The sequence below is a fragment of the Ischnura elegans genome, chromosome 10 (genome assembly GCF_921293095.1).
Source record: "Ischnura elegans chromosome 10, ioIscEleg1.1, whole genome shotgun sequence".
In the NCBI taxonomy this organism is placed as follows: Eukaryota; Metazoa; Arthropoda; class Insecta; order Odonata; family Coenagrionidae; genus Ischnura; species Ischnura elegans.
This window is the reverse complement of record NC_060255.1, coordinates 67,449,862-67,564,085: the sequence shown is the minus strand read 5'-3', so window position 1 is coordinate 67,564,085 and position 114,224 is coordinate 67,449,862. Positions and strand designations below refer to the sequence as shown.

Here is a 114,224-nt window from a genome sequence, read left to right as displayed (position 1 = left end):
GGAATGAATGATCGTGTAGCTCAAGCTTTAGCCAAATAAATTGGCAAACTCAAGCAGCGTTGCATGACCATACGCTCTGCTCTCCATACGTGAGATATAAATTAATTTTGCCAGACGCGAGAGGTCTCTTACGACCGACCTGACGCAACCGCGCGCGTCAATTGTTTCTCCAGTTCCCACGCATTCACCGCAGAGGGCAGTTATGCGTTTCACAGTTATAATGTTTCTGGCGCTCTGGATATTTTGACGACCACTGGCGTAACTTACCCGCCTGACAGCGAACTAACCTAACGTAACTATTTCTTCAAGAGAGCTTCATAAGTAAAGAGCGAGTTAGGATGGGAATATTTGAAAAGCGTATAGATAAGTGTAGGCTAAATTTCTCTGGAAAATTCGGAGGAGATTTTTTCTCGGACGACGAGAAACACATCCCTCGTTTACTGTCGCAATAAAGTATACGTTATCGCGAGAAGAAAATAAAGGAAATAGACAGCAAAACAGAAAGATTTCAAATACCATTCTTCCCAAGGTAAGTACTGTTAAAGATAGCAGGTGTTTCGATTTATAAAATTAATGGTGACAATCGCTAGGTCGACTCATAGCATTTTTATTATTTTTCCTTTGTTAACACCTTACATAGATTCTTTCTATGAATTACTATCTGTTGGCAAGTTTTGCATTTGCATGAATGCGGACATGTGGTTTGCTATAATTTTGTTTGCGTAATATTGTTATGACCGTGTGGTGTGTTTGTGGGGGTCCTCTTGCATTCTGGTGAATAATCACAACCTGCTAAACATCCTAGACGTTGTAACTTTTTAAAAATCTCCTCTCTTCTTTATAAACAAATAATTCCAATACAATTCGAAACAAACTCTATATTTTGAAACTTAGAGCATAAAACCAACATCAAAAACCACCATGATATCACAATTCCATTTATATCTACCACCACCACTCTTCTGAACCACCGCCATGAACTGCATCAGCGTGGATCCTGAGTTCCGCTATAGTCCTCTCCTCCCGCTCTCTTCTCCTCTCGTAGGCGCCTCCCCTTCTCTGCTTTCTCTTCCTTTCTCTGCTACACCGCCACCTTTCGTAGTCCTTATCCCGATCCTTCCTTTAAACACGTCTGCCTCCTTCAAATCTCTATACACAACTCCCCTTTTCCTTCACAACAATCCCTCACTACCATTGTCAGTTTTAAATTATATAAAAACAATATGGTGGCTTGTTTATGTTATGTTACAACGTGGTTCGCAAGGTATTACGTATAAGTAATGTTGTATGGTGTTCAAAGAAGGCGACTGACTGCTAGTATCATTTTCGTATTAGCAAGGAATTGGAGGGAATGTTGGGGGAGGAACAGGGCCGGATTTACCGTAAGGCAAAATAGTCACGTGCCTAGTGGCGCCCTCAAGGGTGGCAGTTCATTCAGTTACAGCAGTACGTAATATTTTTATTTTTAAAGTTACTCTTCTTTTTTGTTGTATGAATTAAGGCTAGACATTATTTTTGGAAAGGGTATTCACAAAGTGTTTTAGTTGCATAAAAGTTATACTGTTTCACTTTCATGTAGTTTTACTCCAAGCTGTTTTTCTTTAATCGAATTGTCCATATTTTCGTCTATATCCTCCGTAAAAAAATCGAGCATAAACTTATGCTGTCAGCCATATATCAGTTTATTCCGTCTTTCCAAACCTTGCCTCATGCGAGTGGCAATGCATAATCATAAAAATCGGGGAGGGTGGTTCACTAGTGAGGAGGGGCGCTTAATGAAGAGGTACCTATTACGTAACTTTGGGTAAATCCGGACCTGGGGAGAAAACCCGGTGTGATCATTGCCCTGCTCTTAACGAAGGAGCCAGAGGGACCGCTGTTTGACGTCCCCTCCGGTGGACGGAATGCTGTACTTAAATTGCCCTACACAAAGCAGGCATTCGGGGATCGGGCATGCTGTGAAAAATATCCGCCCATAGCGGGATTTGAAGCCGGACTCACTGGGTGAGAAGCCAACGCACTAGCTACCAAACCAACTCGATGTTTTCGATCTTGCGACTGGTATTTCGGGTCTCTTTGTACTCAATGAACATCGAACAAATTTTTTAGTCACATCGGAAGTGTTTTTTTCCTCCTTCGAAAATAGATAAAACATATATTCAGCGTAAAGGCAAATTGTTATACTAATACCAAAAAAATGACTATAAAAAATGCATAAATAGACAAATCGTCATGTACAACAGTACACTTCACCAAACACATCCTAGAATAGCCGACTGCTCCTGAATTAATGGAATACCTATTATCTCCATCCTGCATTAAATGCATGTGTTTTCAAGGTTTACGGATTAAGTCCTTCTAAAAGCGAAATAACTATTATTCCTCAGAAAATTTTAATTTAAAAATTGCATATTTCTTCATTTTGACAATTTTGCAAATTAATAATTTTCTTCCGTTGTCATAGATGAAACTTCTTCATTCAAACACTCCCCTTCATGTACTTCCCTCTTCAATTCACAATAAGGCCTAGTCCATTTCATACAATCTAAGAATACCATGCTCTTCCTTCCTTTCCATCTTTTACCCAACATTCTTCCCTCTAACCCTATTTTCAACATAACCTCCCCGATTAGACTGACTCCATCCATACCATTTGTCTCCTTCCAATGATATCTAGAAGCAGTGGCGGATACAGATGGGGGGCGAAGGGGGCGCGCACCCCCCTTGCGGGTCCGCCCGTATTGCCGAACATTGCAAAACCACAACTGTAACTTTCTTATATCATAAGGTCGCATTTTTTTACATGTGTAAAATCACTTAAAATAAAATTTTCTTATACTCTACCTGTGACTTGATCATTTTTATTACGATAACGGTAAAGACAACTCAAGATATATTTTGCGCCCCCCCTTGAGTTTTTTTCTGTACCCGCTACTGTCTAGAAGATGCCTCTCCTCACCCACTATGCCCAGTACTTCGTTGTTCCTCTTCGTCCACTTCTGGACAACGCATAAAAACACCTGTACAATTCTTAAAAAAAGGATCATCATACTTCAGAAACAGAAAGTTCAGCAAGAGCAATACATAACCTCACCTGGATTTTATTTGGGGAAATAGGAGCATTTTATTTGGGGATGTCCAAAGGTGTTACTAGAGAATTGAACCCGGGACTCATCAATCAGCAATCAAGCGCTCTATCCACAAGTTACCCTGCTCCTTATTTCACCTCTCACAATGTGATGGATTCCCATTAAATAGCGCCAAGCTTGAATACTCACGGTCTTGTAGTAATAACGCGGGAAACTGTCCATAAATCGGCTAATTGAAGCCACTCATGCTTCACGTTTTGGGAATTTCAAAATACACAAATCCGAAATTTCTCTGAAAGGGCGCGCCCCGCGTCACAGCCACTGCAGAACTGGACCACGGCAAACGATTTCCTAAAAAATATTGCCTCCTTTTTTCCTTAAAGAAAAACATAATGAAATTCTACCTAGTCATCTTTCTGGGTAAATACAGGAAATAATTAATTTTCGCTTCTTCTCATGCCACCAAGACTAAGGGCGTTTTCGAGTTCGCCAATAATCAAGTAAACTTGATTTTAAGTTCACTTGATCGCGAAGGAAAACGATCTACTTCTAATATGACGATTCACCAACTAGCTTCAACAGATTATTTCAACATCACCGCCATGGTTACCACCTAGCGCTCATTGCCACGTTAATGGCATCGGTGCTATGGATACCACTGGGTGCTCAGCTCTCCGTTATCGCCAAGTCACCTTCATCACTTCTGTCTGTAGTTACTTTAGGGTTATCTCATTCAAAATACCAAATAAAGCTCTACCTATGATGTTCCTAAATGAAATAGGGGGCCTTTTGATAGAGACAGGCGTGAAGAGCACACGGTCTTGAAATAATGACACAGTCAACAAAGCTGAAATCGCACAAGCCACTCATGCGCAATGTTTTGGGATTTCAAAACTAATCCGAATTTTTTTTTCAAAAACGCGTGCCCGCAGCAAAATAACTGTCAGCACCCCCCGCTGGGCTAGATCGTTCATCCACGGCGAATGTTATGCTCGGAAACCTCTCTCGCAAGGTCATCCGATGCAGCGATTACATGCGCCGATTTCTCCTTCTGGGCTAATCCGCCCTTTCCCAACTGGACGGAGCGAAATTGGATCGACTTTGCGTCCTCTAATATACATCCTTTAAGAAGTATTCTGACATAATAACACTGGCTATTGATACTAGTGGGTACTAAAACCATTGCGCGTGCAATTACTTTGCAGGGGTTATCGCTCACCTAACAAGCAAAATTCATTCCGTAACCTGAGACAAAGGGTTTGCCAAGATGGACATTATTCACCCTCACAGTGATTCAACCCAAAGGTTGGTTTGGAAAGGTAAGGGTAGAGCTCACCTCGAATTCAGCCCCAGGCGAATTGAATTTCACACTTTCAGTATTGGAGTATTGGAGGGGGGCTGTTCCTTTCCCTGGGCCACTTTGCAATTCGAGGATTTTCATAAGGGATGTCCTAAAGCTTCACCCCGGATAACAGCACAGCTTGAACCCGAGACTGCTCGAATAACACCCAAAGCTCTTGAATACAAAATTAGGACATAAAAGAATACTACGTACAATTCGCCTTATGAGTACTGCTGGGCATATTATTCGGTAATAATAAGTAAAACTTCAAAATAAAAAGACCATGATATCAGTATGTAGCAAAAGAGAGGAGGCTAGGACAAATATTTAACTGGTAAAAAAAGCTTGAAGATGCAAAAGAGTGTTATTGCCTAGGAAGCCGAATAACATGCGATGGGCGAAACAAGAAATAAATAGTAAAATAACTTTCCGTGAGTAGAAGAATCTGCTGATAATACTAGTGTAGATATTGGAAAAAATTCATCATATGCTACATATGTAGCATGTTTATTGAAGGGCGAGGCTTTGACGTTGACAGTAGCAGAGTGGGCCAAGAGCGGAATCATTCAAAATCTGGTGCTGCCGAATTATGATGAAGATAAAATAGATCGACCGAGTAAGTAACGAGGAAGTACTAACAAAAGTGGGAGAACAGAGAAGTCATCTAAAAACCTTAAGGAGACAATGGGATAGCTTAGTTGGCCACATTATGACGCATAATGACGTGATGAAAACAGTCACAGAAAGACAGGTGGAAAGAAAAGGAAGGGACTGCCCCGAATGAATTACACAGGACAAGTTATGAAGGATGTAGTAGAAAACAAATAAGTCGCTATGAAAACATGAGCAGAAAGGATAGCGGAATGGAGAGCTGCGTCAAACCATAGAGTAAGTATATTCTTACTCTATGGTCAAACCAATCTCAGTACGGTTGACTTACGATGACGATGATGATGGTGAATAAGGGGGTTGAGTAGAGGGGGTCCAATTCCATCCCATAGAAGGCTGAGTTCTGTCGCCACTTCGGTCGGTTTTTAATCAGTTTTCAAAAATGTCCGCGGCACGGTGATGAGTGCGATGCCATCCATTTATTTCCAATAATTTGAATTATAATGTTTTTAATTGCGAGGAATAGCATGAAAAAGGTATGAATTTGATATATCTTACCATCATGTGTCTACATTTCTGTCAATACCCCTAATTATACCTTTTTTCCCGTGAACTCGGATCAATTTGTCCGTCAGAGACACGAGTGGCGACTTTAGTAAACTCATTTAAATGCGCGGTGGATGACAACACATTTAGCGGCGGGCTTCAGAATCCTCTTATGTAATATTAGTGGTGGTGAATACGTAAAATAACTAACAATAACTTACTTATTGTTAGTAGTGCAACGGAAGACCATTTTTCATTACGTGGTGAATTCCGTTGCGTTGTATGTTACCGTTCTAGGGAAGAAAGAAGTTTTGAACCTCTCCGTTTGCGAACCTATTCATTCCGTTCATCCGCAGCGAACTTTTTCTCGGAATTCTGTCTCACAAGGTCATTGGGTGCAGTGATTGTACGCATCGTTTCCTCTCTCTCTCTCTCTCTCTCTTTGCCCTAATTCGGCCTTTCCCAACTGACCACCACTAGCGTAGTTTTCTTTCATGATGCGAAAGCGGACTAAGTCGACCTCGGAGCACGCGCCGATACGGCTCGACGATCCGGAACGCCCAATTGTCCCTTAGGGCGACATCTCAAAATGAATTCGATACAAGACATAAGGCACATGGAAGAGGGATCTGCGCATAATTTTGTAAGGCCATCGTGAACAAAATCCACGAAAATTACAATATAGGGGACGATCTAGTCGCCCTCGGCGTCACACCGCAACGGCGCCCACGCCGTTACAGGGTCAGCTCTCGGAGTTTGTTGATACTTGACTCGCTCAATCCCTCCATTTTATTTGTTATTTCGCTCCTCGTATTGCTCGATCTATTAACTATTCAAACAATAGTGTACGCATCCCTCTAAGATTCAGTCCGAATAGAATTATGAGGAAAGCTTACGCTAATTCCTTACGGTGTGCTACGCTAAATCCTCTAAATTGTATTCGAAGCCGTTGCAACGGCTTTTCATTTTTTTTAGCTGAATTTTCTTACTGCCCTATTTCCAAATGGGTTTAAAGAATAATATTAAGGGTACTGGGGTTTAGAAGGAGGGAGGGACAGGCGGGGACACATCCCTATGGTCTGGTCATCTAAAGTTTTCATTCAGTATTCAAAAGTTGCTCTGATGACCTACCCAACACTATGGTTCTTACACCCAAAGTTCTCGTTCATCTTGTTTGGGTGTAGCAAATCAAAGGAGTAGGTGAATTATCCAACTCCTCATCACCAATACCGTTTGCATGACACATCCAACTGTATGGGCAAGCCCTTTCCTTCACCTCAGGTTTGGGTGTGGCATCAAAACCTACGATTCTAATATCCAAAGCTTTTTGCGAATTAAAATATTTGTGGCTTCATATATTTTGTATTTTTACACGATTTTAAGTATTTGTGGCGTTAATTACGATTTTTCCTCAATTTCTAATAGTGCTTGGACCTTGCTACCACATTTAAAAACTGTAAGTTACAATGAGATTGCAAAAATTCGCATTCGTGAAAATCAAGGAGCCTTATCGATAACGCGTAGTCGATCGTAACCAGAACATTGGCTGTGCCTTTTAAGGTTTGATTCGCAGTACAAGTTATCACTTATAATAGCCACATGAATTGGCACGAAAAAAATCTCCAGTACCCGGAATCGAACCACGGACCTTTGCTTTCCGGGCCGATTCGCAAATTCCTTAATTTCCATTGCAATGGTGCCCAAGCAGTAGATGTTGAGCCCTCGCGCTCCATTCAAGATGGTAATCAGAGGGAGAAAGGACTTCCATGACTCCGCAATCATTTGAGAGCCTCAAACCTGCGCTAAAGATGCTCACGGCAGTAATGTGTAATATTTCAACCCTTACAGCGGCAGGATCGAAATATTACACAGCCATAAATATACCTACACGTGACCATTAACTTATTGTTAGACGTAAAAAATGACGCATAAGACTGAATGTTAAGTATAAAAAATAAAAGACTAAGACAAACAGTTAAAAAAAATAAAAGACAATACTAAAGGTTATACTAGCCTTTTACAATGGTAAATCACCTTGTCCTTATGTATAGAAATACCTAACATTCACATTTGAGGTAACTATCGAGGTGCGCCAACTCTCGGGAGTTAATTTGGCGCGGCCACCGAAGGTTAAAGCCCTTTTGAGTAACCGATCCTCAAGACAATTTGTCGCCGTTAACTTTCGAACGATTTTAGTGACGAAAATCCTCTGGGGTAGAATTGGCCGTACTCACCGCCAGATGTTCCACGCTGCTGGATCCAGTTACGTATTGTCCGTCCGTCATTCTTACGTCCGTCGGATATTCCACGGGCGGCCGGGCGCGGAAAAAGCAAACGACGAAAAAAAAAACAGACGGAAGACGAGCGCTGACGCGTTCAATCGCTTCGCATGGCGCATTTCCTGCGTTTCAAAGCGTTGCGGCATTCGACAGTGGCCGGCGTTCCGCCAGGGCTACTCATGTGGAATGGGAGAGTATACATGCATAGAAGGGGGATGAGGAAAGAAGGAATAGCTGAAGGCAGAGCAGTATGTGAATCAAATCGGTACAACCGATAAGCTACTCAAGTGGAATGAATAAAATACTCATGCCGAATGGCAGAGTATACGTACATAAAAGGGGGATAAGTAAAGAGGGAACAGCTTAAGGGATAACACTAGATGAATCAAAGCGGCATAGCTAGTGGACGATAAGCGGCAAATCGTTCGGCAGGAATACATGAGACATTAACTCACGTGAAAAAGGGTTAGGGTCCTCGATTTTTCGATGCGAATAGCTCGAGAACTAGGAAACTGATATAGAAATGGAAAAATGCGGGTCACTTAATATTTAAACTCTATTACAATCGACGAAGCTTCTAGATAAGATACGGAGGAGCAGAAGGTTTCCATGTAAAATACGGATTTCTTTAATTTTCAAAATCTTTCAAACTGTGTTTAAATCAGTGATTTTAACGGATGATCTGACGTTGATAAGCCATTCGGCGAGAGAATTGGAAGCCCTACTGGATACGTTATTCAGACGTGGCGAGGAATATGTCATGAGTACTAATCATAAGAAGACTCAAGTTATGAGTTTTTGTGAAGCATCGCGAGCTAGAAATGTGACACTAAAGATAAAAGTAGGTGGAAAAAACCTTGTGCAGGTTGAGAAATTCAACTATTTGGGAACTTCACTAAAGAAAAATTGATACAGCAGTAAGTAAACAGTAAACAAGAAAAGGATTGTGTAAGCTACGGAGGCATTAACAGGAAGGTGCTTATAAGAAGATCGTTACGAAAGAGTTTACAGAAACGTTTACTGACGTCTGATTTGGAGTGTAGCGTTCTACGGTTCGGAAACGAGGAGACTGAGGATGTAGGAAGAGAAAAGACAGGGAGGCATTCGAGATGTGAGTATGGAGAAGAATGGAGATGTGAAGTGGACGGAAAGGAGGAGGAACGACGAAGTGCTGGATATGATGGGTAAGGAGAGAGGGCTTCTTGATGAGGTACAAAGGAGAAAGAGAGTATGGATGGAGCAAGTATTTAGCGGTGAGGGGATCTTGAAAACGGTGATAGAGGATAGAATATTGGGTAACCCAGGGACAGGAAGGAAGAGAATATCATTTTTAGATGAACGATAGGGAGTGGGCCTAATTGTGAATCGAAGAGGAAACTCTAATCTGGGAGGGGAGAAAGGCTGGGTTGATCGGCTAAGTGATCCACGTAAACCTACCTTTATTGGTATAACACTTTAATAATAATCACGATCGTTTGTAAAATTTTATTGGCAAACGAGCTCATTGACAATATTTTTGTATAAGTAATATTTTCTTTAAAAAAGGCTTCTCCTAAATCTACGAGGCACGATCATTGAGTTCTTATTTCGGTAGATGACGGATGACTTAAAACAAAAAGGCCAGTGCGAAGGCTTCGGTAGGGTGATGGCAGGGAAAATCAACTAAAACCAATGTAGCGAGCCAATTTACAGTAGCAGATGAGCATAAAACCTGATTTCATCGTCCTTGCCTGTGAAGTATATCATAAACTCCTCATCTGCACAGCAAATGAGAATAAATAACGGCGTCACTTTTGCCCTTGAGCATGAGGAGGTGGGGAGCGTGATTTCAATTTTCTCCGCAATGACTAACAGTAGATAGTTATAAGCATGATATTCCTCTCTTCACTAAGTGGTTGAGAGAATTAACCTTGTTTGCTTTAGTTTCACCGGCATGATTTCTCCGAATTGAATAGGTAACGTAATCAACACATGCGTGGGAGCTTTCGACAACTGCTTCAAATGAAGAAATTTCCATCGAAGTCCAAGTTATGCAACCTTTAATAGAAGATCCTCAGTAAGACACATACCGTAAGGTTATCAACTTCAACTTCCATATTTTAATTTGATGTAAGGTGCTCCGGGGTAACTGGGGCATAGTTTTCCAATGTGATAGTACAATATCATTTTCAAATATTTTTTTGTACATATAAACCCAGTGAATGGCTGAGAAAAAACATGTAATGATTTATCAACAATCGGACTAGCACACCATGTGACTTGAATGTAATTTCTACCAGTTAACAATATTTTATATTAATATTATTTTCACCTCTCAGTTGGCCCCAGTTACCCCACGACTTAGGGGTAACTGGATCACCCCATGGAAAATCCCATTTGAGCACGGCCATAATTATTTTGGGTAACTGGATCTATTTAAGTACTTTAAATGATCAGATTAAATATTGGTTAACGCAGATTTTTTTTGTTATTATTAATGTTAAGGCCCTTGTATCAGGGCGGTAACGGAGACCTCACGGATTTTCCTTTCAAAAAACATAATAAAGGAAGCGTCTTACAATTAGCAGAAACACAAAGCAATGTTGCCGTGTTTTCTCTACCTGAGGTGATTGTTTTGCGTTGTAATTTCTGATTAACGGCGCCCTTAAGTTTTGAAGGAATCCTGACAGAAGTAAGTCTCGTCAAGTTGATTATTTGGCCTGGCTTCCCTTTCAAACCAAGATTCTGAACAAGATCCGTTAATTTTAAGAAAAAGTCATGAATTACTCCAGGATTGGTTTGGTCACAACGAGAGTATTGAATGCTTTGAGGAAACTTTAATGGATAGGCTATTTCTTTTTGGAAAAGAAAAATACTAGTCTAGGCCAGGCCGCTGATTTTTGAATATGGTATCGAGTTTGTTTAGATCAATGTAACACTGTACAATGTCTAACACCTTTTCGCCTGTAAGGCCAAAGTCATTCTTTTTTCCATAACTTTTATTGCATTGGCAAATTTCTCTTCCTCAGCAGCAGAGAAACAAGAAGTCACACACCCACCTCCCTTACTTGGGCGTTGAGATATGAGTCCTTTTCCCCGAGTTTCAGAAACATGATGTTATACCGTACTCCTAACAATGGGATAAAATAATGCTGCTCCACAAACAGTTTTGTTCCCGTTTTTTACATCATTTACAGCATTTTCAACATCTTCAATTGAGTAGGTTAGTTCAGTACCCTTCTGAGTTATCCTTATATTTTCGCACCATTATTTGCAGCTGAGCAAAAAAGTTATGTTAAAGTAATCTTAAGCTATTTCAGAGCTAGTTGAAGTTAAATAATAAATATCTCTGTGCAATTCTTATTCAAATTAACAGTTGGGGTAACTGGGTCCGTCATGGCCCAGTTACCCCAACACCATGCCCCCCCTACCCCATTTATTAATAACTTTTGGGGTAACTGGAACACCCCAATTACTAAAACTACAGGAATTTTAAGAGTTATAACAACCACGTACATGAACACAATCGACCTTCATGTTTATGCTAAAGTAGTTTATAGTTTGAAATTACTCACCTCATAACAATGAAAACCAGCTAATCTCACTGAGACAGGTCGTTGCTTTGAAAAATCTCCACACTAAAATTCCACAGCACCCCAAACTCACTAAATGGCTCCAAGTGAGGTAAGGCATGTTGTTCAAGGAGCAACAGAAGGAGAAGTACGTGTGCCAAACTGATAAACTTAAAGTTCCCATAAATATTTATTTTATCGACCCATTCCCCAGTTACCCCGGAGCACCTTATATATAGTATTGTTAAGAATGAAATATCATTCTCTAAAATGTTATTGTAAAGAAATTCGTGATTGACATGTATTTACACATTACCCCGTAAGCCGCTTCAATAGGCATGTGACGGGGAGCGTCAGGATACCAGCCGTTGACAAAAAAGAAATAAAAGATAGGAGAAGCGCGCCCTGAATCGCAGCTAGCATAAATTAAAGTCCATTACTGTTCGGGGGAAAAACGAGTTCCTATACCTATACATTCGACAAAATATCTCTCATAATTTATCGTGTCTGTTCATCCTAGAAATATAGTAGGTTTGTGATGATATTTTCCATGTTGAACTGAAAGATATTTCTCCTTAATTGCTCAAGCAATCTAAGGCTTACGCGCACTCCGAGTCTCCAGCGACCCCCAGTCTGATTCTTATACAAGCTGTGTAGCGCTTACTGTTCGCTTGTATCAGTTTTAGCAATATTTATAATCTAATTAAACAATATATAGGTAGTTATTTAAATAAACAGGCCTTAATCCCGCGGGGTCAAAAGTCTCACAAAACCCTAGTCTACCATAGACTACACAATGTAAGATCTTCTTATGACCTGCAATAAAGACCACTCGGGTAAGATGAATGCCACTCGTCGCTCCTTCCATAGATACCTCACATGTGCTATTCATGGCACAAGATGACAGTCTCACGCACCCTCAACTTAAATCTTTTTTTACGTCAATAAAATCACGTCGAAATCCCACAGCCTTCCTATGCACATATTCTTCCAAACCCGCACAACTTTCTCATCTCAAGGGAACGAGGCATACCACCGCAATTCGTACTACGCCAAGCTTTTACCTTGAGAATATTTCAAAAATTTCTGTTATTTAAAAAGAACCTCCATTTTCAGGTTAACGATTTGAAAACAAAGTTTCAGTTCGACCAAATTTTGGCTCTACAGCAAAAGTTGCCTCTTTCATTTCTCCGTGAAGTGATTTTTGAGTTAATGAATATTTTAGGGGATAATAATTTAACGAACTGGTATTTGGATCATGGACATACACTGAATGCATTAAAATCTATCTCATAAAGTTCAACTCTGTTCGTGGGTACCTCCTCCAGCGGTTTACTTTAGTAAACCTAAAACAAAATATGACTTCACAATCACCTTACGAATTTATCTTTCAAATAAAAATATAAAATACATTTTTTTAATGCATTGATGTCATCATACAGAAAATTCCGATTTAAAAAATGCTATTTCATCTAGTCTTCAGTTCTTTTTCCGGAGGTAAAGTCATATCAAATATTAGACGAAAATTAGGTTCAGTGGGTTTAATATAATAGTTAGGTTTAAGCAATTCTAAGCCTAAACATACGAGTCCACGGATAAATGATAAAAAAACGAAAAAATTAGAAAGAAATGGCCGAGTAGAATTAGAAAGATATTTTGTAAAAAGATTACGGACAGAAGTAGGCATGATCATGTAGCTGAGAAACACCTACACCTGCCACGAACCGTAGAGACGGCTTACAGGGTTCCATGTAGATGTAGGAAAGTGGGCATAATCATGATAGTAAAATAATATTACTCACAAGTTAAATTATAATAAGCAAGAAATCGTGCAATGTGATGAAATTCTGTACTTTTTACCGGCATTTTAAAAATTATTTAATTTTTTAGCGCATAGCGGCATATTCAGATTTAATATCAGATAGTATTGTACATGCCTGAAAATGTCGTTAAGCGGTGAAAAAGACTAACAATAACAAAATTTCGAGGAAAAGTACAAATAACATAATAATAATAATTTTAAGCCCTCCTTCATGTATTACGAGCGTTAATCCAAAAAAGACCATCCACTATTACATTAAACCTTTATGCGTGCCTACACACTCCTGCAATAGGTTGTCAATTCTAGTTTTTTATTAGCGATCAACTCAAGTTACGACCGATCTCCTTAAATTGTCATCTTGGTCACCCTTCCGCATCATGACGGTGACCATTAGCGGTAAGGGTACCCAACCCTGGCGGGATTCGAAGCCGTAACCTTCTTTCCAGAAGGCTAGAGCGCTATCCCTTCTCCGAGGCCGGCAAATGGGACAAATAAGACAAAGGGAAGCGCCCTATTAGTGGTGGACACGCTATTCTCACGGAAATCTGGTGGAGCCGCAACTTCCCCTCCCGTCTCACTCCTTCTCCTCCCCTTCGCACACCGCAAAGCGTGGGAATTGCAAGAAGAGGCTATAAAGGAGGAGGTTCCGTCGGCCGCACCGCCAAAGAGACGAAGGTACGGCCCGTGCCAACGGCCAACATCCACGCCACTGACTGACGAGTGCGCGAGGCTCTAACAAATAATCAGCTGAAGATTAAGTGAGTGCATCGAGTGACGAATTAGTTGGGAGGAACATTCAAAGCGCAAAGCGCAGACGTAAAGTGTCTCCACCACGAGTCTCTGGCAAGGACGCCGCCTCTTCGGAACGTTTACGTCCCTACAGATCACCTCGGGCGTTGAAGTCTCCAGCGGAAAAAGTCCACCTCTTCACGTTTTGAAGTCTCCACAGATCGCTTGGGGCGTTGAAGTCTCCCGCGCAGTTCGCCACATTGCTTAATGAGCCCACTTCGCCCGTTATGGCTCTCCAAGGAACACATGAGGTAAGGCAGTCCCTACTTAGCAATTCCTAGTCGTCTGACCCCTATATGAGAGACATTTTTCCGTGATATATTTACATATTAACTGCAAGCCACCTCAACAGATAATTATTTACCAGCGCGTCGTCGCGTCCTCAGTTGTTCGGGGGAGGGGTTGAAAGAATTCCTTCATAAATTTTATCCGCAAAATCTCTCTCCTATTTTATGAGTTCAGTGGGACCTGAAATAAAGTGAGGTTTTCAGACGATGTTCTGCGTGACAGACTGAAAGATATCTGATCTTAATTACTCAAACAATCTCAGCCTAGCACTTGTATACATGAAATCACTCCGGGATTTTTTTTAAGATTTTCATACGGAAGTTATTTTTTGTTGTTATTTCATGTATTTTCTCGGCATTAAGATACGGTGATATTAAAAAAAATAGAGGAATTGCCTTAAGTTACAAAATCGATTTGAATGGGAAAATATGGAGTCATCGTTGGTTTAATTTACCAAAAGCTGTAAAAATACTACCGTTAGATGAACTTTAAAAATATCGGTGTTTTCCAAATGTAAATAATGAGGCAAGCGTGGTAAATTGGATTAGTATGATTGCCAGGGTGTTGGCTACCACTCCGTGGCCCGGCCTTATATTCTATAAGTAGTAGAGATTTTCCAAAGTAAGGCTAATCCCTATTTGAGTGCTGAATGGAAACACTCCGTCCATCGGATGTAAAGTAGGGTCATCATGGCGGCTATAGCACTCAAGAGTATCCTAACGCCGAATTTGTCTCCATTCCACACCTTATCGTACTATTTGGCGCAAATAACCTCCATTATCAGTCGTCTCCTCCAGTTATGAATACAGTACGTCAATACCGCGGCAGATTTTTCAGTTTTCCTTATGCGGATAACTGCCTCAGTTTACGTCTAGCATAAGAAGGATGTTTTTGTGTTCTTTCACTTCTTCCGAGAGAAGTGTACTGAAATTATCATTAGGTGTCAAGTGCATACGTTCCACTAGGCCGGGTTTTGAAACAAAGACCCACATTAAAACCTTCGAAAACATCTAGCATCATGAATCTCCGTAAAATATTAATTAGCTATCGTAAATAGCGAAGTGGTCTACGAAGTGGGCCGGAAAGCCGAAAGTTCGCCGTTCGATTCCCGATTCTGATCATTTTCTTTCATATGGTGCCTAATATGAACATAGTCTTCTATTTTCCAAGAATGATTCGTGAAAGGATTTTAGAGGAAGAAAATTGTTCAAGTTAAGGTTGAAAAATCAGCGTCCATAATTGCTCAATTTTTTGGAATGATAAAAGTGGAGAACACTTCAGACGAAGAAAAACAAGGCTCTGCCAACCAAATGTGACCGTTTGGGATGGCTTCGAATATAAGGCCTAAGGTGAATAGTTCACACATAGTGACCCATCTCTCGCATTTGTGCCATTGAAATAACATCAATCGCTTAAAAAAATCAGGAAAACCCAAAGGTATTAAAGCGTGACAGAAAACGAGCCATCATCGAAAAGATTGGCAGTTACATCCTGATTTCAAATCGAAGACCCAACAGTTTCTATCAGAGGAAGATGGATGCGTGACAGCAATCCAACACAAAGCGTGACTGCTAATTCATGAGTCGTGTCATCTCCAAACAGTTATCTAGGGACTTTTTTTGTGAGTGCAAAAGCAAAGAAGTGGTTTTCTTTCCGTAATACTTACTGTAAATTAAATTTTATCTCAACCATTACATTCTATTAGAATCACCACATATATCACCAATCATCCCTTGAGAGGAACTCCAGGCAAAAAAAAAGAATTTCATGATATTGAAAAATTATTGCATAATTTTTATGAAAAACACTGAATTAAGAAATCCAAAAAATAATGAAGTAGATAATCGATTTTTTTATGAAGTGTGATTTTTTAAGGAGCGTTTTTGGTTACGTGAAGTGAATAAGCTAGTTTATGAATCCACCCATGACACAGTGATAGAAATTTCTTTAAATTTTAATCATATTCGTATTCGTCTCATACGTTACTTTGATGGAAAATAAATTAATTCCCTACTTTTATAACTATTTTATAGAATAAATTGTTATGCACATTAATAATATTAATTACACAGTAAATTAGAGTCACAAAATAATGTTCTATAAAGTAAACTAAAATTCAAACTACTAAATTATGCATTACGCACCCTTAGAACTTCTGCAGATTAATTCAATATGAACAAAAATACAGAGGCATGCCTGCGGTTATTCTTAAACGTTTGCCAATAGTTCTTTTGTTAGTGTTCCACGTACGACTTTAGCTACGGCACAGAGGTACGAGATAAGATTGAGATAGTGCAAAAAATTTTGGTTCCTTAAGAGGCCAAGGTGAAATATGACATGCAATCCCTAAAACTAATAAGTTCGAGCGCACGGGGCCACAGTCCATGGGCTAAAATCTAACTCGTCACACTGAGGCTTTCACTGTTGACAAATTTGAAGGAAATAACCGTGGACTAGCCTACAGCTCCTCAAGCATATACAGATATATATCTAATTAAATTATTTTCTTTTGTGGAATTGACACTCATTGGTGCGACGAGTGTGACTCCGTAAAGTTACCGCTGAACATTCCGTAGTTTTTTTTTCTAAAAAAATATTCGAAAACTATTCTACCAAAAAGTTTTACGGTTCACGTCCTCACACAGAACCAGATAGCATGAGAGAAAAAAAAGAAATTTTTCATCTTTATCGACTACAATGATTAGGCCTTCCCTGGCATAGGTTCCAGCACATAACTAAGCGATGTTATTAGCAGAAGAAAAAGTGCACAAACATGCATGCAGTACAAATGAAAAATAGAAGGCCTTCTAAGGCATACTTTCTTACGAAAACCCAGATAGTATATTTCCTTATGTAGAAGATAAAAATAATGTACGTGTTTATCCTCCTTGAACTTTAATAAATATGAAATATTGAGGTTTAGGTCCTTTTTGTAAAAAACATATGTGCCGGTGTTTTGGAAATTTATGTTCCATTTTCAAGGCATTCAATCAGGTTTTAGTGTTGTACACAACAAAATAAAAGGAAAATTTCTCGGGCTTCCCACCGGGTGAGGTATTGGGTAATTTTTCCCAACGTTCCAATGGCTGAGTCTGTCATTGTCTTCAACTACCCCTGAAGACGATGGCAGACTCAGCCGTTGAAGCGTTTGAAGAAATTACCCAATAACACACCCTGTGGGAAACCCGAAAATTTTTAATTAAAACCATACGCCGGGAAAAAACTAAAATTCAACAACATATCCGAAACGTCGCGTCGGCACTAACGTTTTTTAAATAAAAGGTCCTAAACCTCAAAATTTCACTTTTATAAAAAAGTTGTTTTATTCATACACAAATCATTGTTGCGCAGATGCGCACTTGCCTCTAGTGAAGCACTGGCTACTTGCTGTCGCAGCCCGTTCGGTGTACCTGTGGTACTCTGTGCGAAATCTCGTTTGTTCTCTCTCATGGCTGATCTGCATTGAGACATAAACCGTAAAAGCCGGTTCATCGAAAAACTGCGATATATTCTTCGTGCGCATACGTTAGCGTGAGGTGCCAGTGCCGATACGCGGAACTTGGTGAAATTAGCGCGAAATTAGTGTAAGTTCAGGGCGATTTTGAATTATCGGGAAAATCAGGATGAAAATCTGGAACGTGAAGTGACGTGTTTATTTTAATAATGTTCCATTTATTTTTATTCCTATACCACCGAAAACAGGTTAATATGGAATTTTACATCGGGGAGTTCAACATGCTAACAATTTCAACGTAAACGAACAACCACGCCCTGAGTAGGGGCAACCTGACCAAGCGGGATTCGCGGTTTGGCAGGACCCTTCCTCCACCGAGGCCGGTAATTTGCAACCGTATTTATTAGTTTTAACTGTGAATCGTGAAAGAAGGTACCTCGGAATAAAACGTAACGTGGATATAATAAGAAGCTTAGAAGTAAACTCCGGAAAATAAATCGATGGGGGAAAGACCCAGCTCGATTCATTTCCAATATCTCATGTTGGGCAGTTTGCTATCATAATTATGCAGAAGAATGACAGATGTCTAAAATATTAGAATGAATGGAGTCCAATCAACGCTAATTCTTCTATGAACACCCCGAAGATGTGAAGCTAGTTTTTTCGTTAAATTTAAATACATTGCTTATTTTATCTATACACCAGCCTTTAGACATAAGCCGTAATGAAGATGGGTAAATGGTGTTCATTATGCCTAACGGTTTATGTCGAGCCAATCAGAATGCGTAATGAGCAAGACTCCAGTCAGTTCCGTGCATCGTCACACCAGAATGTGGGTGGTGGGTAATTCAGTTGGCCACAGTCGTATGTCAAAGAAATAAATACTGCGGGAAAGTCATGGAATATTCGTGAATTAAAAATATCCGATTGAATATTACGCTTACGATTCACTGTGTAAGAAAGAAAATGGTTTCGTCGAACAGTCGACATACTCGGGTTAGCAATTAGCAGAACATATTAAGCTTAAATAGCAAAAACAAGAACGGGAGGTGTTTATTTTTCCCCCTCCTGGGCTTTGCTATTTAAGCTAGATATGTTCCGCAAATCGCTCACCTAACTATGTCTACTATACGACGAAACCATGGTCGATAAATAATATAATCCCGCGGAAGTTCCCCGAGTTTTTTATTATCGGTTCAACTTGAAATATATATTCCACAAAATGATGCCAGATACCATCCAATTCGTGAAAAAATAATAGTGAACTCCGAAAAAGCTTTCATAGAGCCGCTAAGCGTGGTTTACAACATTAAAAAATAGGAACACAGCTATATAGAGCGTAAAATAAGTGCATTGAGCGTGCGGAAGCATACATCTTGCAAAAGAAAGAAACATACGAAAAAAATAATGCCAGGTTCCTCCAGATAATGGGACAAGAACTGCCCCCGGGTACATGAACAGGAAGGGGCACGAGCTGCGTTCGAGATGGAAAACGAAGCCCGAGAGGTTGTATCCATCGCCGCCGTTATCCTGCACTTGAGATAATTTTCCGATTGTGGTCACGGAAGCGGTCACGGATTGCTGTCCTCTGATGAGCAGGCAAGAACACGCTTTCGTAAAGAAAACAATGTCAAGGAGCGCATGAAATAGATAGGATGTGAAGATACAAATATTGAATATAATTAAGAGGACGCATACCTCCTGCACGACTGGTCATTTTTGACGACGGATTATTCGTTGAAATGCAGAAAGGAAAGGCAATAGAAGTTTCCACTATTTTTTATACATGAGTCCGGTTTTGATACAAGGCATAACCATCAAGCAGAGATATTGTAGATATTATTTCCATAAATGGTAAATTAATGGTAAAATTCGGAAGGGGTGTTAGGATGAAATGGAAGGGGTGGAGGGGCGGATATACTAATCCTTCTTAATAATACAAACACCCTTTCCAATCTTACTACATATGCAGATATATTTAAAAATTATAGGTATAAAATGTGCCAGGTGATGATAATTTGTATCGAAGCGGGTGCATCAATAAGTAATTATGGAATATGTCATTGCCTTTCCTTTCGGTACTACTATGAAGGAGTGCCATCGTGTTTCACATTTCGAATTTATTATGAATAACTCGAGTAAAAACTTGATATCGTCGCATGATATGGTATAGTACTTGGAGGAGACGACCAACAGCTGTGGTCATTTTCGCAAGGAAGGAAAAGTTCAATGCGGCGTCGGCATTATCCTACTCTTAGCGACAAGCGCCATGGGGACCATAGCTAAATGTCCCATCCGACGGACGGAGTGCGGTCCTTGAAGTGCCCTCCACAAATCATCAATTCAGGGATAGGGAGGTCTCTGAAAAATCTCCACCAAGATTTGAACTCAGACCGACTGGGTTGGAAGCCAGCACTTAAGCCACCACATCAACCCGATCCCCCTACAAAAATCAATCTCTTATTTATTCCCACACCACTGAAAACAGCACATATTTGCCTCTTGCATCGGGATTTTCAACAAATTTAACAACTACACGTGCACAAACAACCATGCCCTGTGTAGGGGAAACCTACCCAGGCGGGACTCGAACTCGCGATTTCTCGTTTGGCAGCCGGGAACCTTACCCACCGAGGCTGGCCAACTTCGTATACTGAATTGGAAGGGTGACCAGATAAAATATTCCAAAAGGAGGACGTTCGAAGGAGATAGGAGACGAAATTTTCAAGGAAAACGTTCGCACTTGAAGCCCTGCTCCCCTTTAACAGCCATTACTATTATCTCCATAAAATTCGCAATAAATTTAGCAGATAAAGTTGGAATCTTACGTTCTACTCTCTAAGTGCAAAAATCAAACATTTTTCCGATTTTTTTTTTAATCTTTGGCTATTATCTGGTTCTTGCACTCATACATTCTTTTTTACATTAATTTTCTTCATTTTCACTAAAATTTATCTTTCATAGATATCTTAAATGTACATAATACCCCGCAAGTAGCCTTGAGGCGTCTGGTGGGGGTTGTTAGGACACCAGACGGTAATAAATAAATAGAAATGCTATAACAACGTTCCCCCTAGTATTTATTAAAATCCTTTATTGTTCGAGGGAAAACGAATTCCTATACCTACCCATTCGGCAAAATTTGTCTCTTAATCTATCGTTTGTATCGGACGTGGAAATATAGTTGGGTTCTAATATGATGGTCACCTTGGTCGCTCTGAAAGATATCAATCCCCTTATTTTCTGTAAAATTTGTCTTTAATTGACGACCAGTTCCATCCCACAGTGGAGAAATATTTCACTGATTCGAAAAATTTCACTTATATTTCGCATTAAATCATGATTTCATAAGCATTTCACTGACGAATATATAATCAGTTCACAAGCACGAGAGATATCTACTCGTTGACGTGATTGATAAACGAGGTTTCCGAGGCGATATTTGGGGGAGGGCCTCAAAGAACTTGCCTTCACTCAGAACCCATTCGGGTGGCCATAACCACGCACGGACTTATTTCGAAGGGACGTTTCTTTATTCCTGACGTAATCAACGCATCGGATCACGCGAGCGCGGATAAAACGTGACCACGGGTCGACGGCGGTATAAGTGGTTCACGATGCACGCCGAATCACGATATTGGGGAAAATATGTGGTGACCGGACAGCTATCGTAGACAGGGCGAATATTCCGATATGCTGGCGGCTTAGAGTTTGCTACAGATAAAATGAGCTAGTATTAACTTGTAAGAACTTTGTAACATCACAATTCCCTCCACCAGAAGTACTAATTTATTCGGTGTAAAATATTCCAGCAGTAACTTGACTACCTATTTCCCAAAATCAAGATTCCTTAGATTATATAAGTCTATGATAACAAATGTTGACATACATAGCCAAACTCCCGCTGTTCTTAAGAATAAGAGTGCTGAACTGTTAAATGAATGAAATAATGAACCGGTCATTACTGTACATGTATAACAATATATGCATTGTGTATCATGTAATATCATTTGTTGTATATGAATAATGATAACCCTAATCGAGCGCAATATTGCTGACAGCCGCAGAGAAGTCAAGAGTGGAAGCATTCGAAATGTGGTGCTATCGAAGAATGGTGAAGATAAAATCGATAAACAGAGTAAGTAATGAGGAAGATATAAGAAGAGTGGGAGAAAATAAAGTCTTCTAAAAACCTTACGGAAAAGACGGGACAACTTAGTTGGCCAAATTATGACGCATGATGGCCTGAGGAAAAGAATAGTCTCAAGACAGGAGGAAGGGAAGAAGGGCAAGGGACGTCCACGAATTCATTGCATAGGTTATAAGGGATTTTAAAGGGAAGGAATACGTCACTATGAAAAGGCTAGCTGACATGAGAGCGGAATGGGTATCTGCGTAAAACCATCTTTGGATAGTTGACTTATGATGAAGTGAAATATTAATTTAATATTTTTTCTTGATACATTTTCATTAATATTGTTATAATTTATTGATAATTGTATTGTTTTCAAATGAGCTTATATCCGTAGTTAACATTATTACTATAACGCAATACAGTAACCGTACCGTAATCAAGTAGCGAGGTAATGCCAAGCTAATGCTGACTTCTAGTATCTCTCCACTCTACATTCTCTACCCCTCCTTCATGGAGCAAATGGTGGCCTAAGGTTTTGGTCGCTTATTTCAAGCACTTACCTACGATTAAGGAAAGGAGACAGCATCTAAATAATATCTATTCAACGGAGTAATTGCTTACTTATGGGAAACTGCGTTAAAAATGTGTACAAGCCAAAAATTATAAATTTCAAATCTCACGTATTAAAAATATTGTTTATTTATAATTTATAATAAAAATCAACAAAATTTCAATTGCTCTGGAACACACGACTTCCATATATTTCGATAAATGACGTCAGATTGCACGCAAAACACACAGTTTCCTCTTTGGTGTTCCTTTGTTCATTATATTTTTGGAAACTGACGATTCTCGGATATCTTTGGAATACTCAAACAGTTCTTTATGCAGACAATGCGATTGAACCTTGGGATTGATTTGAGTAAAGGAATATTTACTTCGAAAATTTATTACAGAGAAAAGTATTTCACCGTAGGAAATTCCACGCAAGAAGATCTCAGGAGAGCACTGTTTTGTTCCGCGTTGTTCCAGAGGGAATATTTTCACCCCGGAGTAAGTTTTCTTAAGGGTGACAATCAACACCGTATTGAGAAGAAAGTGTATGTGATTGATGATAAAAGGGATTGGAAGACAATGACCTCTATATCAATGCAATTTCTCTGCTTTGAAGACCATTTGAAGCAGTGCAGTATTTTAACTATTTAAAAAAATATTTTTATGGAGAGCTTTTAAAAACGCATATCAACTACTGCAATACATTTTATTGAAATACTTTTCGCCTGCAAGTACCCTATTCACAATCTTTTTCAAGTTTCCATGGCAATATTGGGGAATGGATGAGGGAGCCCGTGATTTTGGATTTTTCCTTTTTTTCTATTAGCAGAAGATAGTAAATGTGACGTGATCACGAGAAGCGAAGACCCCCTCGGCATGATTTCGTGACGTCATCAACTTATCGATGAAAGGATTGAGGCCGGCGATTCATCGTAGCGAACAGCATGAGATCTAAAACAGAATAATACTGATTTTCTTATTTTTTAACTCTGTCATAACCGTCAATAAAATAAAATTGGTAAACAAGCCGATTGTCCAAAATACATTAGTGTAGTCCACTAATGAGTAAGATAGTCGTGCTGGCAAAGAGTTGCACCACTGCTTCGGCCTGTTTCAGGAATTGGTGCGAGCGACAATTGACCTGTGAACCTCGCCTCGTGGGGCCAAACTTTCTATTTAGATTCTCCAAGGAATCACGGCTCTGCGATTTTGGATAAGCGGATATAATCTGTTACGTAATAGTCAGTTTTTATTTAATCTTCGGTGCTCCCCAGCCTCCAAAATATTTTCAGGCCTGAACACCGAAATAACGACCTTCATCTGTTTGAAATTATGCCTATTTTGGTGTACTTTCTCGGAGGGATAACAGGAAAAGATAACGGGGAAAATGCAGAGGTAATAATTAGCTGAAAACAAAAGTTAACATCATCATTGCCTACTATAAACGCATCGTTCTGATATCGCAAGCCGACTATCAAATAATTTTTGCCTTCATTGGGCAGATTGGTAAGTTCCAATTTTTCTAGTTCATCATGTAGTATGGGTCAAAATATTTTCCCAACAAATTGAGTGGCGCAACTCATGCGCTTAAATTCAATTTAAATTTCTCTATAGTAAAGTTAAATACCAGTATAATTGGAGGTACATTACTAGGTTAAACTCGTAAAATATTATTTTTTGGTTGTATAACGTAACCGTGGTGATTAGTGATAACTTTTCCCTGGGAAAATATGTTTGAGACATTACTTCGCGAAGCCTACCAGTAAAGCAGTTAAAGAGAATTTACTGTGTGCGTTCCATTGACTATTGAAATGCATTAATGACTTATGAAAAAAAAATTTCACCAAAACGTTCGCATGAGCCCTAATGATATTGCCAATATTTTCGTCCTTGAAAATAGTAGTTGAAGCAAATTACATTTATCACTTCAGCAAGTCATCGTCTACGTACTTTGAGCAAGATTAAAAACAGTACCACAATACAAGTGAATTCACACCCATCACAGAAACAGCGTCATTTAATTACAGAGAAACAAATATTTCACAATTCATATCCTTTTAGACTACTGACACGCTTTAACATTCGCAAGGGAATCATTTCGGCTATTATACGTTTTTAAAATTCATATTCACATGGTTGAAATATGAAATCAATAAGCCAACGCACAGAAGCACATTCACCAAGTCACCGAACAATATCTAAATACAAGAAATTCCACTTCCGACCACAGAATGACCAACTTATTCAAACAAATGTCTGTAGTGTACGAGACGAGATACGACAAAAAGTCGTCTGAAACCCTAGGTAAAATTATCGAAACACTAAATATTCTATCCATTTAAGTTTTTCTATCTGCCTCTACTTTTTAGGGGTCAAAATATCGATTTATTAAAATGTAATTATCTGAATTTAGACCATGTGATACGTCGAGAAACCAATTTTCAGACCGATCGGAACACTTTTAATTTTAGCCAAATCGTGGAATTTCATTGGCACGTAAATTTTAACGCAATATGTGGTATCCCGTCATAAGGTTCAACAAATCTTGTACGAACTAGTGGAGTGACCAGAAAAGGCCGAAGACCTTCTCGGAAGGCAGAGCATCCCCCCAGCGAGCGAAAGCGAGTTGCAAGTATATGGGCGAAAAGAGCTCTTGCTCACCACGGGAGCAGACCGATACGTAGCATATTCCCAGCCTGAATGGAAAAAGTAGAGTGGCCTTATAACACGTACGGACTTTAAAATCATATAGCAACACACCGTTGGCCATCGAGGACTAATGTTTGAGCTCCCGCCAATCACCCACGAGTGCTCTTGCAAGTAGCGACCGAAAAGACCGCTCGGAGAAATGTGTGAGCGCTGAGCTACAACGCGAGGTCGCATTCAGGGTGAAATTACGCCGCTGTTGTGGCAGCGCTTACTCCCCTTGAATGCATTGACAACTTCCACGAGTACCCTTCCACCTTTTAACTGCTCAAGCGATGTAAAATAGCCTCTCCAGCATACCATCGCCTAGGAATTTACAATTACAGCAAAATTAACGACACTGGCTCAATTCATCTCTCATTCATTACAAAACCAGCGTCATTCAATCACTGACAAACAGACATGTTTAGGACTACTGAAATGTTTTGTCATTCGCCTTCTTGCTATTTCGCTAATTATGCATTTTTCAATCTATAGATGACTAAAAGAATTAAATTAATAACCCAGCGTACGGCAATACATTCATAAAACAAAATTTCAAGCACACGATAACTTTCAGGGGTTTACCTTTTCCAGTTTCGAATTCTTCAACATCCCGTCGTCGTCTCCAATGTACGCTTTTGAAGCAAAGTTCTCATTCTAGCACGAACTCATAAATCTTCCAATTCTTAGTTTTATAACGTACAGAGCTAAAAACTCACCGAAGTTCACGCACTTCACCGGCACATTTCACGATTCGAAATAAATTATAATCTATCTTTCCGCTAACAGCGCTATCTATCGGTTTTAACTTGAAACAATTGAAGCGACGCGGCGATTTGATTGACAAACAATATGAGACATCTTAGGCCAGCCCAGCTAAAACCGCTCATAATCTCTAAGGTATTAACTGCAGAATGCCTAATTTCGGTGAAACCTCGAAATTTCTCGTATTCAATAATTTCATTCACTCAGAACCAAAATCGCCATTTATTTAAAGAAACAGGCAGGTGAAAAGGAATGAGTTATGATGAAAAAATCGCCCTCACCTTGTCATTCCCACAAAAGTTAAAAGTAAGAGACGGCGCTAGTTGCCGCCCGCTTTTGAAGAGTTGCTAACGTCATTAGAATTGTTTTTTAAAAGTCTTTCACGAATAAGCTTTTGTTGAGGGTAATGTGAAATGATCGGACAAAAACCAATAAACCACGCGATACCTACGCGAAGATCATTTGACTACACAGAACACCATTCCAGTTATTTTTCGTCCAGTGCTTTCTTCACAAACGTCAATATTAGGAAAGTTCACTTCATTTTAACATGAGGGCTAAATCGAATTTCTCTGAACAATAAGTATTGCTCATGTCTCACCGATGAATACAAGGTCATTTTTTTTAATAAATCGCCCATTTAAAATCTTTTCCCTAATGCCCGTAAATCCTCTGTCATTTCATGACCTTCACCACCAACATAATTCATCAGCAATAATCCCAGAGCCCAAAAGAAAACTCTAACCCTGCAGTTTGTTACTATAAAAAAAACTAGTTACTTAAATAAATGAAGCCATTTTGGCAAGGCAAGTATCTCATCTAAATTTCCTAGATTATGTAAAATACGATCTTATCACGTGGTATTTTAATCCAATATTTTAAAATGCAAGATATTTTAATGCTTAACATGTTTTTAATTAACAAAAACGTTTGGTAACCTATAACTCTTGAAAATACTCATATAATAAGAGATCACAGAGCTAACTCATTGTGTAAATTTGATGTTGTTCTCGGTAATCAATTAATCATTTACCGTTGGAGTGCCCTACAGAATTGCTGAAACCCTTGCAAAAATCAGCAAGCTATTTTGCAAAGAAATACAGACCTCAAGAAAAATGTCTATATAAATATTGATATTCCCAGTATATAATGGACATTCACTTGAGTCTCTAAATTGCACTTCATTGAAAGAATTTTTTGGGTGGAAGGGTTAGATAAATTAGGATGAAAAGAATGAACTTCCTAATTCAGATCTCACAGTTTTTTAATTGGTAAAAAATACTGCAAACCAAAACTCCAGAACTGAAAGTTTTCAGGTTTACCACTAAAAAATACTGCAAAAAAAATGCCTCCCACTTTTCATGAGATGGTGCCATCATTGAATTATGCTACATTAAAATGACCACGGAACACCCTTCATTGAGGGAGGGAATGGCTCAAAACAGGTTAAACAATAACAAACCACGTGTGGCCAATGTGTGAGGTAGAGGACAAGCAAAGAAGTGGGGTGATGTCATCAACCAACCAACATTGGGGTGATGTCATCAACATGGAAGAGCAAAGTCAAGCAGGTGACAGATTATAGATTTTGAGAAGATTTTCATTAGGAAAAGTAAAGGAGAGTTGCTATTTTGCACTTGTGTGGCCTCACCTTGAATGTGCGGTGAAGATACGGGATTTGGTGCAGACTGTGTACTCAATAAAATACAAAAGAAAGCTGTGCAATTTGCCAAAAAATGCCACGGCCTCACGGGAAGCATTACATATATTCTACAAGAATTAGGCTGGGAGCAGAAAAGAGAGTTATATGCCAGGCTTAGATAGCTTGAGCAATTAAGAAAAAATATCTTCCAGAGCGACATTGAGAACATTATCTTAGAACCTCACTATATTTCCAGGTCTGACAGAACTGATGAATTAAGAAATATTTTGCCGAACAGATAGGTACCTACCTATAGGAATACATTTTTTCCACTGACAAAAAAGAGGGAAAATTTATTGTTTCATTATAAAAATGTGGAAAAATCAATCTCATTCCTATGAAAACACTGCCATTTCCTACAGAGCAAATTCTTTCATCATGCATTTTACTGAGCATAAAACACTTCCAATCTGTATATATCCCACCAGAAATACATAGTGCACGAGAAGTTGAGTAAAAAAAGTACATACCTACTTTCAGGAAAATAGTGACTTTATCATTTGATGACATTCAATTTTCAATTAAAATTTCCTATTTTAAGCAAGAAAGAATTCCACCAAGCTCCTCAGAAATTCTAAAGTTGATATTTAAAAAACGATGCAAATAATTATAAGGAAAATTATGCAAGGTGTAATAAGAAAATATTGAGTGGTAAACTTTATTTCCTGCAGAATAAGGACTAAAAAAACACTAATAAATCATGTAATATCACCAGTGGAAAAGCTAAGGATGTTGAAACGAAGATCAGACAAAAACCACATCTACTCTGAACATGAATAAAGTCAAATCTAAAAAAATCAAGGAATAAGTGCAAACTAGCCAGTTGTGTACTTTTACGGAATCACCACAAGTGCTCCACTTATTACAAAAATTCCTCAAAAGGAAAAATCATTAGCCTTGAATGGGATTCATACTCTCCCAAATCCACTTGAACTACCAAGGTATTATCTTCCTATGTAGGGTGTTTTGGTTGTGGAGTTTTCTTGGTATTTTTTGCCTAGAAAGCCCCACAGATAATGAAGATACTTGGTTGTTCAAGCGGTGGAACATCTGCAGTAAATATGAGAGATCTGGGCCCAAAGGATCTTCCCTCTCGAGATATTTGCTTCATAAATTAAACTATTAATGAATTATTTTATAAAATTATCAATCTGTACACTTAGGAATGCACACGAATTCCATTTAGATATACATATATGTATAGTTGTTTTTGGGGGTAGGGAGGTTCATCGCTTTCCCCAGTGCCTAGGTGCTATGCAATACTTCTCAGCAATAATGCATTTAAGGTTTGACATGCATAAAAAAGTGGCCTTTATACAGGGGCAGTCTGGGGTGATTGGGGTCCTTCGGTTGGAACTCATGATGGTATCCTCCTTACTGGGGGATGCAGGGTATTTTCCCAGAAAATTTTTGGAAATTTCATTCCCAGAAATTGATTTTGAGGCTATTCTTGCTCTTAAAAACTTGATAAAAGTTTTAAAAAATAGCAATTTCGTAAGAAAAAATACTATGTGCAGTGATAATTTCACAGCTTTTAAAATGTAATATTTTTTTAATGGTTCCAGTATCTATTTAGTGTATTTTTTCCTTGAAACTGCATTGGAATCTAAAAAAAACCTCTACAATAACCTTTTCAGATAACCCTTTCAAACACATCAGGTTCTCTTTTATCTTCTGAAACCTTTATTTCATTTATTTTTCATATAATCTTTTACACTGAGTATGTTGTAAATAAAGCCACTTCTAAAAACGTAGAATTTTCTATTTGTAAAAAAAACTCTGGTTCAAGTAATGAGTATTTTTTATTAAACGCCTTTCATATATGCTTCACGATAGGCGCGAGTGTTGTGGGGGCCCCCTAATCTCGGGGCCCTCAGCAATTGCCAACCAGCTGACTTGGCCAGACCGCCTCTGCCTTTAGATGTTCATCAATTATTTTTAAACATTGCTAGTTTAGCTGGAGAAATAAAAACTCAAATTGGAGAGCAACCTTTAAGAATGCAACATGTTCAATTTCTCCATAAATTATGGGTAGGCAGGGTTGGTGCCCCCCACCCCTGCTCTCTCCTTCAATCAGCCACTGCATTAAGATTCAGATGGGTACAAGGACCAACAAAGTATTTAGGCTCTAAAAACACAACAATCGCATCACTTTGTCAACAAATATGCATGGAAAAACAGGCACTTTAGCAAGAAACTTTTGATCACTCAATATTTTTCCAATATCCAGACAATGAAGCCTCCAAAAGAATGTGTGTGCGTGTACATCCTGACAGAGCACGGAGAACACGTACTGGTGATGAGAAAAATGTTGTTTTTCAAAACATCAATGCTCTTAGATTGCATCATGCAGTGCAAAGCCTGAGAAAGATTTTTACATTTTGTTCACTAGGAAAATCTATCTCCTGTTGACAGGTTAACTGATGGATTTGGGGAATGAAAGAGCTAGTCTGACACAGTATGGTATAACTAAGGGCAGGGTTTAGGGGGAGAGAATCCTAATCCTAAGAAATATTTATAGGCACGTAGTTAAATACTTTAATTTAGTCTCTCTAATAATTTCAAACTAATAACTTTCTGTAACAAATATGAAATGCAGCCATGTTTTTCTAAAGTACATTCATGCTATTACGGAAAACTTTATGTATTAATATCCCTAATGATGTTCTACCCTATTTGATATTTATCCCACTGCAAAGTCCTATAGTAATGTAACTAGTGTGACACCACAAAGCTTGAGATGCTTTTAAGGATATAATAGTTTTTTATCCTCAGTCAGTTATAAGACGTAGGGTGGATAAATGCATTTTACATTGTGAATACAAAACAAAAAAAAGAGATCTGATACTACCTAGAAGAATAAAAAAGCGTGGAAATGTAGCTAAAAAAAACAGTGCATTCCTTTCCAATAAAGACATGTAATTAATTCCTCTGCTTCATGCATGTTTTTTTTCAATATAAAGATTAAAAATTGGGTGAGCAGTCTTCCTACCTGATTGGTCCCCACATGACGTATCCATCTCCATCTGCTGTCCAGCTAAGGCTGGCATTAACGAGAAAGAGATGCCATGTTAACTCAGATCAGAGCATTGCTTCATGAAAATTCAAGATAACATTGTTCACAACTATGCTATGTACCAATACCGATTCATTTATACATTAGAAACCTCAGTGAACAAAGCAATAGACATCAAAAAGTGGTATTTTCATGATTTTTTATAATTGTTTCATCATTTTGAGAAGGAGTTTCCAAACTTTTTAGTCCGAGGGGCCAGATTAACCATAAACTACATTTTGGGGGCCAACTTAACAGCGGAGGTCCAAGTAAAAAAGAGAAAAAGAGTCAACCTCTATATCAATTCATATATTAATGTAGCTCATGAAAAAATATGTTTTCTGTTTATTATATACTTTAATTTATGTCTTTACTCTGCCTCTAAAAAAAGATAGATAGCACCAAAATTTCAGAAATACACATCACCTCATTTTTTTTCTGCACGTAAGAGTAAAGTACAATGTGAAATGTAATTGAAAAAATGTATCACAGAAACATTTTTACCTGCTATTTTATCAGTTAATTGGCTAATCCTACGATACTTATACCAACATCTGTGAAAGAAATGGTAATTTTTCATAAGAATAGACTTAATTGATTGCACTTTTACCTGAAGTGAGAGGAAGTATGGTTATAAAAAGGTTACAATTAACTAAAAATCATTTTGATAATAACTACATTTCCTCTACAACCAACATGAATTCCAATTTACCGAGCTTATCCTGAAAGGATATCACACACAGAAAAACAGACGACAGAATCATTACACCTAAATATTAGAAGAGAAATTAGCTTTCCTACCTATTCTTGCAAATCACTTTCATAGCGCCAAAAACTTAAACATATTAAGCTACCTTAGTACTAGTGTACAGGGTAAAAAAATCCTGATGTGTCTTTAGTATTACATACTTAACATTAAATACCAGAAATTACATGCTTAGTATCACTTTATTTTGACACTCTACCCATAATCTCTCCTCTCAATTAAATTTTTTGTTATACCACACAGGTAGTTCTGTTGCTTGCGCTGGCTAGCCTGTCTGTCACGTGCACAGCCCTGTCAGCCATTGAGAGCGAGGATGGTACAAGCGTCATTCCCGAGAGATTCCTGCCCCCTCGCCACTTCAACCACCACCCATACACCGATGTTCCTCTTGCCAGGTACAGCAAATCGGACAGGCAGGAAAGGGAGAGGTAAGAAACAGACGAGTGTCTCCGATAGCATTTTTTTGTCACAAAGAGGATGCATCACCACAGCTCGAGCCGAGTGTAACATGTCTCCTCTCACAATGTGATAGTCACTTGAAAATTTACTGGTATATATTCACGAATCCAATGGCCAATGATGGCAGCAGCATCACCAGCAGAAAGGTGATCTGATGCAAGCGGCCACATGTATAATGTGTTGACAATTGGTGTTTTTTTTATTGAAATTTAGCAATGAAGTCTTCAAGAACGTAAAATACATTGATGTTGGCCAGCAGACTTTGACTGTAGACACGAAAATGTTCTATTCTGAACATGTAATCAATTGCATGAGGCATAAGTAATGAGTCTGCATGAATATCTGTAGATGGATATTTGATCCAGAAAGTTTAATTTAATAGGACACATCAGGATGTTTCAATCTCAAGAATTTTCAATCTCAACAGCGAAGGATGCCAGCTTCAATGCTATGGTTTTTGCAGTATTACATGCAAGTTTGGTTCCGGAAGGTGAAACCATTTTGTTGATATCCCTGGAAGATCCCAAAAGTGTATGCATACCAAATGTTACTTAGAAGTAAATTTAGTCGTCAAAAACTTTTTCACTAAAAATTGAGAGAGCACATTTCTTGAAAGCCGACTACATAAGAAAATGCTAACAATATTTATCGCAATTTTCCCAGACACCGTCAAATATGTCATGAAAACCACCTGTGCTAAGCAGCTTCATTCATACAAACACTTTTCCCAAGCTTCAATTCTTGGCCGCCAGGTGTCAGACACTTCATTTGGATTTGCAAATTTAAAAAATCCTTGTTAAGACAACCTCTATCATATATATATTATAGTATATAGATTAAAATTTCACATCTGAGAAAATACACAGGAAAATTTTTCACATATAAGACAAATGTTGACATGCAGATAAAAATAGATGATACAGGCATGCATTTTGCTTTATTTCATAAAAGAGAGACTATTCCTAATTATAATTAATTGGAAATATAATAATTATCCTCTAAATAAACAGAACCAATCGTTTAAGAGGAAGAGGCTACAGAAGGAATTCCCTCTACAACACTGGACCAGTCCTTTTTGATCCAAAGCCAAAGGATTATGCAGCTTCGAGGTCATACAGCACAAACAAAGAGGAAAATGTGAGTATATCTCCAGAGCTATGCTTGCAAATTTTTATACTATTTATTCTGTGATAAAAATCAATTTTTTTGCCAATAATTGTGCATCATTACAGATTTCTATAACATAAACTACATTACCGTAAGAAGTGAATTCTTTTACTCCATCTGCTTGTTCACAATGGTAGTACTTTTCCCTAGTTGGCAAAAAAATTATTGAAGACTACAAACTTTAGAAAAGAATGAACGTTATCAATTTCAACAAATGGTTGCCTGAAGCTGTTAAATTTTATTAAACCTGCCCATTTCAGAAAATTATTGCCTGTATAACCAGAATAATTTTCTGTAGCCAGGGAGTTTTGAATAATCTTTAGTAAGGAAAGAATACATAGTTTCTGCAATAATCATAAGTCAACCAATTTTTTTGCAGAAAATTTCATACTTTGACGTTCATAAAGAGGTTCATTATATGTAACAGCTTCCTCTCACTTTGAGTAAATTCCCCAACCTCATGTTACTCTTCAAATGTTTATAGGCACTACAATCCCCCAGATTAGATTCAATTGAGAAATGGGGTGAGGTGGCTGTGCTGCCTGGGCACTTAGACCTTTTGGTGAATTGTGCCACGCACCAGTCAATGATCACACACAATGACCTTGCTAAAGGCCAGCAGGTCCTCAATGGGTATATCTCTAACCTTTATGGGCTCCATGAAAGATGCCTCCAGATGCCTTTACTGTCATTGTTTCATTCCCATCTTAACACCATCTGCAGCTGGCTGAGTCTGAGATGCCCAGGAGGCGAAGATGTCTCATTACATGGTAGTAGCCAGTGAGTAAGCCCACTAAGTAGACTTCTGTACATAAGGAGAAGTCTCATGTTGAGTTCTGGATTAGGTTGCCCATTAAGGAGTTTTGCTTGTCGTAGGACAGATCCTCAAGTGTTGGGTAATGCCCAACACTAAGTACAGCTATCTCTGTTTGAGATGCAAATGGCAAATGTGGTTCAGGGCCATTTGGAACTAGAGTGGCACCAGCCTTAGCCAGTCAATCTGCTTTTTCATCTCCTAACACCCACAGAAGTTCTAGTATGCACCCGCTACCTATATCATTGAGTGCTTTGCGATATTCAGAGAGAAATCTAGATTTGACCCAAAGCCACATACACCGTCCCTAATTTGGTAGTGCGTACTGTTTTTTCATGACTTCAGCACAATCCAATAGTTCTCTCCCTTTTCTTTACAGCAGACTCCTAAGAAATACATGTTCCACTATGTGGTTCATGATGCAGGTGGCTCTGGTGACGACTTCTCCCATGCTCAGGCCCATGACAGTGGAGCAACAACCGGGGAATATCGAGTGAGACTGCCAGATGGTCGACTACAGGTACGCTGACATTTGGGGCTGAGGAATATTACTGTTGGTCCTCAATGAAGTGCTGGCAATGCAACCATTATGAAATGAATTATTTTTAATCAACAGAAACACTCACTCAGTAGTTAAAGGATATAAATTAAATAAAACTTTTTGTACTCTTCACTACTTTAAATGTCTAAAATTACTTACAATGAGTTTTGGTGCATGGAAACAACTCAAACATGCTGTAAGTAACTTTAGCCATTAAAAGTAGAGGACAGTATGAAAATTTTTCTCTCATTTTGATTCATTGTAATGCCACCACATCTTGCTGAATACAGTTGAACTTGTCAGCAATTTTACCCTAATGGCCATGGCATAGGGTGCAAGGATTTTCACATCTTCAAACTGTATGTCTTTCTTAATCAAGAGTATATATAATGATTTGAGAATTGGAGTAGGGATTATTCGCCACCAACTAGTTATGTATTTGTGAACATATTTATGCAAAGCATTTTATTTAAGAATGGATAGGCATAAGAAATCATGTATGTTAGTTCAACTAAAAATCTTTATTCACTGCACTACACGAGTGTATCAATTATTTCACTTCATTTTCATCATCATGTGGTGTAATGGATGAAGTTTTAAAGAGGAGTGTGCAAGATCTCATCCATTTACGATGGAATGGTTGTACCACATATGAAAGAGAAATGTTCCAAACAAGATTTTATGGAATATTTTGAAGTTGGAACATTTAAAAAAAATTTAACAGCACATGGAAATCTAGTGAATAAGGTGGTGAGCCAAAAATGCACTCCTCTTTACTTGCTATATGAATCTCTCCCAAAGGCGCTTTAACTGGAAGTTAATGAAAATGCACTCCAAGGTATAGTCAAGTAGATAGTTTGAGCAATAAATTTTACAGCATTATCCAAATGGTGCTCCTAGAAAAGATAGAGCATTACTGTATATAAAAATATGTCTCCCAAAACTTATACCATCTACATAACAGATCACTGTGTTGGTGAGCGGGAGGGGTGATTTCAGCACAGGGACCAAACCACACACTGAACCAGAATTATTATTACTCTCAACAGACGCAAATACATGCAACCAAAACAATATCCTTTATGAGGACATAAAGCATCAAAACTATGACTCTCTGATTAAAAATCTGGAATTATTCTCTGGGTTTTAGGGACCTTATTAAGGATATCTGGCTATAATCGCAGATGTACACACAAGCACTCAGAAAAACAATCACATGCCGTTTCACTTACACACAAAAGGTTTCAACTTTCCAAGAGAAATAGCTTCAAGAAGAGAGTATTCAGATATCCAAAGGGGACAAGGAAGTTGAGAGGCTTTGGTCCCTGCACAGAAATTTCCCCTTTCTGCACACCAACACAGTTTTGTTTAAGTGGGACAAGTATAGGGAAAAATATTTTTACCACTCTTTGACTTTTTACTTTATAATGCATTACAATGGTAGTTAGTTTCCCCACGCACACAAAGAAGCTACAAAAAGGCACAGCAAATACCTGCCACCAAGGCAAACAGGACTTAAATCCTTGGGCTAAGAATGAAAGTGAATGGCACCGTTTGTTACAAAAAAATCATATTTACAGCTGAAATTACACATATATATTGATAGAAAATGTCTGCTATTATAGGATAAAAATGTCCTTATGTAAATTATTCACAAATCACGCACACTGATTCCACAAGTCCTTAATCATGTTTAAGCTTTTTTGGATAAGAATCATACTATCACTTGAATTCTCAGGGCCATCTTTTTCAAACATATCTATCAAATCAAGAAGATGTGCCAATCTAAGACAGACAATTATATAGGAAGTAGCACCATAAGATGGACCCGATCAATACATTCAAAGAAGCAATATTGACTGATGGTCATTTGGCACAACAGCTGAGGGAACTTACTCCACAATATCGATTGCAATTGACAATATGGAAGCAACTGCTTGACACAAGAAATCTGAAAACACTGACTTTGTAAAATAAACTTTCACCTCAAAAATGACAGAATGTTTCCCTCAGAAAATAGGTGCATTTTAGCTCAATCAGAATTTACTTATGATTTATCAAGCTTTTAACATGATGATATAAAGAAAAAAAATTAGAGGTCTAATACAGCCAAAAACAATGTCTTGGAGTAGAGAGGCATTATTGCGTTTTGCTACAGATAGGCCTCTTTGATGAAGTGTTCACGTGCTATCAAATCAAAAAAGGAAAACCATTATACAAACTTCCTCATAAATGTTGAAAATTTCCTTGACAAGAGATAATAAATTAATTATAAAATATTAAAAATTTTCCTTCGTACTTTATATATTACTCTTTCCATTGGCAGAGGTAGAAAAATTGTCAGGGGGGTGAATTCAATGCCGACCCATCAATAAAATGTGATTACTACTGGCTGGTATAGCGAAAAGGCTAAATATAGAAGAAAGACATGCTATAAACACATGGTGGACACAAGCTAAGGGTATAAGTATATTATTTAATCTTAAAATGTATTATTAACAACTTAAGCTACGATTTTGTCTACAATTGTTTTTAAAATTCAATACACTAATGATTAAACACCCTGAAAATGAAACTTATCACCTTATTTATGTCTTGTGGATTTTACTGGTGAAATCTTCCATAACTTTGGCAAGAGATGTGATGGTGAGATTTGATGAGAGATGATGACCCTCATGAATTTGAAAATGATCACTCCTAGCTTATTAAAAAGAAATAGTGTTTCAAAATTGAATCACAACCTCACCCATTTGTTTAGCCCCGCACTTTACCTGTAAAGATATCTGAAAGCCAGTACGACAGTGAGGTGCCAAGGCACCTGACAATGCCCCCCTCTAATATGCAAATCATACTAATCTAAAGTCTATGCTCAATTTCCAAAGGTGGTGAGGTACACAGCAGACAGAAACGGCTACAAAGCCAAAGTGATGTACCACAATGAAGAGGAAGACCAAGGCCTCAACCATCACGTTCAAGGGCCGGTGCCGCAGAATCACCAGCTGATAGCCGTTTCTCCCTATCCAACTGTGCCCATAGAGAGCAACCAGGTGTACTACACCCCTCAAGCAGAGCCACAATATGCTCACACACCCGAAAATGAGTATGCCTACCCAGGTCATCAACAGCAAGTGATACCCTCCACAGGTCAACCAACCTACATCTACCTCTACCAAGATGGAAGATTGACTCCCATTGCTATCTAGATGTGATCACGTTCCTACACAGTGACCTCTTAATTGTTAAGTGCCTAAAAGGCTCAAGAGAAACATTACCAGGGCACAAAGAGCTGATCTCGCACTCTCTAATATGTGCCCATTTTGTTATGCCATCCATTGTTTGATGATTGCTGAATTTGCAGGAGCCAAAATTTTATGGTCAAGATAGGCAAGTAAACACTTCATAGTATTGGAATCCTGAGAGTAATTTGCTGCAGCCTTTCATTTCTAACTTTCCCAAGCCTCGTCCATTAGTGTTCTTCTTCCTTGTGTCCTTCTCTGTCTCCTAAACCCTGAAGCCTGTGCCCTATAAGCTTAATATCATATTCATCAAAGTCTTATGCTCACATAAATGTTTGATGATAGCAAACTGATTTATGCCACTTAAAATTTCCTGTCTTACCATTTCATCACCCTCATATTCATCATCACATTAACTTCTCCGTTGAATAAGCTTGGATAACAGCTGTCTAAAGTGTGCCTTTAAAATTTAATTAAAAGCTTTCCCTCAGCATAAGGGGCCCAAATTCATTTGCTTGGCACTTCAAGGGCAATGACGATACTCTCTGCAAGTAGACAAGACCATGAAACATTTTTAAATATACCCTGCTAGAAAACTGTGCAATATGAATCGAGAGAGGAGTATGAAAGCCGTCCATTAAAAAAAAAAAAAGATCTTCTATACAACCTCTTTTAGGTATAAACTATTTAAAGTGATCACTCAGCAAACTAACAGTGAATATTTCAAAATTTTGTTTTTAACTTTCATGAATAAACATGTGGTAGCAAGTGTACATGTAGTGCCCCTACGTGGGGATGACAAAAGGAACATTTTTTAATACTCCTTTCCATGTTATTTGATACTAATCAATGCATTATAGGCCATCACATTGGTATGTGATGATATGCTGGCATAAATTGTAAGAGGCACAAATGGAAGGCTTGCTTAATGTTGAATTAAAACTTTTGGGCTATGTCGCCGCGTCAGATTTTGGGTGGCCCCAACGTTTCCCGACCGATGCTGGTCGCTTTCTCAAGGGAATCTGAAGAGGTGGGATTTAAAATTGGTATATATAGGTATACGTGTCAGGTGGTGGGGGGAGGGGAGTGAGAGATTGGAGGAGTAGGTTGTCGATTATTTTTGCCGATTACGGGTTGCCAAGTACGGCTGATTTTAAGGCCAGTGTCTCTGTTAAAGTTGTTTTTCTCCTCTTTAGATATTTCCTCTCCCCTCCCCCCACCACCTGACACGTATACCTATATATACCAATTTTAAATCCCACCTCTTCAGATTCCCTTGAGAAAGCGACCAGCATCGGTCGGGAAACGTTGGGGCCACCCAAAATCTGACGCGGCGACATAGCCCAAAAGTTTTAATTCAACATGACGAGCACCCGCGAAAGTTTTAACGAAGGCTTGCTTAATGTTTGAACAAACATGCCAAAATTCCCTATCTTGTGAGACTGAACTCAAAATATTGAAATGCTGGTTCTAATTGGGAGCATGTGAAGCCAGCCTAAAGCACGTTCGGGTCATCTTAATATGGCCGATTTCCATGTATTTTAAACGGGAAAATGCATAAATTTTGAATGACATGGTAGTGTATTTTGACGTGATGATAACTATCATATGAGATCCAAGTAATTTATCTCCATCACAATCTCATTGAAATTATATGAGCTGAGAAAACAAAATTGAATCTACGTGACTTCCCGTGAATTTAGATACGGTGCAATTCTCAAGGTCCTTCTCAAGATGGCCAGAATCGCAATATCTTGGTTTCACTCTGGGAGGAGATATTGGCATTCTATTGCTAAGAGCTCAGTGGCTAATGATCATCATCATCAACACTCATCGATCCTAAGACTGCTTTGAGGCAGCTATCCCCTCAGTTCTTCCATCAGCTTATCTTTTAACACCTACATAATTCTTTTGGTTTACATACATCATCATCTGCTCTAAGTATGCATCTGTGGCTTACCTCAGCCATTCTTCCCTCAACTATTTACATTATTACCATAATTTTCATTAGACCGTCATATCTCGTGATATGCACCTTCTTCCACATAACTCACCCACTCTATTCATTTGGTTAGCGATTGGATTAAGTAAAAAGCTCGAAATTCTTTTCCTCCAACTTCAACCCTTAAAAGAGGTGGGTCCACCTTGTACATGGGTTGATGAGGCATTTGGAAGAAAACCAAAGATCCACACTATAGCAGGAACTTTTGAATGTCAGATCACTTACAAACTGCTCAACATTTTCCTAAATTAGGACTAAACCATTGGTTAACAAAGCATAAAGAAAAATATTTTTTTCCTCTTCAACCAAAATGAGCATTAGGATCAACAAAGGAATATGTAGCAAGGTATCAGAGTGAAAAAATGTACTCCCGTTTCATTAAATGCTGATGCAATAGAATCAAATGGTCTGGAGTAAATTGTATCAAACACTAAAAGGAAGATTTGCTACATAATAAAAACAACTTTATGCTTCTGTGAAGTCATTAAGATGGTTTCCATAAAAAAAATATAAAATGTGTTCTACAAGGACAATTTTTGAAAGAATTAATCATAATTCTAGATGATGAAGCATAAAGAATGGATATGATTCACTAAATCCTAATGAGAGCTACTTCAAAATGATGTAGCAGTATTTGAGGATAATAAACAAAGGCCAACAACACGATTTTCACTTATGTATGAATATTAAATTAAATATTTTATTTTTCTAAATCCTGCAGCATTAATGTGTTCTCCATCCTTCATCAAAAGAGGACTATGGTCTATGCAGACTTACATCATAGAGTCCCTTCTTACCAACAATATAAATGTGTAGATAGGTTGTAGGAAGTTCACCATTTAATTTCAATCCAGGTAAACCCATTACCACAGGGGTGACCATGAGGGTACATCAGTGGCAGATCTATGGGGGGGGAGAGGTTAGGGGGCTATAGCCCCTTCCTTGGATATCAAATTTACACTAGATACAATGGTAATTTTGTTCGGACCCCCACTACTGCTGGGAGGTTACCCTCTACTTAGCCCCCCCTTCCCTTGTCCCTATCCTGGATCCACCTCTGGAGTAAATTGCACATCTATCAATCGAAAAGTTTTAGGAAAACATTTTCACTCTCACCCAAAATAACGACCTTAATCTGCCCATGACTGTTGGTGCCAGCAACACCATCTGACTTGCATAGTTCATTGCCAACTGCATCTACCAATACCACGCCAGATACCATAAAAAAGCTTACATAGCATTGCATCTGTCACCAACAATTCCAGTTAACTGAAAATGGGCCTAAGGTGTCCCAGGGGAAGGAATTAGCCCCTACTTTATGGGGATTTTTGAAAGAAAAAAATTTACTTAATGACAAAGGTTGACAATCTAATATGAAAACTTATGATTTACCTCAAAAAGATGAGATGTCTAGCAGTCGTTACTAAGTTGAAAAAAATGCTTTTCAAAAAGGCCCTCAGATCAGCAATGAGTGCAGAGCAGTACACTTTAATGTACTCTAAATTAACCACGTTTGGTAAGCTATCAAAAATAGTTAACTGATGATGGTTGGTTTCTGGGTTAATTCCACGTAGACTCATTTTTGGCGGACGACAGCTTCAGGCACATTCCAGCTTCCGAAACTGTCATCCGCAGAAATTGAGTCGACGCGGAATTACCCCGGAAACCAATCATCAATTTAATCTCCATGGAAGCCTCCGTAATAATAGTTAACAGATTCTAGATGAAATTAAAAAAATAACTTTTAAATTTACAGTTATTACTTTCCCAGTGGTGATTAAATAATAACAAACCTATTTATCAAGAATAATTCCTTTGACTTTAACTTAAAACGTCCTGAAACTTGAATAATAGGTATATACCAAAATAAAGAGAATTTTCTACAGTAATTGTGGAACATATTTTGTTTTTGATCTAAAATATGAGAAAACCTGTCAGGCCCCTGAGCCCCCAGAAAAAAATCCCGGATCTGCCCCTGGTCATAGGAAATGTGTTGGCAGCCATAGTTAAGCTGCTTAACTGAGGAGAGCAATTCTAAACCACCGATTTCACAGCAACAATAACTATATGGTCGAACACCTAACTGAAGTATGTAAGTACTAAACAATACGTGCAGCCTTACCAGAGCATGTGAAGTTCCTACACAATTAATTACATGAATTAAATCCGTACTCATCATTTCTGATGATAAAATAAATATTTAAAAAAGCAAGTACTTACAATAATGCAATGAATCATATTAATGAACAATTAAGAATTTTACTAACGCCGACTCATAATGCCTCCACATGTATCCCTACGGGTATGCAACACACCCTTACATGTATGTAACCCTGGTCGCATAAGTCACAATAACTACAAATAATCAACTCAGGACTTACAAGATATAGTTTCTTTCCATATGCACTGAACCATTCAATTCAATGCAGAGTTTAATTAGCAAGTATGAAAACACTAAGCACCAGCCAACTTACATAAAAGTGATTCATTAATGTAATTTCTCACCTGACATTTCACGTTTATAACTTGTAAGACTATTTTCAAATTATCAACTGTGGCCCCTTAAAATATCAAATAGCCCAGTACCATTTTTTTGGGTAACCCTTCCATATAACCCTATATTAGCAGACACAATCTTGGTTCCACAAGAAACTTCAAAATCATTTTTAAATACTCTCAAAGTGAACCTAATAAAAATATTTGGCGTGTGCATACACTGCCTGATTTTTAAATAAATAAAGTGAAAATTTTCATCCACAGGAAAGTTCTCAATATTATTTTTTTTAATGAACCGGTAGATCATTTTGGGCTAGATAATCCATCAGCAAGAAAGAAAAACCATGCAATAAAAGCAGAATGAAAAGGGGTCCCATTGAAGCAAGTATTATCACTACCACACAGAAAATTTGCAAAGCTGAAATATCCCCAGCCAAAGCACCAAGACAATCTGTGAAGGCAAAGAATGTCAAATGCAGAGTTGGCTTCTTAAAAACATAACACTGGAAGCATTATGACCATTCACATAGAAGTTATAATTAGAATAAGGTAGAGATTATACTTATTATGCTATGTGCATCATCCATAGAGCAAAAAATAATGACAAAGAAGAAGTACTTGGCTCAGCAAACGGAGCTATTTGCACATAAAAATGAACATATACATATAGCAGTCTTGGTATAAAACAAAGAGGATAACAAAGAAATAAGATTTGAAATTTTACAATATTTGTAATTCGCAGGCAGGGATTTAGTGAGTACAGTAAGTTTCATTTTGCTCTGCATTCAGTAGTGTCATCTAGAATATATTTTTAAATGCATGAATGCTGCGCGCTTTCCGGGAGAGAATTTCAGGATTCATACCAACTTTCCATTTATGATTTTACTCACTTTGCCCTGATTTCCAGACCAAATTTGTAAATTTCCCTGACTTTATATAACTGTCAAAACAGGATATATAATTTAGGGATTAAAGTTATGCAAAAATGCAGCGAGGTAGCTGTGAAATAGAGTAGAGTAACAGTAATAAATCATGTAACAGTGGTAGAAATAGAATCAAGTAACATCATATCGCCGCTACCATCTGTTGCCCAATGTGAAGGGCCAAAAAATGCAAAATGGTACCAATAAGATGGAGAAGAAAAGACTCAATGGATTAATATAAGCCATTACACAAATGAATTGGTAACAATGTTTCATTTTTCTGTCAGAAGTGACTTCAAATTTTTACACAAAAATCTGCATTATTCTTAAAATTATGGTGATTCACCATCGATATAACCTACAGCTATACGAAGCTTAATGTTTGATGGATTTATTGCTCATCATATTATTTTGGAGAACAGTTATGTGGGCAGTGGCACTCTATAGTTCAGAAGCTGGAAACATTGGAAAAATTAAAAATCAGAACAGAATTGAGGCCCTCGAGACCTGGTGCAGAAGTAGGATGCAGACGATAAAATGGACAGATAGGGTGACAAATGAGGAGGTACAGAGTAGAATAGGAGAAGAAATTACACTATGGATCACTGTATGTCAAAGATCAGGGTGGATTGGCCACATAGTGAGGCACAGTAATGGTGCTGTAAATGTAATGGAAGTCCCCAGAGCAAGACTAAGTGGAAGTATTCAATAGAGATCAAGAAGGATTCGGGGAAGAAGAGCCTCCAGTAGTTAATAGAACTAACATGGGATATGGAGAAGTGGAGGGCTGAAGTTTAACAATCTAGGATTGCAATACTACCTATGCATGTATCCGTTCTGCTTGGCACAGTCAAGGGGACATAAGCATTTGTGTGGACAGAACTGCACAATGGTCTCATGCACTTCGATGATTTGGTAGATGTAAGGGAAAGATAGGTGAGGTTGAAAAGCAATTTCTTCCTCGTTTAGCCATTCTATAAATTTTAAAATAAAAAAAACATGCAATAATATAATAAACTTATCTGCAAACAATTTAGGCAGTCAATATTCTCTGTATAGAGCTCGAGAAGTAGGAGATGGATCAAAAAACAGAAAAATGTGGGTATTTTTATTTAGGAGGCATGGTATGGTTTTGTATTTGGATGAGGCAACCTGCAGCTAAGGTCATTTGCACCATAGGGAAGGGCACGGAAAGAGGGTTGAAGAAAAAACCCGGCATCAAGATTAACCTGCCCTTAACGATATGCTCCAAGTGAACCACAGATTTACGTTCCTTCTGAGGGACAGAGCACTTTACTTAAGGTGCTCTCCACAAAGCACCAAAACAGTTATCAGGCAATCTCTGAAAATTCTACGCCATCACTATGATTTGAACTCCCATGGTGGGAAGCCGACACTCTAGCCACCACACCAACCAGAACCTTATTTTTTAGACTCTGTGACAATCGACAATAATACCAAAATTATGAATGATCCCATTGTAAAAATAATCAATTCCAAAATAATCGTAAATTAGTTTTCCTAGGATCCTTGAAAATAGTGAAAGTCATTAATTAGTATAAATACACAGAATTTGTCGATAAATTTAAGTCTGAGGTCCATTGATTCAATTAGACTACGTTTTATTCACCTAAAAGTCTCGTTACACTGTACAATGAATAGTGCCAGTTAACACGTTCCCTGTCGTGGACTTTCAGACAAATACGCCCTTTGTGCCAACATGTTATTCTATTTTCTTTCGTTTTAGTACTTGGATCCTTTTCATTTGAGTTTTTGTGTGCATACGGCTATGCACGCTGCATCGGTCACGTCATATACGCGTCGCCAAAGTAGCTGTGACCGAGGGTGTGCTATGAGCAGCCAAAAGAAAGGCTCATTCTTCTGTCATAATGACCAAAACAGCGTGGAGATGAAGTACATGTTTCGGTCATTATGACCGAAGTGGCACTGAACGTGTTAATGCCAAAATGCATGAATGTGAGAATGAAGACAAAAATCCACAGAGTAACAACACAATTAGCATAAATGCATCAGCAGGAAATAGGACCTGTTCCAAGTTGGTTCCATTCGTACATGTTCCCTTCTGGTCTGACGAAATTTTTCATGCATTAATGCATGTGTGGAAATGTCTCTTGCAACATGGCCTTTACAGTTCAAAATACAACCAGTCTAATCACTCCCTGGCAGGATCCAAAAAGCAGATTGAGGTAATCTAAGACAAAATATATCAGCAAGGAGCAATTATCTTCCCAGTTGGTTAGGAAATAATAACAAATCATATGTATTATATTTAAAAATTTTACTTTTATCCATTAAATGGTAGTAACGTCATACATTCAATGACGGTTATCAGTTAATCCATTTCATTCAATTTGCATAAATTTTCATTCGCAGAATATCCACAACAAAATTCAACACAACAAAAGTTGTGTTCTCAGTAAAATCCACATTTTGGAATGTCCAAAAATGGGAGCGCTACATAATCCAATTAGATACAAAAAAACTTGTGCAAACCATTAGCACTCAGAAAAAAAATACCTACATCAGACTGAATACTCATTTCACTAAGGAGAAAACAGTTTCATTCATTTTTATTTTTTTAAACTTGTATTTCGATTATTTGTAGTTATGATTCTACTTTCAATTTTCATACACGAGATATGGACAATAAAGTTTATGAACAATTCAGCCCCAAGCAACAGCTTCTGAAATGATGGCTAATGAGATAGCTGTTACGCAAAACCCTACAGTAAGTCACATATACACTTAACTCTGCCATATACCATCACTGCGAAAATTTGTATCATATTCTTCCATTATGTTATTTTTATAAAATATAATTATGTGTAGTATAAAATGCTATCATATATTTATAGTCACTCTTGCTTAGCTTACTTTCAAACCTACCGATGGCATCCAAGCAATTGGTAAAATTGAGAGAAATTTAGAGATTGCCATGAGATACTCCAAAGAATCGAAGAAGGAATACAAAAGCTAGAATAAAATATTTTGCTAATTCACTAACATCAAAGTCGATTATTATGTGACAATTTTCCTAAAACAACTGCGCCATGCTGGGCCAGCAGAGACTGATGTGCCAATATGTGAGAGATTAGTAAGCAACAAAATCATTTCAAATGAGAGTGAAAACTAAATATGCAAGTATCAATTATGTACTTCCCAATTATACAATTTAAGAATATCACTTGAGGACAGGCATGCAAGCAGAAATTTGCTTTGAGGGGCAATTACATGGTATGCAGATTGCCTAAACTTGAATTTTTTTTCAACATTCAATCATCGAAAAACCATAAATTTCATTAAGTAAACAAATTGTTTTCATGAAAATTGGGAATTACTGCAATGGCCACAGTTTTTACTGCTTGTCTCTCTGGATGTTTGTTTAAAAAATCTGCTTCATTATGTGACATTTTTCATTAAACAATTGCACCGTACCATGCTCACAAAGACTGATATGACAGTAGGTAAAAGTTTAGTAACAAACACAATCATTTCAAATTCACTTGCACTCAAAATTGAAGTCAGTTATAATGAGACGTTTTCAAAAAATTTGCAATTCAGGAAAGTTACTGTAGTAGTTAATATTATCCAATTTTTAGAAAATTTCACAAACACCTACTGAGACCAAGCCATAATAGCTACATACCTTGGAAATAGTTGAATATGTTAACTATATTAGAAATACATAAATGAAATTCATTAATTATTTAACGGAATTTATGGTGTTTGCATGAGTACAAATTGACTACAAACTGCCAACCCATATACCATCAACTCACCCCCGAAGCAAATTTCTGGCTCCATACCTGAAGAGAACTTTAACCTTACATCACCGATAACTATAAAATATAAGGCAACAGATTTTAAAACACAAAAATTTGGGTCTCTTTATTTCTCAAATTATCAATTTTGACAAAGAAGGCAATGCTGGTGAATGAGCCCTTAACGGATTTGGAATAAATCATGATTTCATGATGGTAACACACATGACACAGAATTGAATCATTCCATGACAAAATAAAAGGATTCGGCAATCAAAACCTTCCCAATCAGTTCACAAGATCTCTTGTTGGCTATTAAGCCAGGCCTATTCTCCCATTTGCCAATTGAGCTAGTAATGCAGATCCAATCCTAAAGTGTTTTGCCATCCACATGGTCCAGCGTTTTGATGAGGAAGCAATACCCAGAACAATATTACTGGTCAATCACTAGTTTTTACATTATAAACTTGACATCAGATTAAATATAGAATGCATAAACAATTAAGTGGATAAAATCCACTTTTGAGCACATTCAATGAGGTTGTGCTGTCTTCTTCAGTAGAAAAAAATCCATAGCCCCATTACCAGCCGTAAATATCAAATAACAGTTATTTTGACTCATTGGGGCATGACTTAAACCTATGTATTTAAAAAAACAGTAATTCATGCATTACACAATATTTCACACTTAATTCCTTTTTGCTGCATATTCACTCAAAGGGAAGAACAATTACCTACTTATATCACTCAGCAAAAAATATTGGTCACAGTGAATCTTATTTTCAGACAGGCCACAATTTTTTTCTGGGAACATCAACAAGGCAAATATATTTCAACATTTCATATAACAACTTTAAGATCCTTGTGATAAATATTTGCTCGCATACACACTCACATGCATAAACAATGCTCATATGCTCTCGGTGAACAGGTCCTCCTGATTTCAAAGCCATAAAAATTGAAGGGCCAGACAAGGTTCAAATGGGAGATACTATATGTTACAACTCATACTCACATGAATAAAACAAAAATGTAAAATAATCCACTATGAAATGAAGGCTGATGTACCGACTAATGTCAAGGTACAAATTTCAAAGTCTCAAACCTCCTACTTCACATTAGAGGCTCCACAAACATTAGAAAGATTTCTGATTATACTCAGTTCATAATATCTTCGTGGCTGAGCGGGTGTGGTTAAAACAAGAGCAGGTGAATGGAGGGAAAGCTCCTTTCCCTATGCCAATCAAAAGACCACAGGAGTGGGGCTTAGTGCTTACGATATTCAGTCACTTTCCAATCTCCTTTATTTTAACAGTGTGAATCTGCTAGCAGTGTTACCAAACCTAGTAGGTGATATAATCCTGGTGATAATAAAAGCTCTGTTAATAATGGTAATAATAAAACCTCTGTTAGAGGATCATCCTCATTCCCCTCCAAATGAGTAGGCATAATGTAAACCAAGGATGAAATTTGAAAAATCATTATCTTAGCCAGGATTTAAACTAAGACCTCTTGATTGCCAGTCAGGAATGACGCCAGTTACACCACCAAGGCATCTTCCAAGGTTCAAATCTCAGACAGGTTTTAGTGATCAAACAACTTGTTTGATAAAATCAGTCGGAGATTTGTCTTATGCAGTGCTCTGCCCAATTAATTATATGCATATATGTATCAATGTTTTCAACCCATAAAGTCAGCCCAAATGCAAAATCTGATGTTGCCCATTTGATTCGATGTTTAAAATTTCAAGATAGAAAAATGTCTGAATTTATAGAAGAGAAAGTCTGAATTTACAGCAGACATAAAATAGTGAGACAAGTATGATAGCCTTCAACAAGCTAACGATCACACCCCTTCCTGAAATATACATAGTGGTGATTTAAAAGGCCCTCATTTCAAAATGAATTAAATTTTTTCTAAAATTAATTTATAGTCAGCAAAGTCATCAGCTATCAAGGGTAACTGCCATTCCATAAGAAATGTAAATACCCATTAATGACACAAATCCACAAAGCAGGGATCAGGAAGCTGCTTCAAATTAAATATAAGGTATGACCATAAAAAATTGATGTGAAGATATCCCCTACTACAATCAGCACATAACTCTCTCTCAATGCTCACAGAATGTGCTATAAATCAAAGACTTCAAGTGAAGATGGTGGGTTAATTATGGCACAGAAGACAACTTGAAGGGCAGTATGAGCTACATACAGAGAAACTACACCAAGTTGGAGAGGTGAATTCATCGTCACACAATTCATATGAAGTGTCTCTGGTGAAGTAATGCTTATTCCAAACCATTTTCACCTGAACCTGAATAAAAAATACTTGCATTTACACAACTTTTAGGACAGTAGCTAGTATTCAAGAGAAAGGAATAACCAGAGCGCTCACTGCATTGAAAATGGTTACATACAGAATAGAGCTAGTTCTACCACTTCGACACAGAAGGTTTGCTGGTGACCCCTCTGCCACGTCGACATCATAGTCGTAAGTACGCAGTGGAAACATCATCCTATATTGTAGCATGAATTTTTTGGATTGACACAGTGGTATGAGTATATTCCATGGGTGCTGCTTAATGAAGGAAGACAGGGAAGTTAATCCACAGCCCACGTACCAGTACCAGGCATATTTCCTCATAGCAATACCATAGCTATAAATAATTATTATGTCTTAATTATGGTCACTGGTGCCCTCTATAATGATCATTATAATACAGTGGAACCACGTTAAAGCGAGTACGGGCTATAGCGAGACCCCCGCTATTACGAGATATAGCTGATGCACCGTCAATTGACCCTATTATTAGCGTGTTAAAAAATTCGTTTTTACGAGGCCCTTTTGGTGTTGGCTCTCGCCTTAGCGAGGGTTTCATCGCCGGAAAAACTTACATCAAGACTACTTAATCTCTGTAATTGCTAGCGATCTGTTAGAAATGAAGTTAATGGAGTGTTCAGTCTCACATTTATGTGGTAAACTGTCGTTCGATAAATAAGTAGTTAATTTTGCTGAAAATATTGTGGTATTAGCATTCGCGAATGCTTGATCTTCTTTTATTCCTCGGGCGGCAGAAAGCAGTCGTCAGCATACCCGCACGTCCATGAGTTGCATGAATAGAAAGCATTTGATGGCAGACACCATGGCCAAGAAAACACCAAACAATTAGTCGTTGTTTGAGTAAGGAAATATAGTGATGCAAATAAACATCACCTTTTGTCTGGATTTATGCTTACGTTTATCAGATAGAAATTTGTCTGTCACCGCACCACTCTGTTCCTGTATAACTGTTCACAACAGGCATACATATTGGCTATTATTTGCTCCACCTCCGGTAAAGCGACAATTCGCTATAACGAGTGTTTATTGGTGCACCGTGGGGTGTCGTTTTATCGAGGTTGCACTGTATGTACTAGGACAACACACTTAAAAACACCCACTCCCACGCAGGACTTAAACCTGTGACCTACAGTTTGGTCGGTTAGGACCTAACCCTGCTGCCTCCAAGCTATTTTGAATGGCAATGACAGCCTAATCTGAGCTAATTTACTGAAAAAAATAGGAAATGCAAAAATATCAAACTGGTCTCATGGAGAAACCTATTACTATGCACTTGATTCAAAGAATGTGACAGAAAAACTTATAAGGTACAGATAACAACATTCGTGAAAAAGCCGTCAACACTGAGGTGGCAGAATTACTAGCATCACAGCTTCTTCTTTTTTGAGTTATGGTCATTGAAGTAGTAAATTTCATTCTTTGCCAATGTCTCCATAAATTTATATACGTATCACTTTCATGGCTATTATAAAACCACAAAACTTTATCACTAGTTAATGTTGCTTAACTGTTTTGCAGTTTTATAATAGACATAGGGGGCCTTCACAGTTCGGCGTTGCGTTGACGCCGCGGCTAGCAAGCCAATCAGAGCCCGTATTTGAGAATTGATGACGTCACGTCTCTAGCTTGCAGCGTCGTCGCAGAAAAACTGAACCTGTCGGATTTTCTCTGCGTCAAGGCGGCAGTACGCCGACGAGTTCGAATTGGTGTTTGTTTCTGGGTATACAAATATGCAAGATTAGCTCTAAAGGGAGTGGCAAATGCTATTTATTTCATTATTTACTATTATTTTGAAGTGTTCAGCTTAGATATTTTGTATCTTTCCTAAACATAAGATGAATGTTAACCATAAATTAGATTACAATCACTGAGGAGCATAGATTAGCGTAACACATACCCGTAAATGGTATCACAAGCTAAATACAGCGTGAGAGGTGCTTGTTGGTGACTACGGTCGTTTAAATTCCAATTGATATCTAATAATTGTGCCCTCATAATCTACTCGGTTAGAGCTATTTAGATTACATGACTAGGACAATCTCTTCAAACAACAGTTATCATTAATAAATATTCCTGAAAACATTCCACGTTACTCATGTTCATTGAGTGTATGTATTTCGCTATTTTTCGAATATTCCGAGTTAGGAAATAAAATTAAAAGGTCATAATAATGCATAGGCAAGGGCCATCACTACATTCATGATTATTGACTTTATGGTCGCCATATTAATTTCAAATACTATTTATAGTTAAGAAGAACATTTCAAGAAATGAAATTGTGTAAACATGCAGAAAACAACATATGTACTGTGCGTTTGGTTCGAAGTCATAATATGATATGCTCACAGGCCGATTTTTAGGAGCCGACGCTTTTTGTCTTTCATTTGTTTCCGCAACGCAGAGCTGTGAAGGGCTCCAACTTGCTGCGAGCTGTTAGCTCCGCCCCCAAGTACGCAACGCCGAGCTATGAAGGCACCCTTAATGATGATTAATCAAAATCAATAATCGATAAATCTATCAATGCTGGCAAAGAATTGAACTTTCTATTTCAATTTCTATAACTCAAGAGAGAAACTGAGATAACTACATAATCTTAGTGACCAAAAATAAAATTTATTATAGAATAACTAGCAGCATTTCATTTCACACTACTTATCATACAGTGAGCACTCTGGTTATTCCTTTCTCAGAGCTAGCGTACCATCATACTAGCATACAATCCCATGAGGTCAGGTATTGTGGGATTCAAAATACATCACTCTGGAAATTCTAAAACAAGGCTAGTACTCAAGCCAGTATTCTTGTTCTCATCATTGCTGCAGTTGTATGTACTTCCATGCTTGCTCTGAGAATGGTCTTGCAGCAGTGGCGGATACAGAAAAAAACTCAAGGGGGGGGGCGCAACATATCTTGAGTTGTCTTTACTTTTATCGTAATAAAAGATGATCAAGTCCCAGGCAAAGTATAAGAAAATTTAATTAAAGTGATTATAAACATGTAAAAGACAATGCCATCTTATGATATAAAAAAGTTACAATTGTGGTTTTGCAATGTTCAGCAATACAAGCGGACCCGCAAGGGGGGGGCACGCGCCCCCCATCTGTATCCGCCACTGTCTCGCAGCCATAAAATAATCAAGGCCGCAAGTCTCACAGAGAAATGACCAAAATGCTGTGTTAAGCCAATGGTGTCCAGAACATAATTAAGAAGAAGGCAATTAAAATTACTCTATAACCAAGGAAGTTGGACAGAGACAGTGGTTTCCACCTTATCCAGATGTGGAACCCAATCTTGGAGATGATTGGACAAGGAAGAGCCAATTAGAGAATAGGTAACTTTGCATCAATAAGCTGTTTCTCAAATTTTTTCATGCCATCAATTTTTAAATGCAGTTTTTTATAATGACTATACATCAAATTCAGTTAAAAAATTTATCCTCTTTACTTCCTATTTCATGGGATATTTTACAAATAAACTTTTACCGTGTAACGATAATTTTGAAAATTTCCTATATTAATCAAAAACCCAAATAATTAACAGAAAATTGCTGACTTTGAAAATTAAGGAATTATTTCCTGATTTCTCAGTTTTAAAGCCTGTGAACCAGCATTTTCATCCAATACAGAATGCAGCCTTTAGCCACCAAAAATTCTGATGACAAGCTGAACAAGGATACAGGCAAAGAGTTACTACTGCTGAGGCTACCCCAACATTTGGCATAGTTTCACTGCATTTCTATAAAAAGCCACCATCTTCTAATGACTAGAACTTAAAAGGTAAGAGAAAAAAAAGACAAATTGACATATTGAACTTCACACAAAATAAGAGCTTATCCACCCTTAAATTCTTAATAATGTCACAAATCCATTAAATTTAATAAGTAGCACTGTAAAATTTATAACCACAAATACTTCCACATTACGAAGTAACTCATGTAATTAGGGCAGTATAAATGGATCTAATTAATACATAGTACATACATATTGTAATCCCTATAATCATTAGTCTTGTACGGAAGAGTAAAGCTATTTACTGACTTCAAGTCAGTGAATTGAACACAATGGGTCAATAAATCATGAAACTATGAATGTTCCACAGCTTGAACTCACAAAGAGAAGAAAGAAGTGGTCAATCGTTGATTTAATGAAGGATCGAGCTTATCCACTTTGAATTACCATCATAAATGAGTCAACCTGATTTTTAAAAGTGTCAATGTTAAAATTTACAAAGATGCCTTTCACAATCAGAAGTAACAACATCACATGATGAAACAAATTTTCTTGAAGAAAAAATATAATTCGCTTTATTTAAATCACATGGCACATAGATGATCAAAATATATATATCTACTCCTGAAGATTCCTGTACACAAAGGAGTTTTAAGTATCCCATTTTCCACTCTCTTGTACACTCAATGGTTCAAAATGGAACTTCATTTTAAAGAGAAGAGCAGCTTAAAAACTTCTAGTGACATATTTATGCTTGGTGTTAAATATGAACTTCATTTTACTCAAAATATCTCTTTTTCACAATTAATAAGGTTCCCTTTCAACAACGATAAGAAACAGAAGAGGATATGAGATACATTCAATAGAGATAGAAAAACTCCAAAGGTAAACTTGAAAACAGAAGACAATAAAGGGCCTCATTAACATGCACAGCTTTTCTACAAAACTATGATATAAAAATTAGCATTATGGCAATAAAGAAAATAACCACACATAAAGCGGCAAAATCAAATAACATACCATGAGCTGTCAAGATGACCACAGAAGGACAGCTAGGACAGCATGATCACTTAAATGTGATGTCAGTACCCACTTATCATCTTCATAAGTCATATCCAAACAGGATAGAATTCACTTTTCTCCAGTAAAACTGCTTATTCCTACTATGAAACATTCCCACCATAGCAGAACTCAACAAAATCCACTAAAAATTGATCAACACTAAAAATTTGCAGCACTTATGAAGAACTTCTGTATGCAGTAATATGGGGACTTCAAAAATCCCACACGCCACCAGAAAATAACACATTTAACTGCCTAAGCAAATGAGCACACTAAAGGGAAATTCAATACCATGAAATAAAAAAGGAAACATAAGAGAATCATAAATATTTCACAGATATTTGCTGACTAATGGAAGCACATTTTCAAAAGAAATGTAGCATATGATGGGGAGTAAAGGTGGAAAGATGGAAAAAAATCAATCTTCCTTTACATTGTAAACATGTTTTAAGGTAAACTAGCTATAAAAAGCCAATATTCATAAAAAAATGAAATAAACACCAGAAAATTTCTTGCAAGGTAGAGACTAAACTAAGCATACATCTTCAATATGATCCACATGAAAACCAGTGCAATGCAAAAGTTAAATGCATTTCAAAAAGTATCTTGAATGAGGAACCGGCAGAGGATGAAAACTTTTCCAAGAACATGCCACATTAATGCAAATGAGTGAATAATTTTCACAAAAAAATCAGTGAATATCCTCACAGGCATACAAACATGATGGTCGACTGTTAAAATATCGTCAGTAATTACATAAAGTTTCAGTGGTACTGTGATCAGTATTTTCCTCTTATTTACTTCTAAAATTCAAACTGGCCTTTTTTTCAATGACTTTTTGGTAGAGAATCTACATTTTAACAATCACCAAATGAAGTAAGATTAAAGGCACTTAAAGCACAATCATAAATAAAGATGTGGAGCGTCACATAAACCCATGACTGATCGCTACACCCTGTCACCAGTCACGACTTTAACATGCCTTCTGTGAAGAAGACATACAAAAAAGCCTACCATAACAAGCAACTTTCTTTACCTTTAAAGAGCCAGCCAACCGATCCATAAGCCAAAAAGGTATGTGGAGTACTACGGGCTGCTGTATCGGCATGGTGTTTATAATTAATTTTAGAATTAAATACTTTTCCCAAGTTGTAAAGTAGAGATTATGATAATAATAACATGAACCCTTTGTATCAATGATGTAAGCAATTGAAGTGTAAACAAACAAATTAACTTCAACAGATTCATACTGGAATTTTGAAAACATGCATAGTGAATTTGTACAAATTAACCAAAAAAGCTCTGGTCTCTTCAAGTGTAACAGGAACAAGAGGCCAGAACTAAAAGGGTTGAATAAAAAAAATATGTACCTATATCCTAAATCTATTTCTCTTCGGCGCAACAAGAAAATACCATAGCCTACTCATAAATCTCCAAGAAGTTTTTAACCTTTGCAAAGCATACATGAATTTTTCTGTTTGATGCCTCATTATTGTCAGTTAGGTAAAATGATTGACTTACTGACTAGATTCACAACATCTAATAACTACATCAGTTACGAGGATTATCCTTTAATGGAACAAGGATAATGCTAACTATTTTTCAGAAATGCTCCTTCCAGGTGCCTTAAATGCAATTTTTGATCATTGAATGAAACCGACAAATGCAGACAGGGTGGCCACTCAAATATAATGCTGAAATCCCCAGTCTTTTCCACGCTTTATGCAGTAATTTCACAGTTATCTAGACTGGGTGATAACATGGATCTGAAATAACACTACAAGACCATGGCCGAAGGGGATATTGAAGGGTTCAAACCCCTCCAAAATATTTGCCAGATACAGTCTATGGTGTGTCCCGTCCATACAACCTGCAAAGATGTATTACCCCTCCCTGAAAAAAATTTCCGGCTTTCGTCATTTTCAGGCTGAACTGAGCATATGGAAGTTAAATTCCACCAACGACAAGGAAACTTGGTTTCCATCCTCAATTATTACTAAAAATGAATGTCAGCAAAATTGGATAAGGGAAATTGACCATGTGACTTGCACAGTAATAATGGTATTTCTAGACTGCTTGATATTATCCCTGGCATTCCATGACTTTCCAGACCCCAGTGCTAGTGCTATCCTCCAGTTATCAACAATAAAGACGAGAGATGCCCTTCAAGACCTCTCTTCCAGCATTTGTTCAATTCACTCAATAGCCACCCTATAGCTAAGCATGAAATGGATAACAAAGGAAAGAATTCTCACAATCAATTCCCTGCAGGAAACTGGTTAGAAACAATTTCCCATCAAAAGTAAGAATTATATAACACCTTACCTATCTCTTATATGAGAACCCACAATCTGCATGGCCAAGAAAGCCAATCCATGATTCCACATCTAAGAAACCGAACAAATGAGAAATTACAACACCAACATCAGCATGAAGTATCTCCTAAAAAAAACTCTAAATTGTACTCCAATTTATGTACTGTACCAAAGTTTTCACCACAATGCCTGGTTCCTCAAAGAACTCCCTGGGTACAAAAAGGGCCCACATTTTCAGACCAATTGAAAAATGCATAATAAGCAGAGTCAGCAAGATATGCACACACAAAAAAACTTCTCACTTTGTCTGTCCTTCCACAATAGCACCAAAGGCAGAGGAGTCGTTCAAATCACGAGAGAGACTTCCAGTAAAAGACAAAAAAAAAGCGATCACAAATATTTCCTCACACAAGACAAATAAATCACAACATTACCAATGGTTTCTTTTGATTATGACAGCCACACGAACCCTCCCATAAGTCAATCCATGGCTTAAATACATCAGCAATAGATTGACAGAAATGCACCAAACCTAACTGCACCATTATTAATCTCCTTTCATGATTCCTACAATTAATAAAAAACTTCACGATTGGACGCCATTCTACGTTGAGGAGGCTATGAACAAACAAGAAGTTTCCTTCGTCTCTTTTTTTCCCCTATACATGTACGAGAGATGACAGCTCCAGTATTTTCTTTGGCACGACCTGGCCCACGTGACAAAAGCACCTCCCTACGAACCACCCGGCTCTCAAGCAATGGCCAACGATAGCAGCACGACAATCGAGGTAGCATCGTGGGGTGGGGGGAAGTTCCGCCCACCCCCCACCTCCACGGCCCCTACAACGAGGACTCGGGAGTCGAGGGAGTGGAGGCAGCGCCCTCACCTTGGTGCGAGCTGATCGAGTGCTGCAGGGCGACAGGTGTGAGCCACTCTTTGGGAAGGCATCTCTGGAGGAAAGGCACGCACGAGCTGAAGTAGGCGAGGCGGTTCACCCATGACGGAATGTCCTCCCCACACAGGATCTGCAACAGAGCAAAAGGGAATAGAGAGCCCATAGAGATGACAAGGAAAGGTATATACAGGGCAGGAAAGGGCCTACAACCACTATTACAAACTCTGAACTTCTAAATTCCCTGACTTTTACAGAGTTTCCTTGTCTTTGGCAACTTTCTCCCAGAATTTCATAATAAAACACAGCATGTGCTATGATTTCCTCTTATGATCATGCAGATGATTATAAGCACTACAGAAATCAGAAAGGTAGAGCCATGCTGCGTACATGCTCATGTAATACTGGAACACTTCCACACAGTCAAATTGGAAAATCATTCAGCTTCATTGAAAATTGCCATTAACATAACCCACAGCAATTTTTTGCCGAATTACTGCGAATAAGACATCCAAAATCATCTCCACAGTGAACAGAATCTAAATTCCATGCTTGTATCCTTACTTGAGTAAAGGATCCTGAAAAATGGTTGCAGTTTTTATTCATCAGATGGTAACGGTCCCCTCGAAAATCTTTCCCAAGTTCTGCTACGATCCTTTTAACTTCATCTTCAGTGAAATCAGTGTGGCCAACATGGATGGATTGCCTAGTAAAGGGAAAAAGAATTGAACGGAATGAGTTGCTTGTCTTTGCCAGTAATTTTTCCTTCAAAATTTTCAAAAGGCCTTGAGCATTCCTCAAGCCAGTGGTATTATACAAATACAGTTTTATCATCATTAATGAAATAGTTTCCAGTGGGCAGATTGTCCAGAGGTAACAGAAAATATGCCATGAAAAATTAAAGAAAAATACAACTAATTCTCATCTATTTCTTAGATCTATTTGTTTAACACATAATTTTTTTGAGGAAGGCTCAAAGAGTTTTCCTGGTAAAATTTTCCAGTCAAGTATTGTCCTATTTAACCCTTTCAAGATGGTGAATAGGGTGGTTTCCTATTATTTTTTATTGCCTAAATCGAAAGATTATTACTCCTGGAGTACGTATTTCACGCTTTCAGATTTTTAAATGACGATATCTATTTTTTGCGATTAAATGAAAAGTGAAAACTTTCAAGCGCGTGAAAACACGACGCGTAAGTATGAATGCCGGGAAATCTCTCCGTGTGACATATTTCTGGTTCCCCCTCCCGCCCGGTGAGGTGACCTTGAGGCGAGTTGAGCGCTGATACGACGCAGGCTGCTAGCGGGTAGCTGAGTACCCTGCTGGCTGGTAGCACTTGGCTTAAATAAGGATTGTTAATACCTTATCAAACGAGGAAAACTTTCCGACCTTAGCCAGTTCTAATAAGTGATTATTAAGACATATTCCCCTGAGCTCTGCACCTCATGCATGCATTGGTAATCTCAGACGATGTATAACTCCTATCTTCTCGTATAGAAACTAGGTCCCTGTGACGTCACGTGGAGTGGCATTGCATGGGTGCCAATCTGGTCCTTTTCAAATGAGGATAAAAATGGACCATTGTTATTCGTCGAAACCGGTATTTCTAAAACGAAATAATTTGTATATTATGAAGACACTAATGGTGGGTAACGAATCGCAATCAATGCCTTTCGTTTTCTTTGATGAAGGAAACTACCCTATTTCTCGCCTTAGCATGACTGCTGTACTGAGCCCCAAGAGATTCTTCTGTTCCCTCCATGCAGAGCATTTTTGCAGGACATTTGTGAAGAAGGGTGTCGCGGATAATCACAAAACCTTAGCACCAACCTTTTTCGACCCTTCCTAGTGGGGACTCCGCATTATCTCGGACTCTGAGGGTAGTAGGTGGGCTTCCTCCTTTGGGATTATAACCCTACCAGCGGCATTGGTTCGGGGTCAATCATGCTTTGTTTATATGAATTAGCTATATGGATAATTGTTGCTTGAACGTAAATTGCAGGCTTCAATTGAATTCCTTCTTTTATTCTGAGAATTGTCAAATTTGGAACGAATCTCTGCCATCAATATTATCACATTTAATGCAGCAACAATTACCATGTTGATGTTTATACTGAAATCGAGATGTAAGTAAATATTTATCATAGAATTTCGTTTAAAAACTGTAAACGCTGCTCAAAAGATAAATAATTCAATTCTTAGTCTATATTTTTTGAGAAAGGAACAAATATTTATTTCGCTAAATGACTGGGTAAACAATTGTACGACCGCAGTCCCTTACGGCTAACAGGGGTAATAGAATACGAGGGTTCTGGGTACCTGTTTCCAGATTTCTAGGGTACGGCCTAAGCCCCGCAGTGTTGGGTCCTGAAACAAAGACCCGTAACCGTCATAAAAGGGGGAGTGCTAGGAAACGTATATATTTGGCATTCATTCATCTGCGCAGGAAAATCTCCAACGAAAATATGCGGCTTTCGTCTCCCAGGTCAAGAAACGTCCAGACACATAATTACGTCTTTAGTATGGAAAAGGCTAAGAATGAAAACTTTTTTTACATTGGTCTTTTGTGATCAGGTCTTCATCTTGAACTGGGGATCATTTTTCCCACAGTGTTAAGTGTTGCTATTTTTTTCTCAAGCTCTGCCCATGCTCCGACTCTGCTGGCTAACCCAAATATCCAAACATAGTCAGCTCCTTTCCCTCCTTCGTTCTCAGGTCTCCCATCCCAGTGCCTTGAGCACGTCACTAGTGCTTTCAGTCACATACTCTCTCTCTTTTTATATTTCCTCAGCACATAGCTAACTTTTATTTGCACCTTCCCTATGGATGAAAGCTTCTCGGGTTTCCAACCTGGTCAGGGTCTGCATGGTGCAGGCCGACGTTTCGTTGGGAGACTTTCCCAACATCCTCAGGGCTCATCAGCTGAAAGTCTCCCAACGAAACGTCGGCCTACACCATGCAGACCCTGACCCGGTTGGAAACCTGAGAAGCTTTCATCCACGCTATTCACCGGGAAAAGCTCAGATTCTTCACCTTCCCTATGTTTCTGTCAGTGGGGGCTCTTGGCCTCTGATGGGGCTGAAGCATTGGCCCGACTCTCTTTGTAATGCAGCATTCCCTGTCCCCCTACTCCTTTTCCATTCAGGCTAATTGAATCACAGCCATGCAGTAATACTTTTTATAGTCTATGCCTATCATGATGAAATACTACATTATGACAGGGCAATTAAAACTTGTGTACAATTTCTAGTAACCTATGCCTAATGAAGCTTAAATAATCCACCACCATTACGTTCCTAATCCATTTGATGTATTTCACTATGGCAATGAGGAATAATTAGAACGTAGCAGAGGAATGACTAAGATGAAACGGGTTAGTTGTATGAGTAATGAGGAAGTCGTGAAATGAATAATTTTAAAGAGAAGTTTTTTTGAAAACCTTCTCTTCTAGAAGAACCTTAGAGATGAAGATTTGACAATTTAAGCATCAAAGGTTAAGAATCCAAAGATTGGTTTGATAAAGCTCTCCACTCCATTCTTCCATCAGCCAATTTTGAGACATTTAAATAATATTTGTGTAACACACCCTTCATAACCGGCTCAATACATCTTATCCAAGACTACCTTAACGGTCTTCCCCTTTTCTTGCTCTACAAGACAGTCTTCATCATACCTTCACATGCCATGATATGGCCAAGTACATAAATTGCTACATATTTCTTTCTATAGAGTCTGATTAAAAAAAGCTTCTAAAATGCATGATAAAAAAAACCACTGAGAACTCCTTTTAGACGACTACAGGTAGGTTCAAATTACTGACGATCCCAAGAGTTTATATAAATAAAATCTAGGCATGTACTTTAAAATAGCAATATTTACCTTGTGTGAATCAATCGAAACATTGATTCTACTGACATACGGAATTAAATATTACATCTATTTGAACCACCATAAAACAAGATCCTCTTTCATCAGCCCCATTGCAACAAGCACAAAAGATTTATAATCTTATACCTAAGTACAATCATTCATCAAAAACTTCACCAATATTGGCAATGAATTTAAAACAATTTTAACTATAACAGTGACACTATTCACTAAATGAATAATTTGAGAACATTCCTAAAACTGGAAGAATCTTATGTCAATATTTCTGCAATCGACTTCCTTATGATTGCATTTTTGTGACTTTTCTTTTTTATTTTCCTGATTTTATTCCTATAATATAAACTATTACAAATCCCATAGCTACTTCTGTGCAAGAATGGTCTCTGGAGAATATATTATTCCTATTATTATAATTTTATTCTAAAAGTTTAGTGAAGGCTTCTCTTCTATCCTACTCTTCTTAAAAGAGCTTGCTCACATGATCAATTTATTCGATCATTCACTTCAGTTTGGCTCACCAATTGGCCAAGTGAACATGTAGGACAACTGTAAGTACTGAAAATGAAAACTTATTCCACCCATTTTCCTTTATGGAGGAATACAGGACATATGAGAGGAAAGGATACAGTCAAGCACCTTGAAACAAAGATGATCACAATAATTTTTACTATGCCATGAAATGCAATGTTCTCAGTGCCTTAATTTTCCAAATACAACCAGTAAAACCATTCTTTTTGATCCCCAATTTATGACATAAATTTCCCCTAATATCAAGGACAAGATTCCCTCACATCTTCCAGACTACCCTGACCCACTTCAAATCTCCTGACTTTTTCCTGCATTCCCTATCATGTAAGAATCCTGTCAGATACCCATCTAAAGACTTCCTAAACCTGTGAGTGAAGAACTTACCCCTCAACAATTATACTGGGACAACATAATAACTCACTAAGGCTCGTGCAGGGTCTCTTTTTCCATAGTGACCACAGTGCAGTTGACATTATTTTTCATTTTCAAACTTAGGACCAAAACTTCTTTAAACATAGACTGGAATGTATGACAAATAATTCTTACTCAAAGCAGAAAATATAACGCAGCAGACTCTCTATTTCAGGATAACATAAAAACAGGGAGGCATTAACCAAATGCTACATTTTATGGATAACAAAAGCGAAAATTAGAGTAACAGATCCCGTTAAAAAATGGAATGAAAGCTTCCAACGTATAGAACCTAATAGAAGACCGGCACATATTACTCAAAAGAGTATAACACCACTCGCTATGGATTAAAACGCCGGGTGTGGATTTCACACATCCATTCATTTTACGGTTACAAGTCCACAACTACAGCATCTTCACAAAACAAATAGTAAAAATACATAATCTATTTCTGCAATATTATTTCATAATACCACGTCGCTATCTAAAAAGGCCAAAGGTCACCCACTGATAACTACAGCATTTTAACACTTCGGATCGTTTAGGATTAAGTTATTCATTACCTAAAGCGGAACTGATCGCCAAGATCCTCAGCATCTCTAGGAGCTATTTCAAATATCCCAGGGAATGGGTAAGGGTGACCACCATAGGCATACTCTGAAAGAAAGTAAATATATTAGGACCAATGTAATACCAATATCATGATAGCACATAACTAAATGAAGGCAACAAACCTGTGCCATAAATCTCAACTCCTGAATGGAAGACTCCCAATCCTAAAGACGTTGTGTACTCATTAATCCAGTACTACAAAAAAGACAGATAGCAAATGTATATTCATTACATTTCAAATTCACATGCCTTTATCTTTAAATTCACCATTATAAAATTACCATATCATAAACATTTAAAATAACAGGTTCTCTAGCCATTTTAGTGATAAGCTCTTCGGATTCTGGTGGGTATCCAAGACAGCTTGGGAACGGAATGTTACAACTTATTCCTGATGAGAACATTCAAATGATAACTCTAGAACCATTCCCGTCGAACCAGATGACCTATAAGCAAGAAGGGGCACTTCAAAACTCATGAAAATCTGAGAGAGTACGATAGCTTTATGTGCTACTGTGAAAAAAGAAAAAGTAACCATGAGTCCTCATACCTATTCCGTATGATGATACGAAAATAAAAAGCGTCACAGAGTGACCGAGGAACGATTCCTCTAGTAATTTACGTTACGAATCCATGCATAGCTGAAAGTGTTCCAAAAGCGATACCATAAATAGCAGCAAAACGCTGAATTCCACACGCAAATAAACAATTACAGTATCATCGACAGGACATCAACACCTGATGAAAACAATTGACTGCGCTGACCCGTGAAGAATGTATCGTGCGCGGTAGGCTATTTCAAGAATGTGAAAGCTAGTTTCTTTACCTCAGTGGTTTTTTATACCAGTTTAACCAAAAGCAAGTTACAAGGAATCGCTATCATGTGGATTTAGTGCTTGGAAGAGCCTTAAGCCTTCATTCAATAGAATGAATTTGTGTTTCTTATCTCCCTTATGACGACAACCATCTAAATGATATTCATGTGATGACATTGGGATTTCAGGGGACTACACTGAAAGCTGCATATCTCGCATTGATCCTATTTAACTTATGCACATAGAAATTTTTGTCCTTCCCATATTTGTCATTCTTAGATGACAACCACAGTATGGGCGGAATTATAAAAGAAGAATGACGTTTAATTTATAATGGGTGAACAAAGTGAATTTAAAACGTTGAGAGAATGGACGCCCATGTCAAGACTTCTACAGAAAATCCCTTTGAAAGCTCAAAGGGGACTTTTCACTCACGACCTCAACCTTACGTGCGTGGACTGTCTTCCCGATTACCTTGTCCTCGGAACAAATGTTGGACTAGTATATTGGTATGACCGACGGAAAGATGAACTTCAAAGGCTGAGATGTGAGGTAAGGAAGGGTGACATTTTAATGTGAGAAATACTATTGTACGCCTTATGTATTAGGTAAAGTTCCGCAGTAATTTGAATGAAAACGCAAAATTACTTCTCCACAGAATACACCGTCGCCTATTGTTTGCATCAGACTTGTATCGACTACAGATTTCATGGTAGCTGCGGGCAGTGAAGACGGAAATGTGTCAGTTTTTCAAATACCAAAGCCAGAGCCTACAACAATACCTCCAGTATCTGGGTCTACTAAAAGCCGTCAGGTCTGTTATATAATCTATACATTACTGTTAAGAAGGATGTGAATTTCGTACTTTCAATTGTTGTCTAAAGTAGTTGTGGCAATAATTTTTGTTCATTTTACCGTAGATTGAGAGGTTTACCGTCAGCGGCCTGCATTCGAGTCCTGTCACAGCATTGGAGTGGAGTAAAAATGGCACCAACTTATTTAGTGGAGACCGCTTGGGAATCATTGTTCTTACTGAAATTGATTTTTATATGGTGAGCTGGGCTCTCATGGAGTCATCTCGTCAATTTCTTTTGTTAATTGTAATTGTTATCATTTGAAGTAATCTAGGCTGTGGATGCTTTTGTATTTTCGGTCAATATCGGTTGGTTTATGAGTGGAATATATGGTAAATCCAAAATTTCATGCCTCTTGTCAATTTGGGAGCCTTATAGAATACCAAAAGTAGTGTTGGTTGTTCTTGTGGCTCAGGAATTGTGTCTTTAAGTTCGTTATATACTTGTCATGGTGTGGTGAACCATCAACAAAGCTGCTCCTCAGCCCAAATATTGACTCTACAGTCATAAGCATGTGCCTTGGAATCAGCATGTTGGACCCTGGTGTCTTGTTTCATTCTTTGTTCCCAAAATGTTTTAATGAAATGGCCTGGTTGTTTGAATTCATGCTGTAAAGAAACGATTTTTTTTATGGAGGTTCTTTAATTCATACTTATTATTGTTTTGACCTCCCTTATGTTATGAATTCATGGCCAAAAGTGCATGATTATTTTCATGTAATGTTACTGAACCTCTGACTGAGTAAAAATGTGTTCCCCTACCTTTCTCTTTTTGGCTGGCTCCCGGCAAAACTGAGTAAAAATGCGTTTTTCTACCTTTCTCTTTTTTGCTGGCTCCCGGCAAATCAATGCTCAATGAAATTTGAACGTATGGTAATGAAGTCTAGAGCAAGGAGACATTCTTAACAGTAATTTCTTTGTGTGGGTAGAGCTTAATATAACCAGTGTTTCATATTTGTCTTATAATACCCACCATTGACTCATACAATGTTATTTAAATCTCTGACACAAAACAATTAAACCATTTCAAATGATATTTTTATAAAATAAAAAACTTATTGGGCTTATAATGACTGGCAGTAATAAGTATGTTATATAATATAACTGGTGATATTAGTTATGTCACCTCTCATTTCTAGATTTTAAGGTTTGTTATTAACACCAAAAGAGGAAATTGGAAAAAAAAACATTTAACTTTGTGGGGATCCAAGACGGTATCGCCCCATTTCCAAATAGCTTGAGTGATTTAAATCCTCTGAGAAATCTACTTTCACTGATGGTGGCCTGGTGTTTATCTAGTTGTCCACCTAATGGAAATTAAGTGATCCTGGTAGCTTCCCAATCAAGCAGTGGCGCCGACTCCATGGGGCTTGAGGGGGCCCGAGCCCCCTCAAAAATTCGTTATGGGCGTGAGGAAAAAATTTGTCAGGCTTGCTGATTTTCCCCGGAGTGTCCAGATATCGAGATTCGAGTTATCAGGGCTCTAATGTTGATCATATGACTCTTCTAAAATGCTTAAAAAACTTAAAACTCACTACTTATAATATTTCCTGGGGCAAGGGAAAGGGTTTGGGCCCCCCCAATATTTTTTACAAGTCGGCACCCCTGCAATCTAGTCAAGTTACATTTTCCCGATTGAATTTCCTCCTGCGGTATCAATAACAAAACTTGAAGCTTTCAGGCTCGGATGGCATGGGTTGGTCTATGTCTGGCAAGAATTGAAGTTACCAGAATTGCCCGGTTATCTTTAAATTAATGTGAATTACAGCACGGTGAACAAGCCAAAATAATAGATCTTTCTCCTATAAATTGCATTCATTTGGCATGTAAGGTGTGAAAATTAATAATTCAGGGGCCCACAAAATCTCAAACCAGTTACTGAAAGTAATATTGCTTCTCAGGTTTCCGTGCAGTGATTGAAGGCTTTCCATTTTTTCAGTTGCATCATGTCCAGTATTAGCGTTGAAAACAGATTCTTTGGTGATCCTCCTGACGTTTTGTGGTTGAAGGTGCTCCTCTGTACTTCTCTTGGTCTTATATAATCCTTCTTCACTACATTATTCGTCTATCTGATCGCTGGATGGTTGTCTCTCTGAGCTCCCTCTTCTGTGGAGAGGGTACCCCAAATCACTAGTAATGCAGTGAAAAAGGATTACATAAGACTGAGAGAAGCACCTTCAACCTGAATATGTCCGGTGGATTACTGGTGAATCTATTGTCGACAGCAATACTGGACCTGGTGCAACCAAAAAAATATCATTTACTGTAAGCAACTGAGTTCTTCAACTTATACACATGCATTTGTATTTGTCATGTGTTTGTGGACAAAGTCACTTATTTATATGTTACTTTCATGTTTTGTGTTCAACTCAAGTAGTGTTTAGCGGAAAGTGATGTATATACTTGCATTTTCTTTTTTCCTCAGCATTTGAGCAAATCGAGAGAAGTTCTAAACGAGAAGTATGAAGTTGTGCAGCTCAGCTATCATTGTGGTGTCGGAATTCCTCAAGGCAAGCTTCTATTGGTGTCCACAGTGTACCGGACAACTTTGTGCTCTTGGAAGCAGGAGGAGCGAGCATGGAAGGTCGCGCAACTGGGTCAGAGGGAGCGCAAGGCGTGAGTTCTCAGTTTCATATCAAAACTTCCATGAGAATGGCAGTGAAATTCCAATTCATTGCCATAAAAAAATACCCTGGGTAGGGAATTAAACCACAGACCTTATGGCTTTCCAGGCTGCTGCACAGACTACTATACCACCAGACTTCACTGCATTGATCTAAGTTCCTTTATTGCTAGGTCAATTTAACTGAGGTTAAGATATTATGCCCTTGCGATCCAGCGAGAGTGGCAATGCTAGGGAATATGGGCTTCTAAGAAGCCAATACCGAAAGGTTAACCCCATTTCAGCAATAACGAAGTTCATATGAATGTTTCTTAAAGGAATCATCACAAAAAATCATACTTTGTCAAAATTTCTTGTCTCTTCAATCTCCTGCACTAGTAGTCCCACTGCAAAATAGCTTCAGAGTCATGTGTATAATATATGCAATAAAATTACGTACAAATGTATGAAAATTAGCACATTCCTTTGGTTTTATCAAGAGAATTGAGTGCGGCATGACGCAATCAAGGGTTGGTATCTTCTCAAATACAGTTAGTCCTTGATGTATGATCAAGATGCGTTCTGAAACCTTGTTGTGAAGTTGATGTAAGGCATGTAAGGCATTGAGAAGTGCAGTTATCCTGTGGGATGCAACACTGCATTACAACTGTGGATTAACTTCCTATTGTGACGAAGTGATCTACCTGGGCGTGTGACATAGCCGTAGCAAAACAAAATTGTTGTTCACGGGAAGGAAGAACGGGAAAAATGCTGATCAGTTCCTCACTTCTCAACAGATATGCTTCTTTCAGATTATGCCCAAAGTGTGAGTTCCTTTATGCCACACCGTGTCGCATCAGCAAACTCGAAAGGCACCAAATTTGAAATTTTGTGCACGCTTGAATTTTTTGAATGTTCGTGTCTCTGGAAGGTTGTAAATTTGAATATTTGTAAGAAGAGGACTTACTGTGCATCCAATTTACGAGCAGTAATGAGTGGGACACCATGAGTCCACAGGAATGAAGGTTATAATATGATGTTGCGTGCATACTGAAGTACCTCCTACTGAAGAAAGAACCATAATTGACGCTCTTGGGCACAGTGCACAAGAAAAACATAAATGTAGTGCAATGATTATTACGTATATCTTGTATGATGTTAAGCACGATTTGGTGGAAGTTCTTAATATAAGTAAAATTGGACATAGCAATATTTCCACTGAGTTTTATTTTGACACTACGCGTATCGTTGTTACAAAACAAACTCAGTGGAAATATTGCAATGTCCAATTTTACTTAGATTATAACATAGTGTAGTGTGCCACCTAAATGCCATTTCTTATTCGTGGAACTTCGTAGTAAATTTCTATTTGTAATAGCCGGGAGGTTTGTAATTCTGTATTAACAAAAATTTCAAAATAACATTTCTTTTACTATAGCTTGGATTGGACTTTTCATGGAGACCAACAATTTGCTTTGTAATAACGAGAACTTTGTTATAAGGTTGTTTGTATCAATGAGAGTCTATTGTACCATGTTTTGAGAGCACTCAAGCAATCTTTTTGCTTGTTCCTGCAACATTAGAAAGGAAGGAAGGTGAATGCCATAAGCTTCTTAGTATCTTCAAGTGCTGGGTTTTTGGTCATTTTCAGGGCCTCTTCAATTTTCTTTTCTTCTTTGAGGATGACCTTTCAGTGGTATCCATTGTCCCTAAGTGTATTGAGTCCTTGATTTTTCATTAGCTTCCTCCATGTATTTTATGGAGGTTACTTCTCCATTCCATATTTCATCCATGTTATTTTTCATCCTGAAATTTCTTATTTTATGATTTACTGTTTGAGTTAGCGAAGCACTAATGGAAAGTGCATTAACTTTGGTTTTAGTATGCTGTGCTTATTGTAGTATCTGGTATTTAATGAATGACATTTACTTGAATTGGGAAATCTTACAGCATCTAGGAATGAAATTTATTTATCACTATGAAATGCCATCCCCTCGGCTTGAAATTCTAATTTCCATGAAAATCACCAAAAGGTAGCCATTAATTGAAATTGTTTATTTTCCTGCAGCTTAGGTCAGTTTGGTGCAACCTTTTACCATCCGCCGGGAATGGGGAATGCCCATCACCGTGATATTATATTTGCTAGTCGACCAGGACTGCGCCTATGGCAAGCTGGCTTGGATGGAATTGTTCAGCAAACTTTAATATTTAAGGTTAGTACTGGAGTATTAGTCAGTCTTTCCAGGTGCAAAGAATGTTCTAAAATGCTAGACAGAATAATTTTGGCACAGTGCTACATTAAAGTGATTGTGTGGAATATTTATGTGGTGCTAGTTTCATGATTAATGCGGCTGTCACTCTCCTGGGTCTACCCTCACCTATCCAAACAAACCATTGGGTTTATATATAATTGTTTCTCGAACTTTTCACAGGGTGATGCTTTGTAAAGGTGCCAGCATTTTGAAAAATTTCTTAATTTTCATCCTCTCCCTGTTCTGTTCCCATACTGCATGCTGACATAGCCAGGAGAATATGTTCTGAGTTGTTTCTCAAAAGCATTGGTGCTGTTGCATAGCATCTCCTAGTCTGTGGTCCAAGGAACATGTACGCATTCAATTAACTCGAAAAATCTAATATCATTTGTCAACCTGTAAACTTGGCGAGCTGTTTGACTGAGTATTGTGAGTGGTATTGTTTGTGTTCCAGGATGCGCTGATGTGTCCGCACCCATCAATCATGCTAGTCAACCCAGTGCCTTCACGCTTCAAGCAAACCAAAGGCTCTGCTGAGAAGAACTTAGGCAGGAGGAGAGATTCAGATGACAGGGTGGTGAGTTGAGTCACACTTGTTCCGTGGATTTACTGTAAGATCATTCTTGAATTGTCATAGCCAGGAAATTATTGTGAATATGTAGTTACAGTTTATAATCTACCTTGCAATGTATTCATCGTTCAACTCCTTGATGATTGATATTATGGAAAGGATACAGTTTCCCAACAAAATTTGTGCCACAACTATTGGTGTGCAAGAAAATCGATCATCTTTAAGAAGGTTTGTGATCTCTGGCCACATTCACAATGAGGGTAATTTAAACTCATTGGATGGTGTTCCTCTCCAGTGTATGAATCGAACCTGTATTACCACAGCTTGCCTGGCCCTGGTGTAACTTATGCTGGTTGTCTGAATGTTGCTGCCTCAGATAGTCCTTATTTAATTCTTTGAAATGTTTTATTAACAGTGTCTGTACATGTCTTAAAAACCTGGAAATGTCGGTCCATTTTGAGGTTTGTAGAAAGTCATGGAAAATTCAGTAAAAAAAACAGAAAAAGTCAGTAAAAAATTGAAGTAAAATTTTATAACTGTCTCAACTATGCAAGAATTCTGACTCTAAACAATTCAGTGTTGTTTTTGAGATTGATTACTTGTGGTGAGCATCCTCATCTGAGGAGTCCAGATGTTCTGGCTAGCCATGTCTCCTTGCATTCAGAGCCCGACGAGACAGTGTTCCGACCAACAGGGTGTGTAAGACATTGGCTAATAGTGCAGCTGATCATTTTGATCCTGGTGCTGATATCCTGATGTATTGGGTGAAGGAAGTGGATGAGTGCAGCAAATTTGGTGTCCAAGCAATGGTTACCCCTGCACAGAAGTTTGACGTCTCAAAAGAACATAGATTGGCGATTTGCGATGACTTACATGCTGATCCATGCGATCACAAACTCTCTGCTCCCAATATTCAAATCGGATGATAGAAAAAAGTTTAACGTGTAGTATCAGCATCTTCCTTTTCAAGTTTATTACTATTGCTTTTGAAAATAGCTGAACACTTTATTTTCAAGTGAAATCTGAGAAAACATGCCTGTGCAAAATCTTAAAAATTTGTGAAATTGTCGTTTGAAAATCAGGAAAAGTCAATAAATTTTGAAACTTGAATAGTGCACAAAGCCTAAAATATGCTTTGGGCCAAGAATACTCCTCATTTTCCTTTTCATACCTCTTTTTTTCTTAAAACCTATAATCTTCTCTCACACTCAGCAAAAGATCCAACTAATCACTTGTACGCCAACAATCTAGATCCAGAACATTGTATGCTCAGGGCAGGTAAGCTGCTTGTACTCAAGTCTGTGATTCAAGTAGAGTGTTGATAGAGGAAGATGGTGCAATATGTTTGATTTACCTCATCAGAATTTGGCCCTGTATGAACATATCTTCACAGAGAAAACTATATTATCATACTATCCTCATACTCAATCCATTTGATCTTCACCATTTTCTGGGAAAAATAAATACAAATATTACAAAAATTTGCAATATTGAAAAATACTAATAATAATAATAATATGAATTAGAAATCATGTTGAATTATCATTATTAAAATAAAAATAATTACTGAAGCAAATGTATATTTTGCCATTATCAAATGCAGGATGATCAGCTGGGAATTGGCCGGCCCGATGCCTTAGGGTTCCAGCACCAGGTGGGCTTCCTGCACCCATTTGACGATGGGCTGCTGGTGGCCCACTGGAAGGGCCCTTCTGGCTCTATCCTGGTGCTCGACCCTGAGGACACGGGAGTCATAGCCTCGGTGAAGACTGGTGCAGGTGGCCTGCGCTCCATCATCTCGGTGGCTGTGACACCCTCGCCTGCGTCAATGGAGCTGAGCCAGGGGGGTGAGATGACACTTGGGAAGGGACCCGAGATATTTGTGTTGGAGGGTGGGCGGAGCCTCATCCGGATATCCAACCTCCCCGACTACCACTACTCCAAGGGTAAGTTGGCACATTGCAATTTTTAAATATATTTTACAACAGTCAGTGTTCTACAAGGAATGTGAAAACGTGTGAAGGAAAATTTTTTTGCGATTGTTAATGGTGATCCAAAACTCTTCAATGTATATGCTCAGAGACCAATGAATGAAGTCTTTGAATGGATCCAAGGTGGGGTAGTTATGCAAAAAAGAAGGATCCCAATAATTTGATTCATAGATAATATAGTGGTTTCAGCAAAGAGTGAAGAAGAGCTGATGCATACCCTTGGAGTATTGCAATGTGCCTATGGTAGACACTGCAATCTCGAGCTAAATTGCCACAAGACAAAAATCCTAGTTGTTAGCAGAGGTAGCGATAAAGAGGCAAGGATTATATTGGAGGGTTGCTAAGAGAAGTAAGAGAGTTTTATTAATTAGGTAGCAAATTAACATCGTTTCGTAAAAGTATGAAAAAAGGGAATATAATGCGTAGAGTGAAGACAGCTTTTGACAATAAAAGAAAATTCTTCTCTTCCAATGCAGTCAAAATGTTGCTGTGGTAAAAGTTGGTTAAGACTTTTGGAATTTGTTGTTGTATGGAAGCAGAATATGGGCCATTGGGCAGAGAGGAAAGGGCTAGTCTTTTGAGATGTGATACTAAAGGGGAATGTGCATAATAAATTTGACTGATTGAGTGACCAGTGAAGAAGTGAAAGAAGAGCAGAACCTGTGGAGAAAATCAAAAAGAAGAAGGGATGGATGGATCAGATATATGCTGTGGCACGAGGGATTGGTGAAGTTAATCATTGAAAGAATAGTGGAAGGCAGAAGATATGGAATGAGGCCTTGGCTGGAATATTGGAAGCAGATAATGGGTGTAAATGGTGTATGGGATGTGGATGGTGTACTGAAATGAAGAGAATGGCAGAAGATAGATAGAGGTGGAGAGCTGCCAATCCTGAAATAGTTTAAGTGGATGATTTCACAAGCTCATACCAAAAAGGTCTCAGCTTTGTGCCTTACATCATTCAGAGTAGTTTACAATCGTGGGACCAATTTCTTTCATCAGTGTTCGATTCTCTATGAATGGAATATGGACTTAATCAGGGAACTTATGAAAATGCATGACATAACTCAAAAGAAAGCATACAGAATTTATTCAAAATAAAAGGGAAAACATCAGGAGTGAAAATCTACAGCAAAAAAAATGAGCAGGCTGCAATTTACCAGTGACATAGCAGTCATAGCAGAGACCTGAAGAAAACTCAATTAACTATGGGAAACATGAGGACATAAGCTGAAAATCAATGGCAAGAAGACTTAAGTATTGGTCTAAGGTAGAATAAGAAAGGTAAAGACCAACCTGGAACTAGGAAACCATAAACTTGAGGAGGTGAATAGCCCGAAAAAAAACCCCAAGCAAAGAGGAAATACCTCAAAATGAGGAGTCTTCTCACAACTGAAAATATAAGCATTGAAGTTACGAATCAGTTAATTAGGACAAATTTGGAGTATGCTTCTGTATGGTATTGAGGCATGGACAATGACAGCATCAGAGAAATCAAGATTGGGGGTAGGGTGGGGCATGTAAAGTAGGCAAACTCTAAGAATTTGTTAGGAGATGATTATTGTATCATTTAATTTTTTTTAATTCTTATCGGATCGTTTTTTTTTAATAAAAATAAAATTCTATTATGATGGGAAGTATGTTAATTCTTATCAGACAATTTTTTCATGAAAATGCAAATCCATTATGATGAGAAATGTGTTGATGTCTGCCTCAATTTACTCAAATTTAATAGGTGCACTTTAGGGATGTGTAAAAAATCTGTGGTAAGCAATTTTGTAGGATATTATGGTGGAAAACTGCCTGGAAAACACAGGGAAATGATGCAGAAAAAAGTTGTTGTCACCCTGTTTATGTATTTGCAGCCCTAGAGGAGCCAGAAGAAGGTCTTGGTTCAAGCGTGCGCTCCCTGTTTTCCTCAACGATTTTTCAACCGTCTCTGCTTCCCTCCCCTCCCCCTCTGCTAAAAGACTTGACTGCAAGCCTCCTGGAGCTCACCACGGGGCCTGGAGCCAGTCCCTTTAAGGCAGCTCAGGGCGAGAGTTCTTCATTGAGCAGAGGAGATGCTGGTTCCTCAGCAGAAGCAGAAGTCAATCCACCATCGCCTAAGGTATTTGATAAGTATGATGTAAGGCATGAACTGTAGATGTGCATGATGAAAGAGACTGTTTCATAGCTTGTACATAGGAAGATATAAAAAAAAATGTTAATTAGTTGCTCAAAGTAATTTTTCCTGTTTCATGTTAGACTTTTAGGTATTTTTCCACCTAGGAGAAGAGAAAATATAACTCTGTAATTTCAAGAAAAACCTATTTATTTTATATGACCAAGGATTTTCTGAGGTGCAGCATTTTCAGTTGGGTACAAAGTTATGTGCAGATGTAAGGGGGTGATATGCGATGAAGATTTCTTAGTCACCCACTGCCTTTCACCAATTTTCCATCTTTACCTTACTCTCTTTCTCCTCTCCTTTCCCTACAAGTGGCTCTCAGCCCCATCCCTTGATGGACCATTTACTAGGCTGTTGTCAGAACTGAAATCCACCCACAAATCATTACAAAACTGTAGTCGTGCTTGTTTATAAAAAGTTTTTTGTGTAGGATCGCATAGTTATATTTCACTGTCAGGAATTTTTTTAACACTTTGCGTGCGGATGACGCAACATGTGCGTCATGATTGTACCCTTGTCAGGGGCGGACGACGCACCATATGCGTCAAGCGTAACTTCTATCTGTAATAATTAGATGGCGTTCTGCGCTCACAGGAATGCTCTTTTTGATTATATATTCGTAATCTTCTTAGTTTTTACTATAACAAACATTTTTTCGTTTCTAATTTTGTCAATTAGTATATCCTTAGCGATAAAATGAATTTGAACGTCATATGTGACTGCTTTTTTCAATGTATGTGAAATAAAATATCATATATTCCGATATAAAATTTCTTTTAAAATGTATAAACGTTATAATTGAGTATTAGGTGTGTCGCTGATAACGAATTCTATCCTATGTCTTTTCTTTCAAAAATTTAATCATTCTTATGGTAATAATTATATTGTGGTTTGAAAAGAAAATGGAAAAACTTAAAAAAAAAAAATATAAAAATGCTAAAAATCAGACAAAAAAAAAATATTAAAACTGATAAAATGAACCAAAAAAAAAATATAAAATGAGCAAACACGCATTGTATGCGACAAAAAAAATGATAAAAATAATAAAAGCTCAAAAATAATTATTGTAAAAATTGTAATGTCATTTTGGGCCGTTCCCGGCTTCCGATGCCGTTAGTTTGTAGTCTTTTTAATTTTTAGAGTGCTTTGCACGCGCTCACTAGAAGCCTGTCTTTCTAATTCTCCTTCACTTACACTGGAAAGGTTACACTGGTCCCTATACACTTGTTGAGTCAAAATTCCCTTTTTACGCACTTGCGTAAATTCACCACAGCCGGAGAGGTGGTATATATACGCACCGGAGGTTGGACGAATCAAGGGTATAAAAGCCCGCTAAAATTGAGGATCGTCGTCGTCGTTAGGTGTGCTTCGTGCAGGTTTTTATGTGGTTACGTGTAACTTTCTGCAGTATTGTGCAGTTACTAGTGCGTAAACCGTTGTATGAAGACGGTGAATTCCTCAGTTCTGGTGAACACGCAGATTACGGTAAGTACCTTTCACTTCATAAATAATTTTATGTTAATAACTACGTTACTGATGTATTTTTTATATTAAAAGTAATTCATCTATTTTAACATTGTTATATAGGGGTCGGAGGATACTACTTTGACAATGTCTACTAGTAGGAGGTCAAAGAAAAGGACATCGCCTTCTGATTGCGAAGTGAGAGATGTTTCTGTAAGTATTAATAATTTTTACAACCGAAATAACTACTGTAGCTGTATTTACATACAATATAGATCTTATGATATTTTTTTCGTAGCCTTTCCTTCAATCCGCCAAACCATGGCTTCAATCTTACAGATGTTTCTTCCTACCCTACTGTACAAAACCGTTTACGAAGTTTAGTCCCCAGAGACCAAGTATATGTATTATGATCGATAGACTATGCATGTTTTTACTGATAGACTAATTTGTATTTCTTTTTGACCATTCTGCATAGATACCAGATAATCTCCTCCCGTCCTCATCACACGCTGGAAGTCAAGGGAGCACAAAGAAGCGCTGCAAAGCAAGGGAATTATCAGAGGACGTCATCCGCGAAATTGTGCTAGACTCCGATGAAGAATACAATGTTTCCTCCAGCAGTGGGGACGAGAGCACGGAGTCAGACGACAGCTCAGGAGAAGCAGGGAGTGAAGTGATTGTTCCTCACCCAGTTAGTTCCTCTCCCGGGCGCATTGATAGCCCCTCCTCTTTCATTTGGAGTGAAATCAAAGAAAATTCTATAATAATTCCCTTCACTGGAAGACCAGGACTCAAAGTGGAACTTACAGGTCAGGACCCAAGTGATTTTTTCTTTTTAGTTGCCAATGACGAGTTTGTAAATATCATAATCCGAGAGACGAATGCCAATGCAGTGGACATACTTTCAAGAAGTCCATTACCTCGTTCGCGTATTACCGAATGGAAAGACGTGACGAGGGATGAATTAGAGGTTTTTTTTGGGCTGCTTTTCCTCATGGGCAATATACGGCTGAATCGTATTCCTTACTATTGGAAACGATCAAACTTATACGATTTTCCAATTTTCCGTCAAAACATGTCAAGGGACCGTTTTATGCTCATTTTGAGGGCATTGCATTTTAGCCGGAACCCTAAAGAAAATGATGCAATACCAACAGATCCACTTTATAAAGTTCGTCCCGTACTTGACGCGTTTGTAAATAATATGAATATGATTTACTATCCTGAAAAGAACTTGAGCTTGGACGAATCTATGGTTCTATGGAGAGGACGCTTGTACTTCAGGCAGTATATCAAGAGTAAGAGACATAAATATGGATTAAAATTATATGTGCTGAGTGAGCCCTCTGGCTTAGTGCTGAATTTTTGTGTCTACACAGGAGCTCAAGATTGTGTCATTGGTGGGCGTGGACATACCGATAAAGTAGTGAAATATTTATTACAAAAATTTCTCAACGCAGGGCATGCAGTATATATGGACAATTTTTATAATTCCGTTAATTTGTGTCTGCATCTTTTGCAAAACAATACATACGTTACTGGGACACTTCAGGGGAATCGAAAAAATAACCCTTTAGATGTAGTAAATAAGAAATTAAAGAGGGGAGAGTCGTTCAGCAGACACACTAATGAGGGAATAAGTGTGATGAAGTGGCGAGACAAGAGAGAGATTTTGCTCATATCATCAGAGCATGATGCAGACTTTGTTGACGTACAAACAAAGTTTGGCACTATATCCAGGAGGCCCAAAATGGTAGTGAAATATAACCAATTCATGGGTGGAATTGATAGGATGGATCAACTTTTGGCTTATTATCCATTAGAAAGGAAATCGTTGAGATGGTACATGAAATTAGGTTTGCATTTGCTAAACCTAGTGATGAATAATGCATATTGCTTATTCAAGAAGTATGGAGGAAGGTCACGTAGTCTACTTGAGTTTCGTGATAATGTTATCGCCTCATTGATATATAAGAACACTATACCAATGATCCGAGATGCACCAAAGCCTCTAGGGGAAAATAAAAAGAACCACTTACCATCAAAAAGTTCTGAAAAACGAAGTCAGCGTAAAAGATGCAGGGTATGCTACAGCAAAGGAATGAGAAAGGATGTTAGCACTTTCTGCCCAGAGTGCCCAGAGCTACCAGGGTTATGTCTTGAACCTTGTTTCAGGGAATACCATGCATATTTGTAATATAAGACTAATAAAATATTTGATATTTTTAATTCATTATTCTTATTATTTAATAATCTTTATTTTAAGGCCTAAAATTGCACCCTATGTTTCATCACTACCATCAGATGTAAAGTAACGACGCAAATAGTGCCTGGAAGATGTTAACCAGTTGTTGCAAAATTTTAAATTTCCGTATGCTGTAAATTGAGTACACAGTAAAAATAAGTACGACTAAAAGTATATAAACCAATAAAATATCTAAAATGAAGTTCTAATAACTGAGAACTGTTCTATAGCGAATACAGCAGTACATTTTAGCTAAAAAAATGAGGGCGGCCGCGAGTGGTGATGTGATGCGGGTTGCCTATCACCATATACCTTACCCATGGCGGATGACGCACACGGTGCGTCATAAAATTTTTTCGTCATAATTCAGAAAAAAGAGCAATAAAGTATATTTTAGATGGTGGTCATTGCATCATATACCCTAACGAATGCAAAAACGAAGAAAAAGTATTTCCGCCCCCGGGAACGAATTTTGAAAACGGCTGCCGCACTTAACGTGTTAAAGCAGTCTGTTAATTTCAACATGGTAATTGAGTGACCTCATTGTGTGAATCGAGCTTCTCATTGCAGAACTCCGCTAACCTCATTCTGTTTCCCCAGCCCAAACTCTCAAACCGTGCCCCCATCTTTCCCCTCTCCGACCACTGTGTTCTAATCTCCCAATACCATCAGGTTTCCTTCCTTTGAACTGTACCCAAGGCCAGTTGTTTGGGCATTTCTTCTATCTCTTCCTTCGATTGACTCCACTTTGGCATGTGCACCTGCACTATCACTGTGTCTGTTGGTTCCCCTTCTATCAAGTTGAATTGATGAGCATTATCCTTTCTTGTACCTTCAATATTTCTTCACTCTTCTTCCCCATTCCTTTTTTAGGATTACTCCAACTCCTTAGATTCCTTGAACAATTGAGAATGAATATCTTTAAGAGCGACACAGAGAACATAATATTAGAGGCACACTATATTTCCAGGTACGATAGAAGCGATATAGTAAGAGAGATGTTTTGCCGAACGGATAGATATGGGAATTCGTTTTTCCCCCAAACCATAAAGGACTTTAATAAACGCTAGTCCCAACTTCGTTTGAGCACTTCATTTTTATGTGTAAACGGCTGGTGTCCTAACACCCCCTGCCACACGTCTTTTAGGCAGCTTGTGGGGTATTATGTAGATGTAGATCTTCTGGTCATGGTCTGAGTACTTAACTCTTACCTGTCTTTCCAGAAGTTGTCTGCTTCTATATCAACTGTAGTATGAATTAAGTATATAAGATAATAATTAGTATCAACTGCCATAGCTTTTCTTTGGGAATCCCGTCCCTTTGGGAACTTGGCCATTAGTGCCATCTGGTGGAACTGCTTGCTCTCACCAGTGGAGTCGAATAGATAGGGGCTACTTGTCACTTCCCAAAATTTCCAGAGAACATCTTCTTGAATATTATATTATAAAATTCATAAAGAATTTTCCGGAGTTCTCAGTATTACTCCCATCGAATTACCTGGAGAGACACCTGTATTTTATCAAATTCCATTAAGTTATGCCACTGGCTAGTCTGAGAATAATTTCGTTGAGTGAGTATCAAATTCCAATAGGGAAGCACGTAGCAGAGGGATGGAATATTTAAATTTCACAAACGGGGGGGTTCTACCCAGTAAATGCCTTTAGGAACTAGTTACCACTTAAATTAATAGATACTGTATGTATTTAGCTCATATTTTGAAAAGAAAGGTTTTGAAGCTGATATTTAGGTGATTAATAACAATAAGCAATAGTTAGGTATTGGTGTGTTAGTGCAGAAAGTACCTAATTGACCTAAAGAGACCTTAATTTTATCAAATTTCAGAGAACAAGTACCAGAGAGATTGAGTATTTCATAGAAGCTCATAGTACATACATTCTTTCATTATTTCAGGAGAAGCTCATAGTACATACATTCTTTCATTATTTCAGGAGAAAGAGGTGGGGTTTCCGAGGGAGAAGGGACCTAAGCATGTGGGCGTGGTGATGGCGGATGAGGCCCTTGAGGTTCCCCCTGTCGTGGGTCTACCATTTGAGGAGGTGCCTGCCTTGCTCACGAGTAGCACTGACAGCGGCCATGGCCCCCTGCGAGGCGACCCTCTGGCAAAAGGTGCAGAGGCAGGAGGAGGGCTTACCAAGACTTTGTCATCTGCTGCAGTGCCTCTGGTGAACGAGGAGATCATCTACAAGCCAAAGAAGCGCAAGAAGAAGAAGAAGTCAACCACGCTCAGCCCTGGGATGCTTGAGCCTGGTGAGTGGGGTGGCATCAAGGTTACAGTGATTTTGAAGGTCAGGGAAAAAAGGGGAATCTTGCCCATGCCCTCAGGGAAAATTTACGTTATGATCTACGTCTGCATATTACTCTGCAAGCCATCTTAATAGGCATGTGGCAGAGGGTGTTAGAACACCAGCTGCTAAAAATAAAAATAAAATGGTCTAATTAAAGTCTGCCTACCATTTATTGAAGTCCTTTATCGTTCGAGGAAAAACAAAAGTCCTATTCCTATCCGTTTGGGAAAATATCTCTCTTAATTTATCATTTTTGTTGTACGTGGAAATATTGTGGGTTTCCAATATGCTCTCTGTATCGCCCTGAAAGATTATCACTCTCTATTTTTGCCAAATAATTAATGAGCAAGAAGTCACAGTATATGAAAGAATCCTCTTTATGCATTTTGAGGAAAAGGTGGGTGAGGAGTACAGTGGAACCTCGTTAAAGCGAGTACGGGCTATAGCGAGACCCCCGTTATTACGAGAGATAGCCAATGCACAGTCAATTGACCCTATAATAAGCATGTTAAAACATTCGTTTTAACGAGGACCTTTTGCTGTTGGCTCTTGCCATAGCGAGGGTTTCACCGCCGGAAAAACTTACACCAAGATTCCTTAATCTCTGTAATTGCTAGCGATCTGTTAGAAATGAAGTTAATGGAGTGCTCAAATTTATGTGGTAAACTGCAGAAACAAATGCAATACGTTATTTCACTTCACTGCCGCTTAACCTACAGGAATAATAAACATACACCAATAGAAACATTTGAGGCATTAAATAACCGCGATACAGTTTTATCAGTTAATTTTTGAATTTTCAATGGAAAATACCAAAATTATAGAATGATTACGTAAGTGTGCTAATTAAGTTAATAGAAAAATGGCTTCGTCGGTTGTGCATTGGCATAATGATTGACAACACAATGCTTTGCATGATTTTTATTCAGTGTGGCGCTTATAAATTGTTTGAATAGTTAGTCGTAGTTTGAGTAAGGAAATTTAGTGATGCAAAAAAAGCATCGCCTTTCGTCTGGATTTATGCTTACGTTTATAGGATAGAATTTTATCTTTCGCCGCACCACTCCTGTTCCTGTATAACTGTTTGCAACAGGTATATTGGCTAATATTTGCCCCACCTCCGGTAAAGCGACAATTCGCTATAGCGAGTGTTTATTGGTGCACCGTGGGGTCTCGTTTTATCGAGGTTGCACTGTATTTAACGAGTTTAAGGAAGGGATGGGAATCAGAAGTACAGTGGGGAGATAGTATGAGTTTTGTCTCATAGTTTCATAATCAAGTTCCTCGCCTGGAGGAAATAATTGTCAGGGCAGTTGGCGGGGAACTAATATTCACTTTGATCAACCAACACTCAAAAGAATTTATAAACTTCCCTTTTGACGTATTGGTTAAGAAAAGCATTTGTTGAACATTAATTCCCCCTTGTCTTGTCACGGTGGTGGAATGGCTGCAGAGGGGAGCAGTGCACGCTCAACCGCATCCGAGGAGGAGACGCCAAAGAAGACAGGAGGTATGCAAGCAGGAGGAGACAAGCAGGAGCAAGGGAACGGCTCGTCAAGAGAGGATCTGTTGCGCACACCAGGGAAGTTGCCGCTCGGTGGGGATGGGGTTAAGAGGCGGAGTAGGTCAGAGCAGGCGGTCGCAGCGGCAGCGTCCAGTGTGAACTTGAGGTCGTCAATGGTGGAGGAGGGGCATGTGGGAGGTGTGGAGACGTGGCTGCCCTCAATGCCCCTAGCACCTGACCTTCGGAGCCCCACGTCCATCCGGCAGGATGTGGAGAGCAAGGAAGAGCTGCTGGCCAGGCTGCTCGACCTCAAGCCCATCATTCCAGTCTCAAATGTAAGTAGCACAGTCCTCACCTCCCAGCAACAGAGCTACTCAATGATAATAATGTTAAAAATGTATTATATTAATTTTAATCATGTGTAATAACTCTTATATATTTACTCAAGCTGATTTTCAACCCAAATCTTCAGTTTTTTCGGAATGCCGCCAATAAATAAACATCCCATCCCCCGAGCACACCACCCAATGAGCTATCTTACCCCCCTCCGCCTCCCTTCCTCAAACTTCCCGCCCCCACTCATCCAAATAAAATAGATACAGCTCCAGAAACCAACAATGTCATAGTGTACTTGAGAATGACCTAACGTTCGAAACACATTGTACGGTACGCAATATACTTGTGGAAAAGTGCCTCTCTTTTTCATTACTCAGGATGTCCTTCCACTACATCTCGTCTGCCTCGGTTATCTTAATGAGTAAGATTTTATTGATCAGTACGTGAAAGATAGCAAGAAATGTTTTGCATAATGTGGGATGTGCGTCTTGCAGCCATTCATAATGTCATTCTGTCTGTTTTTTGCCTTGAGGCCTCATGATCTTAATGCTTAACCATGTGTTGCTTGCTCAGTGTCTGTGTAAAGCTTCAGTGATTTGTTGGTTTAAGGTATCTCATTATACCTTCCCTTCATTATTATTCTTTAGATGACGAAATCTTGGCGTGTTCCGCTATGCAGCCACTAAGTTGCTACCATTGCTTATTAATAACATACTTATTATTACTGCTTTTGCTCAGATGGGAATATGTTCACTCAACATTTATGAATTTTATTATTATTCATACTTCACTCTAAATAATATGTTTGCACCGGTCTTTGCTCCCATTTGCATCAAGCATGACCTTTCATACACTCTCATTCATAAATAATATTCACTTTATAACTCATTGATTCAATCCTAAAGTTACTTTGGAAAGTTAGGGTACATTTCATCCCTAAATAAGCCACAGACATGCACATACCGTATTAATCTTAATATAGTCCCTCCTTTTTTTCCAAAAATGCCCGTGGTAAAAGTAAATGGGGGACTGTATTCAACAGCATTTTTTTTCCCGAAACTGTAGCCTCAAAATTATGGGGGGGGCTCAGAGAAGTACAGTATTCAGGGTAGAGGGAAAGTTACTTTTTCTGTGCCATCTCACACTTAGAGGATTTTTTATATTGGGGTCTTTGGGTCTCCAGAGGTTTCACCTGAGATTTGAATCTGGGAGCATGGTTGCCTAGTGGATAGAGTACTTGGCTACTGATCAAATGGTCCTGGGTTCAAATCTCAGGTGAAGCCTTTGGACACTCTCAAAGTGAAATCCTTAATGGCCCAGGAAAAGAAACTGGCCCCACTGCCCTAAATTTCACATGCCGGGAGCTTAGTCCATGGTGAGCTCTACCCTCATCTATCCTAATCAACTATCTGGTTGAATTTGTAAGTGATTCAGTGGGAGTCACTTATTCATGATAATTGCCTTTGTTTTCTTCCAATTGTTTCAATGTCAGGGAGAGAGGAAAATAATATTTTGAATGCAGCGTGTGTCATTATTACTTTCCAAGCATGATGTCTGTGTTATTAAACAATTGAGCTGAAGGAGTTAGGCTTTTACTGATACATATTATCAAGAGCCAGATTGCACTAATAATGAGATATAGCAGTGCTCAGCCATGAAGCCATGTTACCTGAAGGCAACTTTTGACTATGTCCAGTCAATTCCCACTTATAGACACTTAGCACCAGGCTGATCGGTTCACTGATCTTTATTCTGTCACCTAAGGAAGTTGAATATTTGTCATTTCATCAATTCTTAGCAGAAACAAAGGCCTTTGATGTATTAAAAAATTAGCAAAATCGAGGGTACATACATTTATTTTTGGAAAGTGGGTTTCAAATGTATAAGCAATTTAAAAAATTTATTAAAGAATTTCAGTAGAATTCAGACCCACCTTACACTTCAAGGATTTTTGTTTGGAGGTCTCCTAAGGCTCCCAATATGTGATCCTGAAACCCTTCAATCAGTAGCCCTGTGCTTTGCCCATTGCAAATTGTCAAATGGTGGTCAGGTGAATAAAACCAATAGAAGTGAGATATGAAGTAAAACAATTTGCACTTTCCGCATAAAAATTTATGAAACTACAGTAGACATATTTCGCAGCTTACTGCAGTGCAGCGAAACATGTCGACTGTAGTTTAATAAATTTTTATGTGGAGTATGTTTTAAAGTGCGAAGTGTTTTACTTATATCTCATAATGGATCTCCACAAAGTATCTGCCTCATCCATCCAATTCACCAATAGAAATGATAAATGCCACCTCATCGGTCGATTTTGCTGTTCTCGTGGATTTTCAATTCTTTATCTGAGGCCAGCAGGAATTATGTAAGATCAGTTAATGAGGTAATGGAGGAATGATACGCTGATCTGTTCATCTAATCATGCATATGTCATTAAGCTTGTGCATTTTTCAATGTTGGCTTCTTATTCTATTTTCTAAGTGAATTGTACTGTTTTACATGTGGTATTGATGGACAAGCAACGTTATTCACCTCATTTTAACCGTGGGATTTTTTCTTGCTTCTTTGGCATTTTTGGCTAAAATAATGTTTACATCTTAATGATACCGTGTATTTTGTTTCTCATTGGATCAGATTTGATGCACCTTATGTATGTTCTCTTTTCCATGACTAATGATTTATAATTTGAAAGAAGTTGAATTTTTTCAGCAGTATATGTTGTTATTTCAGAATACTAACTGTTGAGGTGATATTCCGATGTACTCTTTTTTTCCATTGCAGAGGTTATGTATGAATCCATGTGAAAGAATTACTTGTGATTCAATTAATATTTTCACAAATTTCCTGCTTGCACATTTCTAATGAATTTAGGACATAATTTATGCCACTAATGGAATTGAGGTCATAAAAATATAGTTAATATATCTTTTTTTCAGGAAAGCCAAGTCCTAATGCGCAAAAATTCCACCGAGGACAAAGTTTTGGGGATCTCATGAGTTCGTGGCTGGTGTTCTACCAATTGAACCCCCAAGCCATCTTTTTCCTCTGTGGCATATCTGTTGTTTTTAAAGGGTGAGATGGTTAGTGCTGCCAGACATACCATGCCAAGTTTGTATGTGTTGTTCCACTGTCTTGAGACTGAAGCTAGAACTTTGAAAGCTAGGGCGTTCACAATGGACATAGTTCAAAAATTTTTCCTGTGGAATTTTTGCACTTGTCTGTGACTCCATAAAGGTATGCTGATGGTATTTCTGCTGTTATTTGTTGAATCATGTCTATGGTGAATGCCGTAGCATTCAAAATTCTGGCTTAAGCTTAAGGGCTGGAATAAATATGCTACGTAGTGGCTGTGTATGGCTTGCTGCATAAACCATCTTGTCCTCTAAAGCCAGTAAAACTCAGCGTAGGAAGGAGATACCTTAGTAGTCCAAGTGGTAGAATATCTGGCACGAATTAGGGAGATATGAGTTTGAATCACAGTAAGGCCAATGATTTTTCCTCTGTGGAATTTTTGTGTTTGTGAAATGTATACTTCCGGGTGACTCCGTAAAGGTACGCTGCTGGCTATTCCATGGTTATTCCTTAAATAAACTCCTAATGATGGGATTGTGGATCATAAATGATGAAATTAATGGAGTTTGGGTCATAAAAATCCAATTCGCCTATCTTTTTTTCAGAATAACCAAAGTCTGATCTCAAATAACAGTGGAGCTGGCAATGCCTGATTCAAAGCTCAATTGTGATGATGCAAGTAAGTTCTGGAACACTGTCTTTGTGGCAGTAATGGCATGGATGCATGTTTGAAGTTGCTTGGAAGTGGTACTGCATGATATCAGTGAACCACCGAATGCCTTCTTGTTTGCTTTTCACATCATCCCTCTTGCTTGGGTAGCCTTTGACAATCATGCCAAGGAGTTAGAATTAGGGTGCTTCATTTTACCACTTTCAATCAGAACAAATTGTTATCCCCAGCAAAACTTGCCTCTATTAGAATTTTGGATGTGATTATACTTACTTCCACATCCATTAATGGTCACATTCAGCCAACTTTAAAAAGTGCAAATTGTACACTCTCTGGTTACTTACCAGTCAGTCAACATGTTGTGTTTTTTTTTTATACCGGAGACAAAGGACCGGTGTTTTACAAAGTTAGTGAATCTTGTCACTCAGTGTTAGTGTCAGCTGAGTGCAATCATTAACATCTGTGGGCAAGGGCATTGTCACTTTGATACAACAGTTCCTGCAAGTTAAGTTTGGACCCAAACTTATGACATATTTGAAAGAGCCAATAATCAATTAAACTTGATTTCAAGTTCACTTGTTGACGAAAGACAATGATTTTGTATGACAATTTGCAAACTTTCTCCAACGGAGGAGACATTTAGCAATCATCTACGTGTTAATGACTTTGGTACTATGTAGTATGGATATTATGGGAAATTCAATGCTCTTTTTTTTTACTTGGCAGTCAAATTGAATCTCCAATAGCACCCATAGTGCTGAAGTCGTTATTTTGTAGATGATAGCTACATGTCACCTCTGTTAGAGGTAATTCATTAATTGTCATCCAAGATCACTCTCAATCTGAGGACTGAGAGCCCGAAAGATAAAATTTGGATCAGTATGATCATAGACATGAGGTTCCTCTGCTTGTTTGGCTGTTTGACTATAGGTATTCTATCCCTGATGCAAGCCTTCCTCGTCAGATCTCATCAATGCATGTCTCTTCCAATGGAGACCAAAGTTCTTTTACATTGTATTCCAAGCCTCCAGCTTTTACCAGAAATTCACCAGATTCATTCAACGAGTGAGTGGAGCATAGATGCACACAGACTTTTGGAAACGATAATATGTATTTCATGAGAAATTTGCGTGTGTCTGCTGCGGGTCACCCTTCTGCCTACAAAATATGAACTTAGGGGAATGCTTGTGTATTTTGTAATTTGTGAGGGATCGACATATAACTGCATACCATTTTGTGGTTTTAATGTCCATATTGTTCATATGTTGTTCAATAATATGTATTAAATCTCTTTTCCTCAATATGGTCACCGTATCTTCATCTAAAAATATGCTCAATCCAAATGAAAAAAATGACAATTTAGTTCCTTTTGTCAAAATTCATAAACTTTGAAGCAAACATTCTGACAGAAGACATTAATCAATTCGGAAAAAAAATCATGTGTGTAGCATCGCTTGAAGTAGGCATATTTTTATGGGCATTACAATTTGCTCAGAGAGTAAAGTGGAAAAGCAAGGAACCTTAATCTGTATGCCACCTCCTTCATCTATGTTGGGTTGCTATTGCCTCTCTCCTTGCCTTACAATTAGTTTTCCTAAATGCTGACGTTTGATCCTTATTTTGTGAGATAATCATGGATAACTACTCGCCTGTAATCCACATAAATACATAGTAATCCACAGGTAACTATACTCGATGAGTGGGCTACCTGCAACAAACATTTGCATTTTTCACTATTTCTGCTGTGATGATATCATTTTCTCCTGTCCATACTGTAATAGTTACTGCAAAATTAGTCAAGCTTAGTGAAAGAGACAGAGAAGTTGCATGATAGGGTAGTTTCCTTCATCAAAGAAAACGAAAGGCATTGATTGCGATTCGTTACCCACCATTAGTGTATTCATAATACACAAATTATTTGGTTTTTGAAATACCGGTTTAGACGAATGGCAAGGGTCAAATTTATCCTCATTTGAAAAAGGCCAGATTGGCGCCCATGCGATTCCACTCCGCATGACGTCACAGGGACCTAGTTTCTACACGAGAGGACAGGAGTTATACATCGTCTGAGGTTACCAATGCATGCATGAGGCACAGAGCTCAGGGAAACATGTCTTAATAATCACCTATTAAAACTGGCTAAGTTCGGAAAGTTTTCTTCGCTTGATAAGGTATTAATAAACCTTTTTTAAGCCAAGCGCTACCATCCAGCAAGGTACTCAGCTATCCGCTAGCATCCTGCGACGTATCAGCGCTAAGCCTCGCCTCAAGGTCACCTCACCGGGCGGGAGGGGGAACCAGAAATACGACATACGGAGGTATTTCCCGGCATTCATACTTAAGCGTCGCGTTTTCGCGCGCTTGAAAATGTTCACTTTTCATTTAATCGCGAAAAATAGATGTTGTCATTTGAAAATCTAAAAGCGTGAAATACGTACTCCAGGAGTAATAATCTTTCGATTAAAGCAATAAAAAAATAATAGGAAACCACCCTATTATGCCACAATATCCACAAATGGAAGGGAATAATAGAAAAAATAAATTTAACTGGCCAGCAGTGGTATTTCCCTTAACTTCATTATGACTTTTACCAATGTCAACAATTTATTGCCATAACTTCTGAAGTATGTACTGAATGGAAAAAATATTACTCAGATTGACCTGCTAAGTTTTCATTGCCACCGTCCTGTATAGATTTTTACTTAGACTTTTTCATCTTGAATCGTGATTTGACACCAATACTCCACTATTACTGCACTATTAACAACAGTTATCAACAGAAAGATGAATCCTCCTTCTGACTCATATTACAAGGTCCCTGCTCTGTCTCTGGTTGCTATGCTGGCAGACTGCCACCATGGGTAACCTGCTGCATCAACTATTGAGATGAGCTGGGAAAACTTGAGTGGGGGAATCTGCTGTCTTCAGTGAAAAAGGGCGTGATATGGAAGGTAGGGTTAGGAGATGGAGGGGGGAGCAAGGAAGCTGGTTGCTAGGAGTATTCAGTAGATGACAGGGGTGAACTTCATTTATGAGTGACCTGTTTTCCATTGTTCATAGGATAATTTACTGTTGTTCCAGGGCATAGAGTTTTCTCCCTTTAAGGGCTTTGTGTATATTTTAGGTTCAAAACTGTATGTATATATATATCCTGATTCAACCATAGATGTAATGTTGAACCAACAAGAAAAAAAGCTATTAACATCCTCAGGCTGATTTATTATATGACCATGGTTTCACCAAACGTGTCAGCATCATTGGTTGAGTAATTTAGAGAACATATTCCTTGAATTCCTTGGTGTCGTTATTTAAGGAATATGTTCTGTCAATGACAAAACTGTTGATTTCAACTGTTCAACAAAACAATGGTCATATAATAAATCATCCTGTGAAAGTTGACTTTTTTTCTCGTTGGTTCAACATGAATTATGAGAATCCACAAAGTTACACCAGATACTGTCCTATACATATATGTATTGTTTTGAGTTTCTTTGCACTTCCAATGTTCTTTCATCCAGGTTGCAAAGTAAGTGCCTGTTAGGTTATTGAGTTTTGAATCCTTTTGAAAGGCGGTTTTCAATTTCCCTTCATAAAGCTTTCATATATCTGTATATTCCCATTTCCTTCTTGTTGACACAACATGAATATTTTAATGGGCTGAAAAATAGCATCATCTATCAGTATAATACTTTTTCTTTATTTTAACTAAGTTACAGTCTTAAACTGGTTTTGGGTGTCCTTACATTAAAAAGTGTTGGGCATCACATTTTTATATAAAATGTGATAAAACTGATATTTAAAAAGTGCATCTGATTTATTCAGAGTGGGGATTTATTAAAGTGTTTTCAAGGCATATCTGAAGAAAAATCTGCTTGTGATACTGAAAGTGAAGCTGATATTTTGAACGAGAGGCTCAAGCCGGAGCGCAGCAGAATGCACTGGGAGTAGGCAACCCACGACTCATGTATTTTGCATCAGGATGTTTTTCTCGAATTTTTCATATTTTTAGCTGTTTGTTTAGTAGCTGATATTTATAGATCCCTCTTCGATATAGTGTGCAGAATGTTGTGCTGAATAAGCAGAAAATAATATTCTATGTGATGCTTCTTTGACATTTTATTCAGAAACGCATACTCTTTAACCAAATGTAATTTTTTTCATACCCAGGAATATTATACAAAGGATGATTTTGCATTTCTAGCCCTTAGAAGTCTGTTTTTCATGCTTAGTTGGTGAAAGAAGGTCATGCTATTGGACATTTTTGGCACCATGTAGCCTTTGAGTAAACCATAATTGTTTTTGGTGAACCGTAATTTCCATTCAAATCCAAAATTCGACTTACATGTCCAATTATCATTATCCTCATAAAATTATTTTCAGTAAAATCATACCTTACATTTATAATCTTTGGTATTATTTGAATTCCCTAAGTATTTGGAAATTACATAATTAGGTACATATTCATTTTTGTTATCATAATCTATACATATTTATTAATCCTGGTAATATTGTATAGCTTTTACTCTTGATGAACTGATGCACACAGTTATATTTCAAACCCTTTAATGCTTTTAATATCAGATGCAAAATAGTAATGAACCTGTTTACACCCAGACGATACCACTAATAAATAGCAAAATTTTTTTCTCGCTCAAGGTTCAAGATTTATTTTTCAAAGTCTTTCACAATCTTACTCAATGAAAAAAATTCCTGCTTGCACAGCCCTATCAGTCACTGTTGTAAAAAACTTTTCTCTAGGTGGTTAAGTGCTCATACTTTTATATTACTTCTACTGCTTTTTGTAGTGTATGACCCTTTTATTTTAAATTTATATGCCTTTTACTTTGAGTTAGATCACCTTCTGCCGCAGTGTCAACTTTTTTTCCAGTCGTAGTTTTACTTTTGTGAAGTTATTTTCTTGCTCATACTTTTCTTCACAACTTTTTTTCTGTTAAAAATGTGTATTTTCATGTCTATTGTGAGTGTATGAAATCTTGATACCTTGTATTGAATAACCATTTTGACTTTTATTTTCCATGATAAAAATAGCCTTGAAAATTGACTTACTGATGTCAATTTTCATGAGTGCTTTTCACTGCTGTCGTTTTTTCTATATCCATTTTAGAGATAGAATTAATTTTTAATATTAAGTAAAATAATCTATCCTTTATTTTTTTATGTTGTAACCCATATGTAATTGAATTTGCCATTGATGAAATACAGTTTGAGCTTTTCACTGCAACTCTGCAGAAAAGATGCAAGTTGATAATTATTTTTCATTAGTAAATTATGGTGTCACATATGTACATGAACCAGAGGTGGATTTAGGAGGGTATTGCTGCCCCCATACAGGGTAATTCAGGTGGTTCTCCAATGTAAGATTTTATTTCAACAGCTTACGAAATGATATTTGAAAATATTCTACGGAAATCTGAAAACCACTTGCCTAAGCATATCAGACTTCAGACAAGTTATCGCTGAGTGGTATTGCATACCACCAAGGCATTGCAGTAAGTGATAAACGCTACAATGACCTTAGTGCACACTTGCCCGAAGTTTGGTAAATTAAATTATTCCATCCCTTTTTATTCATCTCATGAATACTCCTTTGATGCTTGAATAATAATATTTTAGTTTGATTCATCAACCATTTTGAAAGGAGAATACATTTTATATTCACATTGATGTAAACAACCTTGCATTCAATCCTTAGCTGCAAAAACATTGAGGGGTTTAAATATGATTCCATGAATAAAATTTGAAATTTTGATGCCTTCTCATCAATGCTGATTAACTCCCCCAAAACAACGACCTCAATCTGACCCTAGTGCAAACATGTTGCCTTGTGGCATTGTATGTCTGGCTGCATAAACCATTTTGTACTCCAACACCAGCAAAGCTCTTAGGAAGGATGGAAGGAAAGAGGAATAGTATGCTCAAGTAGTTTCATTGTTACTTGGGGCGAATTCAGGAGAGTGACAAACAATTTTTCCTCAGTGACATCTTGGTTCTAAATTTATGGCTCCCCTGGGTGACTTTGCAAAGGCATGCCGCTGGTTAGTCCACAGTAATTCTCTTTGAAGAAGGTTTATGGCGAATTCTCTCATGTGCGAGGTTTTGCCTTTAGCCTTGGGACTGTGGCATTGTGTGTTCAAACATGCAGCATAGTGGCATTATATGTCTGGCAGCATTATCCACCTTGTCTCCTAGAGGAACACTTGAAGTGAATTCAGGACATCTAGGTTTCCATTCATGTCAAGACAAATGATTTTTTTCCTTTAGAATTTTAGCAATTTATCACCACTTGTTGGTCAGTCTAAATATATTCTAATAAATGGGTGTAATTGGACTACATGTATGATTATTCTATTCTATTCTATGATTAGCCTTCGCCCAGCCCACAGGAGTCAAGTCTACCTATCGCATCAGAGTCCTCCCTTTCGCTCGGTGCCAATCTCCCCCGGGAGGTGCCAAAACAAACGGGAAGCCAGCCATGGTCTTGGTTCCTGGACACTTCCGTGAATGTTGATGCCGTTAGCGTGGACGAGCAGAGGTCGTCATTCTTGAAGAAGAAGAGGACGACTAAAGCAGCAGCAGCATCATCTCACCCATTGGCAAAGGAGACTGAGAGTCTTCCCAAAGTGGTGAATTCCCCAAAGTTGGTGGAGGGTCGTTGGTCCATCAAGGAGGGTGCTCCGAGAGTGGAGGCTCCGGTCCTGGAGGCCACAGCCCCGGGAGAAGACTCTGATAGCGAATGGGAGATCATTTAACGCACGAGATGTCAGGAACTGTAATTTCCTCATGGCCTCACAAGGAGCCTATGTGGTAATCCTAAGTTTAAGAAATGTATGAAATGAGTTGCTGAGAAATAGCACTGTAGTACTTAGTACTTCAGTTGAAAACCAAAGAGGTGGTGAGTGATTCAAAAACCATTTGGATTATATGTTACTTGAGTTCACTTTGCTGCCCATACAACTCCAAAATTCTTTCGATTCCTTTGCTCTTAGTCACCTTAATCTGCTTGCAGAAAAAAGAGGCTCAAAAGTGATTGATTGACAGTAAAGGGTAGGAAGCAAACGTTTTTCAGCAATTAGGATTGAATTTTATTATATTTTAAGAAGAAGTGGTTTTGTATCAGCTGGTTTCTTGAGTAATCAAGAACTGTATTCAAGTAATTCCTGTGTGTATGCATAATTATTTGGTGTCATTTGAATTTTCTCTCCTATATAATGAAACCTATGACTTCTTGGAGAAATGCTCTGGATGATTCCAAGGATATTGATTAACCTTGTATTCTTATTTGAGGGAACAAAATGCTCCTCCTGGAGGCTCGTGGAGGTTAGCAGCTGAGGCATTGCATCGCATGACTATTGTCACTTGTAACACTGGCATTCCTCAGTCATAATGTTGCTTTATACTTCCTCTGAAAAATGCTACAAACCCCATTCTGCATTCATCAGTTATGTATTGCTCTCCCCTTCTTGTCGCATGTGAAACTTGATTCACAAACCTTAATTTTTTCCAGCTGTTGTACCCTAGCTAATAGCCTCACTCTCTTCCTAGCCTAAAGTAAAGGCACTTGTATCTAATGAATTTGATATTACACCAAACTTTGTACTAAATTATGCTGAAGTTCCATCAGTATCTGGTCAATTGTTGCTAAGATGATCCCACCAAAATCTTAAGTTAAAAAATTAATGCAAAAAAAATCAACAAAGAATGTATACCAAATGTATGGAAATTCTGACCATTGATTATTTCAAACAATGTGGTGCAGGGTTCCATTATTAAATTGCTAAAAAAGGGTCAAGAACTGGCAGAAATATGTCCCACAAGGTTTCATTGGCAGTAAAGATAAAATTTGAATTATTAAATACATAATGAGTCTCACGTCTATAGAGTAAAATTCCATTAAAGCTTGCATTCTAATGATGCCACAAAGGTAAAACTTGTGAAACTACTAAGAGAACATACACACATTAAAATAAAAGGATGTACATACAGTGAGGTTATTAAATGGAGAATAGACAATAAGTAATTTGGAAGTGGCAGCACTCTATACGTGGAGAGAAAATTGGAGTAGAGTATATCCAGAATAGAGTATATCGTAGGGTTCTCAATACGGATGTAGCTGTCATCTGGTCTACAGCAGGCATAGCTGTGATTGCCATGTTACTCCCTCGCTCCCCCAATTTTGTCCATCAATTAGAGAAGTGGTTGTGGACATATTTCATCATGCAGTTTTCGCTCCCTTGCCTTGCCTAATTTTCTTCTGGTTGCTCATTTGTAGGCCTACATCAAAATCCATGAGCTTGTCTTTCAACAAAATCATTTCTAGTTTTCCAGAATTGCCGTTAGATTTTTGTCAAGTTTTGGAAGTGAACAAGTTAGTGGATTTTAACTGAAGCATCGGATGCTGTACACATCCGTACTGCAATGATTTTTGTGTCTCTAAAAACCTTCTGTTGCATTCTAGAGACATACTGTGGCAAGTAGGGAGACAAGTGTAATTCTCCCATTGTCTCATTGCATATATTCCAAAGAGTGAATAATAATAAGAAATGATCAAATGAAATGTGTGTTATTGAACTTTTGAAACAAGAAATGCATTTTGTGATAGAGCTGAGAGCTAATGGTGTTATAATCAATTTGTGTGTTAACTATATGCTCTTGAAGGAACACTGCATATCTGTGAGGTAAGATAAGCATTCCATTGCTCAGCTCATATTAGTTTCGTAAAATGTTTCCATGATGGGTCTACTTGAATTATTGTTAAGGAAACCATGGCTTCTCTCTGTGATTTTATTGTACCACATATTAATGTTGTATGCATCAACTCTTGATACGATGTGATTTTTTGAGGCTTTATTGTATAATCTACTCTTGTGTATCATTGCTCCCAATACCTACATATTTCTAACACAATGTGTATTTGTATGAGCAAGCATATCATTCTTACAGAAAAGCTCAGCTTTGCCTTCTATAAGGTCGTTAAGACTGCCTTAACATATGTCACCTTGATCCATTATGTAACTAGCCTGTTGGTATGGCATACAAATTGTTGCCATTAATTTATTCTGGAAATGGCTATGGATGTGCTGCCTTTTCATTAGGAGCTATTTCATGTCAGCTGGAGCCTACAGCAAGCCTTCTAAAACTGTGTAGCCAATGTAATGTCTGGTGCTTTCCCTGGGAAAGATATGGGTGAAGTTCCATAGGATTTCTCACTGGGTTATTTTCTCCATTTTCGTTTAAATGATTTGATAATAGACTCGACCATCATGGGATCAGTTGAATTTCTGGATCCCTGAGACAATGGATGAGTCGATTGTCAAAATATTGAAGGCCAAATGAAGAGCATAACCAGGGAGGGTGGGGGGACCCAAAAGATCCTCACCCACGTGTGGGTACTTGTGCAATGAGTACCGTTGCGGATTGAGTACATGAAATTGTTGAGAAATATATATGATGATGAATAGTTAGGCCTAGGGAAACTTGTGGCTCCCAAAGTTGTTGAATAGTCGCTGAAGGAGATTCTTCCTCAGAGTCTGTGGACACGTTTGGTGGTATTGTGTGGAATCATCTGTACTTTTTACTGTTGATTACTTGGGGCATGAAATGTGATACTATGTTGGTCATTCCTGGAGTAAAATGAGTGGTTAATATGTTAAGCACAGTAATGTTCTGGCGTACTCTTTCAGTGATGAGTGGGTTTACCCATTGATGTTAGTGTGCTAAGCCAGGTCCTAAGCGCTCCCATTTACATTACATTTCTAAATGGTGATATATTGTTTACTTATAATAATTTCTGTCCTAATAAAATGGAGAACCTAAGAATAATTTGTATTTATAAGCAATACAGCCAAATATTTTTATTGGGCTTTTGTTTCTGTGACTCTGCATGTGTTTATCAAAGCCAAATTAAGTGGTAATGTAGATTTTTTGACAGCAGGAAGTTACGAGTAAGCCCTTGAGATTTGCAATTTGAAACTCTGCTGTATATGTAGTTTCTTATTCATATTTTGTAATTCTATTTCTACATCCTATGTTTGATATTGTTATGTTTATTGTTAGATTTATTTATATCTTTTTACTGTCCAAATTTTTGTTACTTAGCCTTGAGATAGAAGTTTTTTTCCCTTGCACTAAGTGTGGAAAAGTTTTTTGAAGTACAGGCAGAAACACAGCATGATCATTTCTGAGGCCACATTGCCCCAATATGTCTGCCAAACATAGTGTTTGGGATTAGCCAACTATTTGTTTGTGCAATGATTTTGAGAAATGAAAAATTAACATTTACATGACAGCATGTTCATGCCATCTATTTGTAGACACTGAGACAAAGGTGTCAATTGATTCTCACCCTCTGGTCATGGAAAGGTCAAGGGATTTACAAATCACTGGGGATGATGCCTCCGGTAATGCCTACTTGGGACACATTTCTGTGTGTGATTCTAGCTAAGTGGCAGAGCTGCCACATCATCATGGCATTGTAGTGAAAGGGTTGAAAGCTTCTTTTCGTATTGTATCCATTATTTATGAATAATATTTATACATCAATGGTGGTAAGCGTGTGTTTTATTCATTTTTTATTCCTTCTTATCTTTGAGCAGTTATAACAAAAAATCCGTGTTTTGAACACTTAAGAGACTTAACATGCATTTGTGTCCCCAAAATAATTATTTTATAAAATAATAATAATTATATTAATAATTAAAAAATCCGTGTTTAGAACACTTAAGAGACTTAACATGCATTTGTGTCCCCAAAATAATTATCAGCAGATACTTCTAATTAATAAATAATAACGATTTATTGGTCCATGGGCGTACCCAGCGAGGGGAAGGAGGGGGCAGCTGCCCTTCCCCCCCACCAGAAGCAAAAATTGCCAATGTCTTGAAGGAAAATAATATTTTTTGAGCAAATAATTTTAAAAACTAATATCTGTTACAGTTTCCTAAAAATGTTGATTTCATCCACCTTTTCCATGCTTTAATCTTACTTGCAACTTGAACAACCATGGCTTGCCCCCCCTCCCCCTAGTTTTGATCCTGGGAACGCCCTTGTATTGGTCCAATGGTTGAATTGTGACTACGTAGGTTTCTGCAATGTCGAGGATTGAATTTTCAATTCATAGACTGTAAAACCCTCCCTACACCCCTTAATGGTGACTCTTTATTTTAAAAACTAGCATGCTACAGAACGAGTTCATACTGATGATGTGCTGCAGCCTATATAGTCTTATCAGATATGGAGGGTGTATTTGGTTAACCACAAACTCCATACAGACGAGTTTGGTGGGAATGATATGTCTACATTAAGATACCTTTCATTCTGGTTTGATATGTAAACAGATGAACACAGATGGTTTTGCTTGAAACAATTTACCGAACTTGGTTGAAAGTTTGAGCTGGGTCAACCCTGCATGTAAGAGATCACACCCAGTGGAATAGCCTGGAATTTCGTTTGGGGGGTCCAAAACCGGGGGGGGGGAAGATATTTGAAAAACAGGGTATATGTATAGGATTTAAAACTAATTTTAACACTTTTCATAATCGAAAAAACTTAATTTTTCAAAATATTTAGTAAATTTATGATTTCTCAATATTTTCTGAAGCAAAGTAATTTTGTTTTTATTTTCCGGGGAGGGGGGGAGTCCGGTCCTCATTCTGAATAACATGGGATAGTTGGGAGTCGCACGGGCCCATTACATTTTGGAATATCCTTCCCGTTAATTGGATTTTTTGGGCAGACAGCCATTACTACCTTAAACTTGACTATAGGTTCCAACATAGCATTCCACCAAAATGAAATCCGGCGTTTAACGGTAGGTACAAATAACTTAGCATCCACCGAATTACTCGAGGATATCTATTACGCTAGGTTTCTAGCCAAATATGATATCCGACAAATTGAAGTGGAAGACGAGTCACATGAAAATTTTCATAATAACTATGAGCCTCGATCATACTGTTCTCACGGGGATAAACATGATCTATTCGCGCAAATGAACGCGACTGGAAATTTCAAACTAGTAATTCACATTCTCTGCTAGCCCTGAAACAACACAAGAACTTCTTGCATTTAAGATATGTCTTTTAAAGGCAAATGCGTTTACCTAATTGTTTAAACGTAAACACGAGTCAAAATTCAAATCCACTACCTCGACGGGTTCTAAGAGGAAGTGAATCACCATGAGACCTTGACATTACGGGCAGTGCCCGCGGTTACCGCGTATGAATATGATAGCATGGCGGGTTCTCAGCTTCTAATCAAAACAGTGAGTAATCACGATGCTGCTTTCAGTCTTCATGCACTATTTGCTCTTGTTCCATCTCACTTTATTCACTGAAGGGTCATACTAATACTTCCTCCTATTATGAGTCGTTCAATTGGTAGTGGTACACTACAAACGCATTTTTATTTCTCAATACGCGTATCCTAAACCAAATACCTCAATTTTTTGACATCTCTCCTCTCAGTGGCAATGAATTATTGGGCTATTCCCTACTGCACCTTTCTCAACTACTATTGATACCTACTAAACACTATGGTGCTGTTACGCCGGTGACCCTACGAAAGATGAGCTCTCACTTACCATTAATAGGGAAGGTTTTCTTTAATACAGCTTCAATCCATTCATCCTTTCTAATATGCAAACGCCGTATTAACATTATGAGATAACTTTAAAAATTTATCAAAGCGCGACATGGGCCTAAAACGCCATTTTATTTTTGCCAATGAACTGGTTGTAAAATTCAGTGTTATCATTTATTCATTTCAAATAAAAATCTTGATTGAACGATAATAATATTACTGGCGTATTTTTTTATGAAAAACACTATAATTTTGAAGTTTAATGTTTCAAATTGGACGGTTATTGTGTGAACTCTTGGCGCTTATTGCTAACAAATGAACTTCGATAAAATGTTTGAAACAACAGGAGCGCAATTCAAATAGATGTTTTACAGGGACATGCACGCGAAACCGATACAGAAGTGGTTAGGAATATCTTATTAAGTTCTTTTTTATCGAGGATTCGTATTTAGTTGTGTAGATTCAATGGAGTATGTGTAACATATCAACTACGTTCTTTACTGTAGTTGCAATGTAGACCGAACATTCCCCTTAGGGAAAATGGTAAAGTGATCAGAAAGCAGTCTCAGAAAACTACCCTACGGGTGATAAGAGAAAGGCTTACATTTTTTCTATAATTGGTGCGGGATATTTTTTATAATCGGAGCTGTATTTCTTGATTGAAGCTTTCGCGGCTCATGGTGATTAAAAAAGAGTGACATACGAGTTGGAAGAGGTCATAAGGGATGGCCCATACCGAAAATTAGAATGCAACCCAACGTCTCGCTTCAAGAGGATAACCACAGAAGTCATCAAGAAGCACATAGGGGATCCAGAAGTCAGAAAGAAGCTAATACCACAAGACCCAAAAACTCCTTGTATTTATGGGTTACCCAAAATACATAAGGAAGATATACCGCTAAGACCTATCGTTAGCGCTATAGACGCTCCACCGTACAAGCTGACCAAATATTTAGCAAAAATTCTACAACCTAAAGTGGAGGAAGCCCAATCGTACTTAAAGATCTCACAGCATTTCCTACAAATCATAACAGACATACGAGTGAACGCGGAGGACATTCTCATCAGCTTTGACGTCACGTCACTCTTCACAAATATACCTGGAGAAGAGGCGGTCAAACTAATAGAAGAAAATTTCAGCAAGAGCGTCGCTTCTCTGACATCAATTTGCCTGCACAGCACATTCTTCCAATGGTGAAACAATTTTTACCAACAAATTTCAGGGGCGGCGATGGGATTTCCAATCTCTCCAGCGGTGGCGAATATTTATATGGAACACTTGGAAACAGTGGCAATCAAAAATGCAGTGCATAAACCCAAAATTTGGCTATGGTACATAGACGACACTTTCATCATTTGGATGCATGGTCGACAAAACCTAGAGGTATTTTTTTAATATTTAAATACCCTTAATAGCAATATTAAATTCACCATGGAGATAGAAGAATCAGGAAAACTGCCATTTCTTGACGTCTTGGTGAAGAAGAATGACAATGGAAGCGTAGGCCATGCCGTGTTTGGAAAACTGATATCAACAAATCGGTATCTCCATGCCAGTTCTCATCACCACCCTGCTCAATTGAATGCTGTGATGACCTCTCTAATTGAACGTTCGATCCGGCTGAGTGACCCGAAGAATCTGTGTTCAGAAAATATTAAGCTGAAATCCATCCTACGTCTTAATGGTTACGACAACGGAGCTATATCCCACAATTTTAAAAAGATTATCAACAAGGACAACAGGAACAATTCCCAAGACACAGGAGACATCATTAGCAAAAGGAAAGCCTTCCTCCCCTACGTGAAAGGAACGACAGATAAGATTGGCAACATCCTCCGGAAATTTGACATTAAAGCCATTTTTAAACCACACGCCCAAGTACGACACCTCCTGGGAAATGCCAAGGATAGGATGCCACTTCAAATTGAAGGAGTATACGAAATCCCCTGCGGAACGTGCAAGAATAAATACATCGGGGAAACGGGACGAACAGTCAAAACTCAAACAGAAGAGCACAAGCGGGCCACTCGACTGGGTTACTCTTCAAAGTCAGCTGTAGTGGGGCACGAAGCCACCAGACATGCGATCAACTTCGAAAAATCAAGAGTCATCCCAAGGGTAAAACATTTTAAAGCCTGACTCATCCGCGAAGCCATAGAAATAAAGAAGAACAAGAACAACTATAACAAAAATACCGGATTGAGAATCAGCAGTACTTGGAATCCTGTCATCCGCAAAATTTCGTTATCTTCCCCCTCCAGTCCCCACTCCTCACACCCTCCGCCCATCCCTCCCACCTGAAATAAAAAATAGGCAGCAAAAACAAATCCCAGCATCATTCCCTTGAAGAATTGACCAGCAGTCGGTCGTGAAACGTTGGGGCAATCTCCATTACGACACGCGGCATACACCCATATGTCTCTCCTTTTTAATCGGAGCTGTATTCTTTCAAAACTTGAATGCATTTATATATTTATTATCAACTATTGCCGAAGTTCAGGGGCAACCAAGTTATCTTCTCACATGTTTGTACAAATTTTGATATTGAGACATCAATGATCATAAAAAAGGCAGAGAACACCAAAGCTATTGATTTGAGGCAAAAATGGTTTGAAAAGCTGTATAAGCAACGATTTTAATCCTTCCTTGACACCTCAAGTCTAAGCTGACATTCTACAACTGTAAGGCTATAGCGGGATAAGATGGTAAAATCTGCACTAGGCTGGATTCTTATTTGGGATTATTCACTCTAAATTAAATATTTAGAAGTCCCTTTAGCAAAATTTTTAGTTGCCTAGATGATCCCACGGTCCTATTATCGTAAAAAACGTGTTTTTTTTGAAAAAAAAATTTCCTGAGTGATCCCTCGCTTACAAAAATCTGAAAAAAATTCATAAAAATATAGTTTTATGTCCAAAAACAATCTGATTTTTTTCAGACTTTTCGGGTCAAAATTGAGTTTAGGAAATAAATTTGTAATGAATTTTTAGGTTGTGTAAGTAACCTTAGGCAAACTTCTTTGTGTACTTTTTATTGTTCTTTTGAATGGTCATGTTAAATTTGCCATTATCACTTCAGAAAATCCTCAAAATTCGAAAAACCCAATTTTTGGTGTTTTTCCCCATTGTTTTTAGCAGATAAACTCTACTGCATATCCATTTATAACGATTTTTGGTATATATTTTCGTTTTTTTAATAGTGGGATCAGGTTTGCCGTTTTCAGACCAGAACGAGATCAAAATGGGAAAAACTTTCTTATTTTATATTTTTCCTGTTTTAACACATTACCTCAAGTGCTTGTGAATGAAGAACGAATTTTCATTTTTTTTTTTTCGTTTTTTTTAATAGCAGGGTCAGGTTGGCAATTTTCCGATAGACAAAATACTCTATAGAGTAAAGTAGAGTAGATTTATAAATTTGAAAAAAAACTATTTTTTGGTAATTTTTTCATATTTCAAGCACATAACCTCATTTTAATGTTACAATTAAATGACGATTTTTGTTTCCCCCTCCATTTTATCTAAGTGCTGATTATCATTTAAATATTACCATTTATGGGTGTAATCAATAAAATAATTATATTTATTTTTATATTATACCTCTTTTCAATTTTTATTAATAAATAATGACATTGTATAAAATTAAAAAATATTAATATATGCGACATAACATTTGTAGGTCTTACTATTTGTGTCTTGACCTAATTAAAACTTTAATGATACTGGGTTTCATCATATAATATACTCCAAATTAATGTTATCATTTTCATCCATGAACTCGGCTAATTGTAAGTAGCAAATGGCTTGACCTAATTGATAGGTCCCTGAAAAAAAATACTTTGAGGTCCCTTTCAGTCATCTCTGGAAAATCTTCCACTTCTTCAGCAGTTAGTTTTACCGCAGGAGTAGGCCGCCTGGACCATCTAGCTGACTCAGCTTTTACTACTAATGTATTTTCGTTCGATTTCCAATCCTGCATTCCTCAAATTATTATATCCTGCAATCCATCCTCATCTTTATCACTATTTAAGCGTTTTCCAAAAGAATTATTAAGAAAACACGCAATTTTAGTGTAAGAATCAACTTTTGGTAAGAGTTTATTGCCCAATTGCTGGTGAAGAAGCTTGTATTTTTTGCTAAGAATGCCGTGAATTGCCTCTGCAACCCATTCATTGGATTCAAACGCACTTAAATTAGATCATTATACAAGGCAGGCATAAGAACCTTGAATCCAAGAATTTCTAGGAAGGGTTTCACATCCCTAAAACCTCTGTTCACAATGCAAATATCACTTTCCTTCATGATAGGTCTTATACCACCTGGATCATTCATTACTTTTCTAACTATAGATTAATATAATTAGAAAAGTAATACTAATATTGCATCATTTTCGGTGGCTGAAAAAGGATCAGGGAGATCTACCACGAATCCGTCAGTGGTACAAATAGTGAACGGTTTTAACAGTGTATATCTCTTCTGACCAGAATATGACTTGCGTTGATAATCATTATTTTTACTCTTTTTATGACATAAATACGTCCCATCAAAAATCAAAGCAAGTTCATCTATTATATTTTAAAGTTTTTTTGCATAAACTGAAGTGTGATAGCTTATTAAATCCTCCCTTTTAATACTGTTTTACTCCAAAATATTTTGGCAGGATGTCTTTTTCAAATGAGTTGATCACTGATTCACAAAAATCCGAAACTTTTGTTTCATTTTCTAATCCGAAAACAGATGAAATAAGATTATTTGATGATGCAGTTCATAATTTAAATAAGTATATAACCAACGCTTGTGTAATATCTCTAGAATTCGATGATCTCATGGAAACTAATAATGATTTCAGCTCTTCCAATTGATGTATCGAGAAACCAGTAAAAGAAAATTTGTAATTCTTTTTCACGAAGCTCTGATGTTTTTATTTTGTCTAAAAATGTCTGTGAGGCTGAATCTGACATTTTGTTTAAAAATAAACATATCTCATCTGCAGTTAAAAGGCTTGTATTACCGTATACCTGAACTAATTTCAGATCTTCATCTAAAACCCGGTTTTTTATTAAATGCTCAGAATATACTCAATTTCCACTTGGAATAAATATTTTCATGTCTTTAAAACATTGCAGCCTTGCATTCAATGGGACAACAGTCAAGTTAATTTTATTTCTGCACACGCAACCCACTGCATGAGAAATAAAAGTTCTTTGGAGCAGCAATTCGGTGGTAGGTTGTATTTCTTCTGGTTGCTTTAATTCTACTTTAAAAACGCTCTCAGAACTCTGAGAGCTAGGTATCTCTGAACTTGACTGAGAATCCATTGGCTGACTTTGTTCACTGCATGAATGTTCTGGTTCCAGTACAGTTTTCTGCATACCAAAAAATAGAAGTCGTCTGCATTTATCACAAAGCTTAAATCCGATGTTAACATTGTCTAGATTCAACTGTTCACGAACGCCTTCAACATCAACTGGCGAATTAATTACCTTGATCGGAGCTGCTATGTTACTTAGATTCCATTGGAGGCATTTGCGACATTGGTCAGTTGCATCAAAATCATCCATCTTCTTTAAATACTCTGGAAAAGTAAATATTTAAGATATACCAACAATCATGAATATAATTACAAATAATATCTAAAAATTATACATGAGTAATGAATAAATATAGATAAATAAATATGTAAATCCTTGATTCAGTACATATTAATAGCAAAATAATTAAATCTGATTTCATTCTGCACAGTTAAAACAAACAGTTTTATTCCGAAACCCCCGTGGCATAGCAGATATACAGACAGACAGCTCAGTTCATGCTCAACTCCCTAAGTACTAAAGTCTTACCTCTTGCACCCAGACAGTTTCACCATTCACAGTTCAGTTCACACACAATTCAGTTCAAATTCAATAAAATCATGCTGATTAAGCATAGTTAATATCAGATTTTTAATATTTTTCCCTTTTATCATTTTAATATGCAAAGTAAACGGAATGTGAACTTCAGTGCAGGGCATCTGGAAACATGAAATCGAGCAGTAATCCCTTTTTCCAGAAACAATCCGTTAACACAATCGTAACAAAAACCCTCATTGAGTGATAGATTCATGATAGCACGTATTTTTATGGTAGTCCTTTATATTGTATTTCTATAGATGCATGTGGTTTTATTTCCCTTTCGCACTTAACTTGTCCTTGTTCTAGTTCGTTCTAGACCTATAAATAAAAGATTTAACAAATGAATGTATCATAGTCTTTCGTATTTTCCTCAAAATTATTCAGGATAAAAAAATAAAATCACTATTCGTGTCTCATAAAATCGGACTACCTTTTAAAAGTTAATATTTCATAATAATGTGGGTGATTTACGAAATTAATTCGTTTTTCTCGCTCGTTCTTACACGTGCGTTGTTGAATTTCTAATGTCTACTGTAACTGTCGTCTCACACATATTGGAGGAAAAAATTACCATAAAATGAAACTCACTGAAAATGAAAAAATTAAATAATTAACCGATCCAATTAGAGTGAAAAGACTTTTAAAATATGAATACTTCATGCGGAAAATTAATATATTGAGAAATCATTACACCAGCTCAATTTCAGTGATTTTACATAGCAGTTGTATACCGTGCAGCATGTATTCAGAGTACTCACTAACAATAAGACGTAGGGCTATATTTTTTTCAAGCTCAAACGGAATACCTGATCTCACTATTTAAAAAAATGAAAATATAATTAATAAATCGTTATTAATTGACATGCAGTTGAGTTTATCTGCTAAAATAATGGGGATAACACCAAAAACTGTTTTCTTTTCGAATTTTGAGGATTTTCTGGAATTAAAATGGCAAATCTAGCACGGCCATTCAAAATAACGATAAAAAATACACAAAAAATTATTGAGTAGAAGTTTGCCAAAGATTATCTAAATAACCTAAAAATTCTTTTAAAAATTCGTATATTTTACCTGAACTCCATTTTGACCCAAAAAGTCTGCAAAAATCATTGTTTTTGGACATAAAAATATGAAAATCGTTCTTCATTCACAACCACTTGAGGTAATGTGCTAAAAATAGGGTAAAATATAAAAAAAGGTTTTTCCCATTTTGATCCTGTTCTGGTCTGAAAACGACAAACCTGATCCCAGTCTTTAAAAAAAAAAAATATGTATAAAAAATTGTTATAAATGGACATGCAGTAGAGTTTATCTGCTAAAAACAATGGGGAAAAACACCAAAAATTGTTTTTTTTCGAATGTTGAAGATTTTCTGGAGTGAAAATGGAAAATTTAACACAACTAATTAAAAGAACAATAAAGAATACACAAAAATTAACTGTGTAGAAGTTTGCCAAAGGTTACTTACATAACCTAAATATTCATTATAAATTCAAATATTTTTCCAAATTTTTTCAGATTTTTTTGAGCGAAGGATCACTCATGAATTTTTTTTTTTTTTTCGAAAAAACACATTTTTTACAATAAGAGGACCGTGGGATCACCTAGGCATCTAAAAATTTTGCTAAAGGGGTTTCTAAATATTTACTTTCGAGTGCATAATCCCAAATAAGAATCTAGCCTAGTGCAGATTTTACCATCTTATCCCACCATAGCCTTTGCCTTATTTTAATTTCCTAGACACTTGCCTTCATTTTATGTTATATTTTGGTGTTGATTCTGTAATTTTCTTCAGTAAATAATTATACTTTTTTTATTCAAAATAATTATATGGTGTATAGATATTGTCCTCTTGATTACTGCCTTCTCCAAAATATAATATACATATATGTTTTATCTTCTGCCTCAGTTGATGCTATAAAATGGAAAACTTTCTGCTTGTTAAGGCTTTATAGCTGTTAGAGCAAAATAACTTTCTTTAGTCCTCATTTTTTTCTTCATAAGTGTTATTCTGTTGATCATTATTCATCTATCTTCAACTATTTCATGCATTGAAAATATCGAGTGTTAATTAAAAAATAAGCTAGTAAGTTATAATTTCATTTTTATTCCAGGCAGGATTGATGAATTACCCTGGCATGATGGTTGCATTGGAGATGAGGATTCAATCTTTTCACCACTATTCAGAAGATAGAACCTAAGTTCCATCGCTCAATTCTCATATCCATATCTTGAACAGCTGCACAATGCTTTGAGGATTTTAGTGAGTAACATTACATGGAAGTATCACTGTATAACCATCAGTAATGAAGCTTGATGGTAATCTAGGAGGCTAAGAGAATGCACTTATAATGATTTCATTCAAATACATTTGAAATATACATGTGTGTGCATAATAATCACAGCTCAAAGCTTCTATTAATGACTAGTCATGTAGGACAATCATTATATGTATAGAGGTTAGCTGCAAAATAAGTGAGTTAAATCATTGAATAAGCTATTGTGGGCATAAAGCATGACATTCGGAGGTCTATCCCTGGGTAAGATCTTCCTTTCAAGGACATATGCCATGACTAGGGAATGGGAGGCTCCCAACAATTGGTGCTTTCCCATCACGTTGTGCAGATTAGCTCGATTGGCAACAGATTGAAACACACTAGCGCACACTGAAACAGACGATTGGAATGCATCTGTGCTGGTGTGTTTACAATTGGTGGACCATTCCACGGCAAAAGTTGAATGTTCAAATCACTGTCGCTTATGAAATGACCTGCGCCACATGAATATTGTAGAAGGATGATAATGTTCATCTGTTTCATTTTGTATTTAGTAAAAGCACTAGTGAGTATTAATTGAAAGAAAATGATGGAATTATCACCACTTAATAATTACCTCTCCCGTACCGCTACAGTGCTCGCAGTTATACCATGGAAGAAGATATGCTATGGTTATACCTTGTTCCGCATTTCTAGATTGAGATAAATATACAACTTACATTCATATCACGCAGGTAAAGCCGTAAAAAATGTTAACACCGTGTAGGAAATCTGCCGATTCTATAGTTATTTTGCGGTACTGAATTACAATTAATGGAATGCAGTTAACACCACATCAATGTTAAAGGAAATTTTAATACAATACGCCCAGCTATCCATGTAAGCTGATGAAATAAATCTGCTTGGAATCTAAGCAATATAATATTTCCTTTAGCTTACATTTTCCATTTCTAATTTTTTTGATGAGGACAATTACTCGAGAAAATCTAGTAGCCTCCTCTTGCTATCGTGCTTTGTTCATGTTATATCGGTCATTATGTTTGACAAAGAAAATAATATATTTCCCAAATTTCGAGGTTAATTAAACTTATCTAAGACATACAGACCAAATTATTGTTTATTATTCTCAAATGATCTTCATATTTATCTTTGACGTGGTGGAATTCATTTTCCGTCAGCAATATATTTTCCCGCCATCACAAGGAGGTGCAGGATGTGTTTCCATCTGTTTAGTGCAGATCACATCACAGCTGCCATTGGAACACGCTCTGAGCGAAACAGTTTAAAACTGATCAGCGCAGATACATGATTGGAAAGCACTCATTACTGCTTCTTATCACTCAGAGGGGAGGGCAGCAGCTCGTCTTCACATGAGTGAAGGTGGAGACCACAGTGGTCGGTATGAATATGATATCATGGTGGGTTTTTGGCAACTCATTTCACTGCAGGCATGGTAGCATTTACCTTAGCCTTTAGCAGCTTTATTTAATTCTAATTAGCCCTTTAATGACCTTCAAATCAGCATGCCCATACAACAATTTTACTTAGGGTAGTTCTAGAATACCCACTTAGATTCCTTCTACTATGCAAGCTGTTCACAGAAAAAAAGTCAATGGCCAAAACACTTTTGCAGAAAAGTTGATGATGTCATCAACTCCTGTTGAGTGGTTAAGACTCGTAATGTCAACTGGTCTTGTGTTAATAATGATGATTAATAATGATGATTAATAATGATGATTCTCTTATCTTGTTGATTCAAAGACCAACAGGGTAGACTCGTCATTTCAAGATGGCAACAGAGACTGCGGACTTCTTGTCTGGAAAGCGTGATGAGGAATTGACATGCTCTGGGGAGTCTTATGTTGGCGCAGGTGCCAAGGACAGCCACCATGGCTACACATTCCAGTTCCACCTGTTGATGCTTTACGCCATGAGGGCGCTCAACCTTGGGATGAAGGATTTCATGATGGCCACAGAGATGGCGCATGCTGGGAAGTTTGACGACGTGGTCGTCTGCTTTCCAAAGGAGAATGGCAAGAGAGGACGGTGAGAAAGAGAGTACATAATGTACTGCCTTAATATGCAATAAGGTCGTTCACTCAGACCTGAATTTGCAATGTATTTTGTGGAATATGGGAAATTAAAGGGTGAGATAAGTCACTTAAAAAAATTTCCCTGTTCATCCATTCTCTCTTAAGTCTAAAATAAAAAACATGGAAGTTCCTGCCCACTTTTCATGTGCTAATGACATCATTAGAACGTATAAAATCATTTCAGGCTTGATTTTGTGGAAGTTTGCTCTATCCATGATAAAAACACAAATGGTAATTTCCACACTATTTAATTTAATACTCATCGACCGACCATGGTTTCAACACTTTCTGTTTACACTAACACCTTGAAAATGACACAAAGTGTTGAAACCACGGTCGGTCGTTTAGTGTTAAGTTAAATAGTGCGGAAATTACCGTTTGTGTTTTTATCATGGACATCATTAGAGTTCAGGTTCATGTATTTGTTCAGGGTGAATATTTCATTCAGGGAAGGGATCTTTCAGAAAAGTTAAACAATAACTAGCTAGTAAAGATAAGAAATCTTGAAAGCTGATGATGTAATTACAGTTATGGTTCATTTACTCCTTCAGTGTGAACTTGTCATTGAGTGAATGGGTCACTCAGTAGAGTATAAACAATAGCTAACTCCCAAGTCCTATGCATAAGGCCACAATGGTTGAGAAGTGTTGACAGACTTAGCTTGACTTTGTGGTGTTGTCAGCTAGAACCTCAAGGGAATAGAATGTGACTAATAACAAGCAAGAGAGGGACAAGTTTGGGTAAGAAGGGAGGGTTGCCAATTGTCCCATTTGTGAAAGAAACAGTTTGGGCCATAGAGATAAGACAGGCCTGGGAGAGCAGGGAAGAAGAAATGGTTGAATGTTACTTATTTCCTGCTGCCACCAGTATCCTCATGCACATTGTTTTCCGCGAGTGAAGGGTTAATCCATCCCTGAATCCCTGGTGTATTCTTCTGACACCGTCACGTTAAATTTCTAGAAGTGCACACTATTACCATTTTTAGTTCAGTGATCCTATAAAATTGGAAAATTGTTCCCTAAATTTGAACTTAAGTTTTTATAATCCATTCACCTCTAGTAAATTTTTTTTAATTCTAGAGATCCCATTATTGATAAGGAAAAAGTGGTGTTTATTTGTTAAGATGTTACACTAGGGGATGTAAATTTTGTTATGTTGGCAAGATTGGGAGGCATTAAAAAAAATAAATGATGAACAAACGAAATCATTTTTAAACTGTGACGTCAAATCCATGCTATCAAAAAATGTATATTCCTGTCACCATTCATCAGATTCATCTTTGAAATTTTACATATATTTGACAAAGGTAACAAACTGGATTTTATGAAAAATTTTGAAATGGGAATGTATACTAATTTGTTTGGAGAAAATCTGGTTAATGAGGTGGTGCCAATGATGATGATGAACTCACCTATTCTTGCTGAGAGAGTCAACCCTTTAAACCTTATCCGATGACCTTGATCAGACCTCTGCCACATAAATGAGTCCTTGAAACTCCCCATTTCAACTCCTAAACTTACTACAATGCAAAGTAATAGCACAACAATGATTGGAAATCATTTTCTGCTCTACCTCACAGGTGTTTCCAGTTTGTCCAGGCAAAGCACTCACTCAATCGCAGTTCAAAGGAGATAAGACCATCTCAGCTCCTCGACAGATCTGGAGGACCATTTAGCCTGGTTAAGTATTTTGAATCGTACCGCAGCATTAAGCAGAACTCAGAGCTGTTGATGTGCCACGATGAGGTGAAATCCCTTGTGATATGCAGCAACATGAGTTTCAGATTTGGGGAATCTGTTGGCCATTTTAATTTTCAGGAAGATATATTGAAGAGCTGTGGGGAAGATGAAATCCTGGGCAACAAATTGCTGAAATTTAAGAGTGATTTTGAGGGAAGGAGGGAGCTAGTCCTCTTCTTGAAGAATGATCTGGTGAGCCTCCCTCGGGCATTTGCCAGTGCAATCAACAAAAGTCAGAGGTTCACCTTGAAGGCCATATCGGAGAAGGAACGAAACTCTCACCTTTACAAATCATACCTGAGGACTTTGACTAGAGAAGTATTGCATACCAACTCTAGGTCTTTCAGTGAGGTATTTATTCAAGGTAAGGGCTTGTCACCAGCTGCTAGCCACTTCAGAGATGAACTGTGGTTCCAGTATCTTGATAAAAAAAGGGAGGGTGCAGATGAGACTGCATTCATTGTTTTTCTGTCAAGCAAAGAGGTCGAAATATCAGTTAACAGTGAGGAGGTTGTGGAAGAGGAAGCAGTGTCTCCAAAAGCATTGGCCAAATGCATCATAGACATGCTAATGGCTGACAGAAGTTCTAAGGACATCAAGGTCAGTTCAGCCAATCCAGCCTTGTGGAAGAATATTGAAGAACTTCTTGACCTTGTGCTTGTACAACGAGGGAAATGGTTGGTTTTTGACTCAGGATTTTTAAGTGGGCAGTGGCTCCCTGAGAGGCTAAACAGGTTTAAGGAAAGTCTGACAGCTCGCTTGAAAAATGCAAACATTGAACTCAGTGCTCTAGGTGATTATGCTTTTGAGATGGATGATATCTGTGATGTTTCTAGTCGATATTGTGGTGATAGATTGGAGCAGGATATGATAGAGTTTCTCGAGAAACTTTCTTTTTCCATTAACCAACCAGGCATCCTCGAGATGGAGTCACAGGTGAAAGCTGAGGTAGCTAAGTTCCTGAACGTATCTGATGCCAGCAATCCATACAGTAAGTTCTTCACCATGATGTACTCTTGGGCAGAGAGTAAGGATGCTAGATACATGACAGAGAAAGATGTGAAAAGGTTTTTTTATGAAAGGAAGAGGGAAATGTCGGGGGGAATCAGATTCAACCTCAGGCACCCTGTATTCGACTTTATTGGAAGGGAACAACCGCTGAAGCTAGTACATGAGTTACTCCAAGGAGGTTCAGAGGCCAGCTGTTCCATGGTTCCTCGTGCCGTGGTTGTCTCTGGCCTTGGTGGAATGGGAAAAAGTGAACTGGCACGGGAGTATGCAAAGCGACACCACCCATCGCAATATGGTAATGTTATATGGATTGATTCAGAGAATAGGGAACGACTGGAGTGGTCGTTCAAAACACTAGCATTTGGCCGCCTGGGAATTCTAAAGGAAGACAAGAACGGGGGAGTGAAAGACATTGAGATCATTGTTCAGGAGACTTATGACTTTTTCTGTGGCAAGAACACCCTGTTTGTTTTTGACAATGTAGTGTACAGTGAGCATCTTGCCAAGTTCTTCCCAAAGTTTTCCCATGGGGATGAGCAGGTGTTCGTGTTGATGACGGCCCGCACAAGGGATTGGAAAGGATTTCCCATTGTAGACCTGGACAATTTCTCTCCTGAAGAAGCTTTTGAATTTGTTCAGCTATCTATGGGCCAATGCTCTGACTGGGATTCTCATATGGCTCATAAGCTAACAAAAAAATTGGACTATTTTCCCCTGGCCCTTAAGCAGGCTTGTTCATACATTGAGGAGATGGTTCACATTCCTGATTCACAGAATTCTCCAATGACTAAATACCTAAGCCTATTTGATAGGAGTTCTGAGGAGTTGCTCAAGTCTCCCTTCAGGAAGGAGCTACTGAACAGTTATTCTGAGACGACCTATACCACAATGAAGGTAGCCATGGATCATGTGCGGCTTTCAAAGATTGGAAAACCTGCTCTTCACATCCTTAACGTCATAACATTTCTTTCCCCTGATAGCATACCAATTGACACGCTGAGAAATGCCTACCCTAGATTCACCACTAAAGAAATCGATGCCTCCCTGGACTTGCTGCAAAAGCTGGCAATTGTGAAGCTGAATGAGTCGCAGGCCATAATACATCGCATGGTTCAGTCTGTGAACAAGATAAGTTTGAGGAAAACTGGACAGAAGGAGGAGATAATATATGAAGCAATGAGGTTGGCGGAGGTAATGGATGTGGAACACCAAATGTCAGTATGGAACTCTGTTTGCGAGCACAAGCGCTTAGTTAGAGCCTTCTGTCGAATCCCAGGCAAGATATCTGAGCAGCTTTCGAAGAAACTCATGTCCAGTCCGGCTCTGGATTTCATGCAAGGAGCGATTAAAGAGCTGTCAAAACACCTTGGTCCTGAGGACTATGAGACGCTGTGTGCAAGGAGAGATATTGGTCGGATTCTTTACTATGATGGAAAGTTTGAGGAAGCGGCCAATGTACAGAGACAAATCTTGGAGGATATGAGGAGGGTGCTGGGAAAAGACGATCCAGACACATTTGTGACAATGCACCACTACGGAATGTCTTTAAAAAGTGCCAGGAAATACGAAGAATCTCTCCGGGTATTTCAGGAACTTTTGGTCCGTGGTTCAACCACAATTGGTGCTGACCACCCAAATGTACTGGAAGCTAAGAATCAGGTGACCAAACTTCAAAATATAGTGGGGAAAAAGGATGCGAATGGGCAAGAATACTTGGGAGAACTCGTGGGCTGGGCCAAAGATATAATCAAGCAGAAAGAAGTCGGTCATCTGGTAAAGGGAGGGGTGGAGAACTCATCACGAAGCTCAAAAAAGGGCAGCAAAGTTGAGGAATATCAGAGAATGAGAGTAGAGAAGGCTGGACTCTTAGGAAAAGTTGACTTAGATGATCTGCTTAAAGCTTATGTGATACTGGCTGAGGAGTGTGAAAGGGAAGGGAAGTATAGTGAGGCATGTGAACACTATAAATCGTGCCTGGATATCCTGGGAAGAGATTATGCCTCTGATCACCCAAAGGTAAAATTAATGTATAGAACAATGGTGATTGCATTAATAAAAAATGGTAGCTACGGAGAGGCTTTGAAACTCCTGAAGCAGGATGATCTAACAAAAGGTAATATCTGGGGTGAGTCATATTCCATGGAACATTGGTACTTCATGGCCAGAGCTCTGTGGGGCATGGGTGAAAGTGGGGAATCAATAAATAGCCTTGTGCAGAGTTTTCGTGAGGGGAGAAATGAGCAAAACATGACTAACATAATTCAGTTTTGCATGCAGTTAATGGAGGAATTGGCTGAAAGAGGTAGATATCTAGACCTGGTCTCACTGCTGCAACAACTGTATGAAACTTTGAAGGAGGATGTTAGATTGGGTCCATACATGGAGACCATATTTGCCACTGTGCCAAAGTTTTCTGAGCTTATGAAGCGATCGGGCTACAAGAAAGAGGCGCTTGAGGTTCTGAAGTATGCCTACCAGTCACTGAAGTTGGTCCACGGAGAAAATGACGTCAAGACACTGGGGGCCAAACTATGCTTCGCCCATCAGTATTGCGATTTCGGAAGCATGTCTGCAAAGAAAAAGGGGGTCAAGTACTTACTTGAAGTCCACACTGCAGTTTTGGACAAAGACCCCTCTCAAGCACTAGATTTAATGCAGGTGGTGTTGGGATTACTGAAAGCATACTGTGAGCCTGATGTGTTTTCCTATGTGTTGACCTTGACAAAAAGGGCTGTAATGAAAGCCAATGGCCGTGACAGTCCATTATACCACTTAATCAAACATGTATGATTTAGGCATCATCTCATCAATGTAAATTTAAAGTGTACTTAGGGTGGAAAATATATCTCTAAAAAATTTGTGGTGCCACTTTCAGTCAGCGAGAGGTTAAAAAAGTATGTAACAGTCTCTTGTGTAGTAGCATTTATTTCCCCATCATGGGGATAAAAATTGATCATGCGAAAGATCCACAGAGAAAAAATTATTCGCCTTGACCAGGATCCGGGTTCGAATCCCAGTCAAGGCGAATAATTTTTTCTCTGTGGATCTTTCGCACGATTGTGCATTGCGGGTGACTCCCGTAAAAAGTTATCACCGCGGCTAGTCCCGGTATACTTTAAACTAAAAATTG

At 37.9% G+C, this 114,224-nt stretch overlaps 4 protein-coding genes across 10 annotated transcripts; 3 read left to right on the top strand and 1 right to left on the bottom strand.

Annotated features, from left to right (window-relative positions):
- The first annotated feature begins 13,914 nt into the window (after positions 1-13,914).
- Positions 13,915-37,827, top strand: LOC124166666. Of its 2 annotated transcripts, none has more exons than XM_046544300.1 (5): positions 13,915-14,278; positions 31,679-31,863; positions 32,905-33,031; positions 34,258-34,395; positions 37,299-37,827. In XM_046544300.1, the coding sequence occupies exons 1-5, from the start codon at positions 14,255-14,257 to the stop codon at positions 37,617-37,619; spliced, it is 795 nt and encodes a 264-aa protein (XP_046400256.1). In that variant the 5' UTR covers positions 13,915-14,254; the 3' UTR covers positions 37,620-37,827. The 2 variants fall into 2 exon arrangements, with proteins under 2 accessions (XP_046400256.1, XP_046400255.1); XM_046544299.1 differs by having other exon boundaries at positions 34,255-34,395.
- LOC124166667 (deubiquitinase DESI2) lies at positions 34,408-63,375 on the bottom strand. 3 transcript variants are annotated; one of them, XM_046544303.1, is made up of 7 exons: positions 63,184-63,375; positions 62,915-63,079; positions 62,756-62,828; positions 62,585-62,678; positions 57,758-57,899; positions 57,188-57,326; positions 34,408-34,447 (listed from the first exon to the last, which is right to left on the bottom strand). In XM_046544303.1, exons 2-7 carry the CDS (start codon positions 63,035-63,037, stop codon positions 34,437-34,439), a joined length of 582 nt encoding a protein of 193 aa, XP_046400259.1. In that variant the 5' UTR covers positions 63,038-63,079; positions 63,184-63,375; the 3' UTR covers positions 34,408-34,436. The 3 variants fall into 3 exon arrangements, with proteins under 3 accessions (XP_046400259.1, XP_046400258.1, XP_046400257.1); XM_046544302.1 differs by lacking the exon at positions 34,408-34,447 and adding an exon at positions 34,917-35,312; XM_046544301.1 differs by lacking the exon at positions 34,408-34,447 and having other exon boundaries at positions 53,476-57,326; positions 63,184-63,374.
- A 47-nt stretch (positions 63,376-63,422) lies between these two features.
- On the top strand, positions 63,423-96,056 carry LOC124166665 (WD repeat-containing protein CG11141). 2 transcript variants are annotated; one of them, XM_046544298.1, is made up of 12 exons: positions 63,423-64,000; positions 64,107-64,262; positions 64,369-64,500; positions 66,727-66,917; positions 68,972-69,116; positions 69,610-69,732; positions 71,330-71,672; positions 73,583-73,827; positions 79,549-79,867; positions 81,359-81,744; positions 85,423-85,496; positions 91,874-91,948. In XM_046544298.1, the coding sequence occupies exons 1-11, from the start codon at positions 63,782-63,784 to the stop codon at positions 85,468-85,470; spliced, it is 2,307 nt and encodes a 768-aa protein (XP_046400254.1). In that variant the 5' UTR covers positions 63,423-63,781; the 3' UTR covers positions 85,471-85,496; positions 91,874-91,948. The 2 variants fall into 2 exon arrangements, with proteins under 2 accessions (XP_046400254.1, XP_046400253.1); XM_046544297.1 differs by lacking the exon at positions 85,423-85,496 and having other exon boundaries at positions 91,874-96,056.
- A 1,126-nt stretch (positions 96,057-97,182) lies between these two features.
- Positions 97,183-113,953, top strand: LOC124166866. 3 transcript variants are annotated; one of them, XM_046544578.1, is made up of 4 exons: positions 97,183-97,314; positions 106,090-106,238; positions 108,013-108,297; positions 109,924-113,953. In XM_046544578.1, exons 3-4 carry the CDS (start codon positions 108,041-108,043, stop codon positions 113,882-113,884), a joined length of 4,218 nt encoding a protein of 1,405 aa, XP_046400534.1. In that variant the 5' UTR covers positions 97,183-97,314; positions 106,090-106,238; positions 108,013-108,040; the 3' UTR covers positions 113,885-113,953. The 3 variants fall into 3 exon arrangements, with proteins under 3 accessions (XP_046400534.1, XP_046400533.1, XP_046400535.1); XM_046544577.1 differs by lacking the exon at positions 97,183-97,314 and adding an exon at positions 97,681-97,767; XM_046544579.1 differs by lacking the exons at positions 97,183-97,314; positions 106,090-106,238 and adding an exon at positions 97,700-97,767.
- The last annotated feature ends 271 nt before the right edge of the window (positions 113,954-114,224 follow it).

Coding starts and splice junctions, on each gene's coding strand:
- LOC124166866 (XM_046544578.1), top strand. CDS start 108,041: ATGGCAACAGAGACTGCGGACTTCTTGTCTGGAAAGCGTGATGAGGAA. Junction 108,298..109,923: donor GAGAATGGCAAGAGAGGACG/GTGAGAAAGAGA, acceptor TCTACCTCACAG/GTGTTTCCAGTTTGTCCAGG.
- LOC124166666 (XM_046544299.1), top strand. CDS start 14,255: ATGGCTCTCCAAGGAACACATGAG. Junction 14,279..31,678: donor CTCTCCAAGGAACACATGAG/GTAAGGCAGTCC, acceptor TATACCACACAG/GTAGTTCTGTTGCTTGCGCT. Junction 31,864..32,904: donor GACAGGCAGGAAAGGGAGAG/GTAAGAAACAGA, acceptor CTAAATAAACAG/AACCAATCGTTTAAGAGGAA.
- LOC124166667 (XM_046544301.1), bottom strand. CDS start 63,037: ATGTTCTCATCAGGAATAAGTTGTAACATTCCGTTCCCAAGCTGTCTT. Junction 62,679..62,755: donor AGTTGAGATTTATGGCACAG/GTTTGTTGCCTT, acceptor ACTTTCTTTCAG/AGTATGCCTATGGTGGTCAC. Junction 57,327..57,757: donor TTTCAGGATCCTTTACTCAA/GTAAGGATACAA, acceptor GCTCTGTTGCAG/ATCCTGTGTGGGGAGGACAT.
- LOC124166665 (XM_046544297.1), top strand. CDS start 63,782: ATGGGTGAACAAAGTGAATTTAAAACGTTGAGAGAATGGACGCCCATG. Junction 69,117..69,609: donor AGCAAACTTTAATATTTAAG/GTTAGTACTGGA, acceptor TTTGTGTTCCAG/GATGCGCTGATGTGTCCGCA. Junction 81,745..91,873: donor CCATCATTCCAGTCTCAAAT/GTAAGTAGCACA, acceptor TTCTATGATTAG/CCTTCGCCCAGCCCACAGGA.